This window comes from Takifugu flavidus, chromosome 21, assembly GCF_003711565.1.
Source record: "Takifugu flavidus isolate HTHZ2018 chromosome 21, ASM371156v2, whole genome shotgun sequence".
NCBI classification, from domain to species: Eukaryota; Metazoa; Chordata; class Actinopteri; order Tetraodontiformes; family Tetraodontidae; genus Takifugu; species Takifugu flavidus.
In genome coordinates this window covers 84,507-187,595 of record NC_079540.1, presented here as the reverse complement: position 1 = coordinate 187,595, position 103,089 = coordinate 84,507, and the positions used below count along the sequence as shown (strand labels likewise).

The window sequence follows — 103,089 nt, the reverse complement described above, 5'->3', positions numbered from 1 at the left end:
AACAGGCCTGGTGTAAAACAAAACTGAGGGATGGTGACACAATAAACAGAAGCAGGCTCTTGGTTGACACACACTTCCCCTTTCAACCTCCGGTGCCCAGAAACTACCCTAAACAGCACGGGTTTGGGCCGCTTCATATACAGTGGGGCAAAAAAGTATTTAGTCAGTCACCAATTGTGCAAGTTCTCCCACTTAAAAAGATGAGAGAGGCCTGTAATTTTCATCATAGGTATACCTCAACTATGAGAGACAAAATGGGGGGAAAGAATCCAGGAAATCACATTGTAGGATTTTTAATGAATTAATTGGTAAATTCCTCAGTAAAATAAGTATTTGGTCACCTACAAACAAGCAGGATTTCTGGCTCTCACAGACCTGTAACTTCTTCTTCAAGAGGCTCCTCTGTCCTCCACTTGTTACCTGTATTAATGGCACCTGTTTGAACCTGCTTGTTTAACACTATGGCCAAGACCAAAGAGCTGTCAAAGGACACCAGAAACAAAATTGTAGACCTGCACCAGGCTGGGAAGACTGAATCTGCAATAGGTAAGCAGCTTGGTGTGAAGAAATCAACTGTGGGAGCAATTATTAGAAAATGGAAGACATACAAGACCACTGATAATCTCCCTCGATCTGGGGCTCCACGCAAGATCTCACCCCGTGGGGTCAAAATGATCACAAGAACGGTGAGCAAAAATCCCAGAACCACACGGGGGGACCTAGTGAATGACCTGCAGAGAGCTGGGACCAAAGTAACAAAGGCTACCATCAGTAACACACTACGCCGCCAGGCACTCAAATCCTGCAGTGCCAGACGTGTCCCCCTGCTTAAGCCAGTACATGTCCAGGCCCGTCTGAAGTTTGCTAGAGAGCATTCAGATGATCCAGAAGAGGATTGGGAGAATGTCATATGGTCAGATGAAACCAAAATAGAACTTTTTGGTAAAAACTCAACTTGTCGTGTTTGGAGGAGAAAGAATGCTGAGTTGCATCCAAAGAACACCATACCTACTGTGAAGCATGGGGGTGGAAACATCATGCTTTGGGGCTGTTTTTTGGCAAAGGGACCAGGACAACTGATCCGTGTAAAGGAAAGAATGAATGGGGCCATGTATCGTGAGATTTTGAGTGAAAATCTCCTTCCATCAGCAAGGGCATTCCAAAACATCACTGCTCTAGAGGAGATCTGCATGGAGGAATGGGCCAAAATACCAGCAATAGTGTGTGAAAGCCTTGTGAAGACTTACAGAAAACGTTTGACCTCTGTCATTGCCAACAAAGGGTATATAACAAAGTATTGAGATGAACTTTTGTTATTGACCAAATACTTATTTTCCACCATAATTTGCAAATAAATTCTTTAAAAATCAGACAATGTGATTTTCTGGATTTTTTTTTCTCATTTTGTCTCTCATAGTTGAAGTGTACCTATGATGAAAAATACAGGCCTCTCTCATCTTTTTAAGTGGGAGAACTTGCACACTTGGTGACTGACTAAATACTTTTTTGCCCCACTGTACGTCCCACTATCTCCACCTCACCCCCCCAATTCTAATTAAGATTAAGATGTACTTTATTCATCCCCGTGGGGAAGTTGAACTATATAAATTGAAGAAATTGAATCATATATTCACCTCATCACACTTCCCATGACCCTGCAAAAGGGGTGGGTCCAGAATATGCTTCTATTTACTGCACTTTCCCTGATGGCTAGAAGAGTGGTGGCATCCAAGGGTGTGAGTTGAATGTGTGTTTGTGTGCATCCATCCATCCATCCATCCATCCATCCATCCATCCATCCATCCATCCATCCATCCATCCATCCATCCATCCATCCATCCATCTTCTATTAGAATTTCATTGTTATGCCTGTACTATTCTATTTATTACTATTTACAAATGGTTCTTTGTTATTAATAGTTCTCATTTGTTCTTACTGTTGCGAATTAAATACCCTTTCTTTGTTTATTTACATTTGTTGGCTTACGGGCTCCCTTCTCCTATTGGGTTCAACTTATCCTTAAAAAAACAATAGAATAATAATAACCATCAGGCACAAGATAAGTTTATCAGACTCATCTTTACAAAGGATTTCTGTCTGGCACAAAACAGGTGTTCAGATGCCAATGCTGCTCGCCTCACTGGTGGATTGGACAGAGGAAGAATCTCAATCCATTAGTGAATTCAAGCTCAGGCACACGTGGGCTGGATTTTTATTTTTTTTTTATTAAAAGCTTGATTTTCATGTTCACTTGCATTGTATTCTTCTCTAAATTACTACTGCTCTGAACTGTGTGACAAACTAGCAAAAAAACAGTCCACAGGGTGCAAACACACACTGTACAATTGTACTAACATTTGATTAAATGTATTATTATTTTGAACTCTCTCAGGTGTTTCTGATGACTGGGAAAATATGTTGTTTGTCTGGCATTTTGGCCAATCTTTGACAATATCCTGTCAAATAAGGGCATTTAGAGAGGTGGCTGGAATTATAGATTGTAGGCAAACCTTTAAGGTCTGCTGGCAACCCAGTGCACCAACCCTGTTGACTAGATCAGGGTCCCCTGGGCTCAACCAGTTATGTTTAGGAACAGTTCACCCAAGCTGACTCACAGAACTGGATGTCCATTCAAACTGCTGCGAGGTAATTGGCAGAGCATTGCGACACTATCGATCCCTGTGTTTCACAGACTATAATTGTAAAGAACTAGTGAGAGTCAGTTAGGATCATTTGTATTTTTCCCAGTTCATGCTAACAGGGGACTAAAAGCTCTCCCTCTGACAGATTGTGGGGGGAAAATTATGATAAGGATTGTGGAGAACATCAGCAGCAGTTTTGCAAAAGGCATTTAAGGTTACATTTCATATCCAGAATGAAAGGTAAGTCAATTTATTTTATATTTCTAAAAAGTCTTGTTTACATTAAAATTGTGTTTAAAAATGTATAACTAGTTTTTGTACATTGTAGCACTAATCTAAAAAAATGGGAGACTGGAATTTCCTTGGAGGAATCTTAGAGGAGGTGCATATCCACTCCACCATGGTGGGCAAGATCTGGCTGACCATCCTGTTCATATTTCGGATGTTAGTACTGGGAGTTGCTGCGGAGGATGTGTGGAATGACGAACAGTCTGATTTCATCTGCAACACCGACCAGCCTGGTTGTCGAAATGTTTGTTATGACCAGGCTTTCCCCATCTCCCTCATTCGATACTGGGTGCTTCAGGTGATTTTCGTGTCCTCCCCCTCCTTGGTCTACATGGGCCATGCCATTTATCAACTGCGAGCTCTGGAGAAGGAACGCCACTGTAAGAAGGTGGCATTACGCCGGGAGATGGAAGCAGTGGATGTGGAATTGGTGGAGGTAAGGAAGAGAATTGAAAAAGAGATGAGGCAGCTAGAGCAGGGCAAACTCAACAAGGCACCACTGAGAGGGTCTCTATTGTGTACTTATGTGGCCCACATTGTGACTCGCTCGTTGGTAGAGGTCAGCTTCATGATGGGTCAGTACATCTTGTATGGACACCACCTGAAACCTCTTTACAAGTGTGAGCGAGAGCCGTGCCCAAATGTGGTGGACTGCTTTGTGTCCAGACCCACAGAGAAAACAGTTTTTATGATGTTCATGCAAGCCATTGCCTGCCTCTCACTCTTTCTCAGTCTTCTTGAGATTATCCACCTGGGATTTAAGAAGCTTAAGAAGTGTATCTTGAACTTCTTCCCACACCTGAAAGATGATCCTGATGAATTTTACATTAGCAAATCAAAAAAGAACTCAGTCGTGCATCAGGTGTGTGCTGGAACATCTGTAGCTGGAAAGACAACTATTCCCACAGCGCCATGTGGATACACATTGCTGATGGAGAAGCAGGGCAATGGGCCCAACTACTCGCTTCTCAATGCCTCCTCTGCTTTCATTCCAATACAAGGGGACCCTGGTGCAAAGTCAGATCGGCGTAAGGATGGCAAGGAGGGAATTCCAAGTCCTACAGAACAAAACAGTAATTCCAACAACACCAGCAGCGACACACATTCTCTTCCTGTGGATAAACATGAGGAGCCAGAGGAGCCCCTGGTGACCTCTGAATATCCTACTCTCCCTGTTGCCGACGCCACCTCCTGCCCGACCCTGTCAGGCATTACCAGGAAGTCACGGAGGATCAGCCCACCTTGGAACTGCTCCACTCTACCAGAAGGGAATGGCTCAGACAGTGGGGATTCCTACCTGGGGGGCAACAGCATCAAGCAACGCAGCAGCTGTGTTGGGCCCCGTGCAAGGATTCTCTCCAAATCAGACACTAAAAAGCCTGGCAGACCACAAAGCCCGGACTCAGCAGGTGAGCTGAGTTCGGCGTCTCGTCACAGCAATGAGAGTAACAGCCCCACAGCTTCACCCCCAAACCGCAGAGTGTCAGCAGCAAGTAGTGCCAGCAGCCGGCGAGCTCCGACTGACCTACAGATATAAAAACATGGCAACTAAGTTTTCAACTTGAACTGGACAAAATGACCTTTCCAGTGCTTTAAAAGGAACAATAGAAGAAATCAAAGAAATGCCATTTCCAACGTAGCATGTAATTGGTGATCAGAAAACAATGTCTCCATTTGTCTTCACAACTGACTGAAAAATGCAACTGGATTTATGATTGTATGCTGCAGCACTGTCTGGATGGAAAAAACGAACCACAAATCTATACTGTTTAAGGTCACAGTTATGTAATGATTCTAAATCAGGAAGACTGAAATCAATCGAACCGCTGTTGAATGTCAACACAATGTCACTCAGCAAAAACATTAAAGAATAACGCACTAAGTTCTAGATGCACACAGAAAATAGCCCACTTTTACATTGCACTTCCTACTTGATGCTCTTTTTTTTTTTTAGCAACATCAAAGGATCGGCTTTTGTATTAAAGCTTACGTGCTACTTATACGCTTGATAGTGTGTCTCAAGAGTGTTCTCATTTTTTTTTAAAAGGGATTCAATTAGACCAAGACAATGGTAGTTTAAAACTTTAATAGAATAACTGCAAATTTTCATACAAACAAAAACTTTACAGAACAGAAATTGGTGAAACAAAAGTTTACAGTACATCTACTATTACAACATACAACAAAACTAGAAAACTCCTCAAAAAAAAAAGAAAGAAATTTCCACCCCAGAAAGCAGCAACTCCTCTTCTCACTCAGCGACTCCACTCAGTGAATCGGGTTCATACTGCATTAGCTGAGAAATAATACAAAATGCAGATGTCAAAGCTTACAATAATGCTGAATCACTTTCAAACACATGTGGTTTTGATTGCTTTTATCGTTATTTTACTAGCATCTCACCCTGTTTCTCAGTTCTTTGTTCTCCACTATGAGGAGGTTGCATTTCTGCTTTAAATCTGCCACCTCCATGTGGAGAGCCTCAGTGTTTGCTGGCTCTGGAAGAGCTGCCCCCAGGTGGCACTTTATGAAACTGAGCTAGCGGTTAAGGCCATCATGCACTGTCAATGTCAAATCTAGAAATGTTCCATTACAATAACACACCGTGTTTTAGCATCCACACTTTAAAAAGGTTGGTTTGTGATTCCCCCCCCCCCCCCAAACTAAGGCCAATGTCTTCAACAATAAATTTACAATTTACAGATAATTAAGACACAAAGTAGGAAACTCTTTTACATGTAAATGTAAAAATGTAAATTTTTTAAAATGTAAATACTGTTTCTGTAACATACCGTAAGCTAGTGCGTTGACACAATGCCTGTTTTAGTGGTGCTCAAGCCCATTTTCCAATAACCTGTGTATTACCACAGCTACATTTCACACCATTTCAACATGCCATTAACACACGTCAATTTAAATAAATAGCGGTTTGCTTACTGGCTGACATATTATTAGCCCAAACTTTGTGTAAGGCTTTGTACAGTTCATATCATATGTCGTGATTTTAGGAAGCAAGGTTTTGCATCACTTTTGGAGCTTATACTTAAGAGTCAATAGTAAGGCCATAGTTAAATCCAAGTTTAGTGTACATAGTTTGAAAATACAGTTTTTAGTGAAATCATCTACATTTTAAATTTATTGTCAATGGCTTTTATTTTTACATTTTACCTAATAAAATGACTGTGTGTGTTATTTATGCAAGACATGGCCCAATTTTTCATTTTCAACAAAAATTTGAAGGCAGAATGCGCATCAAAAGGATACTCAAGTGCATTATTCGGCTTGTCGGACTCTTCGTAGAGGGCAACCAAAACTTGAAAAGAGAAAAATCTATTAATAATCCAGCACATGAATAAGATGTGAAACTAAAACGTTTATAGTGGAAATGCACATGGGCGTGCTAAAATATTTTTAGGACACTAACCGCTGGTTAAAGTGTCAAGAACTCCCGATTTTTCAAGATACCTCCTAAATTGCTCTCGCTTCGACTCCGAGGCCTGCAAACAGGACAGGTATTTCTGTTTCACACCAATACAGAACGCGTGGAAGATATTTATACACTGACAAACCCTTTCTGACTTTAAAACATGAACACTCGTTTGTTACCAAAAAACTAAACACGACAGAGCCTAAACAAATATATTTAAAACATCCGGCCCATTGCTACAATGCTAGCTAGTTTACATATTACCAACTGTAAAGTACTACATAATCTGTAAATACAGTAACCTTTGTGAAACTACCTTAGTTTCCTTGGAAACACTCACTCTGGGGTTGGCCATGAATTCGACGTTACTGTTCAATTTCGTTAATAAACTGTGCGAGGAGATACTTTGGAGAACGCTGTGTGTTGTATCTTGCAGCTTATTAGATCCACAAATGAACTTTAAACGTTTAAGAAAGTCAGTGTTTTACTGTTGTTTTTAAAAAAGAAAAAGCAGAAGAAGAATTTCCTACTTCCGTAAATGAGGGAAGCGAGCGAGATAAATCCACCAATCACTGCGATTGTGATGAAACGTCATTTCTCGCTAACGTCAATCTATATATCAGAGGAGTGCGCAACATGTGCAGGAAGATCTTTTGTAGATCGACGTTTTTACACAACCCACGTGACTGTTTTTCTCCAGGAATGTCACTGTGTGGAAAAACAGAAACACAGATCATATGTTGCTGTTTGCTGGTTGTATGGACACGGTTCCCGCAGTATGCGTGTTTTTACCTATCTTTGCGATTCCGACCCAGATTACGCTCTCGACAAGTGTAAAGGCGATTTAAATCACTCTACAAGGTAAGTTTTGGAAGAAAGAAATGTCAATGTAAGTCAACCCGTTCCCATACAATTGCATATAGGTTTTATAGTCGTGTTTAAATATAGAACCATATCGTATAGAAGGCAGTGTTGGTTCAATTTGGAACTTCTTTGTCCTTTCTGTGCGGTAATTTATAGGGAGACTAAAACAGAGCGTTTGTTTGTTTTTTACTTTGTTTATTAAAAAACATCTGTTCTCTATTTTCACTCTAATGAATTTCTTATCCGAAAACAACATTCGATTCTGAAACAGCTTTTACAAACAAACTAATGGGGAAATCTCGTGTCTACCCATGTCATCTGGAGTTGATACCCGGAGGAAATAATGTGACAACACAACAAAATCAGAATTGTGCGAGTAAAAGTGGAAACATCTCATGATATTCACACGCACGCGCGCACACACAATTGACTTTCACAGAAATCCCAGGAAATGAATAAAGCCGTGCCCATTATTAAGATATCACAAAAACAGTTTATTTTTTATACTATTTTATTTCTTTGCATACGGCGAGTAATTTAATGTTATATTTGACGTGGTGTTTTGATTATATGCCAGACGTGTGCTGTTATTCATGAGGGCCTTTAGCATTCTGTTAGTTTATGTTTTCCACTAATTAACACCATTTTACACAAAAATGTTGGGTAAATAACTTCAGTCTGCAAGCACAAAATGAATCGCAAGCTGTCAGTTCTCTAAAATTAAAGGCTAATCACAAATTTCAACAGTAACTTGCTTCAGCTTCCTAGTGGTATTCTTCTGCTTCCCCAATACCGTAATAGAATAATTCCATGTACAAAAAGCATAAAGCAGTTATGCCCCTGAACGCAGCATAAAAACGTCATTGGATAAATCACTGACCCAATTCATGCTGTATTGAACTATTTGAAGTGTACCTCCCTTCTGTTATGGCAATGTCTAACCAATTATCATATTCATTTCTACTACTTCTCTCTAAATGAATTAGAATTTCTGACAGCTTATTCCATTCTTCATAGTTATTCAATGTTTTCATCAGTTTGATTTTTTTAAAATGTTGGTTCTCATTCTTGTAGATCATAATATTCCATTAAGGTGCAGCAGAGAATCAACCGGACCATCGAAAGAAACTGGAAGACCATTCATGTCTCATATGAGAGGCTTCTTCCGTTCAGTGCAGCTAAAACCAAAAAACATCCTCCAGTTTTTTAGCAGCCCAGATGACGCTCCACTAGACCTTAATGGATTTTTTCTTTTTTCCTAAAGTTAACACTTACATGAAAGTTTTTGCTAAACTTCCTAAAGATTTTACCAGGTGATTTCAACCACCACCTTCTGTAAGTAACCCATCTGTTTGATTAGTTTCTAAACTTTTGTAGTGAGTGCATATCAGTGACAAACACGCTTAGCATCACTGCTGTCAATATCATCTCTCCACGTGAACTTCCTGCTAGGGGAGCCTCTTTGTGCAGGTTTGGTCAAGTGTGCGTGTGTGTGCGTGTGTGTGTGCGTGTGTGTGCCATTATTGGGATTTTAGGAAGTAATCAGCTGGCTGTCTGCTTGGAATTTGCTGACCAGACTTAACTTCTCTGTATGTGCGTGTTTCACGTGTTTATCTTGCGTGCCCTTTGTGTCTCACTGATATGACATGTATGGCTGCATAATTTCCACAGATATAATGCCTGAACAAAATGGCTGCTCCATCAATGCAATACGTTCAGATGAGAGCGAGGACACAGATTGCCTCATTGAAAAAAATACAGGTATATTTGTTATTCTTTAAGGCCCCGATTTAGTATGTGATGTAAATAAATATACAGACCCCACCCAAATAATTAATTACATTTTAAGTATTCTAACTAAATATCCGTAATTAATGCTAAAAAATAAAAACTTTTACATTCATTTATGTGTAAAGGAGTTGCTTATTTTCTTGTGTTCTGTGATCCTGTTTCATGAATTTGCAGCAAAAGCTGTCTCAAAGATAAAATAGTCTCTGTAAACAAAAGCCCTAACCCTAAACAATTTTTGATATGTAAATGCTTGATACGCTGCCAATATTTAGGCCTTGAATTAAAAACAATCTTTATTAGCCCAGTTACCAAACTTGTGTGTTTTCAGGACCAGTCCTGCATCGCTGCTGCCCCATTCGCCTCCAACTAGCCACCCTGATGTTTTTCGGCTTTGCAGTGGTCTATGCTCTCCGAGTCAACTTCAGTGTTGCTATGGTGGCGATGGTGAATACAAGTGACTCCAAACGAGTCCTCAACCACTCGGTAGTCCGTGCGTGTCCACTGCCATCTGGAAAAGACAACACGAGTGACACTTTTGTACAGCCTGAAGGAGTAAGAGGCTTTAGATTTCCTTTTTTAGATTTATTCTTCTTACATACCATGCATTTAACTTCTGCACATTTTCTGCTGTAACAAGAGAATGATAAGAGTGATCGTTTTGCTCCAGATACCTCAGTATCTTTGGGACCCAGAGACCCAGGGCTGGCTCTTGGGAGGCTTCTTCTTTGGCTACCTTTGCACTCAGATCCCAGGGGGGTACCTGTCAGGCCATTATGGAGGTAGGCTCTTCCTGGGTTTGGGTGTTCTCTGCACTGCTGTCCTCACCCTGCTCACACCACTCGCTGCCCAGCTGGGGCCAACCTGGCTGTTTGTCTTAAGAGCACTGGAGGGATTTGGAGAGGTAAAAGTTCAGATTCATTAGTAAATATTTTTTTAATGACACAATCAGTGGTGCACCCATAATTAATTAAAATGTAAAGTTTCATGTAAATAGAAGCTTTGATTTAGTAAGATGCTGTTTGCATATTATAATAGACCAGTTTATTGGATTATATTGACATTTTTAAAGATAAAAAAATATTTGGTACAGTTGATTGAAAAGTTATTTATTCATGATTATTCATGAGTTGGTTTCTTAGTTATAAGGTAAATGTAAACTGTAAACCTCGTTTTCTAATGATCAGACCTGCATAACACTTGTGTATGTATTGATTGAAGGGGGTCACCTTCCCAGCTATGATGGCGTTGTGGACTCGGTGGGCTCCTCCGCTGGAGCGTTCCCGTTTAATGACGTTTTCAGGATCTGGGGCCAACTTCGGTGCTTTTGTGGCTCTGCCACTCACTGGCTACATCTGCCAGACGCTAGGCTGGCCCGCTGTCTTCTACATCTGTGGTGAGGCAGGGAAACAATACCTCCATCCCTATCATAAGGCAGTCTCTAACACAACCAAAATGTAGAATTAACCATTTCTAAATAGAGAAAGCAGCCAATGTTCAATGGTCAATAAGCAGCAAATGTTACATCTGGCAACGAAAGATTTTGCCAAATTTGACTATCAAAAACAGTCTGATTTACCATTTTTTTGCAACTAAATGTTGATTTGTGTGTTTCTCAGGAGGTGTTGGTTGCATCTGGGCAGTCTTTTGGTTTGTATTAGTGTCCAATGACCCTCGTACTCATCGGTGGATCAGCCATGGAGAGAGAGAATACATCATAAATTCTATTGGACCTCAGGTGCATGTGAAACATTTTCAAACTGGCATCTTAAGTTATTTCAGTGTATATGCAACTCCAAACATGTTGTCCTTTTCCTAAATTGAAACTTCAGGGTACAGGTCACGGCTGGTCAGTGCCCTTGTTACACATGCTGCTTTCAGTTCCTCTGTGGGCCATCATTATCACCCAGATGTGTTTAAACTGGTCTTACTACACTCTGCTCACCTCCCTGCCCACCTACATGGACAACATCTTGCACTTTGACCTGAAATCGGTGAGTTTTAAAATCACAGAATAGGGAAGGGACGATTTCAGCTGATTAATATCAGTGATTGTACCTGAAGTAACACTGTTTCTACTTGCGGCTGCTCCCTATTTTTTGTCATTCACAAAATAAGTACTACAACTAATTTTCTGTTGCATCTATCTTTAATTTTTTAGGATTATGGTAAACTAGACTAGTCTATAAATAACTGACCATTCTGTTAATCCATGAGAAGTTTACTAATCTTCTGAAAATACAAAATATGATACATTGATAAAAACATGAATTCAATTTAATTTTGACCTTTTTTTTATCATTTCAGTGTAAAACTTACTTTTTTTCTTCTTGGGCTTGTATCCAAAATGAAACTTTCAATGTTGCCATCAGCCCAAATTCATAAAACATCACAAGAAAGCAAGTGTTATATTCTACCAAATTTAGCATTTAATTGACTGATGGAGCATCTCTTTGTCTCTGCAGAACAGTTTTCTGTCAGGTCTTCCATATCTGGGTGCCTGGTTGTTCTCCGTGTTGTCTGGGGTTGTAGCAGATTTCCTCATTGAAAGGGGAGTTTTCAGTGTCACCACTGTGCGTAAGCTTTTAACATTCGCAGGTAAGGAGGGCTTTCTTCCCGCTTTTGGTTGACTTTTCTTCATGCTAATTATACATCAAACCAGTGCTTTTCGTTACTGCGTTACACTGTTCCCACTGTCAGGTTCCGTCCAGCAGATGGCGGTAATGTGACTCTGACCACCTTAAAAGCACCACCGAGTTTTTACACGTAAACAAAACAAACACTCTTTCCTCACTGTTATAGACAAGTTATAGACAGGACTACCAATTAAATACAAAAACAATCTGAAAGCACACAGCAGCCACTAAAAAGACAACGAGATTTAGAGAAAAGCTGTCAATTGTTTTTTAATTTTTTTAAATTAAATTATTCATTAACTCAGAACAGAACATGATACATAGAATCTATCCAGGTAGCTAGATTAGAGAGGTAGCAGGTTTTTCTAGCTGTATGCGTTGAAACCAACAAACTGACCTAACAAGAAAAGATAGTAAAGGAACTGTGTCAGCATATCCAATATTATTGAATGAAATATGGTACTGCACTTTTTTTTAGAAGTTGTAGAGCAGCTTTTTCACTTCTTCACTTCTTTCGGACTTTTTTGTGCGGAGACAATTTGGGGAAAATATGTTGTGAGCCACAAAGGTTGATACAGCACTTAGAGCACATAGTTCAAGAAAAATGTGATTTCTCAACAGAGAAACCATTTCCCTACTTTTCTGTATGTGTAGAACAGATAATAACATATTTCATCATATATACATTCAATAACAGTAGTGAAAAGTGGTATTATTATTATTATCACATAATGAAATGTATGTGGTGTTTATGTTTTTGCAGCAAGTTATTCTAAAAATATGTAAACTGTAGACAACAGCTGTATGTTTGCAATCAAAGCACATGTTTGAGAATGCAGTTATTCAAGAGTTGTGGGCGACAGCAGGTGAGGGGTGGCTGAAAATGTTTTTCCCCAACAGAGGGCGCTGCAACCCGTTTAGGAACCACTGCAGACTGAGGATTTCATAGCATTAATATTGTCTGAATGATATAATTGAGGGTTGGTTCTGGTTATGTCACTGAATAATTTTTCTGAATGGTTTAACTTTTAATTTTGTAACTGTGCAAATTTCGCGCGTGCATGTCTTCTTTTGCTGAACTAAGGACTACATGTGCTTCATATCAGGACTTCAGTTTATTTTGTGGAAAAATCAAAACACAAACCATTGATTTGGTCCTTTTTCTATTGCTCCAATATTGGGGGAAAAACGACTAATTTACAATTGAATGGATTTATACTTCTATACTTAACATTGCTATAACAGTTGCTATTTTTGGCCATGTCTGTTTTATATTTAGAAATCTTTATGCTGGAATTGTAAAGAAAAATGGCCATTCTTTTTGGGATAAACTTCTAATTCTAAGTCCCCATCATGTGGATACTACACTGTTCATCTCTCCACACCTCCATCCTTCTCTCGCTGCAGGTGTCCTGCCATCCGCTGCTTTTCTTGTAGCCGTCGGCTACGTGGGCTGTGACCACATCCTCACTGTCACATTCCTCACCCTGGGCAGCACTATAGGAGGAGCTTCTGCCTCTGGAGTCTTTATAAACCAAATAGATATTGCTCCACAGTGAGTGTTGTCTGTTCATTCAGATTAGGCAGAAAGACATAAGTCCAAAATCATAATATCTATCATTTATGCAAACGCTATGTGTTTAGAGTAAGAGGTTAGCTGTAATTTAAGGAATGCTAAATATGTCTGATCTGTGATATCAACACTGGTACAGTTCTGTTATTGATATTCAAGAGTTTGTGCATTTTATTTGATCCCTGCTGAAATTTTAGCAAAATTGTGATGATAATAGTTTTTTATCATTTTTCGTTGTACTTAGCAGTAGAACTCAATAAAAGTATTAAATATTGATTCCTTGTTTTTAGTTTTGTCAATCCAAATCTGTTTTAATCTTCCTTAACAGATTTGCTGGATTCCTTCTGGGAATCACTAATACATTCGGAACCATTCCTGGAGTTGTGGCACCAATTGTTACAGGATACTTCACTGAGGATGTAAGTGTAAAACAGACCGATTACTGAAGACTCAATTCATTTCACCCCTTTATTTACCTAAAAGAGTGCAGGACAGTGTATGTATGTCAGTCATACTTGATATCTTGCCCAAAAGAGAAACTCACCCCTGTTATCCATTCCTCTCAGCACACTCTTGCAGGCTGGAGAAAGGTATTCTGGGTAGCAGCCCTGATCAACGTTGTGGGAGCTGTTATCTTCACCATATTTGGAAGTGGGAACGTTCAACCATGGGCTCTAATGGAGGAGAAGAGAGAAGAGGTTGAGGCAAATGGGACCACGCCCGTTCCTACATAAAATACAACCATGCATCACATTGTGCAAAAGTAACAAAACTTTGATACAGCTTTAAAAATCTTTTTTTTAAAACTCTTGTGTTTGATTTGGAGATTTTTGGGTGGTTTATTACGTCATGGTTACATTTTAGGAACATTTGGATTATTGGTCCTTTCACCAATTGAGACAGTATTAGTACTCTGTTAGTTCTGGATTTTATTATCTGCTGTACTTTGCAGCACCTCAGGTTCAACAAAAAGTGCTTTTAGTGATTTTTACTTTTAATTTATTTTTGTTGCTTTGTCAAGTGAGATCAATTCTGCACAGAAAATGAAAAAGAAAACTGCATTCATTTAATGAAAGTTTTATATAATCTCTTATTTTTAAAAGTGTGCTGGGTGTTCAGGTTTTTTGTCAAAAAAATTTTTTCCTATGCAGCCCAGTGAAACCAGTGAACCTACAACCAGTGACGATAATCAGTTGTCATTATGTTGAGTCTGTAATTAAATCAATTTTATAAATGTCACTGTAACAAAAATGCCTGATTAATTAAAATGTTAAATGTTTTACTCAGTCATTCAACAATGGAGCAGTCTACTATATACTGTATTTACTCTGCCTGCCTGATGAGAGTCATTGTTCCATAAAGTGTTGCAGAATGACTGGAAATTGACAGACATGATTCCACTAGGTGCATTTAAATTCATCTACTTGTTTTTTAAGATCTGTTTTTATTCTTAATGTGTAACTTTGACTGTGTGTTTGCTGCTGTCCATCTTGTACAACTCTCTTAAGAAAAAAATGTTTTTTATCTAAATGGGATTTTGCTTGTTGAATCAAGGTCAAGTAAATAAAAGGTACCTGTGACCGAAAATCATTCGGGATTCTCTAAATAATGTACTAATTTACCATTGTGTACATAGCCAATTCCTTGGTAAGGAAAGTTTCTATTTACTGTTTGTGAAATTGCTGAATGATGCCACTCTATAATTAGAATAACTGCATTATTGTAAAGGGAATAAAGGCGTGCAAGAGAGAACAGGTGAGTAAACAAACACCTTAAGATGTTAATAATTGCAAAAGTACTTTCCCCTGTTTTTTTCTTGTTTTGCTTATTCTTGCTGTCTTTAGTTTTGCCATCAATACTTGAAATAGGTGGTATGACTAGGAAAGAAAGAACAGAAGTTGCATTACAAAATAGATAAGTTAATTTTTAGTATAGAGGCCATATTTTACGTATTTTATGGCTTTAAAAAAATTCATTGAGAGAATCTGAGGATTTCTGTTCTGTTTCTCTTTTCTTTCTTCCTACGAATGCACTGACCCATACTCCAACCTGGTAGGTGGCGGTAGTGCACCTTCAAGTTGGATGCTAGCCGCTAATTACATCTAAAGAAGAGAAGAAGAATTTGGTAACAAATACGAAGAAGAAGAGGAACGTGTGGTGTTACACGTTTGTCAGGCCCCAGTGTGATTGTTGCAAATTATTTTCATCAAAGACCGCTCTGAATTTTAATTTTACAGATACATTCTGAAATAGCCCCCCACTATATATCCATATCTTGTGATGTACGTTGAAATTTGTTAACATGACGTAATGAATTGCTACTCAGGCAGCGTAAACTAATATGAAATACTAAAATGACTCACGTCAGGGTTTGGGGTTTTACTATCAAAGTACGTCGCTGCATGATCCGTCACGGAAACGCGATTTGTACTGCGCATGTGCAAAATGCGTCTGCATCCGCTGGGGAAACATGATTAGCACTGCGCATGTGCAAAACTGCGTCTACATCCGCTGGGGAAACATGATTAGCACTGCGCATGTGCACAAATGCGTCTACATCCGCTGGGGACACATGATTAGCACTGCGCATGTGCAAAAAATCGTCTACATCCGCTGGGGAAACATGATTAGCACTGCGCATGTGCAAGGCTGGCGGCGCAGCTTCTCACGCATTTTTTTGCAACGGAGATTTGAAAGACTATAATTATATGATTGAAGATAAACCCTTTATTTATTCTATTGAAAATAGAAAATTGAGTTAAGTTAAAATAAGGACTCAATGGGCTATTCTCAATAGCAATTCCATTAGCTGTATTAGTTAAACTAGATGTTGATACCATAATATTCAACCTTCAATCGCAAAATTATGCCGAGATGAAAAAGTCTAAATTTTCTGCACGATTTTACTGTAGATTGTTGAAGACAGTCTCAATCTACACGTTTTTTCAGCCAAAAATAAATAACACCAGATCATTTTAAATATTTAACAATAACAATATAGAAATATAAATAATCTTTTTTTTCCCCTGTACAAAAGTCATTAATACAAACAAATGCAAAATTTATTACATATCCAAGTTTGATGTACTCTTGAATGAGAGTGAAAGAATATGAATCCGTCTTTGGGATGCACCACAGCTGAATGTTGTTGTTGATCCTGCAGGCTATGGAGCAGCCACACAAACATTTGGGTCTTACATCCATGTGATAAATACTACACTTGACGCTCTGGGTTTGAGACATGCAGACAACCTTCTGGTTAACAAATGTGAACTCCTCATTTGCAGCTGTAACCTATGGGGGTGCTGCAGGTATGAGGAGAGACTAGAAGATGCCTGTGTGTTGCAAATGTACCCTATTTGCATTAAATGTTCCCCGTGGGTTCACATAATTGCATTTGTGCTCACGATGAGACCTAGCTACCTCGAAATTACTGTTTAAAATTACATTTGAATCTCTAATTTTATTTATGTATTAATGTGTTGCTCATAACTTCTACAATACATTCTTGGCATTAAATTGTTTATCATACTTGGGCTAAACAGGAATGTTGATTGCAAACTGGGTTTGGTCCCTCAGCATACTTTACTGCTCCTGAAATTAAAGAGAAAAGATTTGGTGAGATTCAATTTCAAACATTTAAATTGTCCTTTACATGTATGCATCATTTACATGCCTAAAAAAAGGGGAGACCACTCCAGACACCAAATAAAGCTATAGTTTTAAACAAAATAAAAATTAAAAGTAGTATATTCCATTTTAATATAGTTTTAGTGGAAAGCATTGGAATATGTCTAATAGCTTTGCTGAAGCTGAAATTTAAAATGTTATCACTGTGATCATGTGATTTGAAGAATTTCTTTAATTCTGTATGTCAAATAACAACCACAAAGATGATATCTCTGCTGTTGCTATAACCACTGCACAGTGGTGACTCATTAATGACGTGTTTCCAGTTTCACAGCTCACTTTTTTTTGTTTTCTTTTTTTTTTTTAGACATAACCCCCCCCCCCCCCCCCCCACCCCTCTCTCTCTCTGCACTAGTCATAGGGCCTGAAATATGATAGCAGCTGTTGTACTTTGTTCTGCTCAACTATCAGATCAGCAAAAGCAGAACTGGGGTCGGTGAATTCTGTTCGAGTAGGATACATGTTTGTAGCCATGGATCTTTGACAGGTTTAATAATTAGTAGATCACAAACTATAGACATACAACAATGTTAGCCATGAAAGATTCATTAAGTGTAGGGCCTGAAAATGTCCGATAAATGTGTCTCTATAAGACAGATTTCTGAACCACAGACAGTGAATCTGTATTTACTGAGCCTGCAGATATTTAGTTACAGTGATTTGTTAAATGGTGTGTCAGACCCAGAGATGATACTTTTTAAAGCTGCCCCTTTACCTGAAGCTGCACTTGGGAAACCAGACTGGCTACATTTCTGCAAAATCCAGCCACTTCTCTTTTGCTCCTGTGTCCATAAACCCAGCCACCTCTTTTAAAGTCACAGACATACAGTAACTAAGGGCAGTAATGTATGGATATAGTGGAAATAATGCGAGCTACACTCTTTGTTATGCATGAAGAATTCTGTTTTTTTTAATCATTATAAGATTAAATTTATCAAACTTAAAAAATATCTGGCTGTTTTAATCTTAATTTCACAACTCTGTTCTGAATTTGACCAATTTGTGCATCTCCACTCGATGGGTTAGGGTTAGGGTTAGGGTTAGGGTTATAAACATTATTATTGCTTTTATGACCTTTCATAAGTAGCATTCCAGTGATAAAAAAGAGTCCCATTTCTGGGTGTTGTACCAGCAAACAACATGTTGAGTACATTAAATTCAATTCGATTAAGCACTGCTGTGAGTGCAAATGAGCAGGTAAAACGGTGCCCTGAAAACAGCATGACTTCATCTTTTCAGTCTGTGGCCTCTGTTTGAATGCAAATTGTTAAGATTTGGGTAATTGTGTCAAAATGAGCAGGGGGTAATATGATAATGAAGCCTGACACACACTCAAGGATTAGTATGATCAAATAAACTTTTACAGTATTAGGAACTGTTCCTTTATTTGCTGAGTTATACATATATGACCCACTAGCAACTAAAACAAATTCAGCATTATTATTGTTGAATAGTATATGAAATGATTTGTCTCGTATATTTCAGTTTGTGGTTGGAATTCAAAGAATGCATGAAGTCAATTGTGATATTATTTTTCTAACCTTTATTTAAACTGATAAAAAAAAATTCAAAGGTGACGTGGGCAAGAAAGGCAATAACAAAATAATCTAAGATAGAAATATGATGGGCAACCTGAAATGACAATTTAAGATGCAGTTATTGTTACAATCGATTTCAGTGAATGAGAAATGATGCCTGTGCAAGAAATTTTGAGATTACTCAGTAGAGGATTTTGTTTTTTTGCCACTCATTATCCATTAGATCATATGTAACTAAATTAATAAGAAACACTTAAAGCCATCCCTCTTGGATCTCAGTAGTATCACATCTATTTGGTAACTTTTGTAAGGCCTCCTGTCTGTATTTATATATATTACTTTAGAAGTCAGAGTGGTAGATCACAATATGATCGCTGTGGTAATAAAATACTTTGATGTTTTCTTGTGATTTGGGTCCACATGCTGTCATATTCATTTTCAGAAAATTTGCCAAAACACACAAGTGATTCACTGGCACAACTTGACGTTGTGGCATTGTGGAAGCTAAAACAGACTGTGCACTTTTCTCTCATTGTGGTGCTGCTCATTGTTCGATTCATTCTCAAACTGAAACAAAAATCCCTGCTGAGACATCATACATTTTTCAGGCGGGTCATCCGGTGACGCGCTGACGTTTTCTGCAGGAATGTGTGTGATTTGCGGGTGTGCGTTGGTAGGGGGGGACAGGAAGTTAGCCCGTCTTCCCTTTGGTATAAAGCTCCGGGTCCAGCCCTGTTCTTCCTCTTTCTGTTACCTGGCAAGGGGCAGCAGCATCGGCCGTGAAAACCCAGAAACACCGGTAAGATCAAATTTTATTTTCTGCGCTGGAGGGCTTAAAGTGATCTGTTTTAAGGATCTTTGATGTTGCAATTTCTTGCGTTAACTGTTTCTAGAGACGTGTATAACGGAAACTTAAGAATTTAAAATTCAGTTTTCAGTATAGTTTAGAAAAGGTGCAGTCTATAGCGTGCACATTTCGTATGGTGGGCATCTTATGTTAAAAAACTACCGATGATTATGAGGTAGGAACAGAATAAAAGGAACAAAGGGGATGCGACCGCCTAGTAGTTGGGATGCTGGAATGGCATTCGGTTCTCTTTCACTCGGAAACAACTGTATGTCCTCTCTGGTGACAGCTGTTTGGGGGACAGGAGAAAATAGCTTCTGAATATTTGGCCATCTTTGTAACTTTAGATGTCATGGCTGTGGGTGTAACACGTGTCTTGCCTCGCCTGGCCTTTAGCCGAATGAGGCCTACTAGCTACGCCTGCGCTACTTTGCATTGAAATCTTAGGGCCAAATGTAGCCACATAAAATGTACTTCAAACAGCTGGATTGATTGGCCCGACAATTGTTACTACGCAGTATAACCTTGATGAATGTTTATTGTGTGAATCGGGATTAACCACTGTCTTAATTCGTCGCAGAAACTAACGTAACAAAAATGGGAAAGGAAAAGATCCACATTAACATCGTGGTCATTGGCCACGTCGACTCCGGCAAGTCTACTTCCACCGGCCACCTGATCTACAAGTGCGGCGGAATCGACAAGAGAACCATCGAGAAGTTCGAGAAGGAAGCCGCGGAGGTGAGCATTTTTAGGCGAACCGTTATCTAGTGAGCCAAGATGGCGGCGTCGGCGTGAGCCCGTTTTGCTGGGCAGGAGTGAGTCAGCCGTGCGCGCGCACGGGGTGGGGCTTGGAGAACAGAGCCCGGAGTGACTACGCAATTAAATATTGCAACAGGCCTCAGGCTGTAGATATTCGCTCAAAAAAATGACTTTGCCTCATATTGAACTGACTTCAAAATGATGTACTACTGAAAACAGATTTAACCCAGGTTTAGACTAATGAAAATAATCAAACCATTATCTACAGTTCACAAATTATTGAACCTCTGTTAATGTCTACATTTAATGTTGTCCTTTACAGATGGGCAAGGGCTCATTCAAGTATGCCTGGGTCTTGGACAAACTGAAGGCTGAGCGTGAGCGTGGTATCACCATTGACATTGCTCTCTGGAAGTTTGAGACCAGCAAATATTATGTTACCATCATTGATGCTCCTGGACACAGGGACTTCATCAAGAACATGATCACTGGTACCTCTCAGGTGAGGTTACACATAGCGTTACAGCTGTTATGCAAGATTATGAGGAATCATAATTGTCTAACAAACTCATCATTTTCATTTAGGCTGATTGTGCCGTGCTCATTGTTGCTGCTGGTGTCGGTGAGTTTGAGGCTGGCATCTCCAAGAACGGTCAGACCCGTGAGCATGCCCTGCTGGCCTTCACTCTGGGTGTGAAGCAGCTCATCGTTGGTGTCAACAAGATGGACTCCACAGAGCCCCCATACAGCGAGGCCCGTTTCAATGAAATCACCAAGGAAGTGAGCAGCTACATCAAGAAGATTGGCTACAACCCTGCAGCAGTTGCCTTTGTGCCCATCTCTGGATGGCACGGAGACAACATGCTGGAAGCCAGTACCAAGGTGAGAACATCCAGCCAAGATCTACTGCTTTAATTAAGATTAAGATGTACTTTATTCGTCCCCGTGGGGAAATTGAATAAATGTATCTAGTGTAAATAATTGGAAATGTGGATTGATGTGTTATCTTTAATCTTGTAGATGAGCTGGTTCAAAGGATGGAAGGTTGAGCGCAAGGAGGGCAATGCTAGTGGAACAACACTGCTGGATGCTCTGGATGCCATCCTGCCACCTGCCCGCCCCACTGACAAGCCCCTGCGTCTGCCCCTCCAGGATGTCTACAAAATTGGAGGTAATTTGGAAAATGTCTAGTTGCTGAGATTTTTTTTTTTTTTTAAGTGGGAGGTTTTGAAAATACTTGGTGGAAAGTGCATAATACTTCTGTGGTTAAAGTGTACAATCTTCCCCTCAGGCATTGGAACTGTACCTGTTGGTCGTGTGGAAACTGGTCTTCTCAAACCAGGCATGGTAGTCACCTTTGCTCCCGTCAACCTGACCACTGAGGTGAAGTCTGTGGAAATGCACCACGAGTCCCTGACTGAAGCTGTTCCTGGAGACAACGTGGGCTTCAACGTCAAGAACGTGTCTGTTAAGGAAATCCGCCGTGGATACGTTGCTGGCGACAGCAAGAACGACCCACCAAAGGGAGCTGACAACTTCAATGCCCAGGTATGTAGTATTCTCAACCCCAACACTTATTTGTGGTCTTCAGTGCAGTTTCTGAGCTGACTGTTCCCACAGGTCATCATCCTGAACCACCCTGGCCAGATCAACGCTGGATATGCCCCTGTGCTGGATTGCCACACAGCTCACATTGCCTGCAAGTTCAGCGAGCTCATTGAGAAGATTGACCGTCGTTCTGGAAAGAAGCTTGAGGACCAGCCCAAGTTTGTCAAGTCTGGAGATGCAGCCATTGTCAAACTGATCCCACAAAAACCCATGGTTGTGGAGCCCTTCTCCAACTACCCTCCCCTTGGTCAGTATGAACATTTTGCATGCACTTAAATTGTTAGTCAAGTTGCTTACACCTTACTAATATTGACTGGTCTTCTCAGGTCGCTTCGCTGTGCGTGACATGAGGCAGACTGTTGCTGTCGGTGTCATCAAGTCTGTGGAGACCAAGGAGGTTTCTGGCAAAACAACCAAGGCTGCAGAGAAGGCCCAGAAGAAGAAATGAATGGTCGTGCAGGACAACATCCAGCAACCTGTGTGTCTGCAACAGTGGGCCACACCTTACCCCCATCCTGGATCATTTCTGAGGCTGAGTTCTCACCTCAAGGACTGGCTTATGCTGATTAAAACCCATCGCAAAAGTTTCCGCAGGAAAAACTGGCATTGTCAAAGGAAACAAATGACAGTTCCTTCTCAGTTGAGGTTTAAGTTTAAAATGGTTTCAAACTGTATGTAAATGCCACAATTAAATTGGAAAGCTGCTGGTAACAAATAAAATGTCGTTAAAAATTGAAATTGGCTGTCTGTCCTTCACTGTCGCAGTGGTGTAAGGCGAGCTGAGCTCAGGGCAGCTGTTGACCATGCCATATGTCTGCTGAGCTGTGGTCCAATTGCAGCAGGCATAATGCCCCTCCAGCCAATGGTACCCCCTATATTTGTCTGGATGGTGACCAATGCTTCAACGGCCCACCTCTCCTCTAGCCCACTATAAAAATGTCAGCCAGATAATGTTCTGTCCTTTTTCCCCTCTGACCCCAAATCGGCTTGCTTCTGAATACAGGTTGGTAAATTTGCTTTAAAAATCTGTGTGGGACAAAGTAATTTAGGCAAGGTATGGAATATTTGAGTGCCACAGTGCTCGACTCTTGGACATATTTAAACATGCTGGCTGACAATTCCCGCATAGTAGGTTAACAGGAAATATTAAAGGATTGGAGTTGAGTCCATTTCGGCAAGTTCTGAGTCCACCGTGAACGAGCCTTTCAAGTAGGCCGCGCGCCTGTCGAGGCGGTAATATGGCGGCTGGGGCGCAACATGGACGCCATTAAAGCCCACTTGGTGTGGCTCGACGTCAGGCACAAGCATAAAATTTAGTAGCAAACCTGTATTTTGTTACTTTGAATAAACTGCGAGTGTTTGACAATCTCGTCTAACTATGAGTGTTACTCATTTGTCACGGTGGAGGCGCAATATTCAGGCAACATTTAAGCTTCTTATTTTTTTTTAAAAGTCCATATGTATGTTTTGTGTAGCTAGTAACTCAAAATGGGAAAGGAGAAGATCCACATTAACATCGTGGTCATTGGCCACGTCGACTCCGGCAAGTCCACCACCACCGGACACTTGATCTACAAGTGCGGCGGAATCGACAAGAGAACCATCGAGAAGTTCGAGAAGGAAGCCGCAGAGGTGAGCATTAAAATCGCTGCTTGGCTGTTTCAGAAAGGCAGGGCAGCGGGCCGAGAGTGGGGCGAGTAACTCCCGCAATAAGCGGGTTACTGCTGCCACCTGGCGACGAAATATACGCACTGTCTTCAAAACGACATCGTTGCCATGTCACCTTGCATCCTCCTTTGATTAGAATTTCCAAATTAAATTGGAGAAATGGTCCATTCATCAAAAATAAAATAACCTCCCTTGCGAAATCTATCACTCATTAATTGTCGTTTTCAGGGTTTGGCCTCTATATCGGATAAATAATGATTGACATATTTAAGATGTTTTTTTAAATTTAAGGTGATTCACCAAGGTAATTATTACCTTTTAATCATGTCCACATTAATTACTTAATGCCTTTACAGATGGGCAAGGGCTCATTCAAGTATGCCTGGGTCTTGGACAAACTGAAGGCTGAGCGTGAGCGTGGTATCACCATTGACATTGCTCTCTGGAAGTTTGAGACCAGCAAATATTATGTTACCATCATTGATGCTCCTGGACACAGGGACTTCATCAAGAACATGATCACTGGTACTTCTCAGGTGAGGTTACACGTAGTGTTACAGCTGTTATACGAGATTATGAGGAATCATAATTGTCTAACAAACTCGTCATTTTCATTTAGGCTGATTGTGCTGTGCTTATTGTTGCTGCTGGTGTGGGTGAGTTTGAGGCCGGCATCTCCAAGAACGGTCAGACCCGTGAGCACGCCCTGCTGGCCTTCACTCTGGGTGTGAAGCAGCTCATCGTTGGTGTCAACAAGATGGACTCCACAGAGCCCCCATACAGTCAAAAGCGTTTTGATGAAATCACCAAGGAAGTGAGCAGCTACATCAAGAAGATTGGCTACAACCCTGCCACTGTTGCCTTTGTCCCCATCTCTGGATGGCACGGAGACAACATGCTGGAGGCTAGTGACAAGGTGAGGGATCTCTACTGAGCATTATTTAGATGTCTATTGTTTCTTGTTACCTGAGACAGACAGCAACACTGTGGGTGTAACTTGACTCTTTCCAGATGAGCTGGTTTAAGGGCTGGAAGATCGAGCGTAAGGAGGGTGGAGCCACTGGAACGACCCTGCTTGAAGCGCTGGATTCTATCATGCCCCCATCTCGCCCCACTGACAAGCCCCTACGTCTTCCACTACAAGATGTTTATAAGATCGGCGGTGAGGAATATTTTACCGAATTGCAAACATCCAACTGAATATATGTCATCACAACACGAATTAGATGGCAACCGAAGAACAGGGTCAAATTTTAACTAGTGGTAAATTGTTGTACAGCCATTAAAAATGATTAGTTGTAAACTCATACAAGCTCAACAAGAACAAATGCAACACTGTGTCACCCCTTCAAGAGAAACTGAAATAGCAGATTTGAGCAAAAAGCTGCAGATAGATATATTGTACATTCTTCTCATCCTCCTTCTTAGAAAATGCTCTATTTATCATTATACTGAAAATGAAAATGTGACAATGAAGATTATAAAAATCTTCATTATCACATTTTAACAACTGATCATGAATGATCATTCTATACTCTTGAAAATGTACATTTTTACACATCCAAGCAAAGCAGAAAAAGAAATCCACCCGAATTGTAACCACTCACCTGACACTCAGCAGTGACAATGAATGAATGTACATGAAACTGCTGACGAGTACGAACACAACAGCCACACCCAACCCTGCTTTTTGCCAAACCTGTAGTTGCAAGAGGAGCCAGGTGATAATTTGCATCCTGGAAACAGGAATGCTACCTGTCCGGGCCTGTGAAGCATAATTAGAAGTGAACTTTACGACTGATAACGACTGCAAAAAACAAAGCTTATCTGCAAAGCTGTTTGAATTCAAAGGTAAAAGACAGATGTATTGAAAGCATGATGCGTCATCTTCCCTCCAAGGAATCGGCACCGTACCCGTCGGCCGAGTGGAGACGGGTATCCTGAAGCCCGGTATGATCGTCACATTTGCTCCCCCCAACCTGACCACTGAAGTGAAGTCTGTGGAGATGCACCACGAGTCTCTGCCTGAAGCTGTCCCTGGTGATAATGTGGGCTTCAACATCAAGAACGTGTCTGTGAAAGAAATCCGCAGAGGCAACGTGGCTGGTGACAGCAAGAACGACCCTCCCATGGCAGCTGAACACTTCACCGCCCAGGTGATGGTTAATCAATGAACTCTGAGAGTTGTGTAAATGTGTATCGTAGACCTCAGATGTCACATATTGACCCTTCCCTCTGCAGGTCATCATTTTGAACCACCCTGGACAGATCTCCCAGGGTTACGCTCCTGTGCTGGACTGCCACACTGCTCACATCGCCTGCAAATTCAGCGAGCTCAAGGAGAAGATTGACCGGCGTTCTGGCAAGAAACTTGAGGACAATCCAAAGGCCCTCAAATCTGGAGATGCCGCAATCATCACCATGGTGCCCGGAAAACCCATGTGTGTCGAGAGCTTCTCTCAGTATCCACCACTGGGTGAGTTTGTTGGGAAAAAACTATTCCATAGAGTTTATAGTCCTATTTGTCAGAAGACATGTCACCCCTGTTGGTGTCAACGCTTTGTCGTACTCATGCTTGACATGTTTAGGTTAAAAGAGAAGCACAAAGAACAGTTTCTTGGAAGAACTTTTAAATCAATCCACACGGCCCAATTATTTCAAGACACATCATGTTGGAAAGAAACGATTGGCTATTGATCATTACCAGCAACGAAGACCAAACCCAGTCACTGACTTTAATATCATCACATAACGGTAATCTTTTATATCCACAAAAACTCAGGGATGTCATGTTATCGCACAGCAGCCTCAGGGGATCTTGTACTGCCTGTGGATCACGCCACGCCCTCATGTCCCTCAGGGCGTTGCGTGTTATCGGAGACTATTGTTGCCGGTGTGGTGACTGGCTCCTCCCAGCCAGCACTAACCATCCAGTTCCATAGCGTTTAATGGTCGTTTTTGTCTGTCTCCCCCTCACAGGCCGCTTTGCTGTGCGTGACATGAGGCAGACTGTGGCCGTGGGCGTCATCAAGTCTGTTGAGAAGAAGGCTGCCTCTGGTGGAAAGGTCACCAAGTCTGCACAAAAGGCTGAGAAGAAGAAGTGAATTTCCATGCGGGCCATCCAACACAAAGTGCTGCTTCTGCAGCGGCGGCGACGTTGGGCCGCCACATCTCTTCTTCTCTCCTGCTATCAAGCGCTGCCTTCTCTGGGGCACAGCTCTGTCATCAAGGACTGGCTTATGATGATAAAAGTCCATCGCAAAAGTTTCCGCAGGAAAAGAAAACCTTGCATCTTTAATGGGAAACTATGAATAAGTCCAATACAGAAACAATAAAAAAATATAAAACATGGACAATGGTTGGTTTTTGTATTTGCTTAATTAACCTCCCATCATTCCATTTGTCGCTTCTTGAAATTTCTCTTTCAACATTTTAAGGCATTTAAAAAATAAAAAAAAAATAGTGACCCTGTTGGAGGTAGAGATGTGCTAAAGTACAGCTTTTCTACTGGTACATCTTTTTTTATTGACAGCCTTGACTTGTCTTGACTTGAACAGAAAATTGCTCATCTGTGCTGGGGAGATAGTTCCTGACATGTAAAAACCTGGAGAAAAAAAAAGACTGATCCAAATTCCCCGGAATGAAGAAAATTCATCACCGATATAAAGATCACCTACATCTGTTGTCAAGGATTCAGAACCATGCAGATAAACCACTGTCAACCATGGATGGAATGGTTTGGTTAGAGGTAAAGAGAAGTCGTCTGAAGCCCTAAATGGCATCAGAGCTTTAATGTTGTTTTAACACAAATCTTTTGGGTGAAAGAGCAGTAAGGACCTGTAACGGAGGCTCCGCCATTTTAACAATCAACTCAATTGATTTGAATGACGAGGGTGAAAAGCACCCATCGTACAGCCTTTACATGTATTTATATGTTTATATTTGACAGGCCTGTTTAACATCACAGCAAGAAGGTTGTGTATTCAGAGTGAGTTTGTGTGTTCTTCCCATATCTGCATGGGTGTTCTGCAGCTCCCCCAGCTTCTTCCTCCACGTTGTACACAAAGACACAAAGGTGTGGCCCCTTGTGATTAGCTGCTGTCGGCTACAGTAACTTGATACCTGCCAGCTACAGCAAACTACCCAGTTAAAACATGCTGCAATTTTGCAATTTATTCCTTTTCGTGTAACTCACAGTTGGCTTTGTTTCTTAGTGTGGTGTGGGGCAGCTGTTTGTCCTGCCCTGCCTCTGTGTTTAGCCCAGATTGTGGCCTGCCGGGGTCTGGGGGGAGGAAGGTCACTGCAACAGAGGTTCCACTGAACATATGTTTTCCTTGTTTTTGTAGTTTGAGTCTGCAGTTATATAGTATACAGATGTTTTGATTGACTTCTGTTTTGCCTTATTATCATTATTAGTGTCTAAGGTTGAAGTGATGTCTGCCACAACTAGTTAGCTAGAGGAGTGTGATGGCTGGACCTGACATCTTTTTCACTGAAACAGCACTATGTGAATGTTTTTTCAAGGTTATTCTGTCAATTGTTTACATTGCATCGTGCCTTTATTCATTTTGTGTATTAACTGTGCATGGGGGGTCTTCAAGAAACCCTCAAAAAACTAACAGTTGGGTCTTTAGATGCAAGTCCTAAGGTTGCGTCGTGGGCATTACATAGCTTTGTTAGACCTGGCCCTCTAACACTGAATGGGTCATCGCCACATCAAACTCACCTTTGGGGGATAGTTAAACTGGCTGTTCTAAACCTAACTTAGGTGTGAATGTTGTTCATCTTGTTTTTTGGCCCTTAGGCGAGGGTGTACCCCCACCTCCTAACCGAAGGCAGCAAACCAGTAAAAAGAACAGTGACCTATAAGAATGGGTGACCAGTAACAAAGTTTCAATTTGAAAATCACTGCAATTTATTCACTTGTACAGCACATTTACCAATGGTCAAAAGAAACGGATGTAAGTGACCTCGTATGAACATTTCTGAAGGCTTGAGCACCTACAGAGTTTCCAGAAGAAACACAGGTGTTCATGACAAGACAGTAGGTGTGTCGATGCAAAATCCGGACACTGGAATGGCTTGTCGGACTGGTTTGCAGTATTGGTTGGAATACAGGGCGGGGGAAAGGAGTTGTCTGATCATGTTTTGCAACAGGAAAGCCTTTTTCAACCGAGGCACCTCAGGAGACAAGAGGCATCTGCTAGCTCCACGGATTTTCACCAGGTGAGTCAAAAATTGTTCTTTACATCCTGGTATCATGGATTTTATGTGCTGGGAGTTTAAGGTATATCGATTACCTTAGAATAATACCAACTTATGATCTTTTATTTTGCCGGTGGTCACCACGTGGTACCCCTCTTCCACATGAGGCACTGTAAGATTGAGGAATAATTACGAAATTTCTACCTTTGTCAATATACGATATTCAGTAATATAGTTTCATGTATTTTTTTGAAGTTTAAGTTTAAGTAAGCAAAAAAAGAAAAGAAACAAATGTCAATAACTAGCTAATGACTATCAGCTAATCCTTCTTCAAAAGCGACTTTGATCAGTCCAAACCTAAGTTATATCAAAGTTAAAGTTTTTATTCATGTCATGCTTTTGGTTTCCATTTCAATGTGTTGTTTAAACATTTAAGCTTCTTATTTAAGAAAAAGTCCATATTTATGTTTTGTGTAGCCAGTAACTCAAAATGGGAAAGGAGAAGATCCACATTAACATCGTGGTCATTGGCCACGTCGACTCTGGCAAGTCCACCACCACCGGACACCTGATCTACAAGTGCGGCGGAATCGACAAGAGAGCCATCGAGAAGTTCGAGAAGGAAGCCGCGGAGGTTGGTGAAAGGGAAATGGGAAGCGTAGTGTTAAAATGGCAATTTGTACTCGGCATTTGAATCGACGAGTCAACTACGTGGCGCACACGCGTGAGCTAGGAGTGACTGACGTGACCACATCCGCGTTTCCTCTCATGACTGGCGTCACCTAGTGGTTGAACGGAACGACTGCAATTATATAACTGACGCTACCACCCAAGTAACCAAAATAATGAAATCATGTCCACATTATTTACTTAATGTCTTTACAGATGGGCAAGGGCTCATTCAAGTATGCCTGGGTCTTGGACAAACTGAAGGCTGAGCGTGAGCGTGGTATCACCATTGACATTGCTCTCTGGAAGTTTGAGACCAAAAAATTTTATGTGACTGTCATTGATGCTCCTGGACACAGGGACTTCATCAAGAACATGATCACTGGTACCTCTCAGGTAAAAGCTTGATGTTGTGTTATCTATACTGATTTATTATTTTTAGATTTGTACTTAGCTTCAGGAGATACTCTACAGATTTTTTAAACAAACTCTTTTCTTTTCTCAAACTCTGATTTTCGTTTGCTACTCTTCTTTGAAAATATCATTCAATTAAATGTGGTTAAATATAAAGTTTGTTGAAGGTTTTGGAGCCATGAAAATTAAATACAACAGCTTAAACATAGATCCATGGAATAAAAATATATATTTTTCATTTAGGCTGATTGTGCCGTGCTCATCGTTGCCGCTGGTGTCGGTGAGTTTGAGGCCGGCATCTCCAAGAACGGTCAGACCCGTGAGCACGCCCTGCTGGCATACACTCTGGGTGTGAAGCAGCTTATTATTGGTGTCAACAAGATGGACTCCACAGAGCCCCCATACAGCGAGGCCCGTTTCAATGAAATCACCAAGGAAGTGAGCAGCTTTATCAAGAAGATTGGCTACAACCCTGCAGCAGTTGCCTTTGTCCCCATCTCTGGATGGCACGGAGACAACATGCTGGAGCCTAGTGAGAAGGTGAGGCAGGCAGGCAGGCTGTTTACTGTTTAATGTATCCAGTGTAAATACCGGTAATTGGAAATGTGGATTGATGTGTTCTTTTTCTTGTAGATGGGCTGGTTCAACGGATGGAAGGTTGAGCGCAAGGAGGGCAATGCTAGTGGAAAGACACTTTTCGAAGCTCTGGATTCCATCCTGCCACCTGCCCGCCCCACTGACAAGCCCCTGCGTCTGCCCCTCCAGGATGTCTACAAAATTGGAGGTAGGGAGTGTCATTTGTTCAAATAAATTCCTAATCTGTTCCTAATTCTAATCAGTACTTTAAATATCTAAATACATTACCCAAAAACAAAACAAGTGTATACAAAATCTCACACTTCAGCCTGATGATCTCTGTAACTGTGTTCATCTACCCGTTGTTGGTACTGTACTTGTGTATACCAATAAAAATTTAATTAAATTTTTTTTTATCATGAACAAAACTAAATATTTGGCCTTTTGTTCTGTTAGGCATTGGAACGGTCCCAGTTGGTCGTGTTGAGACTGGCATTCTGAAGCCTGGGGTAGTCGTCACCTTTGCCCCGGCCAACCTGAGCACTGAGGTGAAATCTGTGGAGATGCACCATGAGGCCCTTTCTGAAGCTTTACCTGGTGACAACGTCGGCTTCAATGTGAAGAATGTGTCAGTAAAGGAGGTGCGCAGAGGATATGTGGCTGGTGACAGCAAAAATGATCCCCCACAAGGAACTGAACGCTTCACTGCCCAGGTGTGTATTGAAAGGGAGTAAAGATTGAGAAAAAATGATTCTGTCTACTGAGGGTAAACTGCCCCTTTTATTTCTGGCACTGTTAAGGTTTAGATTTTTAATAACTGCAAAATTGTGCCAAGTTTACAATGTTTAATTATAGCCAAGTAGTAAAACCCATTTTTGTTAGCTTAAGTACAAAAAATACCCTGATTCTTACAAGATCTTTAACTACTCACTTGATGGTAAGAGGTACCTGTTATTATGTTTGAGTACTTGCCCAGTCAACTCTAACACCTTAACACTTAAAATTGCTACAGTTTTCCATAGATTTCTCTTGTCAGATTTGCAGTTACATAATAAGCAGTTTCAATAAAATATCAGCATTATCAGGATTAAGCTATGACATGGCCAAATGTCCTGGAATGAAGGGCCACAATGAGCCCAAGATGTTGGCTGATAACAGCAGGAACAACCCATGTGGCAAAAGCAACAGAAAATATCCATAGTATACTTGTGTGCAATGGAAATGGCCTGAACATTATCTTTGACAAGAAAACATGATCATTTCACCAGGTCATCGAAGCCGCTAACGTGAAGGGCCCACAGCACTCTGTCGATAAGTTTGGTTAAACTTCACATCCAGAAACTGAAGGGCTCTTTTGACCTTCAGTTTTAGCCCCATATTTGAAATACCATTGTCAAATTCTTTGATTAATGATGCATTAATGTAGAATCAATATAGACAACCTCTCACCTCATTGTATAAAAATTAACCTCTGTGCTCTGATATAGCTGGTTTAATGGCGCTCTGAAGTCACCTTGAGTCTGCATAGAGGTGACAGGAAAATGGAATCTCCATTTCACTTGTTTACCACTTTGTTCCTAACGGTGCCTATTCAAATAGATAATTGCAATGTCCTACAACAAACTTTTTTGTTCCAGGTCATCATCCTGAACCACCCTGGCCAGATCAGTGCTGGATATTCCCCTGTGCTGGATTGCCACACAGCTCACATTGCCTGCAAGTTCAATGAGCTCATTGAGAAGATCGACCGTCGTTCTGGAAAGAAGCTTGAGGACCACCCCAAGTATCTGAAGAGTGGAGAGGCCTCTATTGTTGAGTTAATTCCTTCAAAACCAATGTGTGTTGAGAGTTTTTCCGACTATCCACCGCTAGGTTTGTATATCCATCTTCTTTGCTCACTCCATTTCATGGTTGTATTTTGAAAATCAAATCAAATCAATCAAATCAATCTTTATTTATATAGCATCTTATACAATCAAAATTGTTTCAAGGCGCTTTCCAGAATCCCAGGGCCTAACCCCAGACAAGCAGCAGTGGCAAGGAAAAACTCCCCTTTAACAGGAAGAAACCTTGAGCAGGACCAGGCTCATGTAGGGGGATCCTCCTGCTGATGGGGGGGGGGGCTGGGTAGAGGGAGAGGAGAAGGGGGAGGACAGGTAGAGGATAGAATAGGTAGGAGAGGAGAGGAGAGAGGAGAGGAGAGAGAGGAGAGGAGAGGAGAGGAGAGGAGAGGAGAGGAGAGGAGAGGAGAGGAGAGAGAGGAGAGGAGAGGAGAGGAGAGGAGAGGACGGGCACAGAGCACAGAAACACATACAAAAATACACTATTTATACAGCGGGTCAGTGGGGCCGGAGGTCATCATGTAGCTCCGAAGGTGGCGATACCTGTAAATGAATACAGAAGGGGGGGGGGGAGCAGAAAAATTACACAAGAATCATCATAACTAGTCTGCTTGATGAGGAGGAGGAAAGGAGAGGAAAGGAGAGGAGAGGAGAGGAGAGGAAACCATGACCCAGTGGGGTGACAGAGGCCTAAAAAAGTTTCTTAAGAGCATCTTAAAAGATTTCCTCACTTTTGGTCCCTATCCTTACTGTGGATACTGAGCCTAAGTGAGGCATCTTTGAACACTGTTATTATTTCCTCCATTTTGTCTTTTCTTCCAGGGCGCTTTGCTGTGCGTGACATGAAGCAGACCGTAGCTGTTGGGGTTATCAAGAGCGTAGTAAAGAAGGAGGCGGCTGCAAAGACCACCAAGTCTGCACAGAAGGCTGGGAAGAAAGCATAATATTTGCCAAACAAATAACATCACCTCTGCAATCTGAGAATGTCTCCATGGTTAGAGGTTTTCAAAAAAATCCTCAGAATGAAGTCGAAATAAAATTAGATTAAATGCTGAAGATGCTTGTTTTTTTGTCCACAGATTAAAGTCCCTATTTTGTTTTGACAAAACCTGGCGGAAGACAAACTCTCTCAAACTCCAGAACACAATCTGAATGGCTGTTTATTATCAGTTACGTCCTACTCAGTTGGCAGCCCTTAAATTGGAAAATTATAACATGACAGGAAAACACATGGAATGTAAACACTGGAATACTGTGTATGTGGGATTATCTGGCACAGATTCAGATTTCCTTTATTTGTCCCACATGGTGAAATTTACAGTGCAACAGCAACAGTAAAAAAAAGGGGAAGGAATGTTGAAATAACAAGGAATTGGGAATAAGAATGTAAACAAGATAGTAAACATACAACGTAACAAGATTATACATGAGTTCATTTACTGACCTCAACACATACAGCATTTTTCTTTTAACCCACTACCAGGGTTAGAATAGATGACCATTTCGGTCACCTGTACTCAGCAACTCAGTGAATCACATCTCAATAAATTAATCTGTTAAATGTAAAACTGATTAGATGGAATAACACTTTAAACCGACACCATATACATTTGGTGAAATAGGACTGTGTCTTGTAGAATCAGTTTTACTGAGTCAACCTTCTGGTCTACGTATATTGTGAAGTTAATGCTCAGGAGATTTATCCTTGTTTTCCCCTGCGCAATGATGGACATAATGACTCAGGACATCAATCAGCGTGAATATTAATAACCCTAACCTTACATGATTTTAACCAATCCTTGATTTTACATGTGCTACTGAATTTAGAACTTACAACTTTACAACTTCTTCCACATCATTATCTTTTACCATCATTCTATAATAACCTACTTCTTTGTTTATAATTACAAGGGGTAGTAGTTATAAAGAGGGTGCCATAAACGGCATCCTTGGTGCGACTGGGACCTGTCTGTTGAACTCCACAGGTTGAAAGCCACTGCTGTCCTCTCTGCTGCTTCCTTAGAACCCTCATCCACCAACAATAACATATTTAACACTATAGAGGTAGTCTCTGTTCCACGGTTAAAAGTTCACCAAGCACAGAGCAGGGGAGCGGTCAACCACCATAATCTTATTAAAATTAATACTAAAGCACAAGTTGGAGAAACTAATATCACAATTAAGTGTGGACTGTTAAATATTAGATCTCTTTTGTGTAAATCCCTGTTAGTACACAACCTGATAGCGGATCATCACATTGATTTATTTTGTCTTACTAAGACCTGGCTTCAGGAGGAGGAGTATGTTAGCTTAAATGAATCTACTCCTCCTACCAAGTTATTAATTAATCCTAGACCCAAACACAGCTCCAGATCATATGAAAGCCTGACTCTTGGCATCACCCATCTGAACCGGAGGACAGAAAAGCCACTTTTGTTTGTAGTTGTATATCGGCCCCCTGCTGGGCCACATTCAGAGTTCCTGTCTGAGTTCTCTGACATCTTATCTGACTTGGTCCTTAGAACGGACAAAGTCATCATTATTGGAGACTTTAATATCCATATTGATGTTGTAAATGACAGCTTTAGAAATGCTTAATTTCATTACTTGACTCAATTGGTTTCCTTCAACAGAAAAATCAGCCAACTCAGATCTTCAACCACAGGCTGATTAAGGATTCTTCTATGCTCAGAACACAGTCTTACTATAGCAGATGACTTTCAGATAATGCTGTCGCTAAGTACAAGGAAGCGATCAATGTGCTGATCCCAAACTCTGAATTTATACCCCAGATCAAAGGACTTCCTTTGGAAATTAACACTTATCATCAACAGGTCTAGCCGCCTTTATAGCTGTATGCTGGCCTGCCGAATTCTGACCCTGCTGACCCACTCTACTCTTATACCAGCAGCTTGTACTATTAATGTATTTCCCTGATCTCTGTATATTCTATCCTCTACCTGTCCTCCCCCTTCTCCTCTCTCTCTACCCAGCCGGCCGTCAGCAGGAGGGTCTCCCTACACGAGCCTAGTCCTGCTCAAGGTTTCTTCCTGTTAAAGGGGAGTTTTTCCTTGCCACTGTTGCTTGTAGGGTTAGGTCCTGGGATTCTGTAAAGCACCTAGAAACAATTTTATATAAATAAAGATTGATTGATTGATTGATTGATTGATTGATTGATTGATTGATTGATTGATTGATTGATTGATTGACCCCCACTGACCCACACAACTCGACTCTACCGGCAGCTTATTTTAATTAATATAATGTATTTTTATGTTCTCTACCTATTCTCTCCTCTACCTGTCCTCCCCCTTCTCCTCTCTGTCTACCCTGCTGGCCATCAGCAGGAGGGATTGATTGATTGATTGATTGATTGATTGATTGTTTGATTGTTTGATTGTTTGATTGATTGATTGTTTGATTGTTTGATTGATTGATTGTTTGATTGATTGATTGATTGATTGATTGATTGATTGATTGATTGATTGATTGATTGATTGATTGATTGAAGGGCCCCAGACACATTTAGGAGCTGTTCCATTGTGACAGGTCTTAAGTGGAATGTTTTTAAACAAACTGTCACCTACAATGACAACCTGTAGGCCACTATGACTGCGACCATCACCAAATGCATGATGATGTAAAAGTCCGGTTTGGGCCTATCAGAAGCTGCGGCTGATGGGTGAGGCCCACAACCTCCTGATGCCTTCACCCTATGCGATGAGGCAGGCCAGACAAGAGGAAGAGCCAATCTGTCCCTTTGTTTCCGAAGCAAAACTACAGGTTAGCTAACTGCTTCAGTGACAGCAGGCCTGCCACTGAAGCCCGTGGCAGAGGATACAAAGAATCACAGACTACAAGCCCCCACCAGCAACAACATGTCAGTGTGTGATTTCCTGGCTAAAAGGCCACAGGCGGTGTGGTTTCGCAGGAACACATTCAGTGTCACCACACTAACCACTGGAGCATCTCAGGGATGTATGCTGACCCACTGATGCACAACTTCTTTATCAAGTTTGCCGATGAAACAACTGTGGTGGCTCTCATCAGCAACAAAGATGAGACAGATTACAGGAACAAGGTAAGCCACCTGGCCCTGTGGTGCAGTAACAACAATCTAAATGTTGAGAAGATAAAGGGAATGTTTGTGGGCTTCAAGCTTCAAGCGTGATCTTGGCAAGTATTGGTGCAGCAACACCAAAACAGCTGATTGTGCATTCCTCGGAAGACCTGGACTGTCAACACCACAGCACTGGCCAAGAAGGCCAACCAGCCTTCTTCATCTTCCTCTGCAAGTTGAGAAGGCTAGGACCCCAGCCCAATCAAGCATGCCATTTGCTAAAGCACTACCAGGACCAATCAAAAATCTATAATTTAAATTAACTGGCCTTTTTTAAAATGAAAAATATATTTTACTACTATACCTACGAATGGATTGAGCCTACGAATTAATTTGGGCTTACTTTGTTCCTCGATTAAGTGAAACAACAAATTAGTTTTGCTTTAAATTGAGCAATGTGATTTTTCACATAAAGCGGAACCATTGCTTCAGGAAGTTTTTTCGGTCTCAAAGTTAGTGAAGCACACGTATAAATACACTCCGCCGGAAACGGAACGTCCTCTTCTAGTGATCCAACATGGCGGTGAGTGCTGTCTCATGTTATACGTGGTGATCGGTCTCGTAGTTGGGTTCGAAATCCACTATCATCTTGGTTGCGTGGTTGCAGTAGCCACTGTTAGACGTATAGGGATTTAGAATTAATCTTCGATGATTAATTTAGAGATGTATTGTTCTGAAATTTGGAAGTTAAACAAGTAGCCGTGTGATGCTAATATGCTAACTAATGGGAATAACCGTAATTCTTGTTGCGTTATTCTTCAGGCTGTAATAATGTATCGATACCTTTAATACATAGTGAACGCGTATAAAAAGCTAACCAAAAGGACGGAACATTAATTTGTTACCTATGAATACTACTATTAGCTGCTGGGATATGCACGGGCATGTCCTGGGTCGGCTTCGTTAAATAGTGACAGGAAGAAATCATGCGAATTATATTAATTTCTGTTAGGTGTAGCGTATATATCAAGATTCAGTCTCCACATGCTTGTTGTCATGGTGAAGGTTTAACCCTAGTAAACCCAAAGTGTAGTGTAAATAGTGTAAAGAGTCGGTTTTCTTGGACCTGTCATGGCGAAGGTGTAATGCTAATAAACTCAACTTGATATTTGTTATTTAATCAATAAGAACGTGTGTTTTATCTTTGCCTTGCAGGACCAGGGTGAGAAGAAGGAGAACCCCATGAGAGAGCTTCGCATTCGCAAGCTCTGCCTTAACATCTGCGTTGGTGAAAGCGGTGACAGACTGACCCGTGCTGCTAAGGTGCTGGAGCAGCTCACAGGACAGACACCCGTGTTTTCTAAGGGTGAGCTAGCCTTTGAAGATCATTTTTAACAATTCAGTGTCTGGAAATGATCCATAATATGGGAAACGAAGTGTCATTAATGTTTTTTCCTTCCTCCTCAGCCCGTTACACTGTACGATCCTTCGGTATCCGCAGAAATGAAAAGATTGCTGTCCATTGCACTGTCCGTGGAGCCAAAGCAGAGGAAATCCTGGAGAAAGGACTTAAGGTCAGTTGAGTTTGTAGCCTCCATTTCTACCCGAGATGCCTTCTGTTGTTGCTTCTTGTAGGTTTGTTGCAAGACAGTATTACTCTTGGTATGATTTAGAATGGGTCAATGGTTGTCTTTGTGCACTATGACACCCAACTTATTGTTTTTCTAGCCATAACTTCAGATGAAATGATTTGAGTTGATCAGGTAGTATTAGGTAAATCAAAGGGGGAAGCAAATGATCAGACTAGTGGAAGGTAGTGCAGCTTTTACAACTGCGACTTCTGGATATCGATAAGCATCAGGCTACTGCATTGAGGATTCTATACATCTCGACCTTCACATTACGCAGGTGATCAGAACATAAAGCGAAAGCAAGCCGTACATGCGCAAAGTTTGTCATCTTGTCATACTTTTTGTTGTTCACATTTTATGTAGTGACATATTCATTGTTCATGAGAACGTTGTGTGTTGCCAATGCCATTTTGCTAAAATATCCATAATCAATAACGGTGTTGCTCACAATAGGTCATGTGGTACAGTGAGGCAGATTTTGCCTTTGTTGGTTTGTTCACATCCCATTAGGTCAATTTAGGTGTAATTGTGGGGTAAAATTTATACTTAAATCTGAAATTGTCCACTCTGCTGCCTCCAGGTGCGTGAGTATGAGTTGAGAAAGAACAACTTCTCAGACACCGGGAACTTTGGTTTTGGTATCCAGGAGCACATCGATCTGGGCATCAAGTATGACCCCAGCATCGGTATCTACGGTCTGGACTTCTATGTGGTAAGGACCTTTTTAAATTTGTATTAGTTTGAGTACCAGAGAGTACCAGTTTGGTGTCTCTCTGCATAAGCCTTGTTTCTTGTTTGGAGATAACCATTTGCTGATGCCAGTTTAAAGTTCCCTGAGCCCTTTTCATCACATGGTATTGCAAAATATGGTAAAATTTTGCATCTGAAATTCTAATCACATGCTGGGATTGTCCTTTATATGAGCCTAATCCTGCTCAAGGTTTCTTCCTGTTAAAGGGGAGTTTTTCCTTGCCATTGTTGCTTGTTGGGGGTTAGGCCCTGGGATTCTGGAAAGCACCTAGAAACAATTTTGTTTGTAACAGACGCTATATAAATAAAGATTGATTGTTGGAGTTGAAAAACCTCGATTTTTAAGTGTTAACATAAGCCTACGATGAATAGAGGTTTTGATTGCAATCAAAGATTTTCAAATTGGTTTTGTCTGGATTGGATTAAGAGATAAAGTAGTTGCAACTGAGGGTATGTTTTGTATGATTATACCTTCTCTTAACCACATAATTAATCTTAAATACTGTTTGTCCATATTGGACAACCTTTGAAGCTAATGTTTACTTGCTGTGTATGTGTAGGTTCTGGGCAGACCCGGTTTCAGCATCACTGACAAGAAGCGGAAGACAGGCCGCATCGGTTTTAGGCACCGAATCCGCAAAGAGGAGGCCATGCGCTGGTTTCAGCAGAAGGTGAGTGTGTAAATGCGTTTATTTACCAGTTATGTGCAGTCCTCTACTCTGATTAGAAAGTATATTGATGTGATTACAAATATTATAGTCTTTTCCTTTTTTTTAATTTTTAAGTTCTTTGTTTTTAAAGTTAGATTGAATAATGGAAGTTATAACATTAAAGATCAATGTAACATTAGTATGTGATCAGAAGTGAATGACCAACCCTAACCCTAACCCAGTGACCAACCATATTAACGCTACATTGTTATGGTTTTTTCTTTGACAGTATGATGGAATTATCCTCCCTGGCAAGTAAAGGACCACCTTTTCATCTTGTTTGTAACAAATAAAAAAATATTGGGGAATAAAGTGTTGTTGTTCTTTGTGGATGTGACAGAATCATTTGATGGTAAATATCTAAACATTTTTTATTGGATCTGAAGACCCGACTTGTTCAGTTTCTACCGGACCTTATGCTGATCATCAAGATGTCCCACATCTATTTCTGGACATATCAAGACATAATGGAGGAAGGACACCAGCATTGGATTATATTCTTTTATTTAATGCGTGTATTCCTGAAGAATACACTGTTGGTTCAAAAAGCCAAGACAGCGAATCAACAGATAAACCTAATTGTCATCAATTTCTCCAACTGTAAGTGCACTTGCAGGAGTCTTACTGGTATTTCAGATTAGGTTTTAAGTATAACAATATTATTGGAACTGGTTTAACACAAGTCCAAAACTGGCTTCATCTGTAAATTTCTCCCCCCCGAGACAATTGTCCTAGCTGGTCCAACAGAACTGAGTCTCGTTTCCTGTTGCAGTTTATTTTTGGCAGTCACAATATATAATCTTACATTACTTCTTTTAGCACCAACATTCTCCTCAGTCTTGACTTGCACAGCTTGTCTTCCACCATTACCTCTATCTCTTCCTGTTTACTTTCAAATGTTGGATGCAATCACCCTTGCCGTTTCCATTTGTTGCTATTAATGCAACACTTATAGACATCACACGGGGCCCCTCAATCCTTCAACACATGGACATTTCTCAAAATGGTTTACCGTATAGATTTTTTTTTTGCAAATATAATTCGTAAAAATATGTTATATTGGAGATTTAATGAACAGGAGTGAGCATGATATCGAAGACCTGAGGTTACACCACCAATTTTAAGTATTTTTAAAAAATTTCAAGCTGTGACACTTTGGGAAGGAGCCATACTGCTGTCTCTACTGCGGTTCTTCTGCTGCTCCTCATTTGTTGGGGCTCTGCGCTGCTGTTGACGGCGTGTTGAGTGGCGGGGGGGTATGGTCAGGGTGCAGCATGAAACTCCTACTGTGGGCTCGGGCAGATCCTCGGCCATAGACCAGCTGTCTGTGGCAGGGTCATACTTCTGAACAGCTGCTTTGTAGCGCTTCTCAGCCTCATTCCAGCCCCCCAGTAGATACAGCTTGTCGGTCAGCGGGGCTAGACCAGCGGTGCTCACTCCAAGAGGCAGAGGAGCTGCTCGGCTCCATGTGCCACTCTCTGGTGAGAAAACTTCCACTGAAACCACATCTACACGCTCACCTCCTGGGCCCAGTTGACTTCCTCCAACTACATACACCTTGCCCCCAAGGGTAGCAGAGCAGTGCCAACCACGGGGCGTCTCCATTGGGGCTAAATCGACCCAGGTGTCGCTCTCCACTTGGTAGCAGGCCACAGAGCGAGAGTAGGCACAGTTGATGTAGCCACCGGTCACCAGGATGTTTCCAGAGGGAAGGGTGGAACTGGAATGGCAGCAACGAGGCATCTCCATGGGTGCACGCATCTGCCAAGTGTTGGAGGAGGGCAGGTAGCTCTCAGTGGTGGCCAGCAGACCTTCTACGTTGCGGCCACCAATGGCGTACAGCCGCCCACCGCTGGCTGCCAGAGAGAAATGAGTGCGCCGCTGACGCATACTGGCCAGGTGGAGCCAGGTGTTAAAGCGAGGATCATATCTGGTGAAGGGAGAACAGTCATAGCAGATGCTGTATTAAATAGTAGAATAGCACATCAGTTGCCCAAATGAACAAATGTTCAAGATGTTTAAGTACAAGAACATTAGGACTGGAGTAGATTGTGGTTTGTTTTACCTCAATTCTTGATTTTAGGCATTCATGTGTATAGTGATACAGAAATGACATTCTAGTTTCTGCAAATTTAAATTTCTATTTAGATTGCTCTTATGAAACAGATTTTATGAAGGAAAATGTCAAAAACAATAATAGATATATGGGGGAAAAGGTTTAGTTTGCTTCAACCCTCATCTTGTCTTCTTCCAGTTTCTCCCTTTCTGGGTCACAGGGAGGGTGCACAACAGGTGAAGGCAGGTCCCCCCTGGATGAGTCACCAGTTCATCGCAGGGCCCTATATGAGCATTTGTGGGTTTGGTACCTTGCTGAAGACTACCTGGGCAATGCTCTGAAGGTGTTCCGGCACCTCCCCCTACTACCAGAACACCTTCCATGTTTCGTCTGCCCTAGGGCTTGAACCAAGAACCCTCCGCTTCTTAGCCTATTTCCCAAAAGAATGAACTACCACTTCCCCTGATGCAACTCTGATTTTCTTTATTCTTACGCTTCTGAAGGGGGAAAAAAATCCTGATGTGGAAAAAAATGTCTGTGTATGTTTTTGTACTTGCTACTTATGGATAACCAAAATCCACATCCTCCTGGGAAAACTTTTGGGAAGTGAGAACATTTCAGCTGGTCCTCACAACTTCAAAAGACCATTTGAGGGTTAAGACATGGTCTTAAAGTTGAGGTTAGAATTGGGTTTTGGTTAGGTTTAGGGGTTAGTTAGGATGGTTAAAGTTAGGGGAAGGAGCTAGGTAATGTTTTATGTTTATGAAAGTTAGAAGTAAAGGAATGTGTGAGTGTTTATTTTGAAATTTGAAAATGTGGATATGTAATATCAGCTATAACAATGGTGAGATTTATGTGTCATAACAGAAAAATGAAGAAAACTTTGCACCTTTTTGTATAAATGTTTAAAACATTCCATAAATTGTAATTTATTCATTTAAAAAAAGAAGAAGCTTTATCTGGTGAGGAATAAGTGAGTCACCACCACACTTAATTTCAGTTAAAAAGGCAACAATTGCACACTGGTGCATCACACCAGGCACATATAATTGACACATCCTTGCTCAGCAGAGCAGTTGGAGGCCGTCAGTAAGCCCTTAGTAGCAGCTTAGGTGAAATCAACCATTTTAACTGTCCATAAAATACTGTATGAGTGGAGGACCTCAAAGCAACTGCTACCATGCTCAGGTCAGGCCGTCCATGCAAGATGACCCCAAGAGTGGACCACAAGATGCAAAAGTGCCCCTACAAACCTACGAAGACCAAACTGATGTTTGCCAGAGGGAAAGAGAAGGTTCTTAGAGGTTCTTGGGACTGATGAGTTCTCCTCCTACCTGCTGAGGGTGCTGACGGCATGCTTGGCCTGGTTACGGGCATCGTTCTGGTCCTCTCCACCAAGCACGTACAGGAAGCCGTCCATGACAGCCACACACTGGTTGAAGCTCTTTGCTGGTAGCTGAGTGAGGTGGCGCCATGTGGCTCCTCCTTCACGAGGGTCCCTCCACAGTACCTGCACGGAGAGGGCAAAAGTCAGCAAAGTAAGTTCCCCTTTTTGTAGCTGGTGATGAAAGGAACTCACCTCACGGCTGAGAGCTCTCTCTGTAAGCGAAGGTCGGCCACCAATGGTGAGGAGAGTCTGCTGGGCCCCACGCACCTGTGTGCGTCGGGACTGCAAGGTGTTCTGCTGGAAGGGCAGCAAGTGGTAGTTCATGGCATCCACCAGTAGACGGTGACACTGAGGGTCCATCATCATCCGGGGCAATGGCTGGATCTGACTGACTAGTTCACTGGCTGGGATTGTCTCGAAGCGGACATGAGACAGGAGTTCTGCAGAGTGAGGCTGGCGAGAGGCATCAAAGTCGAGCCACTTCATGGCCAGCTGGAGAGAGGGATGCACACATAAACAAATGAAAAAATAAGTGTATAGATATATACTGTACTTCCTGGTGTATTAATTTTTGCACACGTGCTCACATGGTTCCATTTATAAATATACCTTACACTTCTCTCCTTACACTTCTGGCTCCCATGTTTGTCTGCAGCTGTTGTGAACTTATAGCTTATTGGGGCATGCTGGGTAATTCATTTTAAAAAAGGGTGCTATACTGTAAGCAGCTAAATCTGTTTTTGGATGTAGCTGAAAATAGCAGGTGAAGATTGATGGGCGGACACTGGGAGTGGCAGCATCGCTTACAGGCAAACTTTAAGCATCTTTAAATGTCCTGTAAGTAATAATCAGTAATGTCCCATCAATACAAAAAATAACATTAGTAAGCATGAGCTGTGCAAGTGTTTATGTGCACTGTATGCAGGATATCAGTGGTGACCTAATGAAAATGTTGAAATCTCACAATACTGATTACACCTTTAGTTTCTTCTCAAAAAAATTCAAACTCAATCTGTGGGGCATAAACTCATTAACATCCTTATGTGAAGTGCCCAGAGATAATGAAGGGTGTGATTGTCTATGGAGAACAAAGGAAGGCCTGAACCCTTGCAGTAGCAGATTGGTGTAAAACCTCAGTCGTCCAGGCATCTTTATTTTTCTGATTAAAGATAGAACATCTTCAAATGTGAAAATACCAGTCCAATCTCCTCAGATTCATAAACAAAAGCTTTTTGTCATGAGCCAATCATGCTAACCACTACGCCCTCTGCCTCCCCCCAAAAAAGTAAGCAAGCCTATTAATTGAAAGCAATTTGACCTCTGACCTGGAAGGCAGTGACCTCTGAAGGCAACAGCAGTGAATCATCCTGCAAGAAGGCAGAAACTTGCTCCAGTGTCAGCTGGGTGAACAGAGGTGTTTCGGCAAATTGAACAAAGTTGTCTAGGATGAAGCGCCGGGCAGCATCACAGACGGGCAGCAGGCCATAGGCGGCTGCAATATTCCAGATATACACGCAAGTTTGAACATTGAGCTCAGCCAACAGGAAGTCCACACACATCTTCAGGAGCTGGGGGATCTGCAGGGTGGTGGCTGCGGAGGCTGTGCAGCCAATGGTGTAGAGGGACATATGGACACGACCCAGATAGGCGAAAGTGATGACATTGGCCAGGCCTGGAGACAACATGGGTACGAGAGAATTATTTTATTGTGTCAGTTGTGCGGTTCTCACACATTAATTTTAATGTTTCATTTTGTTTCCTTGACCGCTTTTTCCCTTTCAGGGTCACAGGGAGGGTCACAGGGATGGCTGGAGCCTATCCCATCTGCATAGGGCCGAAGGCAGGGTACTCCTCTGTAGGAGTTGCCAGCTCATCGCAGGGCCCTATATGAGCAATTGTGGGTTCGGTACCTTGCTCAAGGGTACCTCGGCATTGGTCTGAAGGTGTTCTGGCACCTCCCCCTACTACCAGAACACCTTGCATTATTTTTTGGCACCGGGTCTTGAACTGAATACCCTCCACTTCTCAGTCCTCAACAGACTGAGCTAGGACCCCAAATTTTTATTGCTTCTTCAGTTTAAATGCCATCAAAAGACACTTTGAAGCATTTTCAATTGACTGAGCTTGATGGTTGAGATGCAAAAGAATGCATTTATATCATCACTATATAGTCATCACGACAACTCAACGATTTGCAAGAACCGAGTCTGCATTTATTTATTGCGCTCATTTGCTCTTCAGATAAGATAACACAGTTGTAAAAGGGGTTGGGAGTTCAGTGTTTTGCTCAACAGCAACTTTGACAGTCTATAAACAAATAGACAAACAAATGGTGACAAGATGGTGAAATTAAAAAAAAGTTTTGGGATGAAGAAGAGCATAGCAGGTCCAGATGAGATCGAAAAGATGGGTTACATGTAAGTGCCATACCTAGAGGTGAAAGGGAGGGGAGCTCCAGACGCTTCATGCCTGGATCTTTGGCTAGAATCTCTCTGAAGTACTGGCTGATGGAGGAGATTACTAATTTATGGACATCAAATGATTTTGTCTTACAGGCCAGCTCCAGGTCAGTCAGGAACCTGGGGAGGAGATGAGGGTTGTGCAGCAGTTTGGATGAACAATGTACCTTTGACAGTGATGATATAAAAGCCTACTTCTCTTGCCGCATCTTGCTGAGCTCCTCCAGCAGGGCATTGCCGTGCTGGGGTCGTGTCAACTCACTGCCCAGTCCCAGGCCTCTCTCTCCTGGCTTGATGGCTGGCGGCGGCAAGGGCAGGTTCAGACTGTTCAGCTTGGCGATGTCCAATGCCGCCATCTGCTCGATCTTCTTCACCCCAGCCTCCACCACCACCACACCGTCGCCACGGTTCTCCACCTTCAGGGGTACTGGAGAAGTATTGATGGCGACCTGAGAAATATTTTCCGTGGCTGGCTTCTTCTGACGGGAGGCTTTCTTTTTGGGTGGCATTTCCTTAAAATTTGTGTTTTCGACTTGGTTTTTAATCTTTGTTTAACTAGATTTCTTTACAGGCAGGGAAATTTTCGGAATTCTTTAATTGTAATTTTCTAAAAAGAAAATTTAATCATAAAGTTAAGTGGTTCTTTCCTGTATCATAGAGAATATTGCTCAGTGTTTAAAGATTAATGTTGCTTGAAGGACTGTCTTGAAGATTTGCTGTTGGTGGGTTTCTTGAACACAGCACAAAGCACCTGACCTGAGGAAAAAAGTACAAATTAAAACCAAAATAAACTGTACTCCAAACATTTTGACTGAACTTTCAATGAAAGCGAAGGCAATGACTCAAGCACATTTTAGACCTATTTTATAAAATCATTGGCACATTACAATTCCATAAACTCTGGTCAATTGGGGACAAACCTAGTCCAGTGACAGATCCATATTCCTCCAGGAATCTCTGCGGATCAGGAAACAACAATATAGATGGTGCGGAGCCCTTCATCTAAATCCAGTAAAAGCTGCATGATGGACAGTTCCAAGTGTGAAGCTCAGATTGCAGTCAGCATGTTGTGACTCCTACTCTGGCCCCACCTCCTCCTGTGCAATCAGCTCAACCACCACCACCTGGGCCCTCTCCTCCAGCTGCACGCAATCCGCCCAAACGACTCTGCACCCATAAAAGGCCCCTCTGCACTCAGGCCAGTCCTTGATCTAACTGATGTTTTGGCAACACGTCCCGTGGACCCAGCATCTCTCCAGGCTCCCCAGCGCCTCCCTGCGCCTCCCTGCGTCTCCCTGCGTCTCCCTGCTTCTTCCAGCGTCTCCCTGTGTCTCCCTGCGTCTTCCAGCGACTCCCAGCGACCCCAGCGCCTCTCTGTGTCTCCCTGCGGCTTCCAGCGACTCCCTGCGACTCCCAGCCTTCTCCAGCGTCTCCCCCTGCTCCTCTGCAACCTTCCTAGCCCCTCTTCCTCTGACTTCTTCCTCTTCCTCTTCCCCATCCTCGGACGGATTTCCCCTGGCCTCTGGACACTTGGACTCCCCCACGGACTCTCGCCCCTGGATCTCGGACTTGGTTCGTCTGCCGCATCACGCCCCCTATAGTTTGTCTCGGCCTCTCTCCTCATTTAGTTTCTTCCCTCCTGTCCTTTTTTTATTTCATTAAAACCGTCTAAGTTACTTTTAATTCCCGTGTCTGTCTGCCTTCTTTGGGGTTCCGCCACACTTGATCGCCAGTCCTCTCGAGCGTAACAGATAGATCAAGCCAAAATGAGTCAAGGTGGAACCCCAGGGCAGACGGGCGGCCCTAGAGCCCCCACGTTACCCTCCCTCCTCGAAAGAAAAGTGGAGGCCCACGCTGCCCAGCTCTCCTCCCTTCAGTCTGAGCTAACCAAGGCCTTCCCCACAATCCAAGGGGAGATTTCCGAGCTCCAGAGCTCCTCCCAGACCACCTCCAGTACCCTGTCCGCCCTCTCCAACCAGATGGCCGCCATGGCAACCAGTTTGGCTTCCATTCTGGAGAATCTAGGCAGCGACCCCAGCGGGGCTGCGGCACCAGCCCACCCGAAGCACCACCCCCTAATCCATCAGACCCATCTCTCCCGCCTCCTCCCCGAGCTGAGCCCAACCTTGCCAGCCCCCATGTTTTCGGCGGGGATTTCGACCAGGGCAAGGGGTTCCTCCACCAATGTGAGCTGCTCTTCCGCCATCAGCCCTCCAGATTTGTTTCCGACGAGGCCAAGGTTGGATTTATAACCTCCCTCCTGGCTGACAAGGCATTGAGCTGGGCCATAGCTGCCGTCGACCTGGACCCCCGCCTCTCCTCAGACTACAGCGCCTTTCGACGGGAGTTCAAGGCAGTGTTCGAGCACCCCACCTACGGTGAAGATGCCGCAAGTCGTCTGCTTGCCCTCCAGCAGGGGTCATGGTCAGTTGCGGAGTACACCGTTGAGTTCCGCATTCTGGCTGCAGAGAGCCGCTGGGGCGAGACCGCGCTCCGTAGCGCCTATCGACGGGGCCTGAGTGAGGCAATCAAGGACCTGATTGTGAGGGACCGCCCCTCGTCACTCAACGAGCTGATCACCCTCTCGCTCCAGATGGATGAACGACTACGGGAGCGCCGCCAGGAGCGCGCCCAACGTGCTGGCGGTTCTAACCGCCAACTCTCCCACCGCACTCCCTCTGCCCCTGACTTCTCCCCTACCAGCACTGCCGCCCCGCCTCCTCACATCCCCTTGCTACCCCCAGCTCACTCCTCCCCCAGAGCCGGAGAGGAACCCATGCAGATCGGCCGGTCCCGTCTCTCACGGCAGGAGTGGGAGCAAAGACTCCGAGACCAGTTGTGCCTGTACTGCGGAAACAACGGCCACTTCATCAAAGCCTGCCCCATCCGACCAAAAGGGCCAGTACTCCCCCTACTGGTGAGCCGAGCTGTGATTCCCCAACCCACCGAGCAACACAACCGCCTCTTCCCCGCAACACTCTCCTGGGATAAGGAGTCTATTCCGGTGAGTGTTCTCATTGACTTTGGGGCTGATGAGTCCCTGATGGATTTTTCTCTCGCGCGTCAGGCTGGCGTCCCCCTGGTTCCTCTCGATCGCTCCCTGTCCCCCCAGGCGATCGATGGCCGCTCTCTGGGTAACATCACTCATCGCACCATCCCACTCACCCTAACACTCTCGGGTAATCACATAGAGTACACGTTTCCTGGTTTTGCACGCCCCCACCGCTCCACTCGTGTTAGGAAGACCGTGGTTGGAAAGGCACGACCCCCACATCTCATGGGCTTCAGGTCGGATCCTGGGGTGGAGCATGGCCTGTCACGCCAACTGCCTTCGCTCCGCCCCCTCTCCATCCAGTAATCCCAGGCCCGCGCTCACTCCCCCGGATCTCACTGGTGTTCCCCCTATCTACCATGATTTAGCCCCAGTGTTCAGTAAGGACAATGCTCTGTCCCTTCCCCCTCACCTGCCCTATGATTGCCCCATCGACCTCCTCCCCGGGGCTCCCTACCCCACGGGTCGACTTTACAATCTCTCCATCCCAGAGAAGGAGGCGATGCGCAATTACATCACAGAATCCCTCGCCTCTGGTATCATAAGACCATCTTCATCCCCCTTAGCAGCAGGCTTCTTCTTTGTAGCCAAGAAGGATGGCGGCCTGAGGCCCTGCATCGACTTCCGCAAACTTAACGACATCACAGTTAAGAATAAGTACCCTCTTCCCCTTATGAGTTCCACGTTCGAGCCCCTCACTCATGCCCGGGTGTTCACCAAGTTGGACCTCCGCAACGCTTACCACCTGGTGCGGATCAGGAAAGGGGACGAATGGAAGACCGCCTTCAACACTCACCTCGGGCACTTCAAATACCTGGTCATGCCCTTCGGCCTCTCCAACGCCCCCGCCGTCTTCCAGGAGTTGGTCAACAATGTGCTCCGAGACATGATCAACGTCTTTGTGGTGGTCTACTTGGACGACATCTTGGTCTTCTCCCGCACCATGGAGGAGCACCACCAGCATGTTCGCCTGGTCCTCCAACGGCTTTTGGAGAACCGACTCTTCATCAAAGCAGAGAAGTGCGTCTTCCACTCCGCCTCAGTGGGGTACCTCGGCTACATCGTGGAGGAGGGGCAGGTGCGCGCAGATCCGGCCAAGATCCAGGCTGTGGTGGAGTGGCCACGCCCCACCAACCGCACTCAGCTTCACCGGTTCCTTGGGTTCGCCGGGTTCATCCGGCAGTTCATCAAAGGATTCAGCCAAGTGGCTGCCCCTCTCTCCGCTCTCACCTCCACCTTGCACCCTTTCACCTGGACACCGGAGGCTGAGACCGCCTTCTCGGCCCTCAAGGACAGGTTCACGACGGCTCCGGTGCTCGCCCATCCAGACCCCGCTCGGCAGTTCATCGTCGAGGTCGATGCTTCGGACGTGGGCATCGGGGCAGTCCTCTCCCAGCGGTCCGAGGCAGACCAGAAGATTCACCCATGTGCCTACTTTTCCCGCCGTTTTGATCCGGCTGAACGAAACTACGATGTGGGCAACAGGGAACTTCTGGCGGTCTATGCAGCCTTGGAGTGGAGACACTGGCTGGAGGGAGCAAGGCACCCGTTCCTTGTGTGGTCGGACCATAAGAACCTGACCTATGTGAGAACAGCCAAGAGACTCAATCCCAGACAGGGCCGCTGGGCTCTCTTCTTCAGTCGGTTTGACTTCACCCTCACTTTCCGTCCAGGTTCCAAGAATATCCGGGCTGATGCCCTCTCCCGCCAGTTTCCAGAGGAATTCCCCGGCGCCCCCAGGGACCCTGACACCATCGTTCCCCCGGCCCGGGTCATAGGGGTCATCTCCTGGCCGATTGAGACGGCCGTCGAGCAAGCCCAGAGAGACGAGCCTGATCCTGAGAATGGGCCTCAGGACCGGATGTTCGTGCCTTCCTCCGTCCGGCCGCAGGTGCTAGAGTGGGGCCACTCCAGTTGTTTCGCCTGCCATCCTGGCGTGCGTCGGACGGCGGAGTTTGTGCAGCGGCGCTTCTGGTGGCCCAACCTCCAAGAGGATGTTCGGGAGTTTGTGGGCGCCTGCACGGTCTGTGCCCGCAGCAAGGCCTCCCATCGCTCGCCAGCAGGCCTTCTGCACCCCCTTCCCGTCCCCAGTCGACCCTGGTCTCACATAGCCCTGGATTTTGTGACGGGCCTCCCCGTCTCGCAGGGGAACGACACCATCCTGACCATTGTGGACCGCTTCTCCAAGGGGGTCCACTTTGTCGCTCTCCCCAAACTCCCTTCTGCTGCAGAAACTGCCGAACTCCTGGTCTCCCACGTCGTACATCTCCACGGGATCCCCCTTGACGTGGTCTCTGACCGTGGCCCCCAATTCACTTCTAGGGTGTGGCAGGCCTTCTGCAAGGGGATTGGGGCCACGGTCAGCCTGTCCTCTGGGTACCACCCCCAGTCCAACGGACAAGCCGAACGGGCCAACCAGGCTTTGGAGGCGGCCCTGCGCTGCGTGACCACCAGCAATCCTGCCTCCTGGTCCAAGTTCCTGCCGTGGGTGGAATACTCCCTCAATGCCATGGAGAGCTCTGCTACTGGTATGTCCCCCTTTCAATGTTTCCTGGGCTACCAACCCCCTCTGTTCCCCCAGCAGGAGCTGGAGATCGCAGTGCCATCTACCAGGGCCCATCTCCGCCGGTGTCGGCGCATCTGGAAGGCTGCCCGCAAAGCCATCTTGCGGGCCACTGAGCAGTCCCGGCGTTCGGCCAACTGGCGAAGGAGGCCGGCCCCTGCTTACCGGCCTGGCCAGAAGGTCTGGCTGTTGGCCCGGGACCTGCCCCTCCAGACCTCGCAGACTTCCTCCAGAAAGCTGAACCCCCGCTACATCGGTCCCTACACCATCTGCAGCATCATCAACCCCTCTGCAGTCCATTTGGATCTCCCTGCCGCCCTCAAGGTACACCCGGTCTTCCACGTCTCGCTCATTAAACCCTTCTCCACCAGCCCCTTGTCCCCTCCTGCTCCGACTCCACCTCCCCCACAGGTCCTGTTGGACGGAGAGCCGGTGTGGAGAGTTAACAAGCTGCTGGTGGTCCGCCGACGGGGAAGGGGCTTCCAGTACCTGGTGGATTGGGTGGGTTACGGCCCCGAAGACCGGAGCTGGGTGCCCCCATCCTATCTCGCTGACCCCTCCCTCCTCGAAGACTTCTACCAAGACCACCCGGATGCTCCTGGGCGGTCGTCCGGTGCCTCCTGTAAGGGGGGGGGGGGTACTGTTGTGACTCCTACTCTGGCCCCACCTCCTCCTGTGCAATCAGCTCAACCACCACCACCCGTGCCCTCTCCTCCAGCTGCACCCAATCCGCCCAAACGACTCTGCACCCATAAAAGGCCCCTCTGCACTCAGGCCAGTGCTTGATCTAACTGATGTTTTGGCAACACGTCCCGTCGACCCAGCATCTCTCCAGGCTCCCCAGCGACCCCAGCGCCTCTCTGTGTCTCCCTGCGTCTTCCAGCGACCCCCAGCGTCTCTCTGTGTCTCCCTGCATCTTCCAGCGACTCCCAGCGACCCCCAGCACCTCTGTGTCTCCCTGCTGCTTCCAGCGACTCCCTGCGACTCCCAGCATTCTCCAGCGTCTCCCCCTGCTCCTCTGCAACCTTCCTAGCCCCTCTTCCTCTGACTTCTTCCTCTTCCTCTTCCCCTCTTCGTCTGCCGCATCACGCCCCCTATAGTTTGTCTCGGCCTCTCTCCTCATTTAGTTTCTTCCCTCCTGTCCTTTTTTTGTTTCATTAAAACCGTCTAAGTTACTTTTAATTCCCGTGTCTGTCTGCCTTCTTTGAGGTTCCGCCACACTTGACTGCCAGTCCTCTCGAGCGTAACACAGCAGCTTACAACTCCTTCATCCTTTCTATGCTGCATATTCCAATTATGAAGCAACAGCAGAGTCGCACTCATGATCACAATCAGTGAAAAATTTCTACTGTGTGTATTTATACCAGGTAAATGTCAAAATGTCACGGCTTTAGTCCCAGCAATGTCTTTAGATAGGTCAGTAGGTCTAACACTGCCAGACTGGACCCATATAGAAAAGGGGGCATTTCACATAAATATTAGTTTCAAAAGGTACTAGGTCAACTATTGAGGACCTTTGACAGTACTAATTCAGGAGCCATGACAAAGAGTTCTGGCCAAGTCAAGCACGACCTGGGAAGAGGAAGGCAGTATAATTTACTTCCTAGCATGGCTAGAAACTTTTCTAAGCTTTTTATTAATGGACTTATGTGTAAGAAATGGTCCTCCAACGGCTTTTGGAGAACCGACTCTTCATCAAAGCAGAGAAGTGCGTCTTCCACTCCGCCTCAGTGGGGTACCTCGGCTACATCGTGGAGGAGGGGCAGGTGCGCGCAGATCCGGCCAAGATCCAGGCTGTGGTGGAGTGGCCACGCCCCACCAACCGCACTCAGCTTCACCGGTTCCTTGGGTTCGCCGGGTTCATCCGGCAGTTCATCAAAGGATTCAGCCAAGTGGCTGCCCCTCTCTCCGCTCTCACCTCCACCTTGCACCCTTTCACCTGGACACCGGAGGCTGAGACCGCCTTCTCGGCCCTCAAGGACAGGTTCACGACGGCTCCGGTGCTCGCCCATCCAGACCCCGCTCGGCAGTTCATCGTCGAGGTCGATGCTTCGGACGTGGGCATCGGGGCAGTCCTCTCCCAGCGGTCCGAGGCAGACCAGAAGATTCACCCATGTGCCTACTTTTCCCGCCGTTTTGATCCGGCTGAACGAAACTACGATGTGGGCAACAGGGAACTTCTGGCGGTCTATGCAGCCTTGGAGTGGAGACACTGGCTGGAGGGAGCAAGGCACCCGTTCCTTGTGTGGTCGGACCATAAGAACCTGACCTATGTGAGAACAGCCAAGAGACTCAATCCCAGACAGGGCCGCTGGGCTCTCTTCTTCAGTCGGTTTGACTTCACCCTCACTTTCCGTCCAGGTTCCAAGAATATCCGGGCTGATGCCCTCTCCCGCCGAGTTTCCAGAGGAATTCCCCGGCGCCCCCAGGGACCCTGACACCATCGTTCCCCCGGCCCGGGTCATAGGGGTCATCTCCTGGCCGATTGAGACGGCCGTCGAGCAAGCCCAGAGAGACGAGCCTGATCCTGAGAATGGGCCTCAGGACCGGATGTTCGTGCCTTCCTCCGTCCGGCCGCAGGTGCTAGAGTGGGGCCACTCCAGTTGTTTCGCCTGCCATCCTGGCGTGCGTCGGACGGCGGAGTTTGTGCAGCGGCGCTTCTGGTGGCCCAACCTCCAAGAGGATGTTCGGGAGTTTGTGGGCGCCTGCACGGTCTGTGCCCGCAGCAAGGCCTCCCATCGCTCGCCAGCAGGCCTTCTGCACCCCCTTCCCCTCCCCAGTCGACCCTGGTCTCACATAGCCCTGGATTTTGTGACGGGCCTCCCCGTCTCGCAGGGGAACGACACCATCCTGACCATTGTGGACCGCTTCTCCAAGGGGGTCCACTTTGTCGCTCTCCCCAACTCCCTTCTGCTGCAGAAACTGCCGAACTCCTGGTCTCCCACGTCGTACATCTCCACGGGATCCCCCTTGACGTGGTCTCTGACCGTGGCCCCCAATTCACTTCTAGGGTGTGGCAGGCCTTCTGCAAGGGGATTGGGGCCACGGTCAGCCTGTCCTCTGGGTACCACCCCCAGTCCAACGGACAAGCCGAACGGGCCAACCAGGCTTTGGAGGCGGCCCTGCGCTGCGTGACCACCAGCAATCCTGCCTCCTGGTCCAAGTTCCTGCCGTGGGTGGAATACTCCCTCAATGCCATGGAGAGCTCTGCTACTGGTATGTCCCCCTTTCAATGTTTCCTGGGCTACCAACCCCCTCTGTTCCCCCAGCAGGAGCTGGAGATCGCAGTGCCATCTACCAGGGCCCATCTCCGCCGGTGTCGGCGCATCTGGAAGGCTGCCCGCAAAGCCATCTTGCGGGCCACTGAGCAGTCCCGGCGTTCGGCCAACTGGCGAAGGAGGCCGGCCCCTGCTTACCGGCCTGGCCAGAAGGTCTGGCTGTTGGCCCGGGACCTGCCCCTCCAGACCTCGCAGACTTCCTCCAGAAAGCTGAACCCCCGCTACATCGGTCCCTACACCATCTGCAGCATCATCAACCCCTCTGCAGTCCATTTGGATCTCCCTGCCGCCCTCAAGGTACACCCGGTCTTCCACGTCTCGCTCATTAAACCCTTCTCCACCAGCCCCTTGTCCCCTCCTGCTCCGACTCCACCTCCCCCACAGGTCCTGTTGGACGGAGAGCCGGTGTGGAGAGTTAACAAGCTGCTGGTGGTCCGCCGACGGGGAAGGGGCTTCCAGTACCTGGTGGATTGGGTGGGTTACGGCCCCGAAGACCGGAGCTGGGTGCCCCCATCCTATCTCGCTGACCCCTCCCTCCTCGAAGACTTCTACCAAGACCACCCGGATGCTCCTGGGCGGTCGTCCGGTGCCTCCTGTAAGGGGGGGGGGGGGTACTGTTGTGACTCCTACTCTGGCCCCACCTCCTCCTGTGCAATCAGCTCAACCACCACCACCTGGGCCCTCTCCTCCAGCTGCACCCAATCCGCCCAAACGACTCTGCACCCATAAAAGGCCCCTCTGCACTCAGGCCAGTGCTTGATCTAACTGATGTTTTGGCAACACGTCCCGTCAACCCAGCATCTCTCCAGGCTCCCCAGCGACCCCAGCGCCTCTCTGTGTCTCCCTGCGTCTTCCAGCGACCCCCAGCGTCTCTCTGTGTCTCCCTGCATCTTCCAGCGACTCCCAGCGACCCCCAGCACCTCTGTGTCTCCCTGCTGCTTCCAGCGACTCCCTGCGACTCCCAGCCTTCTCCAGCGTCTCCCCCTGCTCCTCTGCAACCTTCCTAGCCCCTCTTCCTCTGACTTCTTCCTCTTCCTCTTCCCCTCTTCGTCTGCCGCATCACGCCCCCTATAGTTTGTCTCGGCCTCTCTCCTCATTTAGTTTCTTCCCTCCTGTCCTTTTTTTGTTTCATTAAAACCGTCTAAGTTACTTTTAATTCCCGTGTCTGTCTGCCTTCTTTGAGGTTCCGCCACACTTGACTGCCAGTCCTCTCGAGCGTAACACAGCAGCTTACAACTCCTTCATCCTTTCTATGCTGCATATTCCAATTATGAAGCAACAGCAGAGTCGCACTCATGATCACAATCAGTGAAAAATTTCTACTGTGTGTATTTATACCAGGTAAATGTCAAAATGTCACGGCTTTAGTCCCAGCAATGTCTTTAGATAGGTCAGTAGGTCTAACACTGCCAGACTGGACCCATATAGAAAAGGGGGCATTTCACATAAATATTAGTTTCAAAAAGTACTAGGTCAACTATTGAGGAACTTTGACAGTACTAATTCAGGAGCCATGACAAAGAGTTCTGGCCAAGTCAAGCACGACCTGGGAAGAGGAAGGCAGTATAATTTACTTCCTAGCATGGCTAGAAACTTTTCTAAGCTTTTTATTAATGGACTTATGTGTAAGAAATGTAATTTAAGTAATCCTAAAATGGCCCTGATATGTCAGGAGACATTATGGAATCATGTTAAACACTTCATGCAAATCACTGCAGTAGTCCAGCCAGAATATTCTCGCTCCAAAAGTGGAGTTGATGTTTATGTTGTGTGTTTTGGTTTGTGCCACCCTCCACTTATCACAGTCAGGAGTTATTTGAGATCACCACTGTCTGACCTTTCTAAATTTAAAAGGCCTCATTGTCATTCCTAAATATGCCGTGACAAAGTCAGAAACTAAACAAGGAACCGTGCAGGAGATGCCTTTGAATGTTGGAGATGTGATACCACACGTTTGCAATGTGATTGCAGTACCAGCTTTGACCACAAATGTACATTTTGCTCTTTTAAATTTTAACGTCAGCCTTATTTGCTTTGTGTTTTTTTAGGTTAAAGATTAGGTGGTCATCTTCTGTTCATGTAAGCCACTTCCACATTTTGAAGATTAACCAAAAAATGTTTGAATATTTGTTATAAAATTGCGTTCTGAAAAACATTCTGTAAGCACAATATGCACATAGGTTCATGACCAGAAAATACATGACTCTTCCAGCTCCTCATTTGCACTTTTTAAATAGCATCTATGTGCTTGCTGTTCAACAGGTTCCACACATGGGCAGAGAGGGGGAAGGAGAGAACAGGATAGAGCAGCTGTTGTCAATGTCATATGGAGATGGCGGGGGGGTGTCCACTGTTATACTGTAAGAGTTTCCCATATTGTAGCCATTATAAAGCATTGAATATTGCTGCACTCAATAGCGAAGCTTCTCGTAATGTCAATAAACATGAGTATGACTTTAGAATGACAACAAAGAATGAAATCTTTTCTTATATTTAACCACTCAGATGTTACACTGTAATAGTTACCGGTATATGGTTTGGTTCCAAATTAACATTAACCAGACTAATTTATTAATTTAGAATTTTCAGACTTTTAATTGTTTTAATTCATGGATTGTAACAACTACTTTTAGTATAACTGTGGTATGCAGGACTATATATCTGCACTGTAGTAGCATGAGTGTATAGTATAAAGCAAAATACAGAAAAACATTATTTAAAATATGGCAATATAAACATAGAGCCCAGGTGATTCTACAAACAAGTCTTGTGAAGCATGTAAAATGAAAATAATCTTTGCTCTGAGGAGTTCATTTCAGAAGTATTTCACATGGGTTAGTGCAGAGAGCAGCTGCTTAATGATTGCTTAATGAAGACTGGCTACAGCAAAAATAGAGAACTACAGCACCATTACCATAGTTGACACTCTAAGGGAAAGTTGTTTTAATAAAACAAATCCTCAACACAAGGTCAATTACCAATATTATTAATGTGATTAAGTGCGTCTGAATGACTGAAAACCATTTGAAAATCAGATAATTTTCTAATGTTGCAGAAATCAATCAATCAGAAAGTCAGTCAGTCAGTCAGTCTGTCTGTCTGTCTTATTTTGTTCACAATATTGTCATACACAAAAACGTGTCCATCACATCTATTGCATGTAGAGCTATTGAAATGTTCTTCACTTTATCTGGTGAGAGTATTTATAGCTGTTGACTCTTGCATTCCCTCTCTTGCTCTCCCTCTCTGAGTGTCTTAGGTGTTAGTTTATAACTACGATTGGCAAAAGTATATTAATATCCAAACAATTGGCAACTGTTTTACATTGTTTCCACTTAGGAGATAATAAATTACATATTTATGTTGCAATGTTATTATTCTCTTGGACAAAATCTTAACAAATAAATGTATGATAGGTTCCAAAGAGCAGTTAATGTAAAGGTTTTCCTCTTTCAATAAGCTTGACACAAATGAGATTGAGGTACATAGAAATCTGTACAGAAATGACTTTTTTGATTCCTAACTTAACATATACTACATTAATTCAACAAGTTGCAACAGAAAAAAACATTATCGCTTTACCTTTTTCTCCTTCCTGGTTTCTGCTCCCCCCCTATATTTTGTCTTCTTGCCTCTTCCTCCTTTCAAACTCAAGTTCTTTCTTTTCCTTTGCTGATGTTCCCTAACAAGATTGTTTTTCCTTCACCCCTCTGTGCTAGTGTGCTGTGTGTGCAAGTGCTTGAATATGTGCATGCATGTAAGTATTAGAGTGAACTCAGGGTCTCGGTCATGAAGGATTCAACACGCCCCCAACTCTCTATGTGATCCTCCTTCTCTCTTCTCCAACATCTAACTCTATTTCCAAATACAGAAACCTCTCTCTGCCCCCCTCTTCCAAATATATCGCAGCTTTACTTCCCCTGACTGCTTCACCCATTATGGCCCTCAGGTTTCATGTTCTATGTAGATGACGCCCCCCCCCCCCACACACACACACACACACACACAGTTGACAATTTTAACTAAAAAAAAAACAATAACAATGCATTCTCTGCTAAACTGCCTCTTACTACAGTCTATAGTAAAATATATAGTATTCACCTTTTTATAATTTTGTAGGTTGCATAACAATATCCACAGGAATATACAGTATTTTAAATATATTTGTATTCCTACACAATGTTACAGTTACCTTAACCATCGAGGTTAACGTTTGTTAGCAAAATAACCAATATGGACATTTTCAGGAAATGTAAACTATGATACAGATACCCCTCCCTGGGCTACCACCTTATCGTGGTGGAGGGGTTTGCGTGTCCCAATGATCCCAGGAGCTCCATTGTCTGGGGCTATATGCCCCTGGTAGGGCCACCCATTGCAAACAGGTCCTAGGTGAGGGATCAGACGAAGCATAGCCCAAACCTCCTAATGATGAAGAACAGCTTTGGTCCTACGTTTCCCTTGCCCGGATGCGGGTCACCGGGGCCCCCTCCTGGAGCCAGGCCTGGGGGTGGGGCATGTTGGCGAGCGCCTGGTGGCCGGACCTCTGCCCATGGAGTCCGGCCGGGCACAGCCCGAAGAGGCAACATGGGACCCCCTTCCCGTGGGCTCACCACCTGCAGGAGGGGCCAAGGGGATCGGGTGCATTGTGTTTTGGGTAGCAGCCGGAGGCAGGGATCTTGACGGTCTGATCCCCGGCTGCATAAACTGGCTCTAGGGGCATGGAATGTCACCTCTCTGGTGGGAAAGGAGCCTGAGTTGGTGCGCGAGGTTGAGAAGTTCCGACTAGATATAGTTGGCCTCACCTCGACGCACAGCAAGGGCTCTGGAACCAGTCTTCTCAAGAGGGGTTGGACTCTCTACCACTCTGGAGTTGCTGATGGTGAGAGGCGACGGGCAGGGGTGGCGTTGCTCCCCAGCTCAGTGCCTGTATATTGGAGTTTACCCCGGTGGATGAGAGGGTAGCCTCCCTTCGCCTTCGGGTGGGGGGACTGATCCTGACTGTTTGTGCCTATGGTCCAAAACAGCAGTTCAGCGTATCCACCCTTTTTGGAGTCCTTAGAGGGAGTGCTGGAGAGTGCTCCTTCTGGGGGCTCCCTGGTCCTCCTGGGTGACTTCAATGCTCACGTTGGCAATGACAGTGTGACCTGGAGAGGTGTGATTGGGAAGAACAGCCCCCCCGATCTGAAACCGAGTGGTGTTTTGTTACTGGACTTCTGTGCTCGTCTCAGATTGTCCATAACGAACACCTTGTTCAGACATAAAGGCGTCCACATGTACACTTGGCACCAGGACGCCTTAGGCCGCAGATCGATGATCGACTTTGTGGTTGTGTCATCGAATTTGCGGCCGCATGTTCTGGACACTCGGGTGAAGAGAGGGGCGGAGCTGTCAACTGATCACCACCTGGTGGTGAGTTGGCTCCGATGGTGGGGAAGGATGCCGGACAGACCTGGCAGGCCCAAACGTGTTGTGAGGGTCTGTTGGGAACGCCTGGCAGAGACCCTGTCAGAAGGAGCTTCAACTCACACCTCCGGGAGAGCTTTGACCATGTTCCAGGGGAGGTGGGGGACATTGAGTCCGAGTGGACCATGTTCCGTTCCTCCATTGTTGAGGCGGCTGACCGGTGCTGTGGCCGCAAGGTGGTCGGTGCCTGTCGTGGCGGCAATGCCCGAACCCGCTGGTGGACACCAGCGGTGAGGGATGCCGTCAAGCTGAAGAAGGAGTCGTATCGGGGCTTACTGGCCTGTGGGACTCCTGCGGATTACTGCGGATGCCGCACCGATCCGCCTGTCGATCTCCCGCTCCATTCTTCCCTCACTCGTGAACAAGACCCCGAGGTACTTAAACTCCTCCACTTGGAGCAGGATCTCCTCCTTGACCCGGAGAAGGCACTCCACCTTTTTCCGGTCGAGAACCATGGCCTCGGATTTGGAGGTGCTGATTTTCATCCCAGCCGCTTCACATGCGGCGGCGAACCGATCCAGTGATAGTTGGAGGTCACGGGCCGATGACGCCAACAGGACCACATCATCCGCAAAAAGCAGAGACCCGATCCTGAGGTCACCAAACCGGATCCCCTCAACACCATGACTGCACCTAGAAATTCTGTCCATAAAAATTCTGAACAGAATCGGTGACAAAGGGCAGCCCTGGCGGAGACCAACCCTCACCGGAAACGAGTTCGACTTACTGCCAGCAATTCGGACCAAACTCTGGCACCGATCGTACAGGGAGCGGACAGCCCGTATCAGCGGGCCCGACACCCCATACTCTCGGAGGACCCCCCACAGGACCCCCCGAGGGACACGGTCGAATGCCTTCTCCAAGTCCACAAAACACATGTGGACTGGTTGGGCAAACTCCCATGCACCCTCGAAGACCCTGCTGAGGGTGTAGAGCTGGTCCACTGTTCCACGCCCAGGACGAAAACCACATTGCTCCTCCTGAATCCGAGGTTCGACTATCCGGCGGACGCTCCTCTCCAGTACCCCTGAATAGACCTTACCAGGGAGGCTGAGGAGTGTGATCCCCCTATAGTTGGAACACACCCTCCGGTCCCCCTTCTTAAAAAGAGGGACTACCACCCTGGTCTGCCAATCCAGCGACACTGCCCCCGATGTCCACGCGATGTTGCAGAGTCGAGTCAACCACGACAGCCCTACAACATCCAGAGCCTTAAGAAACTCTGGGCGGATCTCATCCACCCCCGGGGCCTTGCCACCGAGGAGTTTTTTGACTACCTCGGCAACTTCAGCCCCAGAGATATGAGAGCCCATCTCCAGGTCCCCAGGCCCTACTTCCTCACCGGAAGGCGTGTTGGTGGGATTGAGGAGGTCCTCGAAGTATTCCTTCCACCGATCCACAACATCCCGAGTTGAGGTCAGCAGCACACCATCACCACTATACACAGTGTTGACAGTGCACTGCTTCCCCTTCCTCGCTGGATGGTGGTCCAGAACCTTTTCGAGGCCATCCAAAAGTCGTTCTCCATGGCCTCACCGAACTCTTCCCATGCCCGAGTCTTTGCCTCGGCAACCGCCGTAGCTGCACTCCGCTTGGCACGCCGGTACCTATCTGCTGCCTCAGGAGTCCCACAGGCCAGTAAGGCCCGATACGATTACTTCTTCAGCTTGACGGCATCCCTCACCACTGGTGTCCACCAGCGGGTTCGGGCATTGCCGCCACGACAGGCACCAACCACCTTGCGGCCACAGCATCGGTCAGCCGCTTCAACAATGGAGGCACGGAACATGGTCCACTCGGACTCAATGTCCCCCGCCTCCCCCGGGACATGGTCAAAGCTCTCCCGGAGGCGTGAGTTGAAGCTCCTTCTGACAGGGGACTCTGCCAGGCGTTCCCAACAGACCCTCACAACACGTTTGGGCCTGCCAGGTCTGTCCGGCATCCTTCCCCACCATAGGAGCCAACTCACCACCAGGTGGTGATCAGTTGACAGCTCCGCCCCTCTCTTCACCCGAGTGTCCAGAACATGCGGCAGCAAATCCGATGACACAACCACAAAGTCGATCATCGATCTGCGGCCTAAGGCGTCCTGGTGCCAAGTGCACATGTGGACGCCTTTATGTCTGAACAAGGTGTTCGTTATGGACAATCTGAGACGAGCACAGAAGTCCAATAACAAAACACCACTCAGGTTCAGATCAGGGGGCCATTCTTCCCAATCACACCTCTCCAGGTCACACTGTCATTGCCAACGTGAGCATTGAAGTCACCCAGGAGGACGAGGGAGCCCCCAGAAGGGGCACTCTCCAGCACTCCCTCTAAGGACTCCAAAAAGGGTGGATACGCTGAACTGCTGTTTGGACCAAACAACAGTCAGGATCCGTCCCCCCACCCGAAGGCGAAGGGAGGCTACCCTCTCATCCACCGGGGTAAACTCCAATACACAGGCACTGAGCTGGGGAGCAACCAGAATTGCCACCCCTGCCCGTCGCCTCTCACCATCGGCAACTCCAGAGTGGTAGAGAGTCCAACCCCTCTCAAGAAGACTGGTTCCAGAGCCCTTGCCGTGCGTTGAGGTGAGGCCAACTATATCTAGTCGGAACTTCTCAACCTCGCGCACCAACTCAGGCTCCTTTCCCACCAGAGAGGTGACATTCCATGTCCCTAGAGCCAGTTTATGCAGCCGGGGATCAGACCGTCAAGATCCCTGCCTCTGGCTGCTACCCAAAACACAATGCACCCGACCCCCTTGGCCCCTCCTGCAGGTGGTGAGCCCACGGGAAGGGGGTCCCATGTTGCCTCTTCGGGCTGTGCCCGGCCGGACTCCATGGGCAGAGGTCCAGCCACCAGGCGCTCACCAACGTGCCCCACCCCCAGGCCTGGCTCCAGGAGGGGGCCCCGGTGACCCGCATCCGGACAAGGGAAACTTGGTACCAATGTTGTTATTCATCATCAGGAGGTCTGGGCTACGCTTCGTCTGATCCCTTACCTAGGACCTGTTTGCCATGGGTGGCCCTACCAGGGGCATATAGCCCCAGACAACGGAGCTCCTGGGATCATTGGGACACGCAAACCCCTCCACCACGATAAGGTGGTAGCCCAGGGAGGCGCTGTAAACCTAGGTAAACATCTTTATTGATATGTATACTATTGTACGCATTGGCAGTGTAGAAGATAATGTTTTTGATGCTTACATTACTAATTTATAAAACACCCAGTTTGGTTTGTAGTGCGTGTTCACAATTAAGTTAAAGGCATCTTTTATTTTTATTTTTTTGCGTTACTCTGCGTTTTTTTAAATGTATGTTTAGCCACTGATCGCTAACTTTTCACGGAGATCCTGTGGAACCTTCATGTTTTGTCCAGTTGCTCTTCGGTTCCGTCCGGGTGCATAGTGGCTTCCGGTGGATAGGGACCAGCAGTAAACATGGCGGAGGAACTGTTGGAAACAGTGGAAAGACTTCAGTCTCGGCTTCTTGATAATACGGAACATCGGAAGGTAACGGTTACACTAATCTATACATACATGTGTGTTTTTAAGACTGATATTTTTTGTGAAATGTATCTGTTATTTGTTGCTTTTAGAAACAGAAAGCGATCGTCCACCATTTTTAAATGATGCGTTTGTAGGCGTATGTTGGACTCCGACATATGAACGTCAAACAAAATCTTTCGTATTTGTCCGTAAGCACAAATGATAATCGGCTATTTCTCAAGCAATAACAACAACCGCCGTTGTACTTTAGATAGAAATACACAATAATTTATTTGCAGTTAAATTTTAAAATAAACATATTTCTACTTTTAAAATATCACTCTAGGTATTAAACTATAGCATGTACAAGCAACACACGACGGTGCATTTTTTTTTGTCGATCAGCAGTGTGTGCGTATTTTTAATTCTTCAGTCATTGATAGTTTAAATTCCAGAAATTGTACCTTTAGATCCAGAAATAACTGGCAATATGTATACTTGGAACTGTCACAGTCGAATTTGCAAATTAATATTTATGTTCGATCATCACTTCCGAACAAAAAACAGCAAAGTGTATCTGGCGGATTCTTATATGAGTATGAATCTCTTACTTTTGCGCTGAATTGTTTGACAGTACATATTTTCACTAATACGTCAAATAAATAACTGAAAAGTATAAATTAAAGTAAGGTCAGCGCTAACCTTAAAATTTCCGACAGCAACTGATCGCGTCATGTGAAACGTCATAGTAATCAGTGTTGGGCTTTAATTTGTTATAGCGTAGTTCTTAAACTTGTTTGTAGATGTTATGGACACCGGTTCGATTTGCTTCAGTTTGCCATCGATACCCAATTCGTCAACCAAGTTACTATAAAGACCAGTAGCTGGTACGTGGTACAGAACCAGAACATACACCGTTGCATCCACGGCTTATTGTTGAATTAACTTAATAGCGCAACCCAATCGACATGGAATCATTAAGATCTATTTTCACAGTTGGAAAATCCAAGGACTTCATTGTAGTTAAAGGATTTCTGACCACAGCTTTATTTTCATTAGTAGAATGTAAAACAAACCAGTGGTATGCGCTGGGGTCTGACCACGGCACTCTCACAATGTGGTCATTCAGGTGCAAAGGTGAACATCGTGCCGTTATTTCTGTAAGTCGGAAACTGTTGGTGTCATAATTTTATCTCATGGACACAGGGCATGATGGGCAGTTTAACAATATTAATGTGATTGCCTGGAAAAACTGCATTGATCCATTAAGATTTAAAGATGCTTATAGCAGAAGAAAATGGGCTTCGTTTCAAAGGTTATTGACCCTGAATAGATGTTAAACATTGAAATGGACTTACACAACCCTTTAAACAGAGATCAAACACCTTTACTAAGCATTGTTAATTCATGTGACTGTATTTCCAAAGGCCTTGAGATGTTAATACACTCTTTACGGAAAAGAGTATTCAGATCCTTGACCATGACCACAACAGTTGGCCCTTTGCAGCTGAAATAACATATAACATTACCTGGAAAGATTGTAGTCTCCACTGAGGCAGAGTCATGTGGAAAAGGGTCTCACTCATCTCACCTCCACACTGAAGAGCTTGCTTCATCTCTCCACAAAACATATTTTCATGGCGAGGTGAGGCTTGCAGGCTGTTGCTCATCCATGGAAACCTATTCCATGAAGCTCCTGCTTCACATTGCTGTGCTCACAGTGGAAATTCTGAAATCTTAAATTCAGGACCTTAAATTCATGTCCTTTGAGAATTCAGAAAGAATTCAATTTAGGAAATCAACTTACTGCAAGAGGGGTGTCCTTTTATGGTGCCAAATGTTCTCATTTAGATTCTACATGACTAAAGTAGATGCTTTCTTTGCTTTAGAAAATTCAACTGGACTTTCAAAGACATTTTACCTCTTCTCCAAGAGGCTTCTTTGGTTATAATAACCTGGTGGAGGTCCCAGTGGTATAGATACTGTGCTGGTTTATAGAATGCTGTCTTTATGGTCTTTAATGGTAATTTGCATTATTAAAGGGGGGAGCTTCCCGGTCATCATCTGATGTTGTGTGTGAACGATTGTGAAATCTTCTCGGGAGTGATCCCAGGACAAGTGGCTCAACGGGTGTCTTTAACTACCTCTTTCAGGTTTTTCCAGTGTAACAAAGTTGGCTTGTTTTACAACCAGCCTCTGGACCTGGTCAGATGGCCTGACTTCTTCTTCTGGAGTTTCTTAGTTAACAGGAAGGCGTTTGCCAGGAATGTGGCTTTCCTCTTCACTTTTCAGGGTCAGAACCTCCTTTTTAAGGATTGCCTGAAGATCCTTCTGGACTTTGGTGGTCCTTTTGTCCCAAATTTCTCAGCTGTGATGTTGACTATGATATTGGATGTAGTTTTCTACCAACGGCCCAGGTCCACTTGTCCCTTCCAAGATCCAGTCTACATCCTCAACAAACTGCTAACACACGGCTTTCTTTGAGGTCCATTGGATTGTTGGCTGGCACAGTGAAGCCTCTCCACAGACGGCTTGTGCCGACACTTCTGCTGTCATATGACAGTACAGTGCTCTTGTCATTTGTCCATTGCCTGAGTCGTTGACCTAAGGTCTGTTTGGTTGGGATGCTCATCCTCGAACCCTCTTAGGGCACCCCTGGGGGTATTCTTCCATTATGAGTTCTGTTGCTTGGGTTCTTCAGTAATATATTATTATTAAATTAGGATGTATTTTCCTTGCATTTTTCAGTTATTGAAGACTTTCAAAAGATTAGCAGAGCTACCGATGACTGTGGAAATACTAGTGGTAAGTTTTTGTGGTGATATTCGTTACATCCAGTTACTTTTTAAAAAAAAAAGTGTTTGTTTAAATAGGCAAAATAACAAGAATCAATGGCCAGCAATGATAATTTAATTTTCAGCAACTGTTTAACAAATAAGTGAGACTTTGAGCATTCCATTTTTTTTTCTTGTTATATGAGAGTATGAATTTATTTGTTTACATTACAGTTTAAGTAACATTTATACACCTTTGCTCATATGTAGTTATTAAGTAAACCTTGTCAGACTCTTCTCTACCTCTGATAATCCTGGATCACTGAAGACGATAGAAGAATGTTGATGCCTGGCTGTATTCTTTTTCCTTTCTTTTGTTTTTGTAGGAGACTGGAGTGGGGAAAACTGTAAATTCATTTAGGAAACATGAAGTAGTTGGAGAGGCAGCAAAAAGCCTTGTAGGTCAGTGGAAGAAACTGGTTCCTCAATCAGTAGAAAGGTGAGATTTGCTTTTGTGCCATATATGCAAATAGCAGTGAGAAATGAAAGGTTCCATGCCCATAATGTCACATATTCTTCTACATGTTCTTTACTTAATAATGTAAAGAAATACAAACATGTTAGTTTGTCAGTCAAAGTAAGATCCCCATTTGCATGAAGTGAATATCAGTTCTACCCATCCTTCACATTTACTATTTAAGTTATCTTGTTGAGATCAACTTATCTGAACTTTATAGTTTAAGCTATTATTTACTAATGGATTCATTCTTTTGGCCCTGTCTTAAACATTTTCTATAAAAGATATTTCAGTTAAAATTCCTATAAAATACGACCATGATAAAATTTAACATCTAAACACAACTCGTGTTTAGTAACATAATAGGTGTCTGGCTCCTCTATTTTTTGAAAATGTCGAATCAGTGTTTCTATTTTTTTGTTTTTTTTAACCTGTGTAGTAACTAATAAGTTATTAAACAAACATAGAGGTAAAGTTTAACGTTTACCTTCTAAAAATGAGTAGAGTCTATCTGAAATAATAGAAAATTGAAAATGCCCAAGTCCTTAAAAACTTTCAAAGTAGATTACTTAAATATATGCATTCTAATTTTCCATTGAGCCATTACATTTGCTGTAGAACTGATCTTTTGTCCTTATCCTGTATTGTTATGATGCAGACCCACCAACAGCCATGTCAGAGAACCAGCCCAGTCACACACATACTCCCGGGGTCAGGAGCCAGGCGGGGGACACTATAGAAGCACACGGGAACCATCACCTGAAGAAGAGTCCTGTTACATGGAACAAGAAGAGGAGCAGGAGTACCATGCAAACTACTCCCCATCACCTCCTCCGCAGGAACAGTACAGCTCTCCGCAACGAAGAGGCTACCACTCGGATGAATATGAGAGCCTGGAGCCGGATTCTAGCCCCCCTCCCCCTCCCCCTCCATCACATAAAGATGCCCGCTATGCAAAATCAAATAGAGAGTCGAGCAAAAGACATCATCACAGTGACCAAAAAAGGGACAGAAATGAGGATCAGCTTCAGCACAGTGCAAAGATGAGCGGCGATCGAAGTGTTGAGGGGAAAAAAAACAGTATGCAGAAAACATCAAAACAGAACAAGAAGTCCACCACACATCAACGTAAGGTGGAAGAGAAGAAGAAAAAAGAGGAAGGTGAGTGTATAGTTCCGGAAAGACATCTGAGGTCTCAGGAATGCAACTTTTACACAGCACAGATTGTATTTAACCCAATAACTATATTCTTTTTTTACATGTGGTCACCACCTTTTAAGCTCTAAAACCTGTTTTTCCCCAGGGAGACCACAGATGTCAAAAGACTCTTCATCTAAGGAGGAAGAAGATGACTTTGAGACCCCCACCATGTCTTTCGAGTCTTTTCTCACATATGACGCCCCGACATCTGTCAAAAAGAAAAAGAAACTGTCGTCATCGTTATCATCATCATCCACATCACACAGTCGACCATCTCATTCTACAACGACCCATCATAAAAGCACCCCTCCACCTGTGCCCTCTTCTACTTCCTCCTCCTCCAAAGTGAACAAAGCTAATGGCAACAAGAGGCCACGTTCTGATTCTGTTGCAGCCACATCACAAAAACGCAAAAGGGTGAGAAATCCTGTTCATGCTGGTCAGAGCCTTTATTTGAGTGGCCTTGCTTCACAAGCACAATCTGTTACTCTAGATTTCTGAATTCTGTTTGGTGCGCAGATTTAATCAGAATTTAGAAATGACTGTAATAATGTTTTAACACGCGTGGAAATTTAAACTGTAAATATAATTAGTATGGACATGTAATTATTACCGGTATTTAGTAATTTTAAAAAATGAGACCCTGAAAGAAAATGTAATGAAATGAAACCAACAACTCAGTTGTATTCATCAGCCATATCTCAGAGTATTTGTCAGTAGAGTTCGCTTCGTCCTTTAAAAAGCTAAAGAACTTCTACTTGGTTAATATTTACAATTATAAGACGATGGCGTTTTCCCCTTTAAAAATCCTAAGAATAGTTTTTAGCAATGTAAGCTTTTATTTTTCTGTTACTGTCAACATTTTGATACAGGACAAGCATGAAACACACTTTGTTGAAATCCCCTTCCTGTTTCCTGTTCCTTTAACAGATTGTGTAATCTTTGAAATTCAGTTGAATCTGTACGAATGATAGTGGCTTATTGGTGATAATTGTTGGTCCTAATGTATTTTATCAGCAGGTGGTGGAGGCTGTCCCAGTCCTTCCTGAAATTCCTCTGCCAGCCATTCAGCCTAATTACAGACCTCTGCCCTCCATTGACGTCACCCCATTGTCCCCTCAGAGAAGAAAAGGTAATTCTCTCTAAAATTTCTCCTTTAAATACACACATGGAAGCTATGAATTTGCACACATTGTAAGCACATACTTTTTTTTGTTAAAATATGTAGATGTTTTGTGATTATTCTATTTTCTTTACTCCCCTCTTTTACTTTTAGTTCCTTTCTGTAATGAAGAGGAGGATGTGGGATTCACTGGAAAACGTCTCAACTCAAAGATGGTGGTGTTTTCTGGATCAAAGACCTCCTACTTACCCAGAATGATGACTTTATATGAGCAGTGTATTCGTGTGCTGCAGAACAACATTGATTGTGAGTGGTGCTTCTTTATATTATACATTAGCAGGGGGCACTAGAGTGCCAACAGTCACAAGGAGTCATAAAAGAAGAAAATAGAGGATATGTTAAAGTTAAATGCTAGCGCACACTTTGAGTGCTTTGTGCCTGTGTGTGTTTTTAGCCATTGCTGAGGTGGGTGGAGTTCCATTTGAGATCCTGGAGCCGGTGCTGGAGCGATGCACACCAGAGCAACTGTACCGCATTGAGCAAAGCAACCAGGTAAGCAGGGATTAAATTGATTATAACATACAAGTACATTTATATGAGCACTTGATAGATTTAACCCAACCAAGAAAACCAACTAACGGTAATAAATCAAATCAAATCAAATCAATCTTTATTTATATAGCGTCTTTTACAATCAAAATTGTTTCAAGGCGCTTTCCAGAATCCCAGGGCCTAACCCCAGACAAGCAACAGTGGCAAGGAAAAACTCCCCTTTAACAGGAAGAAACCTTGAGCAGGACCAGGCTCATGCAGGGGGACCCTCCTGCTGATGGCCGGCTGGGTAGAGAGAGAGTAGAGGGGGGAGGACAGGTAGAGGATAGAATAGGTAGGAGAGGAGAAGAGAGGAGATCACTAACTCTAAATCACTAACTAATAGTATATTTTACCCAGTATAATATGCCAGATAGAAACAAAAACACTAAATTTACCTGGAAGTATTGGAAGATGGCAAGAAAATGGCAGTTTTTGAACTCCAAACTTAATTAAATAAAACATGACCAAATAATCCAAAAAATAAGATTGTGTTTTTGTATCTCATTAGCTGTTGTCTGCTGTCAGAAAGATCATGTGTATGATAATATCAATACATTTGACCTTGAGAATGTGCTATTATTAATGGTATACGCTTGGAGATATTTTCTTTAATGTACAGAAAATCCCATCCAACATTTTCATTAGCAAGACAGAAATCTTACTTTAGTGAAACCTAATGAGAGAGCTGAAGTTTCCTGTTGATGACTCCTCTTTAGTGGTTCACTGAAGACTCTGACGAGCTGTGGATGCGTCACTGTCAGCGAGACTTTAAGCGCGAGACCCCTCAGGAGTACGAATCATGGAGGGAATTGTACCTGAGACTCCACGATGAGCGTGAAGAGCGGTTGAGGCTGCTCACCCAGAACATCTCCTCTGCACATGCCAACAAACCAAAAGGTTGCAGAGGCATTTAACAAATTGGGTTTTTGCTTGTTCAGCTTTGAGTATGAATCCTTTACCAACTTGCCAGCCTGATTCAACTGAATGTTTGAATGTTTTCTTTGTCCTGGCAGGGCGGCAAGTTAAGATGGCGTTTGTGAATTCTGTTGCTAAACCACCGCGTGATGTTCGCCGACGGCAGGAGAAGTTTGGCACTACTGGTGGTTTATCTACGGCTACATCTACCGTGGCTGCCTCTCCCATAAAGTCTGTCCTGATGTTTAATCTGCTAATGCTTTTAATTTTCCCCTGTCCATTTAGAGAATCTTACTGTAGATTCAAGAAGTTGGGATTTTTCTGGAGGATGCAGCTGCTGAGATAAAAAAAAAAAAAGCTATATATTTCTACATTTGTGTTCAAAATGCAATGTTCATATTTCATCACCACACAGTACAAAGAGATGATTTTGCCCAAGAGAAACATTTTTTATGGCCAATGTTTTAGGAAGGTGACATTTTTGCTGTCACCTCACAATCACAATACAGTACTTACAAATTTAGTAGTCTAATTTATTTTATATTGATCTTTACATTATAGATTTATCTAATCGATAATTTTATGATGCCTCATTTGATGAAATGAAGTCTTGATTTCCTGCAGCAGAATTCTGTAATTCTTTTTGATGTTTTATTAGCACTTCACTCTATTTTCAAATGAGTAATAACAGCTGTTATTTCTCTCTTTATTTTGCAGAATAAGACCAGCTTCTACAGATTACACTAGTGACTTAAGCCAGCCCACTTCCTCCCATCAGAACCTTTCTAGTAACAGCTCATCTCGCTCCATAATACCAGCTGGAGGTGCTGTATCTGCTGCTCGAGACAAGCCACAGGTCAAAAGTAAGACTGTGATAACGGTTCTTGGCTTTTATTCACAATAGTGATTTCAAAATGCTTTTTTTTCCCCTTCCTAACAGAAAGCTCACATATGGTTTATTCTTGTCTTCCCATTTCAGAAATTGCTCCTATGATGGCCAAAACTATCAAGGCCTTCAAGAACAGATTCTCACGTCGATAATATGGAAAAGCACGCGTTTTAGGAATTCCAGCTATTTTTAATTTGTGTAGGAAAAAAACTGCAGACCTCTTTATGACTGCACACTTCTGCACCTTCATTTTTCATTTTTCAGTGTCAATTCAGATTTGATGTATTAGTGGATCCCCCCTCCCCCCCCAGTAATTTAGGTGGTGGTATCTCTATTTAAAACTCAACTTGTTCTGTGTCCTTGTTTTGTGGAGACATTTTAAAATATTGTTTGACTGTTCAGGAATGTTTCTTTGCTTTGCTGATAGTCAAATGAGATTGATTCCAGTATCAGTTCTCATATCATGTACCGGTATTTTCTGTTGCGGCCAAATTATACACTACACAAGGAAAAACCTTATTTGTTGGATAATGGTGCAAGTGTTAATATATGAAGTTGCTGGTTAAAGACTACTTTTCAAATTACAATATTTAAAACATTTAAATATGTATAAATACCAAACACAAAGACATTTTAAATTATTTTAACCCCCCAGTGGATTTAATTATTTCCTGTCATTAAGTGTGGAGGTCTACTTCACCCTTACACATGACTGAGGGAAATACAGGAAGAAAATATGGGGAAAAGATATGACAGAAAGCTGAATGGTGAGGAAATGTATTTATTTTCAACAGTAGGTACTGGTACCTGTATAATTTGGGTCAATTAGGAAGTAGTTTTAAAATGTCATTTTATTAGATTTTAATGTTATATGGTCATTTTTATTAAAATTGCTTTTTGCTCCTGAGTGCTTGTTTTGTCCTGTTCCTGAATTTAAAGTTGATTGAAAGTGTCCAATTAATAAATTAACATTATGGTAACAAACAGTAAATTCAATGTCACAAATTATCAGTCACCAGAAACAACAGCACATTGTAGTATCGTTAGGTGATAAAGTTGACCTTTTGGACATGATATCAAATTTCTACACTTTACACATTAAACCCAAATGCATGCTGTCTGTCCCTAATTACCTCTGCCAGGTTTGTGTGACAGCTGGCGTTTGTTATCAAAGGAATTGGAAGACCTTTGAATGGGTTTCAATAAAATTTGCAGCCAAAGAAAATCACAGGTCTCATATAAGAGCTCATGAAAATGTCCCAGCCCTGGGGTTAGGGGTTTAGGGTTAGCAACCAAAGCATCCTAGACCAATCGCAGTTTAGTCCACATCTAACGCGACCCTTTCAATAACAAGACGAGCCATTTGCTGTAGCTGAGACCTTCAAACTCCTTGAAGGTATTCCAATTAATTCGATTATTTATTCTGTGTGCAATTCACAGTTTGTGGGGAAATGAACCTGCTTGGCAGAGGTCTACTGGTGAATTGTTTTTAATTTGGTTTACGACAGTCGTAAACATTTGGCGGCAGCTTTGACAAAAACGGCGAGCCAATGAAAGGCTACACGCTAATGTCACATGCTGATGTTTCGCTATCAATATAGGCCAAGTTGTCAATATTTTATAGGTTAAGTTGTAAATATTTTACAATTTCCTCAGAATACTATTCTTCCCTATTAAGCGGCAGTAGTGTGCCTACTGCAGTAGATACAGCTTTTATTTTCAAAATAAACCGGAAATGTTTGACATTATTTTTTCTTGACACGGAAGTCATTTAACTTGAGTGAAAAGTGAAAGTGCAGAATTTTCCCAAGACGGCTACTAGGCGGCTTTTGGTTTGTTTGCTCCACCAGAAGTCTTGAGTCGCATCATGTCTAGGGACGGACACGGCCACAGCCACCACTGTGGGTGTGAGGGGGAGCATGAGCCCGCGGAGAGGGGCTTTGAGTACGGACTGTATAGTCGAATCGACCTGGAGAAGATGCAGTGCCTAAACGAGAGCAGAGACGGAGATGGAAAAGTCGTGTTTAAACCGTGGGATCAGCGCAATGAGCGGGATAAGGTATTTGTCTGTACCCCCTTGACCAAAAGTTAGTCGATAGAGATTAATGTGATTTGCTCAGCGCTCGAATTCAACAGCTGTCAGTTAAAATCGGGCTCAATATGCTAAGAATACCAGCACCATACCATGCTTGTTTCCTTAAAGAACAATGTAAGGCGGGTGAATTATAAATACTACCACTGGAGATGCTGCTAGTTGAATTTTTAACCATATTTTTCTGACAGATTCTTTAGATGAACGTGTGCTGCGATTGTTGACACGTTGTTCTTTGTTCTTTCAGTATGTTGAGAGTGACGCAGATGAAGAGTTACTGTTCAACATCCCGTATGTATCATTAAAGGATTTCAGTTTTCAACCTGAATATTTTACACATTTCACGGGAAGAAAAACTCGTTTTGCTTTCATTAATCATTGAGAAAAATCCTTTTGCTGTGATCAAAAATCGCAGCAAAAGAAATGGCTCTCTTTTAGTTTTACAGGTAGTGTGAAGCTAAAAGGCATCATCATTTCTGGAGAAGATGATGACTCTCATCCAGCTGAAATACGACTGTGAGTGTCCCGCTAATCTGACCCTGTGGCCTGTTTCACACTGCAGATATGAGGCTCAACGAAGTAAATTATTGAGCCTGTCTTGGTTGTGCTTTCTGCTGTGTCACATCCTATATAGGACTTTAAATTTGATATACCTCTAATTGATTCCAGGTACAAGAACATCCCTCAGATGTCCTTCGATGACACTGGCAGAGAACCAGACCAAGCTTTCAGACTTAACAGAGACCCGCTCGCTGAGCTGGAGTACCCAACAAAGTAAAAACACTAAGTTATTTTCTTTAATGCTCTACTGCACTTAAAATATATACTTTCATGTTACCTTTGCAATGCAAATTTGCTTTCGGTTATTGAAAATCACATTCACTGATGCTGTGAAATGAAAGGGCTTTAGTCTATGTAGTTTTGATACCTATCTGCGGCTACTGCCAACTGTTGTTTTACAGTTTTACTTTCTGTGAGTGTAATGTAATCTGAAATCTGTTCTGCTGCCTTTGCCAGGATTGCTCGTTTTTCCAATGTTCACCACCTGTCTGTGCACATCTCCAAGAACTATGGAGCAGAGAACACCAGAGTCTACTATATAGGCCTGCGGGGAGAATACTCAGAGGTCAGGCACTGCTTTATTCTCTATTCAAATAAACCCTAAACACTAGGTTTTTCCCAGTGTCAATTCAGTATAGGTCTTCAGTTGCTATATGGCAGGAATAATCAGAATTGAAGCAAAAATAATTGGGTTCACAAATCATGTCTGAAAACTACTTAAGACTTTGTGTTAAATGTTAAACATTTGATGTAGATTATGAGTGAAAACACAGCCTGAGACACACCCTATAGATTTACCCTTCATAAAGTCCTTTTTCCATTTCCATTTCTGTTGTCTCATAAAGTTTGACCATTTGACATTTTTTCATAACGTAAAATATTTATCACAAAACTATCACTAATTCAAAAAAGGATTTTATGTACAGTGTAATCAGAAAATGTTACAGTTCATTTTTTAATTTTTGTTGTGCTCCAGTCTAAAAAAATCTACTGCATTTTATCCAAATATATTTAATATGCCAAAGTCCGAATTTTAGAAATTTCTGCACATTTATGAAAAAGAAAAACTAAAATGTCCCATTGATGTAAGTATTCAGCCATTTTACAATGAAACAGGACATCTTTAAGATGTTCCTACCAGTGTTTTTATACTAGTTGAGCATAAGAGATCCCAGGAACAGCTGAAGGAAGGTGAACCGTCATTGCTGCACTCAACCACTGAGCTTTATCGCAAAGTGGTCAGCGCTTTAAAATTGAGAGCTGGAAAGATCACCCACAGATGTTCCTCCATTTTTCAGCCCTTTGTTTTCATCAGCAGTGTGAGACCGTATCCTTATAAATATTCTCTCCTGCTGTCATTCTCAGGCTCACAGACACGAAGTCACCATCTGCAACTATGAAGCTGCAGCCAACCCTGCGGATCACAAAGTCGAGAGTATCATCCCACAAACTAACTTTATTTCTTGAAATACTCAGAAAGATGTATGAACAAGGAGATAGAGGGAGAGGGTTTCAGTGGTGTTTGCTTGACGGGTGTACAAAAGTAAAAGATGAGTGCAGAGCTGCATACAGGTGTAATGGCTGTGCTCATCTAAGACTGAGTACAGCAAACTGGGAGTGGAGAGCGTCCAAAGTGTTTCAAAGTGCCGGATTGTTGTTGTGAGGACATAATCCATGAAAGATTAACAACAAAATGCATGAATTGTGGTTGACCTGTTTAACGTTATCCAACACACCAATAATGGGATAACTGCACTTAAATAAAACACAGACAACTGGAAATAAACCAAGTCCTTGTTTCTTTTTCTTTTTTTTTGAGGCTTACATTACATTACAGATGTCCTTATCCAATACTTTACAAAAGGAAGTATCTATCTATCTATCTATCTATCTATCTATCTATCTATCTATCTATCTATCTATCTATCTATCTATCTATCTCTAACGACTGAAATTATGTTGTTCCAATTATTGAGTTTTGGTTGATGAGCATTTGTGATTTAGTGTAACCTAAAACCTGGAAAACCAATCCGGAAAGGTCTTTAAACTTCCAGGCTGCCTGGAAATGCTAGATTTCATCCTGGATTTCTGAGCGTGACGCGTCTCGCGACGCCATGACGTCATTGGCGACCTCTGCCTGTCGACGACCAGTAGCGGAAATTCTGTGTCGAGAACTGGGACAGCAGTGGTGAGTGTATGACTTTGTATGAGCTTACGGGCCGTGCCCCTTATTTTAACCTCTTTATTGCTTTCAGGACTTCTTGTGGTTTGAGTTGTTCGGCGCATAATGGGTTCTCTGAACACATACCGCGAATATGAATCGCAACTTTAGCTTGAGGTACAAAGAAATGCACCGGCACTGCACAATACAATTGGTTATAAGGTGTTAGCTGTAGCGCCACTAGCTGCAAGATATTAAAGAGTAAAACAGCTAATGCAAGATGAAGCTCGACTGCTTTGTGTCGCTTAATGCCATCACAATCGAGGGTTGTGGATTATGGCCCATGGATCATATACCGGAACTAAGCTGAGCCATTCATTATCTCCTTCCTCTGCGGCACCTCTTCCACCCTCACCCTCTGCTGCAGAGAACCGCAATAGTTGTCGTGTTTCCTGCCATTAAAAGCCCTTTAGACGTCGATGATTTGATCTAACGGTAGTGGTAAATTTACATCTTTTTCATCTTCACCAGTGGCGAAAAGCAGGTGTGTGTGTGTGTGTGTGTGTGTGTGCGTGTGCGTGCGTGCGTGTGTGTGTGTGTGTACTGTCAGGCCGTGCACAATGGTGTATATTATGCTGGTGTTTGTCAGCCATCTCCAGTCATTGGGATCTATCCGGATGGGGGCACAGGCTGCTGCTCCCATCTTTCTCATTCCAATCTAAATGTGTCATGCAGGTTTAACTTGGCTACAAAGCAGCTTTAACCACCCACTGTTGATAAATGTCTCCTGGTTTTAGCCCGTGTGATATGTTAGTAATTTATTGAGCACTGTTTATTCAATATCATGATGTCGATATCAGCTCTTCATTGCAATATGCGTGTTATTGATAAATGTCCTTGTAGATCAGGGAAAAAGGCTTTCCACTTTCATTAGAGTAATTCAATTTTGGTTTAGAATTGATGCGAAAATATTGAGAATAGGAACAAAGTTTTTACGTGTTTTTGTTTTACATTTAAATCATTTGGATGGAGTAAATAAAGGGGTTTAAATGAAAAAAGAAATACATTTTAGGTGTGACTCCAGTGATTTTTAGTTTGATGTCGTCAGATAGTGATTAAAAAGTGGTTGTGCTGTTTGCACGGAGCATTTTTCTGCCTCTTTTAGGATTTATCCTCATTGTTCCAGCTGGTTGTTCGATGTGCTCTCACTCCTCCACTTTTCACTCATCCCACTTAATTTGACTCATCCTCTTGTGCTTTATGCTTCTGGCCACATTAACTGTGTGGTTGTGTGTGTTCAACAGGCCAGATAGCAGCCAAATTCATTTTGACGCTGAAAGCATTATTTTAAAATTTGTGTCAATAAATTTTCTTTAAAACTCACATTAACATCAGTGAGTGAAAACCCGTCTTAAATATGGGTAAAGAGGCTGTGGTGGAAACCATTGATTTGTAAAAACACTGCGCCAAATGCATGACATGTTTGAAAATAGTCAATTTGAAAAAGAGGTTCTTCATCCATACACCTCTGTAGATAACTAAAACAATGAAAATGATTGCAGTCATTGAAATATCCTTTATCAGGTGAATTCTTCTTGTGTGGAAAAAGTATTTTTATCAAAGTGTTCCACATCCAACTCCTGGTATGTTAACTCATGACACTTATTAGCCTTTTTAAGGTTATTAACTCAAGGCTTCACATACCTCTAGATCTATGAGGCTTTTCGGCTCTTCTCAAAACATGCAAGATCTGATTTTGCGTGTGCGTGTTTATTGTTTTGTGGATTATACTTTTCAGTACCCTTTACGTGGATGAATGTCAAATCATATTTTATGATAAATTAATGCTGAAAAACATGAAATTCATAGTTTTTCTTGCCACTGAAAACTTGTGTAAATGGGTGGAATTTTTTTTTTTATTACAATACTTTAATCTTATGTTTGCATTAAAATGAATCCCAACAAACGTGACAACTCTCATTTGTTGCAGTTTAATTTATATCCGGGGTAAAATGTATAAAAGTAGTGCTTTTTTATTGCTGGGTATGTATCTGTTTGGAGTTTGTGTAACCTTGAGATGACAAGAAGGCAACAGCGTTCAACCATGACAGCTGTGGAATTCCAACACAGAGGATCACGGTTTACATATTAATTATTTCAGATTCATACCCTTGTCCTCATCAACTATTTCCGCTCATTTAAAACCATAATAAAAGTTAGGCCGTTTGCAATTTGCTGATTATCAATACTCAAAACACAGTCTCACTTAGGACATCTGTCTGAAGTTTGGTAATAGGTTTAATATATGCTTTTGCCATTTTCTACCACTATTCACAATAAGTTGATTATTGTCAATAATGGTATCAAACGGGACATCGACAGTCTGTGGGCATCATCTGAAACATTTCTGACACAATTTCAAAGACCCCTCACCATAGGTAACCCTTATATAAAGTTATTTTTAAGCATTCAGAAAAAGTAATACACTTTAAACATATATATTATAATCAGGGTTAGAATTGTAATCCTAAAGACAAGGGATCGCTTGTAATCACCCCATAAAACCACAAATTGAGTGAAGAAATGATGGTGTTTTTATGATATGCCCAACATTTTTACTACCTGCCAAGTGTGTTCTGGTCCCCATGTGCTGCCTGAACACCCCTGACCTACAGTATTAAGGGATTCTCCCAGACCCCTGAAGATGTCCTACACTATTTCACACAAAATTGTTAATAGCGGACATGGCCCTGTTCTCAGTGACGCTCATGGACCCTGACTATCAGGTGGCCTCTTTGGGTAGTGGGACAATGGCTGCTGTCATGGGGTGATCTGGATCTTTCCATTGGGCGGGTATCATGTGGGTGCTGGTGGGGGCACAATGTTGTTGTTGTGTTGCTGGTTCTGGGGTGATGACAGGGCCTTGGGCTGTCTCTGTTGTGAACCCCTCAGGCTGAGGAGGCCTGGTTTAAATCCAGTCTAGGGAGGGAAGGAGAATTCATACAAGACTGCTGCATCCAAGAGCAGTGGGATACATGGAGCAGTGGAGGACTTTACTCCTGTTTAGAGGATCATTGTAGAGACAGTCACATCTGAGCTGGGGGGACCCGTTCCCCATGGGGCGTGTGACGGTTTCTGTGCTCCAGCATGCCTACACAAACTGCATTAACCATTGAAGACCTCACAGTCAGATCAGCTGTGTCTAATGTTTTTTTCTTTGTGTGTGGGGGGAGGCATGCTTGTGTATAGCTGGTGTGTCCGGACATCTGTGGGACTCTGTGGCAAAATGGTGTGTGCATGATTATGAGAGCGCGTGTGTGTGTGTGTGTGTGGTCATGATAAAAGAAATAAATAGCCCAGATATTTCTGTTTACTTGAGATTATGATTGTATTATGTGGTATTATCTTAGTTTGGAAGAGGATATATTAAATCAATTTTCACATCCATGTATTTTTTATTCCACTGACATCTGTTGTTTCTGATTTCCCAGCATCTTGTACAGTGTATGTGCGGAAACAACATGTCTGTGCCGCTGCTCACCAATGCTGTGACGGTGTCTGGGACAGAGAAGGAGACCGCAGTGGTGGGTGACCATAAATTCCTTTCTGTGTTTTTAATTGAATGACATCTTTGTATTTCATAGGCATTCATTTTTTGTAGCCTTGGATCGAGAGGATACACTGGTAATTAAAAACAATTAAATGACAAAATATAGTACATTGGTCTCACACACACACACATTTATATATTGCATCAATTCGGCACAATTAAATGCAAGGATTCTTTCTAAAATTCAGGATTCTGATACACAAAAAGAAGCAGCAATTTTATAATTCGGCTATTTATTCTCATTGAAGTTCTCAGATGATCTTTGCGGTCACATTACACATCATAGTACCTAGTCATTTCCACCCAAAACCAACCCATTTAAAGTTTATTTTATTTTCAGATCTACTTGTGAAGACCAACTGGCATGCTACAGTTTTGTGGGCCCTCTCCCAACTTTAGTCAAGTTGTTGGTTTCACAAATGTCAACACACTGTCTGGAGTCATTTTGCATCGTTGGCTGTATTATTTTAATAGTATATTAGGGGCTTTATATGATGGCAGAGAACTAGCTCCTCTTTACATTGCAGAAACACTAATCGATTGTATTGCTTATTTATTTATTTATTTATTTTGTCAGGCCTTATCCTCTGCTGTTTTGTTCTCTTCTGTGTGTCCTGCTCCTCCTTTGTCTGTCAGAGCACCTTTTAATCAAATCAAGCAATCATTTCATCATTCCTCTTAAATGACATTTATAGGTTTAGAATTAGACTACCTTCCATTTGCACTGAAAAGCTTTGCCTGTAGCTGTAGGATAATTCTGAGCCATGCCCTTTCAGATCAGCTGCACTTGTATATTTAATAAAATATGCTTATTTTCAGTAACCGATACTGAACATTGGCTTATACCTGACATAGAAGGATTCGTTTTTTAAATCTCTGGTATCTTGACAACAAACAGTGAAGTCCTAGCTTCCTAAATAATTGTTTTTTCCTTTATATTTTCTCCTGCAGTACATTAGTGTGCATGGTAACCAAAATGGCCAAAAAGAAAGATTTGCAATGTATTTTTCCCCTCACCATTTCACAACTTGGAAAATAGTTTGAAAGCAATGCGTTATTAGCTAGAAAAAATGTCATAGATTCCTGAGGTTTTGGGAGGTTTATGTCTTTTCTGCACTAATTATTAGGTTAATCCATCCATCTCATATTTAATTTAAATTCACTGATAATTATCTCTTGTGTCTTGTATTAAGCTATAAATGCACTTTAACATCGATAAATACAACCTACTTAACCAGTTCTTTCATCTTTGTGACAGGTTATCTTCCTCCATGGGTTGGGAGATAGTGGGTGAGTTATACCTAATAGAATAGCACTATTTAAACCAATATGTGAATCACCAGCACACACCTTTGTCTTATCAGGAAGGACGGTCTGTAATCTGTGAATAATCAACCATATGTAATCAGTATGTTCAGATCCTGATCTGCTTGGCAACAATAGATATACTATGTTCCTTTTTGTGATATTATTACTCATCGTTCTGCTTGGAATAATACTTATATAATGTTACAGACACCGGTCGTATGTGTTATGTGAAACAAGCAAATGTGGGACAACAAGAAATGAGTGGCTTTTGGGTGAATCCAGTTACGGTGGCTATGATTGTAGTCATATGAATCCTGACAAACTGGGGGAAACTAAGCAAGAATAAAAATCTCACTTTTCTTTTAAATGTCATATTAATTTACATACGCTGAAAGTCTTGAGATTCTGTTTTGTTAGAAAATTAGACAAATATTCAACCCTTTTTAGAAGGTCAACCATTACTGCAGCACTCCTGCAGCATGTGATGTTTGTGGCAGCATCGGCAGACAGAAGCTGCTCAAGGCTGAGGATGAACTAAATGGACTAAAGTACAGAGCTGTAGGTAATAAAAACCTGATCCAGAACGTTCACGACCCCAGACTGGGCCGAAGGTTCACCTTCCAACCATATAATGACTCCAACCCAACCAGGACAATACACTCTTTGGCTACATTCACACTGCCATCAAAGGTGAATCTGTTTTTTTGGGGCTCAACTTTGACATGAATCTGCTTTGTTTAGAACAGTATGAACAGCACAAGTTGCATTGATTCTGACATTTTCAATTGGTTCAAGCTACTTCCAAATGTGCTACTCAATCAGATAAATATCCAATTTTTTTGAATGTGACCATGGTCTGAACAGCCCTGTCGCATTTAATTCGACTTTGATGTCTTTCTAAAGTCACACACGTCACAATTCTGCGCCTCTGACAGAAACAGAAGTGGAATGGGAGTCGCCATGACGACAATAAACAATGGGAGACAGCAATGATGGAGTTAGCCAGTGGAGAGACAACTTAGAATTTGGGATGACATTTTTATGGAAGTCTTGAAACTTGAAGGGTCTTATCATCATCACTCATAACCCTAATTTGAAACAAACATCTGCTCACAAATTCTCCAGGTACTGCCACAAACTGTTGTTTACACCTAGACTATATGGACTAGCTGCAATGTTGCCACCATGTTCGCTTCCATTAACAAAGTTCTGCATGTAACGTTGTTATGGTTCAACTGAGCATGCAGATAAAAAATCAGATTCAAGCAATAAATCAGAATTGAGGATTAAATCTTGCAGTGTCAAAGTAGTGTTTCAGCATTCTTGAGTGGCCCATCCAGAGCCCTGACATGAGCCCATCAAACATATCAGGAGATATCTGAAAATAGATGTCCACACTCTCGCCCAACCTGACAGAGTTTGAGGGGACCTGCAGAAACAATTACCGTAATTTCCGGACTATAAGCCGCTACTTTTTTCCTACACTTTAAACACTGCGGCTTATTCTACACTGCGGCTTATTTATGTTTTTTTTTCGTGGCGCACTATCACAACTATTGTGAATCAGTCATTTTTACTAACCCTCATTGAGGGAGAGGAATATATATCGTATATATATATATATACGATATATATTCCTCTTCCTCTCCTCTCCTCTCCTGAATATTCCTGAATATTCCTGAATTCAGGAGAGCAAAATGTGTGGCATCATACCTCAGGAGACTCGAGGTTGTAACCCAGGGCAAAGGTGCTTCCACTAAGGACTACGTAAAGGGTCGTTATACTTATGTCAATGCAGTGTTTACTTTATTCCTTTTTTTAAAAAAAATCAAATGTGCAAAAAGCTTTTCTGTTTTCACATTCACTTTCTGGGGTATGGAGTGATAACTGATGTTTCATTTTCCGTTGGATAGCTAATTTTGTGAAACTTCTTTTTCCCTTCTTTTCTAACAGTCACGGTTGGACAGAAACTTTGACGGAGATTCAGCCTCCGTATGTCAAGTTCATCTGCCCCCACGCGTAAGTGCTAACCGTTCCTCTCGAATATGTAGTCAAGGCCATCACGTGTCCTGCTCTCTGTTCTACTTTAATGCTGAGTGTCATGTGTTCATCGCCTTCCACAGACCAGCAATTCCTGTCACGCTCAACAAGAATGCGATAATGCCTGCGTGGTGAGTTGCTGGGATGAAAGCAACTGGACACTGGCTCCCTTTGTCCATATACAACAAATGGCTACATGTATATAAAAATACTGTTCTATTGTTTTGATGTGTTACAGGTTTGACCTCATGGGTCTCAGCCATGACTCCCCAGAGGATGAAGCTGGTATCAAGAAGGCGGCAGAAAACAGTGAGATTCATCCTTCTATGAAGAAAAATGATTTCCGTAACTCGTACAATCATGTCTAATAATATTCATTTTTTCAGTTCAAATCATTTTTGTTCCCACAGCCAAATTCTTTTTTTCTTTTTTTTTAAGTTATCAGGACATTCTTTTCATTCTTAACCACATATTTATGAGTCTGGCGACACATAAATGTTGATTGCTTGAGGTTTGTGTGACGTACTTAACATCTTTTCCCAGTGAGGAGCAAGCAGCTGGTTTCTGAAAATGACTGAGCCTCATCTCATAACATCTTTATCTTTATTAAGTTCTCTGATAATGTTCAGTAATGTGTATGTTTTTGTTTGCCTCTAGTAAAGGCCATAATTGAACATGAGGCCAAAAATGGGATCCCCCCTCACCGTATAATCCTTGGTGGTTTTTCTCAGGTCGGACCTTTTATCTCAGCATAATAATATTGTAGTTGAACAACTTCAAAACTCAACCCTTCTTTCTGCGGAATTCATTCTTTTCAGGGTGGGGCCTTGTCTTTGTATACTGCCTTGACCTGTCAGCATCAGTTAGCTGGTGTTGTGGCCCTCAGCTGCTGGCTACCACTTCACAAGAGTTTCCCATCGGTACAGACGCACTTTTGTTGTGCAATAGTTGTATTTTTTTTCTCTAAAAGTTCTGAGATTCTGATGTATTTGAATAGTTTTCCATTTCTGATTGGCTGAGATAACTTATTGGAAACATCTATCTGTTCTGCAGGCATTCAGTGGCCACAAGTACCTCCCCATCCTGCAGTGTCACGGTGAAATGGACTTCATGATCCCATTGGGTTTCGGAGACATGACGTCAAAAAAAATCCAATCCATAGTTGACCCTCAGATGGTCTCCTTCAAATCTTACGCAGGACTCCCTCACAGCTCCTCTCCTCAGGTATTTTATCAATATGTCTTTTTTTATCATGACTGAAAAATTATTCATGTTCAACATTCATGAGGGAAACACACAGCTAGAAAGAACATCAGTCTAAAACCAAGAATCAAAGCTGTGTAAATTGTAAATTCCATCCATGACTTATTGTAGTTTTTTATGTTTTAATCCCATTTTGTTCTCTTGCAGGAGATGGCAGATGTAAAGGAATTCATTGAGAAGTATTTACCCAGAATCTGACCTCCTCCCATCTCCACTGTGATCTGCCACCCCTGATCTGCCATTCTCCTACAGGAAACAGCCATGAACACCATCTCCCTACCTTTCACACGTACGAAACAACCGGCAGAAGTTGAGTAAGGAAGAATTGGCCACTCAACTCAACATTTATGCCCCTTCATTGCTAATGTAACCGAGCTGTCCCACTTCAACATCTCTTAACATTCCTGTTGGTTTTATTGTCATTATCTCAACTTCTGCCTAATTTGATCATTTTTCCAGTGGTCACATCAGTGTGTCATTAATTAATGCATCAGTGACATCTAATTCAAATCAAACAATAAGATAATAAGTTGTCACCTAGTCATATCACATGATTTGTGATGTGCTTACTAAGATTAAAATTAGTGAATCCACATGAATAAGACTTTTTTAAAAAGTTGCTCTGTCTGCTCAGTGAAATCATCAGTGGAGAAGTGAAGCAGTGGCTGCAGTGAATACCAGAACAGTCAGGGTAAATGTTTGTAACTAACTCAGCTGTGGTAGTCAGAACCTGTACCAACCCTGCAACCTGTCCAGGTCATTCATCATTGAACATTACTAACACCCTCTTTTAGTACTGTATCAGAGAAGCAGGGGACCCTCAATTATTTTTATTGAATGTGCTAAGAGTTGATGTGAAAAAAAATTCCAGTTGAAATAAAACGGGATGCTTTTGCCGCCTCGTGCTGTAACAAATTGCATTGCAAGTTGTCATTCTTGTACTTTCCACCACCCCATGAACTGTGTTCCTACAGGACATCCCTCATGTCATGGTACCTCTTTTGAAACAGGCTTATGCTAGTATTTATCCCCTGAATAAAGTATTTATTCCCAGCTATCAACTATAATCTACTACTGCAATATAGGCTAAAAGATTAATTTAAAAATTAATCCCAGCTTTAGTATATAATTCGCCCTTTTCCCTTCTTTTGAAGAATGTTGTTATAGACTGGGAATGCTTTTGAAAGAGGCTCTTCCAGTTTATTGAAAGGATTTACAAAAAATAATCAAGAGTATATCCCAGGAGAATCACTTGTGCTTAAACATAGCAAGGGTTGATTTTCTAATGGTGAATGGTAGATTCGCTCCCCTTGTAACTGCTTGTTTATGCTGTTTTCAAATCTATCTTGGAACAAGTGAAAAAAATGGGACAGACATTTGAAACATTGTTGGATAACCATTGAATGTCTCATCTCCCACTAGTTGACCTCTTCTGAGCTCCCACTATGATTTAGTTAACCTTCATGGTTGTGCACTGGTTCACTTGCGTGACAGTCGCACTGTCCTGTGTACCCTGTACAGTGGTGCAAGTTTTTCTTTTTATTGGACCTTTTTTGTTGTGTTTTGTCATGTTGTCATCTCATTGTGTTTTTTCCACTTGTTTATAACAATGATTAAAATATATCTAAATGAGGTTCTTGGCTTATTATTTAGATTAAAGACACTAGTTTTTCCAGTAGTTATAAGTACTACACTGAAGATCTGCAGTTACATAGCATGTTATTTAAGAAATCAGGACAACGGCTCCATTAAATGAGTAGCAGATTCAAAGAAATTGTTAATTAAAATTGACATTTTCACCCATTCACATAAGATTTACAAAGGGGGTGATTCTTTGACGCTTATAATCTTGTTTGCCTGTAATTTTCAGGATACGATAATAGGCAAAGGAGGACCTAATTGCTTTTTAGTGATGTTCTGGATTCTGGAGCTACTTTGATCTTTAACAATCAAATACAAGGGACATTGATCACATTGCAAATCTTACTATTTTACTTGTATCACTCCTGCCTAAACTACAGATGTAAAACACAATATGTGGGAATAACTTGCTTGGCTCTCCGAGCGCTTCCCCCCACAGTTTTCCATATAATTTTGCAATTCGTCTTACAGTTTAGCAGTAGTTTTAAGTCAACATAGCACAATTGCGTACAAGTTATCTTTCGTTAGACGATAATGTGAATGGGCTGCCCAACCAGCACCAGAGTAGAGGCAGGAAGTCGAGTCGGCGAGTTCCTGTTCTCGCGGACCAATCAGCGGAGCGGGGCGGCGCTTAAATCAACTGGAGAAAGAAAATCGAGCGAACACGCAAACCATAAGCGCCATTTTGAAGAGCTTGACCTACTAAGTGTGGTAGGAAGCATTTGACTTCATTTAAAGTACATTTCAAGAGATTTTTTTTGTTTTCTGAACATTAGGACCAATGTCTCGGTTCAACAATAATCGCGGTGGCATGGGGATGAACAATTTCCAACCTCGGAGAGGCGGCGGAGTAGGCGGCCCGATGCGTGGTGGATTAATGGGCAACCCAAATATGAGGAGCCATCCGTTTCAGAATCAAAACCGCAGGGGACTAAATAATAACTTCAACAGACAACCGAATCAGGGACCACCGCAGACGCCACCGAAGCAACAAAACCAGCCGATCATCCCCCCGCCAAGTCCCGGCCCAGCTCTAACAATGAAGGGCCCGATGGAGCAACAGAAAGCGACAGAAAAAGAGCAGGGAGCGATTAAACAGCAAACTCCTGCACCCCCATCTACGATTCAATCGCCCCCCGCAAAGACCAACATTACATCTCCCCAACACCAGGAAAGCAAAAACCAAGACCAGCAGCTCAAGAGCCCGATAGGAAATGCGAACGGACAACAACAAAAGCAGCCTCCACAAGCCAGCCCCAAGTCAACACCGCAGCAGCCCATTCGACCGGGCCTGCAGCAGCCTCTTCGACCGGGCCCGCAACAGGGCCAGCGACCTGGTCTGCAACAAGGCCAGCGACCTGGCCTGCAACAGGGCCAGCGATCAGGACAGCAACAGGGCCCGAGATTGGGTCCACAACAGGGCCAGCGATCGGGGCAGCAGCAAGGGCAGAAAACTGCTCCAATGGCGATGAAACGGGCAGATGGACAGGAGACAATGGACAATCCTGCAGCCCAGGCGGAAGGGAGCCAGGCAAAGGTTGGTTTCCCAGAATAATCATATCGTTAAATGCGCTGTTTTATTAGTCAATATATACCCTAACGCAACCGTCGACCCCGTGGGTTTTTAGGTTTCCTGCTATTCTAGCATGTTGATACTAACAGACACACACACACACAGTGGTGTAGTCGTCTAGGCTGTCCGCCATTTTGTATGAAGTCTGTAGTGACGAAACTGCGCAGTTTGTTCCGGTACATAGAAATGGTGTAGTTATCGCCTTTATGTCACGGTTAACATTTCCGACCTCTCTTCATTGTACGCAATTTTGGAAAGAAAATATCTTAATTTTAGTAATAACTCGCTCGGTCACGATGTAGGTTAGACAGAAAGTTGAATCAACGTTGATCTTATTTTCTTCTCTTCTTCACTCATGTGCGAACAATATGCAACATGTGACACAGTTATGAAGTTTTCAAACTATTTTTGTGTTTGACAGGAGTTTAAGGCTACGCTGTCCATGTTGCTTAAACCTGGTGAGAAGAGATACACTCAACGATGCCGTCTTTTCATTGGCAACCTGCCTAACGACATAACAGAGGAAGCATTCAAGAAGCTTTTTGCAAAATATGGGGAGCCCAGCGAAGTGTTTATCAATAAAGGGAAAGGCTTTGGTTTCATCCGCTTGGTAAGATCTTTGTTTTCCAGAGGGAAATTACACACACACACACACACACACACACACACACAAATGATGAAAGTGGTTTGGGTTGATTTTACTCTGTTGCCTCTATGCAGGAGTCTCGGGCACTTGCTGAGATTGCAAAGGCAGAGTTGGATGACACTCCTATGAAAGGCAGACCACTCCGTGTGCGATTTGCCACGCACTCTGCAGCCCTCTCTGTGAAGAACCTGTCTCCATTTGTTTCTAATGAGCTCCTTGAAGAGGCCTTCTCTCAATTTGGAATGGTTGAAAGAGCGGTTGTAATTGTCGATGATCGTGGCCGTTCAACGGGCAAGGGGATTGTCGAGTTTGCGTCCAAACCAGCTGCCAGGAAGGCCCTCGATCGGTGCAGCGAGGGTGTTTTCCTTCTTACCTGGTAAGTGCAGATTTACCAACATTGATTTTGCACTATCCTGCCACACTGGATATAGTAATTGCCGTATTTTCACGACCATAAGGCGCAGTCTCAGTTATGGGTGCTATTTCTGTATTTAAAACATACATAAGGCACACCGTATTATTAGGCGCATGCTGAAACATACAGTAAAAATGACAAGGGTGAGTTTCGATACATTTATTGAACAAAATATTCATTCCTCTGCCACAAAACAATCAAAGTTTTCATCTTCTGTATCTGAATTAAACAGCTGCACTATTTCAATGTCCAACATCCTGAATTCCTCTTCTTAATCATCTGAATCGGACTCACCGACCGGTTCCGGTTCAGCGTTGATTTTGTGAAAGCTCTTCCAATACATGAAGACGGTATCATAGCCCATGCATCTACAATCCACCTGCATATGGTGGCACAACTTGCCCGCCGCTGCCTCATAGTCTTTGTGAAGGAGTGTTTGCCTTCCGTCATCCAGCGCTCTGTCCGTTTCCGTGGCAGCCGAGAACCACGGTGAACGACGACTTCTTGCGCCCCGTTGTACGTATCGCCACCGTGCTGGTCCCTTTTTCTCCACTTTGTGGGTCAAAGGGATGTCAGAGGGATCTCATCCATGTTGGTGATGTGGCTGGGCGCGGTTATCTTGTCGTGGCAGTAGGTGCGGAAGATGGCCGCCCTCTCCTGGTTAGGGAAGATGGCCACCCTCTCCTGGTTAGGGAAGATGGCCACCCTCTCCTGGTTAGGGTTAAGGAAGATGGCCACCCTCTCCTGGTAATCCGCAGGCAGCCGCTGTGCAACAGTTGTCCTTGCGCGTATGGAGAGATGCCACCTCCTCATAAAGCGAAAACACTATGATTGCTCGATTGCCATTTTCAGTCACATATTCAATGTCCTGCAGTTTAAAGTAAGCCTCATTCATACGCGTCTCTCTTGACCGGTGCCATTTTAGGGGATCCTTACATGTAGGTGTGCCGCTAATCGATTGGCCGAGCGTTTACTGTAGTGCACCCACCAAAGGCGCACAGCAGATTTTGGAACTCAGTCCACACACAAGGCGCACCATATTATAAGGTGCACCATCGATTTTTGAGAAAATCTCAGTGTTTTAGGTGCGCCTTATAGTCGTGAAAATACGGTAGGTTTCCATCTGCAGATATTTCTCGTGCCTCATTTTACTAGAGTAAGATCTGGCCTGATTCTAACCATATGTTTATCTTCTTATCATCTTTCCCTTTTTGTTTGTTCCAGTTCGCCGCGGCCTGTTGTTGTAGAGCCTTTAGAGCAATTTGATGATGAAGATGGCCTCCCAGAGAAGCTTGCACAAAAGAATCCCCGATATCAAGCGTAAGTACACATTTTGGTTGTGTCCTTTGTAGTAATGATCGTGACAATGATTTCTGTTTGCTGTTTGAAAATAGTGGGTAGTCTCATGATCAACTGACCATCTGCATCACATCACATTGCTCCCTCCTGTGATATTTTTTGGTCACATGATCAACTAAACAATCACATGAGGAAGCATTATGGGTATTTAAATAACCTGTTTATTTACTGTAGATTACTGTTACTTAACCAGTGTTCGATGACTTCTAGGGGACATTAGGACTGGCGAGTTCAGCCTAACTATGGGGCAATAAAGTGTTTTACGTTTTGCAGTATCATCATGAACAAACATTTAGGTGCAGCGAAAGTTCTTTGGAGTAGATGAAATGGTTAAGACAATAAATCTGCAATCTGTGCAAGGGGAGCATCTTCAGAAAGTTTCAAAATGACATTGATCAGATCGTTAAATTATTGCACTACAGCGGCGTATGCTTTCGTGACACAAGCACTCAAGTTTGTTTACAGCTTGTCACGTTTGACATGTTTTTTTGCCTTATCTGTGACGTATTGATGGTCGTTATGAATACCGATGCTTTGTTGGAAGTCTAACATGCATATTATGGTTACTATCTAGCGAGCGTGAGGAACCTCCCCGTTTTGCTCGCCCAGGAACTTTTGAATTTGAATACGCTAAGCGTTGGAAGTCGCTTGACGAAATGGAGAAGCAACAGAGGCAGCAGGTGGAAAAAAACATGCAAGAAGCTCGGGAGAAGCTTGAGGCAGAGATGGAAGATGCCTACCACGAGCACCAAGCCAACTTGTTAAGACAAGGTGGGATTCTTTGGTGCTTAAGTGCAAAGTATTTGTGGTGTTGTGGGGGGTCAAACGATTCCCACTGGATTTGAAAATTTAAACCGTTGATCCAAACCACACCTAATTCTTTTTTTCTGCCTTTTCACAGACCTTCTAAGACGACAGGAGGAGTTGCGGCGTATGGAGGAACTGCACAGTCAAGAAATGCAGAAGAGAAAGGAGCTGCAGTTAAGGTAAATGGCTGTGTTTATTTGGCTGCTTCCATCCAGTGGTTTAGTTTGGCATGTTGTTTGCTTGGTTTTATAGAATGGAAAGGTTAATTCACGTGATCTAATTGGTACACTTGGTTCTAAGTGTATATCACAGTTGTGCTTGTTATTACTCTGACTGATAGTCTTTACAACATAAGCCAAAATGGAAATGAAGCACTTTGTAGATTGGAGGAAATCTGTTAATGGACATTAAGACAATGTCTAAACAGCACATCAACTAGAGGTACCTAGGGGTGATTTTGTCTGGAATGCTGTGTTGAACTCTGCTATCCAAACCTAACACCTTCATCGATCGCCACCCCAGCTATTGCTGTTGCTGCTGCGGGGGGGGGGGGGGGGGGGGGTCCTGTCTGAAATTGTGTTGCCCTTCTTGGATCAGAATTGTTTTTTTTAAGTAGTTTGTGATTTGAGATATCTGTATGTTGTCTTTTGCTGTTTTTAATGGTAAACAGACAAGAAGAAGAGCGTCGGCGACGTGAAGAGGAAATGCTTCGGAAACGGGAGATGGAAGAGCAGATGCGTCGCCAGCGTGAGGAGAACTACAGAATGGGAGGCTTTATGGACGTGAGTTGAATTTGATGGAATATGCCATAGTCTGCATATACAGTGACATGAATATTCCCTGATTTTCTGGTTATGCCTCTTATTACAGAGGGAGAGAGAAATGAGAATGAATTCAGGTGGGGCCATGGGTTTGGGTGGTAAGTGTTTTTCCTTTTCCAAAATTTGAAACTTGAATTTGGTTTATGGTTATCACATGGTGCCACATAACAGAAGCCATTTAGCTTCTCAAAACTGCTCACTCAGTTCAAACTGATGAGTGTATTGGCTTAGCTTCCAACACTACTCTATTAGCATTGTCACCATTGTTGTAAAGAATTTGCTTCATAATACATATGTCCTTGGGTGCAGCTGGTCAGAAGTTCCCAATGGGTGGACTTGGCTTTGAAGGGCAGCAAGGGATGGGATCATCTCCAGGAAACATGATGGGCAATGACATGGTAATGTATTCGACTTTTAAGGAGTTCATTACTTGATAGATTTTTCAGCTGTTTTGGGTTTTTTTGGTTTTTGCCTAGCTGACCGGAAGTTACTCCCGACTCTGCCATCTTTTAACGTGGCAATTTTCTTGTTAGTGGCTCAATGGCATGCCAAGTCTCCTTTAAAAATAAAAAAAGCAAACATTGCCTCCAGAAACCATCAACTTGCACTAAACATTGTGTGTTTCGGACTGCGTTAGAGATTGTGGCTCAGTGTACTTGTGTCACGTACTTGGAGTGGGGTTGCAAGCCCTGTCTCATGTGAGATGGACAGGCACTCTTTCCTGGTTGGAATCAAAATGGCTGCCAGTCTTTTCCTGCTTGCCCTGTCTTTGTCTATAAATGCTCTGAATGGTGATTTTTGTGTGTTAGAACTTGATGCTGTGTATGTATATCCACTAGAGATGATGATTAATGTTGTTTGGATGGGGGTTGCAGGGGTAGGGATGGCAGTTCAAAACTGAGAGGGCCGCATTTTGTTTCACGAGCCGTCCTGAGTCTAGTTTTTAAAAAAACTTTTGGACTGTTACTGAACAATCTTTTTCTTTTTTTTTTTTAAATTTTAGTGCATGTTGATGGTATGAGGAATAAGACCTCAGATGAGTAGAAAATTAATAATCATTTTGCAGGCATTGCCTTGAGACCTGTCTTGAAGAATACTGTTGAATGTTTTGAGCTTTGTTGTCAATTTGCTGCCATATTACATTTACATTGCAGCATTATTGCTGAGAGGACTGGCTGTGAATGAAATGAAAGCTGTAAGTTTGAACCAACATGTTGGAAGACAGCTTTTGATATCCTAAGGTTTTAAAAAAAAAAAAAAACTGTTGCTGTTCGTATTTGACTTTCCGGTCTTGGAACTTATACAAATGCGTTTGCAGATTGCTTTTACATAGGGTCCTGTTGTAAACATTCTGATTTACATATCTCTGATGAGAAGAACTTGGTGGGGCAAATGCTCCTTTTCACTCAACTGTGGTTAGAAATGTTCCCTTCCAGTGATAGAGGGTGGTACCCATGCCTGTTCAATGCAGTCAAAATTTGACTGCATGGCATCATGTCAGCATCAATGCCATAAGCTTACTATACGTTTTACTGTGTACACCTGTTCATTGAGACAATTGGCAACTCTGGTTTCTCTGAACGTGTGTACATACATTTTATACCTCACAACTATTGAGCTATGGATAGTATGGGTTTTAATGTCCTTTGTCAGATCAGGGAAATTTAGATCACTTTTGAATTGGTCTTAAGTGTTTAATGTGAAAAGATGTTCTTAAAGCATTTGGATTTGGCACCGAAGCCTACAATTCGGAATGGTACATCTGCCAACATTTAAGGCACGTACATGTTTTCCATAACCCTTTAGGTTTGGTGGGATTGCATTTGCAACTTTGTGCCGTCAGGGTGACGTTATGTTCAAAGGTGAAACATGGTTACTTAGCTACAGGAATAGCTTTCGATCTACCTTCTTTGTCAGATGTTTTGGTCCTGTCTCATTTCGGTGTTGGCTCAATCTTTGGTTTTGCTTTCAGTGTCTCAATTGAATTGCCATGACCAACTGTGTCGGAGATGTCATGGGAAAATGACATTGTACTATAGCGCATTTATTACAAATACAATTTAAAACATTTAGACAGATGGTTTAGTCTTGTATGCTGTTTGATTAAATTCAATGTATTTCTATGCAGTAAGTTCAATTTAGTTTTGTTTTCATTTACACTCCCTCCAGGACTTTGCTACTTGTGTTTAAGCAATCATCGCTGCATGTTCAAGCTCTTTTTATTTTTAGAAATTAGATAAAGCTGTCATTCTGCAGAAAACAAGGTTCACTGATATTCTAATTTACTTGGGACTATGTGTTGCTTTCAGCAAAATGATGGAAATTAAACAAATGTCATTGAACACAACTGAGAAAAGAACAGAGCATAAATGTTGAAGGGAACTGCTATGTCCAGAATTTACAATTTTACTGATTTTCCAATTTTGATCTCCTATATATTTCAATAAAATATCCCTAGATAGAAGATAATTTTATAGCGGTAATGTACCGATGACATCACATCAAGGCATGCCTCACATTTATTATGTTTTTCATTCCTTACGGTTTCGTTAAATCTGACTTCCGATCATGATTGTTTGAAAGTCAGTGAAATCCTGGAGGGACTGAATATTAGAGGTACACCTCTCAGCATTTCTGATGATGCTGACCAGTACTGTAAAGAACTAAGACATCTCTTGGCATGCATTGGAGACCAATACTAGGTAGGCACTTACTAATAAAAGCATTACCCTCTCTTCCTTTTCTGTATGTAACCTGTGGCACCTGTGGACCTTCATAATGGAACGAACGGTTTCTTCGGCTGCGTCTCCTGCTGGTTGTGTTCTCACAATATAACGAATCACCCCTCTTGCTGCATTTTTGCATACACTTCCATGTGGACATGGACGATGGTTGCACACTACAAACACACCCACGACCTTACATTTGTCTACTTTCCACACATTCATCTGCACAGCGCAATGAGCGCTTCTCCCAGGGGGGCCCTAGGGGAATGGGTCCTGGCAACCCTGGTTATGGTAGGGTCCGTGAAGAATTTGACGGCCCCTCTAAGAAACCTCGTTTTTAAACGCTGCTCTCAGATGCTCAGCAGCACCATTTGTACAGCTTCTTCAAAGCAAGCGTGCATCTCTTGTATTTAAGTTTATTATTGCATTTTAGCTCTACAGGTTACTTTTTATGAAAAGATTTTGTTTTTTGTGTCAATGTGGGAAAAGAGGTCATCCTCATGTAGTGCGGTAGTTAAACATTGTTTTCTAGATGTTATCCACTGTGAGTCGCCGTGATTGATAATTGTATCATTTTGCTTAACTTTCTATGGCTGTGTTTTGTGCCATGCTCAAGCATGTATTATAATAAAGAGGCATTGGTTCTATCAGGACAAACTTTTTTTCCACGCAGTTCATTGGAAAAGCAACAAAATATGCAGCAAATTCATCAGTTGGTTATTTGGACCAATTCAGTTTGATACTACGAGACATTAACAGAAACGGGTTGGTGTGCTCTGTTAAACTGCCGCCTCAACATTTCCAGAAGTAAATTCAAAATGATTAGCAAAACAATTTCGCACCATTTAAGTCAATAAGTCTATAGAAGCACCTGATTTTGATATGCATTGTTCAGGTGATTTATCTCCTTGGATGTCAAGCCTTATGAACTACAGTCACTGTTTTTAATGTATGGGCATTCTCTTTGTTTTTTGTTTTGGTTGTAACACTGAATGTAGTGTTCCAAAACTGCATACCATTTGGCTTCAGGAAAGCAAAGATGAGAGAAATGGACCCTTTTTTGGTGTTGGCATCTTGAAAGGCAACACGCATATATTTTGAGGCTAGTGGTTGACAACTTTAACAGGCAGTTTACTTATGCCGACTAAAAGTTAATCGTTAAGTACAGCGAACTGCATCCTTTGTAGTTTGCTAGTTCTGCTTTGTCAGATGATTTTATTTGGTTACCTCACTTGTACACGAATGACAGAACAGACAAACAAAATGTCTAACGTTCTATTGTAGTCTTCCAAATATAATTCCAGGACAAGAGTGTGTTCCGAGTCTTTAGTCCTAATTTCTCAGAAGATAGTGGCCACATTTGCCCGTTTGGCTTCCTCTGAGTTGTACAGACTGGTATTAGGAATGTGGCTACTGTTGTTGTAGGCTGGTATGTAAATGGTCACATTTAGTGGCCAAGCCATTTTGAGGTTAGCATAGAAGAAAACATCTGTGTTCAGGAGCCACAACACAAAATACTTTAAACCACACAACCAACTGAGATAATTGTTGGCTTGAATGATTTTAACTTGGAGATATCCTTAACTCGGATGTGAACACAATATGGACAAACACTTATATCTTTTAGATTTTATCTGATTGGAGCCTGTGCGTTTTTATGGCCTCCTGCTCCTCTATTTGCTGCCACTTTGTACAGTTGTGTCGAGTTTCATCACGGTGAAAATGAGTAGTATGTCTGCTCAATTTGAGTTTACTTCAACCTCATCAGAGGTGATTCCACTAAATATATAAATATCTGATGGTATTTAGATTTCGAATCCCTCTACTGGTTATTTAACTTTCCCTGAATTTGGGGTTAAGATACAAGTTACTCTTTACATTACGTGGATCAGCTGAAAGTCTTCTCCATGTCTGGTTGGTGAGGTGAGCTTTCCTTCATAAGTTTATCTTCAGCTAAACTGATATTGAATCATCCAATTTTATTTCTGCATTTGGGTGGGGGGGGGGGGGGGGGGTGCTTCACAAAGTAGTGGAATAATATTCCTTAATGCAGGTGTATATGTATATATCACAACCACACATTAGTAACATTTGTAATGGGACACTATTTAATAATATACTAAAGTTAGCTATATAATCACATTTTGCTGCAATTCTGTATACCTTTGCCTTGCTGCCTCTCTCATCTATGCCAGTAGCCCTTGTAAGGTATTTTGGCATCACCTGGATATTGACTTGCCTCTGCAAGCACTTGTCAGCATTGTGTGATAGAAGGAAGTGGGCTGTAACAAGTGTAAGTATTCTTGAATCAATTCCATCTTCATATTTTTAAAATCTGACTCATGTTTTGTTGTTTGAATGGACATTATACAGAGAAGTGAAGCAATAACCCTGGCACAAGTTGTATATAATGGATCTGTTTCAACCCCAAGAAAGCTCCTGATGGTAGCCAATATATGTGATCAGGACTAAATGGCTTTTGCTTAACTTGTGGAGTCACTTATATTATTTTCACCATAACACTTCAGTCATTGATTTAGCTTTTGGAGACGGTAAGACAAATGTAAACTCTATTTGTCTCTCGTAGCAACATGGACAAACACTGTAACATAACTGAACACATCACTTTAGCCTTAATTTCCAAATGCATCCCACGAGACTCTTCAGTCTCTTTGCATTGCACATCTGAAGACAACCAATGCTGATCATTTAAAAAAAAAAAATAGAAATGGATGTGGTGGACTTTGAATCTCCATTGTGACGTGTGTTTATGTATACTTTTTCTTTAACAGGTTTGACCAGCTTTAATGTTTAAACAATGTGGAGGTGTTTGTTGCCGTATAGCATGGACTCTTCAGCAAAGAAGTATAAACACAAGACATGCAAATGGTTTAGGATTTATATTGGAACATGTAAAGAATTGAAAAATGCATTTAAATTATTGCCATCAGAAAAAGGGTGTCATCCATGAGGCGTTTATGTATAGTTGATCTCTGCAAATCTAGCCTTGTAGTACTCCTTATATGGACTAGAACTTGTATGAAAATGGTAAGCGCCAAACTCTTAGTCCTTCCATTATAATCTTCAGTCATAATTTTTTATTTCTACAATAAATCTTTACAGAATATCTAAAATCGCAGCACTGCCAGTATGTAGACTTCTGTGCAGCAGTGCTTTTTTAGAATGCCACATATCCTTGGATAACTATCTCATGTAAAACTGCAATTCAGGTGTAAAATGCTTTTACCCTCATTTAACCCGCTGAACATTCAGTGGACCAGTAAATTAATTCTCATCAAATTTTAAGAAAACCTTTACGAGTGATAAATACCAATTGTCACACTAAAAGAGTGTCATTGTTTTAGTAAATTGATTGTGACACAGTTGAACTCAACATCTAAATCGAGTTCTCATTAATTGGCAAATGTAAATTCTAAATTTGGCGATTTTATGTCCGTTTGTTGGTGTTGTGTACATTTTTTTTTGCTTTTGACAGGTTTGGCCATCTTTTGTAAGCGTAGGACAATCTTATGGAACTTTCCACAAAATTGAAGCCAGCAGCTTCTTTTGGATGAACCAGGAAGAAAAACCCCCTCTTATTTATCACTGAGTAGTAAAATGGAAACACAACGGTAACATTTCTTTTGATGTGTGTGTGCTGGTCTGTAGATGAAGAAAAGGAATTCACTTTGCTTCAGTGCATGGATATTATTTGCATATTGAAAGTGCATAATATCCAAAATAGAAGATAATACAAAATATAAAACTTAATGATTATTAGTTGCCAGTTTGTAACACTGACATAGTGTTTCAAATAAAGTTCCCTCTTTAAGAAGGAAAAATTGTCAACTTTGAAATTAGTTTTACTCGTGAATATTGGGAGAAGTGAAGCTTCGAGAACCGTAGTCATGTGTCAGCTTTTTAAAAAGTGGAAATAGACAACTTTGCACATCTCCAGATTGTGGCATTTAACTCAAAAAGACACAGTTGGCAAGTTTAGTGGCTTTGCTACTGTACTATCAATAAGACTTCTAGTAGAGCCTAAATTGATGCTAACGCAAGCCCCCCCAATCTAAATACATTTAGTTATTTCTTTGTCAGCATCAGCCTGTATAAAAGTAACCACATCATTAAAGTCATAAGCAACTACAGCCTGGGGGAGTTGGGAGTTCCAACATGGGAGCAACACCATTTCACCATATTCATTGAGAAGGTGATGTTGTAGTTGTATGCCATCTTTCCAAAATCTGCTCAAACCTAGTAGTGATGGATATATGGTCACTTCCCTTACTAGTTTTGTCCTTGAATTGTCATTTAAGATGTAATTTTCTCGACAATTATCCAAATGTGTTGTGTTGGTCATTCTCCAATGATGTCACTAATCACCAAATTATGAGTGGCTTAGGCGTTATCCCAGAAAGTTGTCTATTTCCTCTTTGAAGACAAGAATTTAAAACCTCCAATATATTCTGCACCTTTTGGTAAAATCTTTTACACATAGGTGAGGGTAGAAGCTGCGCTTTTAGGCCTGGCCAACCCGTTGGACACAAAACTACTTCAGGCAACCAGTCTCATGCGGCGGACAGTTAAAGGGAGAGTGGTGTGCTGTGACTGATGCTTGTCTATATGTTTTATGTGATTGGATAAATGAGATGCGTTAGCTGCTGTGAGCCAGCCTGTCACAGACAGGCTGCCCCAGTCGACAGTAAAGGCTCGTCTCTGCAGTTGGGTTACATTGACGATGAGTAGTTCTGCAGAAGTCAGTGGACAGTAAAGCCTGGACTTGTTTGCACAGCAGCCAGAGGTATGCTTACACAGATCAGCTAAACAAGTAAGGTAAGTGTTCCATCCATGTTTATAATACAAGATGCACAATTATATTCCTTAACTTGACTCCTCCCTCTGTCCTTTCTTATACCATGTTGTTCCTCACAGCAATGTTTACAGGGCTTCTGGCATCACACTTCAAAAAAGTGGCATCACAGTGCAGATATTTCTTTATTTATCTTTTTGTGTGAATGTTGGCAATAATCCATGCAGTGTCTGTGTGTTTGGTTGTAGCACTTTGGCCTGTCGGTGTGGATGTGCAAAAGGAACTTCGTTAAGTCGGGCGGTCACTGGTTCTACAGTTTTTCCTCGCGATATGGAAAGTTTTACACTTTTAATGACTGCAGGTGTGAGGTTTCATGACATGGTAAAGCAAAACGGACCGTCGAGTGACCTGATGCCGCAAATGTGTGTTCACATCTGAGCGCACTGGGAATAGGACTGGGGAAAGGTAGTTTTTGGCAACCCAAGTTTCATTGGAGAATCTAGATGAACTGATATAAACAGGTTGGTTAATACTAGTTTGGGTTTAAAAATGAACAAGACACTATTTTCAATACTTAATGGGTTTTTCTCTTGTGAGAAAGCATCAGATGCCCATGTCAAAGAATAGTGGAATGCTCATCTTAGCAACTTAGCTCATATAGTCAAAATAAAATGATTCATGACTGCTGTAAAATGCAAAACACTTGTTCTGCTATATTTGTTTATCATTGATGGGTTGGACAGTTGGCAGTGTTTTCTGCTTTTCATTCAATGTGCAATGAGGTCCAGAAGTCATTACGTTAACCAACTGTCCAGAATGTAATTCTTTAGAGGGTCGTTATCTTCTGAAGAAGGGGTTTTAGCACACGTGGGGATACAGCTCACTGGTTAAATGACTCAACAGCTTGTCTTTGCTATGGACTCTCGAGAAAAACTGGATAAACTGGCACTTATGTGTTCCTATGTACAACTTCTGGATCGTGTTCAGTGCCACCTACTGATCATTTGCAGCTGTTTGTGCAGTAGTGTGTCTAAAGAAAAGACATATTTTTTTGTCTCTTTGCTTTTTCCCTATGCAAATATTTAGTGGGCTTTAAAAAGAACATAAAACAAATATAAGAGGAAACAGCATTTACTTGCTCATGCCTACCAGCGTGTTAATATCAAACATGGGTAAAGATGGCCTGTTTGGAGGAGTCTACACCGCTTTCCCCTGTTTTGCTACTGCTTGAAAGTTCCAGCGGTGTGACAGGGAAACTTTGTGACCTACTTCTGGGTTTTCACATTTGTCATACATTTGAAGCAACGCTGAAGTTTACTACTTGTACTTCATCTGAAATAAGATTCAAGAAATACACACTACATGAACTGTAACACTTGTACAAATGTGTAGTTAAGTGGGCAACATTTGTACTAAAGTCACATAGATACAGAAGAACCTTGTTTCACATGTTAACAATCTGACCTTTAACCTTAGGAGGACTCCTTATGGTGACAAGTCACTATTCCCTTGGAATCGACGATCTAGCGATCAGAATAACCTGACATACTTAATGCCGCCTTGACCCTTATTTCCATTATGTTGTGCAAGCCTTGTGACGCATACAAAAATGATATATATATATTTCTTTTAAAAGCAAGCAATCAGTACACTAGAAAGGATAAAAGCAACACTGTGCATTTGCTCTAGAGTTGGTCTGATATCTCTTCTTTCTCTACCTTTTTGTTTTTTTCCTGTTTCCGGTCAAACCAGTGACCAGTCAACCATTTTGGAAAAGTAGTGAAGTAACAGTCATGGCAGTTTTCTTTTTGCTTCTCTTGTGTACAATTTGTCTCCTATGGTGATGTCCCCTATCTAGGGCTTATCATGAACTCTACCTGACCTCATTAGAGGTGTTCAGTCAGTGCCATAATCGCTCCAGCTCTGGAGGCTGTCCAGCAGCACCTGTCTGCACTGTGAGCCAAAATAGCAGCATATTTGCATTATATATTCTTTAAAATCTCCATCTGTCCTGTCGGAGTGTGATGCCAGAATAACCCTTTTGGCCTCTCATGGCCTTCATTATAAGGGCACTGCCCAATGTTTGTCAGGCTGCGCAAGTCCTGTACATAATCATGGAGCGGCTTTCTGGATTCCCCCTTTTTAGTAAGACCTTTTGATTCATCTGTATGAAGTCCAGTTTCATGTGGCATAATATAATAATTGCCTTCTTGGAGGGTTGCAATAGATTTGAACTTTGTTTCCATGAGCTTCTCATCCAATCCACAGTTTAAAAACCCAACTACATGGAGCCTAAGCCTTTAAAACCTATAACTATCACACATTTCACACAACCCATATGTACACATTACAACACATCCATCTTTGTATTGCCGTTTAATTTAAGACACCAAAAACCCTCATTCACAAAGTGTGTTTAACACACAACACAAACAAATGAAGGATGGAAATCTCACTAGTTACCTTGTGATGAAACAGTAAAGCTGCTGAAGCTGATAGGTTCTCTGCCAGCCTCTCATTATCTCTCTCTCTCACCACAGGGACCAGTTGAAGCGGGGTGAGGGTCCGTAGCATTGAACAATGGTAAGATCAATGGGAGGCGTTTCAAATAGAATGTGTTAATTTTCCCTAATATTTGTGATGCCAGCATTAAATTAATGTAAGATACAGTATTTCTGTTTGACCTGTTCAATCCTTTAAACAGCCCTTATCAGTACCGGTAGCAGAACTTGTCATGTATGGCATTAAAGACTCATACATGTTTTTACGTCAGTATTTATGACGTGAGTGTCTTGTTTTTGTATTTTTGGTTGTTTTTTGCAGGTAAAATGGAAGATTGTTCTCAAAGTGCCAGAGAGGTTTGCAGGAGATTCAGCAACCTCGTGGTGAGGCCAAGGTAATTAAATATTATCAAAGGGAATGTTCAACTGATAAAGGATCATTTTGATCAGTGTTGTTCTCTTGGTTGCAGGAGAGGATGCAGTGCAGGCAGGTGTCAAGCAGAGTCCAGAGGTGGCAGATTTGGGGGTTTAAATAAATTTTATATACCAAAATTTTGTCATTTGTATTTTTTTTGCAGGGCAGCTTCTACACTACATTGGAGAATAAACATAACAGGACAAAGAATGAGAAAAGCATAAACCCCTATAAGCTTTTCCAGACAGAAACGCCCCGTATAAATAACACAATAACTGATTTTCTAGAACGAGTTATGACGTATGTTAAGAAGACCTTAAGAGGGAATGACAAACTTGAGATGGGAGAAGTCTTCTATAACAATTATTGAGTGGCAGTTGCGAATACAGACATAACAATGCAACGGTGTACAATGCTTAATGAAATATGGGACTTCTTTTAAAATGTAACAAATCTAGTGTGATTAAAATCCAATGAGGTGGTGATGAGTTATGAGATAAGTGTTGATTTCCAAAGGAAGTCCTTTGATTTGGGGTATAACTTCAGAGTTTAGGATCAGCACAGGGATCGCTTCCATAAATTTAGCTACAGCATTATCTGCATAAGATCTGCTATAGTAAGACTGTTCTGATCATAGAAGAATCCTTAATCATGAATGTAAAAGTGATCAAAGAATGATCTGACAGGAGTGGGTTCTGAGGGAACACTGACACATGTTCTACCTCAACACCATAAGTCAGAACTAGATCTAAGGTGTGGTTGAAGCTATGAGTTGGTTGGTTTATCTGCTGGAGGAAACCAACTGACTCAAGTAATGAAATGAAGCCATTTCTAAAGCTGTCATTTACAACGTCTACATGGATATTAAAGTCTCCAATAATAATGACTTTGGCCATTCTAAGGACCAAGTCAGATAAGAAATCAGAGAACTCAGACAGGAACTCTGAATGTGGCCCAGCAGGGGGCCGATATACAACTCCAAACAGAAGTGGCTTTTCTGCCTTCCAGTTCAGATGTGTGATGCCAAGAGTCAGGCTTTCAAATGAACTGGAGCTATATTATGGTCTAGGATTAATTAATAACTTGGAGTGATAGATTGCTGCCACTCCCCCTCCTCGACCAGTAACACGAGGAACATGATAATTAAGATGGGTAGGAGGAGTAGATTCATTTAAGCTCACATACTCCTCCTCCTGAAGCCAGGTCTCAGTAAGACAAAATAAATCAATGTGATGATCCGCTATCAGGTCGTGCACTAACAAGGATTTACACAGAGATCTAATATTTAACAGTCCACACTTAATTGTGATATTAGTTTCTCCAACTTGTGCTTTAGTATTAATTTTAATAAGATTATGGTGATTGACCGCTCCCCTGCTCTGTGCTTGGTGAACTTTTAAC

At 42.9% G+C, this 103,089-nt stretch overlaps 12 protein-coding genes and 1 long non-coding RNA gene across 30 annotated transcripts; 10 read left to right on the top strand and 3 right to left on the bottom strand.

Annotated features, from left to right (window-relative positions):
* Positions 1-2,331: 2,331 nt before the first annotated feature.
* Positions 2,332-4,813, top strand: LOC130517813 (gap junction alpha-9 protein-like). The gene is made up of 2 exons (XM_057019948.1): positions 2,332-2,883; positions 2,972-4,813. Exon 2 carries the CDS (start codon positions 2,987-2,989, stop codon positions 4,466-4,468), a length of 1,482 nt encoding a protein of 493 aa, XP_056875928.1. The 5' UTR covers positions 2,332-2,883; positions 2,972-2,986; the 3' UTR covers positions 4,469-4,813.
* A 187-nt stretch (positions 4,814-5,000) lies between these two features.
* On the bottom strand, positions 5,001-6,912 carry mycbp (MYC binding protein). Of its 2 annotated transcripts, none has more exons than XM_057019962.1 (5): positions 6,699-6,912; positions 6,356-6,428; positions 6,196-6,244; positions 5,335-5,464; positions 5,001-5,227 (listed from the first exon to the last, which is right to left on the bottom strand). In XM_057019962.1, exons 1-5 carry the CDS (start codon positions 6,711-6,713, stop codon positions 5,183-5,185), a joined length of 312 nt encoding a protein of 103 aa, XP_056875942.1. In that variant the 5' UTR covers positions 6,714-6,912; the 3' UTR covers positions 5,001-5,182. The 2 variants fall into 2 exon arrangements, with proteins under 2 accessions (XP_056875942.1, XP_056875940.1); XM_057019960.1 differs by having other exon boundaries at positions 6,675-6,911.
* Positions 6,913-7,715: 803 nt separating this feature from the next.
* LOC130517823 (uncharacterized) lies at positions 7,716-25,001 on the bottom strand. Of its 10 annotated transcripts, XR_008947822.1 has the most exons (10): positions 24,299-24,468; positions 15,583-16,813; positions 15,257-15,321; positions 14,991-15,096; positions 13,764-13,893; positions 11,330-11,363; positions 10,590-10,689; positions 10,240-10,401; positions 9,685-9,896; positions 7,716-9,521 (listed from the first exon to the last, which is right to left on the bottom strand). It is a non-coding gene; the product is annotated as an uncharacterized LOC130517823 (long non-coding RNA). The 10 variants fall into 10 exon arrangements; XR_008947823.1 differs by lacking the exon at positions 15,257-15,321; XR_008947826.1 differs by lacking the exons at positions 14,991-15,096; positions 15,257-15,321; positions 24,299-24,468 and adding an exon at positions 24,940-25,001.
* Positions 8,301-14,809, top strand: si:ch1073-513e17.1 (sialin). Of its 4 annotated transcripts, none has more exons than XM_057019946.1 (12): positions 8,301-8,557; positions 8,758-8,811; positions 8,894-8,983; positions 9,342-9,565; positions 9,681-9,914; positions 10,232-10,406; positions 10,630-10,748; positions 10,843-11,004; positions 11,476-11,608; positions 13,054-13,201; positions 13,548-13,638; positions 13,786-14,809. In XM_057019946.1, the coding sequence occupies exons 3-12, from the start codon at positions 8,899-8,901 to the stop codon at positions 13,951-13,953; spliced, it is 1,539 nt and encodes a 512-aa protein (XP_056875926.1). In that variant the 5' UTR covers positions 8,301-8,557; positions 8,758-8,811; positions 8,894-8,898; the 3' UTR covers positions 13,954-14,809. The 4 variants fall into 4 exon arrangements, with proteins under 4 accessions (XP_056875926.1, XP_056875927.1, XP_056875925.1 ...); XM_057019947.1 differs by having other exon boundaries at positions 8,758-8,815; XM_057019945.1 differs by lacking the exon at positions 8,758-8,811 and having other exon boundaries at positions 8,324-8,557.
* Positions 19,089-22,402, top strand: LOC130517815 (elongation factor 1-alpha). Its single transcript, XM_057019950.1, has 8 exons — positions 19,089-19,246; positions 19,875-20,035; positions 20,379-20,558; positions 20,642-20,938; positions 21,077-21,227; positions 21,348-21,604; positions 21,677-21,911; positions 21,991-22,402. The coding sequence occupies exons 2-8, from the start codon at positions 19,892-19,894 to the stop codon at positions 22,110-22,112; spliced, it is 1,386 nt and encodes a 461-aa protein (XP_056875930.1). The 5' UTR covers positions 19,089-19,246; positions 19,875-19,891; the 3' UTR covers positions 22,113-22,402.
* Positions 22,534-26,688, top strand: LOC130517814 (elongation factor 1-alpha). The gene is made up of 8 exons (XM_057019949.1): positions 22,534-22,667; positions 23,140-23,296; positions 23,689-23,868; positions 23,952-24,248; positions 24,344-24,494; positions 25,232-25,488; positions 25,574-25,808; positions 26,312-26,688. Exons 2-8 carry the CDS (start codon positions 23,153-23,155, stop codon positions 26,434-26,436), a joined length of 1,389 nt encoding a protein of 462 aa, XP_056875929.1. The 5' UTR covers positions 22,534-22,667; positions 23,140-23,152; the 3' UTR covers positions 26,437-26,688.
* A 1,731-nt stretch (positions 26,689-28,419) lies between these two features.
* LOC130517816 (elongation factor 1-alpha-like) lies at positions 28,420-33,093 on the top strand. The gene is made up of 8 exons (XM_057019951.1): positions 28,420-28,558; positions 29,015-29,171; positions 29,423-29,602; positions 29,864-30,160; positions 30,254-30,404; positions 30,653-30,909; positions 31,834-32,068; positions 32,860-33,093. Exons 2-8 carry the CDS (start codon positions 29,028-29,030, stop codon positions 32,979-32,981), a joined length of 1,386 nt encoding a protein of 461 aa, XP_056875931.1. The 5' UTR covers positions 28,420-28,558; positions 29,015-29,027; the 3' UTR covers positions 32,982-33,093.
* A 3,477-nt stretch (positions 33,094-36,570) lies between these two features.
* rpl11 (ribosomal protein L11) lies at positions 36,571-39,500 on the top strand. The gene is made up of 6 exons (XM_057019958.1): positions 36,571-36,680; positions 37,313-37,463; positions 37,565-37,671; positions 38,309-38,440; positions 39,039-39,149; positions 39,418-39,500. The coding sequence occupies exons 1-6, from the start codon at positions 36,675-36,677 to the stop codon at positions 39,445-39,447; spliced, it is 537 nt and encodes a 178-aa protein (XP_056875938.1). The 5' UTR covers positions 36,571-36,674; the 3' UTR covers positions 39,448-39,500.
* A 175-nt stretch (positions 39,501-39,675) lies between these two features.
* klhl43 (kelch-like family member 43) lies at positions 39,676-57,790 on the bottom strand. 3 transcript variants are annotated; one of them, XM_057019938.1, is made up of 8 exons: positions 57,566-57,750; positions 46,011-46,108; positions 45,286-45,846; positions 45,062-45,210; positions 43,957-44,303; positions 42,824-43,123; positions 42,579-42,754; positions 39,676-41,118 (listed from the first exon to the last, which is right to left on the bottom strand). In XM_057019938.1, exons 3-8 carry the CDS (start codon positions 45,597-45,599, stop codon positions 40,329-40,331), a joined length of 2,076 nt encoding a protein of 691 aa, XP_056875918.1. In that variant the 5' UTR covers positions 45,600-45,846; positions 46,011-46,108; positions 57,566-57,750; the 3' UTR covers positions 39,676-40,328. The 3 variants fall into 3 exon arrangements, with proteins under 3 accessions (XP_056875918.1, XP_056875917.1, XP_056875916.1); XM_057019937.1 differs by having other exon boundaries at positions 46,011-46,047; XM_057019936.1 differs by lacking the exon at positions 46,011-46,108 and having other exon boundaries at positions 57,566-57,790.
* A 5,006-nt stretch (positions 57,791-62,796) lies between these two features.
* On the top strand, positions 62,797-71,843 carry eloa (elongin A). Of its 2 annotated transcripts, none has more exons than XM_057019942.1 (12): positions 62,797-62,948; positions 65,673-65,729; positions 66,085-66,197; positions 66,874-67,376; positions 67,519-67,832; positions 68,436-68,547; positions 68,692-68,844; positions 68,993-69,090; positions 69,849-70,029; positions 70,146-70,278; positions 70,765-70,910; positions 71,027-71,843. In XM_057019942.1, exons 1-12 carry the CDS (start codon positions 62,877-62,879, stop codon positions 71,086-71,088), a joined length of 1,944 nt encoding a protein of 647 aa, XP_056875922.1. In that variant the 5' UTR covers positions 62,797-62,876; the 3' UTR covers positions 71,089-71,843. The 2 variants fall into 2 exon arrangements, with proteins under 2 accessions (XP_056875922.1, XP_056875921.1); XM_057019941.1 differs by having other exon boundaries at positions 68,433-68,547.
* Positions 71,844-72,698: 855 nt separating this feature from the next.
* Positions 72,699-75,379, top strand: pithd1 (PITH (C-terminal proteasome-interacting domain of thioredoxin-like) domain containing 1). The gene is made up of 6 exons (XM_057019957.1): positions 72,699-72,995; positions 73,276-73,319; positions 73,467-73,544; positions 73,698-73,802; positions 74,046-74,154; positions 74,955-75,379. Exons 1-6 carry the CDS (start codon positions 72,804-72,806, stop codon positions 75,054-75,056), a joined length of 630 nt encoding a protein of 209 aa, XP_056875937.1. The 5' UTR covers positions 72,699-72,803; the 3' UTR covers positions 75,057-75,379.
* A 292-nt stretch (positions 75,380-75,671) lies between these two features.
* Positions 75,672-85,604, top strand: lypla2 (lysophospholipase 2). Its single transcript, XM_057019956.1, has 10 exons — positions 75,672-75,777; positions 79,242-79,334; positions 80,619-80,650; positions 82,622-82,687; positions 82,792-82,839; positions 82,947-83,017; positions 83,366-83,439; positions 83,527-83,628; positions 83,762-83,932; positions 84,119-85,604. Exons 2-10 carry the CDS (start codon positions 79,257-79,259, stop codon positions 84,167-84,169), a joined length of 693 nt encoding a protein of 230 aa, XP_056875936.1. The 5' UTR covers positions 75,672-75,777; positions 79,242-79,256; the 3' UTR covers positions 84,170-85,604.
* Positions 85,605-86,255: 651 nt separating this feature from the next.
* sfpq (splicing factor proline/glutamine-rich) lies at positions 86,256-101,825 on the top strand. Of its 2 annotated transcripts, none has more exons than XM_057019940.1 (12): positions 86,256-87,149; positions 87,607-87,795; positions 87,906-88,207; positions 89,471-89,566; positions 90,180-90,376; positions 90,507-90,591; positions 91,083-91,194; positions 91,283-91,331; positions 91,543-91,631; positions 101,313-101,355; positions 101,596-101,668; positions 101,744-101,825. In XM_057019940.1, exons 1-10 carry the CDS (start codon positions 86,394-86,396, stop codon positions 101,331-101,333), a joined length of 1,896 nt encoding a protein of 631 aa, XP_056875920.1. In that variant the 5' UTR covers positions 86,256-86,393; the 3' UTR covers positions 101,334-101,355; positions 101,596-101,668; positions 101,744-101,825. The 2 variants fall into 2 exon arrangements, with proteins under 2 accessions (XP_056875920.1, XP_056875919.1); XM_057019939.1 differs by having other exon boundaries at positions 94,190-101,355.
* Positions 101,826-103,089: the final 1,264 nt, after the last annotated feature.

Coding starts and splice junctions, on each gene's coding strand:
- klhl43 (XM_057019936.1), bottom strand. CDS start 45,599: ATGCCACCCAAAAAGAAAGCCTCCCGTCAGAAGAAGCCAGCCACGGAA. Junction 45,211..45,285: donor AGCAAGATGCGGCAAGAGAA/GTAGGCTTTTAT, acceptor TCTCCTCCCCAG/GTTCCTGACTGACCTGGAGC. Junction 41,119..42,578: donor GCCGTCAGCACCCTCAGCAG/GTAGGAGGAGAA, acceptor TCCCTTCACCAG/ATATGATCCTCGCTTTAACA.
- lypla2 (XM_057019956.1), top strand. CDS start 79,257: ATGTGCGGAAACAACATGTCTGTGCCGCTGCTCACCAATGCTGTGACG. Junction 80,651..82,621: donor CATGGGTTGGGAGATAGTGG/GTGAGTTATACC, acceptor CTTTTCTAACAG/TCACGGTTGGACAGAAACTT. Junction 83,018..83,365: donor CAAGAAGGCGGCAGAAAACA/GTGAGATTCATC, acceptor GTTTGCCTCTAG/TAAAGGCCATAATTGAACAT.
- mycbp (XM_057019960.1), bottom strand. CDS start 6,713: ATGGCCAACCCCAGAGTGAGTGTTTCCAAGGAAACTAAG. Junction 6,429..6,674: donor GTGTTTCCAAGGAAACTAAG/GTAGTTTCACAA, acceptor TCCTGTTTGCAG/GCCTCGGAGTCGAAGCGAGA. Junction 6,245..6,355: donor TCTTGACACTTTAACCAGCG/GTTAGTGTCCTA, acceptor TCTCTTTTCAAG/TTTTGGTTGCCCTCTACGAA.
- LOC130517813 (XM_057019948.1), top strand. CDS start 2,987: ATGGGAGACTGGAATTTCCTTGGAGGAATCTTAGAGGAGGTGCATATC.
- sfpq (XM_057019939.1), top strand. CDS start 86,394: ATGTCTCGGTTCAACAATAATCGCGGTGGCATGGGGATGAACAATTTC. Junction 87,150..87,606: donor CGGAAGGGAGCCAGGCAAAG/GTTGGTTTCCCA, acceptor TGTGTTTGACAG/GAGTTTAAGGCTACGCTGTC. Junction 90,377..90,506: donor AGCCAACTTGTTAAGACAAG/GTGGGATTCTTT, acceptor GCCTTTTCACAG/ACCTTCTAAGACGACAGGAG.
- pithd1 (XM_057019957.1), top strand. CDS start 72,804: ATGTCTAGGGACGGACACGGCCACAGCCACCACTGTGGGTGTGAGGGG. Junction 73,545..73,697: donor CATCCAGCTGAAATACGACT/GTGAGTGTCCCG, acceptor AATTGATTCCAG/GTACAAGAACATCCCTCAGA. Junction 74,155..74,954: donor TGCGGGGAGAATACTCAGAG/GTCAGGCACTGC, acceptor TGTCATTCTCAG/GCTCACAGACACGAAGTCAC.
- LOC130517816 (XM_057019951.1), top strand. CDS start 29,028: ATGGGAAAGGAGAAGATCCACATTAACATCGTGGTCATTGGCCACGTC. Junction 29,172..29,422: donor TCGAGAAGGAAGCCGCGGAG/GTTGGTGAAAGG, acceptor ATGTCTTTACAG/ATGGGCAAGGGCTCATTCAA. Junction 29,603..29,863: donor TGATCACTGGTACCTCTCAG/GTAAAAGCTTGA, acceptor TTTTTCATTTAG/GCTGATTGTGCCGTGCTCAT.
- LOC130517815 (XM_057019950.1), top strand. CDS start 19,892: ATGGGAAAGGAAAAGATCCACATTAACATCGTGGTCATTGGCCACGTC. Junction 20,036..20,378: donor TCGAGAAGGAAGCCGCGGAG/GTGAGCATTTTT, acceptor TGTCCTTTACAG/ATGGGCAAGGGCTCATTCAA. Junction 20,559..20,641: donor TGATCACTGGTACCTCTCAG/GTGAGGTTACAC, acceptor ATTTTCATTTAG/GCTGATTGTGCCGTGCTCAT.
- eloa (XM_057019941.1), top strand. CDS start 62,877: ATGGCGGAGGAACTGTTGGAAACAGTGGAAAGACTTCAGTCTCGGCTT. Junction 62,949..65,672: donor ATAATACGGAACATCGGAAG/GTAACGGTTACA, acceptor TGCATTTTTCAG/TTATTGAAGACTTTCAAAAG. Junction 67,833..68,432: donor CATCACAAAAACGCAAAAGG/GTGAGAAATCCT, acceptor GTATTTTATCAG/CAGGTGGTGGAGGCTGTCCC.
- LOC130517814 (XM_057019949.1), top strand. CDS start 23,153: ATGGGAAAGGAGAAGATCCACATTAACATCGTGGTCATTGGCCACGTC. Junction 24,249..24,343: donor TGCTGGAGGCTAGTGACAAG/GTGAGGGATCTC, acceptor GACTCTTTCCAG/ATGAGCTGGTTTAAGGGCTG. Junction 25,489..25,573: donor CTGAACACTTCACCGCCCAG/GTGATGGTTAAT, acceptor TTCCCTCTGCAG/GTCATCATTTTGAACCACCC.
- si:ch1073-513e17.1 (XM_057019943.1), top strand. CDS start 8,869: ATGTATGGCTGCATAATTTCCACAGATATAATGCCTGAACAAAATGGC. Junction 8,984..9,341: donor CCTCATTGAAAAAAATACAG/GTATATTTGTTA, acceptor GTGTGTTTTCAG/GACCAGTCCTGCATCGCTGC. Junction 11,005..11,475: donor TGCACTTTGACCTGAAATCG/GTGAGTTTTAAA, acceptor TTGTCTCTGCAG/AACAGTTTTCTGTCAGGTCT.
- rpl11 (XM_057019958.1), top strand. Junction 37,464..37,564: donor GACACCCGTGTTTTCTAAGG/GTGAGCTAGCCT, acceptor CTTCCTCCTCAG/CCCGTTACACTGTACGATCC. Junction 39,150..39,417: donor TGCGCTGGTTTCAGCAGAAG/GTGAGTGTGTAA, acceptor TTTCTTTGACAG/TATGATGGAATTATCCTCCC.